Consider the following 118,150-nt stretch of genomic DNA (forward strand, 5'->3'; position numbering starts at 1 on the left):
TTAAATTTTCTGCTGTGAAAGAATAGCTCAAGGCTATACATTTGCTGCAAAATTAATTTTGATTCTCACACAAACACTCTCACATGCAGTTTCCATAGTTTCTTCTGTAATACAGGAATTAAACAGTACCCATAGTACAATAGTACCCATTGTATTCAAATGGGTGTGATTGCTCCTATTTGGACTTTTGCACCTCGTTGTAATCCAGCCATGAGGTTACCATCCAAGAGCCTCCTAACAGCAGCGAGTCTGTGATGTTGTTGTGGCTTAGGAACAAAATTAACTCTAACCTAGCCAGAACCAGAACACATTGGTGCCATCGAAAATACCAAGGCTTTTTCCTGACTGTATTTGGAGCCGCTGACTTTGTCTAAGTCACAGGAACAAATTCTCAGTACCATCCAAATGTATCCAGCTGGGTGTGTGCTCTGCCTGTGCTCCAGCCAGCTGCCTGCAAACCGTGGGCCAGAAGCCACATAACTGCATTAGCCCTGACTGTGCCTGTGTGGGACAGGCTCTCAGGGCCAGGATGGGCTGTCACCAGCAGCGCCTGTCCTCCAGAGGCAGGACACGTCAGAGCAACGGGGATGGTGTGCTGGGTTGAAAGCTCAAGTTCTTACACTGGTTCCTGAAGAAAAGCTCATTAATTTCTAAAGGCTAAATGTGCCCCAAGCCTATTTTTGTCATAAATAGGGCTATCACACACAGTTCAAAGTGCCCCACACTGCACACAAGTATTTAGATTCTGTCCTGGTTTCCTGCAAGGACAGGGCTAAGTTTCTGCTGTAGCCATGAGGGAACAGTCTGGAGCTGTGTGGGCATGGCCAAGACATTGTGCTAATCCATAGCATTTTATGTCATGGCTGGAGAGTGGGCAAAAGGGACTCTCTCTCTTCCCAGGTCCCTTTTCCAGGGGAGGAAGCAGCAAATGGAGCAGTGGTGTAACACTGATCCCAACTGGAGAGTCTGTCCATGCTGTGTTCATTGTCCCGATCTGTGGGCAAGCTTTGCCTGTAAATCATTCTCTTTTTGTATGCTTTTATTTATATCGTTGCTGTTGCTGTTTGTTTTCTTATCTTATTGTGGTTTCCAGTAAATTGCTTTTATCTCAGTCTGTAACCTCTGCCTTTTGTGTCTCCCACCAGAGCAGGGAGGAGAACAACTGTGGGAGGGATGGGGCACTGAATTAGGGAGTGCTGATCCTAAACCATGACAGATTCTCTTCAGATTAAATGTATTCAGTGACTGTGCATCTACCAGGGAACAAGAATTGACCTTGGTCAGCTTTAATGCATAGGAAAATTTCTCCCTATGGACAGTCAAGGATTTTAAGCATTTCTACACTTACTCCATCATTTTAAGCGATACATATCACCTTGTCCAAATTCGTAACTATTACTCATAGTGTCAGCATAGAACAATCATATGAGATATTGGTTCCTCAGTGAAATAAATTTCATAAAATTATCAAATATATTATTATGTGAAGCATTACACAATGTTATATGCAAATAATGTAGTCAAATAAAGATAAATATCTTGGCACAAACACAGTAGAATAAATTTAATGACAAGCAAATGTTGAGAATAAAATTGCCTAGTTTTTGTACTTACTGGTTATATATAGAAAAACAATTGTCATACTGATTTTTTTGAAAGCAAAACCCCTTTTATTTAGAAAGTCATTACAGAGCAAATATTTTAAATTTTCAAATAATTACTTGAAGTGCTTTTATTGTTTTTTGAAATGATAGAAAGTTGCAATAGAAGAACACCCACACAGAGAAAGCAGACAGAATTAGCTCCTGCCTCAAGTAAGGCTTATCTTAGGGAGGAAAACAGTCTACATCTGCTACAAGTATTTCCACTGGCAGAGAAGCCAGCTCCAGGAAAGAGCTTCATGGTCAGTTGCACTTGCTTTTCAGAAACTCATCTTATTATCACCTGAATTTGTCTAGTGTCAGTTTCTGGTCACTGTGATGCTCCCATGGGCAGCTCACACGTGCCACTCTCTGCTCAGGTGCAGATTAGCTGTGACGTGGATGCTGAGGGAACAAACCTGGCTGCAGGAAGCCAGCCCAAGCCAGCCCCCCGACTCAGGATGCAGCTGCAAGGGCTCATCTCATTCCTCCACACCTCTGGGGAATCCTACTCTCTCAGAATTTGAGACAACAGCAGACCTGGGTTTCCTGGTTCTTTAACCATTCCTGCGGCCCTTTCCTCAGTCTTTCAGAATTTTCAGTGTTATTCCTTAGCTCAGGTCTTACTTGATATTCCTCTGTATTATACATTTGCAGAGCAATACTGGTTTTTCTAGCTACTTGTCCAGTACTTTGCAATGGGATTTCATGGTCAGCTGGCTTTCTATCATAAAGCTGCAGCACTGCCAAGTTCCCTATTTTGTAGAATGCTATGCAACAGCCTGTAAAAATGCCCTGCCTACTCTCATAGCTATTTGTGTAACTATATAAAAAATTAAAAAAAAAAAAAAGCATTCAGTTAGTGCATTTTTCCAACACCTTTAGATTTGCTTGGTATCCTAACTTTTGCTCAGTATCAACTCAGTATCAACTTTTGCTTGTCCTAAGACCTCTGAGGTGAGATACAATGCCATATTCTAATTAAAATTACTCCTCATTACTCCAGGAATTAAAACTATTTCTGCACTATCACAGAAAATATTAACCCCCATTATATGAACTTCTCCTCAGAAGAGAATATAAATATGTAATAAGCAATTCTTCCCTTGGTAGATTAAAATTAAGAATTCAAGCAATTGCACCTAAAGGGCTCCAGTATCATCACCAGACAATTCAGATAAGTATAATTCCTTTTGGTCTTCCCAGATTTGTTCACTTTTACTTTTGTATTTCAAAAAATGTTCTTTGTTTTTTCTGACTGTTCTTTAATTCTTGCTTTAGGATCTTGAACAATACTTCTAGAGAAAATATTTAATTTTAAAATATATCTGGATTGCGGGTTCAGCATCTTGTAAAATGCGCTTGATTGACCGCTAATTGTTACTTTCATTGTTCTGTTCAAATCCTCTCTCCACCTGATTTTGCTAACATTTACTTTTGAGCTTTTGGAAACAATTTCTTGTAAACCACCTAGTATGACTGTTCTTTAGAATGTTCATTACACAGATCACATCAACATAACACACATGTAGTAGATTCCAGCTAATTATGCACCTTGAGTTTTCTTTATAACTTTGTCCCAAGAGTATTCAAGACCATTTGCTACAGAAAAGCAGGCTGGAGACTTGGAGTTCATCAGCTAATAATCTCCTTGTTGAACTAAATTTAAACAGCATCATTTCTTTCTTAGCTAGGTAATATAAAAATAGAGTGTGCAATGCTGATGCCTAGTGGTGAAGTATGAAATAGAGCCACAGAATTGTAGAATTGTTAAGATTAGAAAAGATCTCTGAGACCATTGTGTCCAACCATTAACCCAAAACCTGCCAGGGACACTGCTAAACCATGCGGCCCTTTTATCTAGCACGGTAGGAGGGAGGTAATTGGTGAATTAATCAGGACAAAGGCTATTATTGTCCAAATCCTCCTTTTTTCTCTGTGTGTGTTTACATGTCTGTGTATGTTGAAAAAATGGAAGAAAATTGCTGGTGAAAGTAGACAAGTGTACAAAAAAGTCTGATTGTCGAACAACTGGATTTGAGAAAAGGCCAAAGATTATGATCACAAAGTGAAAACATCTCCCCTCATGACAAACACTAGTGACAAGCTGATGAATTGAAAAATCAGTGGCAGACATATGACTTTCATCAAGAGAAATTGCTTGGTAATGGAAAAAGAAAAAAAAGGAATTTTGGCACAAAATGGTAGATTTTATTGGAAAAAGGAAAACATTTTGAAAAATCAACTTTTATCTGTCCAAGTCTCAGACTGACAAGGACACTGGCACCCAACATCCTTGGAACAACAACAAAATAGGATGCATGAGCCCACAAATTTCTAACCTTGTTAATTCCAAGGGATCACAAGATCTTACCATTTTTTATGAGAATTATGCACAAACAATGCAAAGGGGAAAACCTCAAAGCATGGCTTTCAGTAGGATGCATAAGGCTTCCTCAGCCCAGCTTTTCAAACGGAACCTTTGCAAAAATCATTAAATCAATGCCTGCTTGAAGCACTTGGGCATGGATAAGCATGAGTTGAAATCCAAAAGGGATGAGTGCATAGAAAACACTCTCAGACAATTTTCTTTTCACTTGCTTCAGGAGAAATGCAAATGCATAAGACATTAAACAATATCCACAGACAGAACTCACCCTGGGAAGGTGCTACTTACCCCCTCCAGTGCTGCTGCAGGCGAAGCAAACCTGAGCCATCAGTGCCCTTCAGAGGGCTCAGCTCTTGGGCAGGTGGCACAGTGCTGGAGGGACCAGGAGAGATCTTGGGGTCAAACAGGTCAGTAGGAGCCCTGCAACTAAAGTCCTCCAAGAATCTTCAAGAAAACCTGCCCAACACAAGGGAGCTTGGTGGGTGAGGAAGCACAAGCAGAAGATGAGATTGGACATGTATCTTAATGGGCACTTAAGTTATCTGCACGTTAGTCCCTGGAGGCAGGCTGTATGGTGGATGAGTGATTGCCAAAATGCTTCATTCCCAATGACAGTGTGGACAGCAACCTTTGATTTTCATTGAACTAGGAAGCTACAAGCCATTCTTTTTTGATTAACATCCTTATAAGTTTATTGTATGCTACATGAGTCAGCATCATTCATCTCTCGAGAGCTGAGGCAGGTACAAAATGCAACATTAGAAGTTTCACACTAAGGTCATATATTACATTATATATTGCTTCAGAAACAACAGTGGTTTCTGCTATGGACATATATATCTGCATTTAATTACAAAATCATTAGGATTTGACAAGTCCAAATTATCATACTAAGGTGACAAAGTGGTTAGCGGCTAAATCTTGTGAGAAATTCATATAAACATGTATAACAAAAACTTTTATGAAAGAAACTGTCACTTACTGAATAATGAGTATGTAACTACAGCTCTTAGATGAGAGATGCAATCATGAATACAGATTTTTTTTTTTTGCTTTTACAATGTGTAAATAACTTTAAAATACATTGCTCAATAGAGTTGCAATTTTAGTTTCAAATATTTTATTCTATAGAGTTGTCATTTTTGTTTACATCTATTTTCAATAGGCTTAGGACAACAGAGGGAAAAACAAAGAAAACTGAAATATTTGCTTATAGAATACCACATCAATTCTTAAAAAAAAGTAATGTTAGCTATTGTTTCAGTTCCTGCTCCCATACACGATTACTGTCTCATCACCATTCCTTTCAAGAGACCTCAGGCAGTGTTTCTTTGCTTCTCCCTGCCCATGGACTGGGTCCATGAGCAATCAGGCAGCACCATCTACTGGGCATTTTTTCCTCCCTATGACATCCAATCGCCTTTTTTCTGAAATAATTTGGCAAGCAGGTGAAGGCAGAGCAGATCAGCTGAGGTCTGTGCAAAATCAAGCGTTCTCATGGGCTCTAATCTGTTCCCTCTGTGTCTCTTGGGTAGTAACTTCTTTACTTCAATTAAGGTGATTAAGATTTATTAACTAAAATCTAATTTTTGTTCAGTTTCACAGCAGTATTTCAAAATAAATAAGGTGACCTAAAATAATAGGATTTATCTGCCTTCTACAAAGATGTAAGATCACATGGAGTGGTATTTAAGTTTTTTGCTATAACCATGGGGGAAAAATCAGATATTGGCTTCTATAGGTTACAAGATTTTGCATCTCAAAGCCAGCCATATATAGGAAGTAAATATAAAATTAGCAGAGAGCTTTCCAGCAGGGCATGCATGTGTTTTGTAACATGTAAGCCTAATCCCAGACATAAACCTTTTTCCACCAACTCCTTGTTATGAAAGCGGCACCAGCTTCCATCTGCCACGAGGAATCCTGTCTGTAATCTTGGCACCAGATGTCACCAGCTGCACAATTAAAAATAGCAACTGTGTGGAAAGAAACCACTCTTCTGCTGGGAACCCCACACATATTTAGTAGTAAAGAGCCTGGCATCTAGTAAATGTGGTTTTGCTGCTCACAAAGGAATATGTTCGGTGTGCACCTACTCCCTTTACAATCATTTAAATCTTCATCAGTGTTAAGGAGAATAGGCCAAATGCAGTCTAGAAGGGAATAGGATGGAACACATGGTCACATACTGGAAGAATGGTTAAAAATACTAAGCCAGAAAATAATGTCATCTGCTTACATCAATGAGAAGGATCTGAAAGGATCTGTTCCTGTTTGAGGTACTATGCAAATCGACAAGGAAGGTTTTGTCCACAAACACACATTTCTAGGGGCTTGGTTCCTCACCAGAAGTTTACTTTAGGATCAAATAAGCCAGAAGTTATTTCACCTCCAGCTGCTGCTGCTTATTCCCATATCTACATCAATCTCTCCTGCTGGCAAAAGCAATTATGAGGCCAAACTGGTCTGGGGAGATTATTGCTTCCTGCTGCTGTTGGATTGGTTTCAACTTGGATTAAGCCCTCAGAGTTCAGTTTCCTGCACAGCCAACACAAACTTGTGCTCTCACAAGGGAGGCTGCAAAGACAGGACAAGCAATTCTCTTCACATGGATAATAACATGCTGGTAACACATGCATTTAAGTCAGCATGCGAAATTTGGACAGGATGACATTTATCAGTAACGACAGCAATGGGGCATCTCCCTCTCTTTGGTCCCTCCTAGCCTCCTTCATCAGTTACACCAAAAGCCCCCACATCTATTCCAAGAATGAAAGTTTAAAGCTCTTACTTCAAAATATTACTTCTAGTACAAGAGGTGCATTTTTATTTCATCCTACGCATGAAGAAAAAATATTATTTGATTAAATCTTTTCCCTTTACAAAAGTTGTATGAACAAGTCCAGTCAAACTGCTGCCAGAAATGCCTGACATATTCCAGTCTTCTTACAAAGGAGTGAAATATTGTAGCAAAATAAAATAAAAAGTTCTAAAGCCAGGTTTAAACACATAGCATTTCTAAAAATAATGCTGGGAACAAGTCCTCTTCCCTCAGCCAAGTTTGTTGAGTTACTGTAAAAAATAAGGCCACATCACACTGGGATTCAAACTACAAGTATACATCAGTAATGTGCTCACATCTAAAAGCAAAACTAAACAGCAGATGTTAATGGAACATTAAGCATTAGGGATGGACATGATTTATGCTGCTTACCAGATATATTTCTATCTGAGGTTGCCAAAAGTAACCCCAGAACATATTCCGGACTTCAAGAAGGCTGAAAGAAGGTCATATAAAAAAGAGATGGCAAATTCAGAAAAAAATTGTATTGTCAGAAATTAGTTCTGGAACAATGTTTAGAATGGTCTCACAACTTCTGAGATTAGACCCCTTTTGTTCAATTTACAACCTATGTTCTAGGAGATGGAAACATCCTAAGATCCTCATAGGGCAGCTCCATAGGTGAAAGGAGATGCTTGGGGACCAAACAGGAACAGCAACCACCTGTGTAAACTGAAGGCTGGAGCAAGAATTTGGGCTGTGGAAGCTGTTCAGGAAATGCTTTCCCTTCAGATTCATTAACTTGGTTCCTTGTTTCTGATTAGGCTTTAGAGATCTCATCATCACACTCAAGGTTTTACAAAGGGAAAAACCTGGTTTGTGTCCAGACCCTTTGACCTCTAGTAGCTACTACACAAACCAGGGCAGCCTATGAGAATATAAAATAAAAAAATTGAAGAGATGGAAAAAAATGTAGAAGTATATAATGAAATACATCAGCAAATTGAAAGAATAACTATTAATACTTAGAGTAGCCATGCTATATCATTTTGAGACACACTGTTTTTTCTATATAGATTTGGGGTCCATGCATTTTTTGTAGTTTAAAACCCATGCTCTTTGGTACCAAATTTCGGTGGGCATCTCTGGGTAATGGCACCATCCTTTGTGCACTCAAGTACAAAAAGAGTGAGCGGTCCTAGGTAGTGCTCTATGTATGATGATTTGAAGTGCTTGAGATATTAGGGTAAAAAGACCACACTGACCCAGTTAGAGGAATGGGGGCATGTAGTGGACTATATCCAGAAAGCAGGGAAAAATATTATTTCCATAAAATTATTACAGAAATATGATGTGCTGTTATTAGTTGAGAGTCCCTCACAAAATCAGTAAAAGACACCAGAGACTTACGTGGTGGCAGAAGAAAGAAAATGGCAGGCTTAATATTAATACAGCCAGTTTTAAGGACTTCAGAACACAGATCAGTACAGAAGAGACTGCTGTCATTTTGTGCTGTAGAGAGAACTAAAATTGGGATTTTTATCTGTCAAAAATATGAAAAGTGTTGTCTTGACAACCTTCACTCAGTTTAAAGCTGACTGCTTCTCTTTTGGTAACTTAGGAGGCATAAGAACATTTTAAAACCAATAAAAGTTTCTATTCCAATAGTTGGTACCAGTTTAATCAAAGTGCAATTAAACCAAATTTTAATTCTGTTTGATGTGACTGATATTTGTTAATTCGGTGTAATATACCCATTTTCATTTATTTGCAACCAGCCAGAAGTGCAATGCAGTTTATCATTATAAAGACTTTATAAATTACTAAGAAAATGTACCTGGATATCATGCATTAAGCTTCTCATTGTGACTAATGTGTGTTTTTATTTATATTTGAGATGTAACTCAATATGGTGATAATAACACAAAGAAATTTTAAAAGCCCTGATTGATACAAGTGAGGGGCATAAGCCAAGAACAACACAAAATTAAGATGCTTTAAAAATATCTGTTGGGGTTTTTTCTCTGTTATGCTTCTCTTTCATGTTTCTTTTATGTTGCTCCTTCAATTGATGCATGTTCCACTACCTTGCCTTTTATCTCCAATTTCCAAATCAGACACCTCTCATGAAATCAGTGCTGTTTTTAATGCCACAAGTGAATTTATTAGCAGCATCTCTATGGAAGGGACATGGTTAAATTAGAGATAGATTTGGCTCACTACACAGGAATAATTATCAGCACTCTGCAGTTGCCTATTCATTATGACCTGATTCAAACCCCAGCAGTCAGCTAGAAGTTATTATCAGTGGATTTAGACCTGATTGTCAATTAAGCTAAATAAAACCCAAAGAAAATTAAGAAAGACAAGTAGATCATCTTATCTATCATACCCAAAAGTATCATAGCCAGGTTCGACTGCCTGACTGAAATCAGCTTTTTAAAGAAAATATTACCTTGGAAAGTTATATGTTGTGCAGTGTTTTTCATGCAGCAAATATGCAAGAGTGAGAGATATACTGAAAATAGCTCAGTATGCTGAGATTAGCTCAGAGTGTTAGAGCATGGGGCTAATTACACCAAGTGTGTGGGTTCAATCCCCATACAGCCCATTTATTTAAGAGTTGGACTCAAGAACCCTTTTGTCCCTTACAACTCAGAACATTCTGTGCACACTGTGAACCTGCAAGAAAAAAAAAAAATTAAAACGCTGCATGAAGAGTAAGAAACAAAGTATCAGTAAATCTCACGGTAGAAAAGCTGGCACCAGGTTCCCAGGATGTGTTAATTAGGCTTAAGGGTGTGCGTTCAAAGATGATTATAAGAACCAGTATAACATAACATTGTTCCATGAAAGCAACATGACAGACTTGGATTGTGTGAAGCCGATATCCACCCTAGATAAGAAGAATGAGAAAGGCTGGGGTTAGTTTGTGCAGCCACCCATGCCATAAACCATGCTCTTTCCACTCAAACTTCTCTAAACAAAGCGGGCACTCGCAATGCGTCACTGGCTCTCCGGGTGACGCGGTATCATCGAGACCAGCCACCACCTGCAGAGCAGATGTACCTATGGAGGGTTTGAAAATTAACAATTTTCAGAAGAAAAAACATAATTACTCCATTTTATAGAATGGGAGAGAGATGTACAGTATGAAACAGCTTGTTAAAGATGAGAGTATAATGCCAAGATTAAATTTTGGAAGTTCCTGAATGTCCAGTGACTTTTGAATCTATTTTGTTGATCTTCTGCCTTTATTGTTGTTCTTTTAATGCTTTTAACTTTAGAACAATAGATGTTTGACTGATCTCACACAATAAATTGCACGTGTAACTCCATTTCCTTTCATAGCTTTTAGTAACAAAAAAATGAGAGAGGCATCTTGCACACAAGATTTAGGTTTTGTTTCGTGAGGATACTCAAATCTCATTATAATTTGCTTAACTCAAATTACTCATAGAACTCAGTTTGAACTGTGCTGGTGAAAGCTTGTGTGCAGTTGTTCATTCTCAAAATGAAAGAGAATTTATTCCAGACAGGACGCTGAGTCCATCCTGACCAGGAGACATCCTGCCCAACATGGAGGAGTTAGTGACCCACATTAACTTACTAACCTGAGCTAAGGCGCTGCACACCCAGCAAGGCTGGGCTGTGCTCAGCCACATTCCTTGGCTGCAGGACAACCTCAGCCACCTCACTGCAGCACTGCAGCCTGTGGGCAGCACCCCTTCAGTATCGGCACCACCTGCACCACCTCACCTGCATCCAAAAGTACGGGAAGAAGTGCTCACCTGAATATCCCTTATGTCTCATTTTCTTGTAGGAAAAGTATATAATAGCTCGTTTGTATGGAAAGAAGTAGCTTTTGTCCATGGAGGGGATTCAGAGTGCCATGGGAATATCCATCTGGTGCTGAAAGAATGCTGTGTGCTCAGAATCTGAAGGGAACTTACTCACCATCTATAATCCTTTTTTTACGATATCTTATTAAAGAGCTATTTTATTAAGTCATTTGTTATTAGTCATTTCTTCAGAAAGAGCACTGCTCCATCTCTTTCTCACCTCATGAACTCTGCTGCTGGTGAAGAATAGATTTAAATATGAGTTTGCACTTATTTAAGTAAAATATAAATTAATATATAACTTCAATTTCAACTTTTGCCAAGAATTCTTTAAGGCAAAGTTTACCTCTAAATCTAGCACCCAAATACACCTTTCACCACCTTTTTATTTTAATGTCCTGGAAGGAATATCCAGCTACCTTCCTAAAAAGGTGCTGTTTTTAACATATGAAGAACCAAACATTGTCATTGAAAATTCTTGGGGCATGTGCATCAGTCTGGAAGCTGCTGTTCAATAACATGGTGAAGCCATAGCAGAGCTTCGTGCCACCTTCTGAAGGAACTTCATGAGCTTGGAAAGACCCCTCAAGCCCTTCCTGCTTGCTTTGCTGCTCCAATTACAAACTTCTTCCAATTACACACTTCTTCAAGGACAACCTAGCCCAAAGGTGACAGCAATGCACCGAGTAATTAAAGAACAAAACCTGAGAAACAAAGGTTTAATTTAAAGAGAAGGTGGAAGTTCCACATTTCCTTCTGCCAGTGTGCCCAGCAGCAGGGCATGCCTTCAGTAAGACAGAACTTTTACTTTTAAAATGTGCCATCAGGTCTATTAGGGAAAGCATCAATAATTAAAGTTAATGCCTGGAAACTGGCATCAGCTACGGGCATGATGACTCAAGCTCTTGGAGATCCATTCATTATGTTCAACTACAAAAGCTAGAAGTTATAAAAAATGCATGAATAAATTCTTTAAGTATTAACACACTACTTCTTTAAATGTTTGCTCTGACCCAGGTGGCGCTGCTCTGTCTTTTTCTGCTGCTTCTTTTCACTTAAATGACTTTAGATTATTGTAGCTATCTCTCAGGATTAAACAAATTACTCTCTTTAAAAGGTATTATTAAAGAATCCTACTTAGTAAGAGATAGAAAATGGCCTCTGGCATCCTCTCCTCCAAGTCATTATAAAATGTTAGATTTCACAGCAAAATTTATAATCTCAAATTTAAGTCTCTTGAGCTAGATAATGCCATTTGCTAAATTCCCTTCTGGGCTTGGCAAAGTTAAGTAAAAACAAGCTAAATACTACAGAAGAGATCCTGTTTTGTATTTCTAATAATTACCAAGGTAAAATAGTAGACACAGTGCCACAGTAAAACTTTTGGTCAAAGGTGATCACACTCAAGTGTCTTCCACATTAAATCAACAGCAAAAACAGATAAAAAGAACTTTGTGGAAGTTTGCACATTTCTTATATGGTAGAGTGAAAAATTTTTGTTCTGCAGTTTTTGGGTTTAAGTTTCTAGCTGGCATTCTTTTCCTGTTTTGATTAAGTTTGCTTTTAGGGTGGTATTTCAAGATTCTTTGTTGATGCCAAATTTTGGCATTTTTTTCATCCCTGTTGGGGCTTGGCTGAAGTTTCTAAATTCAGAGATTCACATTTCTTTCTGCACTTGAATTTTCCTTTTCAGGGCAAGAGGAGTCAGTAGCATTTTCCAGATGAAAGAAGAGCCAGATGTTTCAAACAAAGAGAGTTTGAACCTTTCTGTTTCTGTCTCTGCTGCCAAATATCCAGAAGTTGCAAGCTACCCATCATTCTTTCTCAAAAAGGTAATCTACAAAGAATCCAAAATTCCAAAGGGATTTGGATGGGGCCAGAAATGTCTTTACAGATGAGAATAAAAATATGAGAGTTGCAAATTCAGTGCTTGTAATACTTTTGTAAAACAGAATTACACTTTAACTCACCATGATAGTTTTGCTTTACTGGATCTCATAAGACATCTGAATTTTTGTCATTGAATTCCTGAAGAATTCACATCAGAAATCAACACAACTGAATAATAAACTGTTAGAACATTTGCTGAAGTAACCAATTGATTATTAAATCTAATTATTCTGCATATCTTATTTGTTTTAAAGCAATAACAATCATAAGCCAAGTAAAATTAGAGGATTGGCATTTAACATTAAAACAGACACTGTCTGACCTTCACATGACTAACTATAGGCAAAAGCCTATACTGGGCACATAATTTCTTTAAAGAACATTCAGAGCTGAAAATGGATTAAGATATATCCTATTTTGACTTCAAACACATTTTGTATGTGGTATGAAATCGCTTTAATTGACTCTCCTGAGCTCTTAGTGGCTGCTTTGTCCAGGAGTAAAAGGGCTGCCTTTGAGAGTGGGTGGGTCTGTCAGGATTTAGGGACCAGGACTTTGGTACCTAGAATTATGAAAGATTTCTGGGTTTTGGCCCAGAGGCCAGAAAATTATCACATTATCACATTATCATAATGTGGTCAGTATCACAACTCCAAGAACAAATTAGCTGCCCCATCCTGTTTGTTTTATCTGTTATGAAATATCCAATTAAAGTGGTTCTAAAAACCTTTCTACAATCAAGTTCCTATGCTCTACTGTCTTTATAAAGAGTTGTTGAGTACTAATGCAAATCTTCTTGCTCTACATTTTGTTTTGATCCTTATAGGTATGACGTGTCAATTTCATTGCCCTAGCCTTCACAGAAAGCTTCTACACACTCTGACAGTTTTATTTAGTCTGTGGAGGACAAACAATAAGAAGGTGAAGCAAATTTTCTCCTCAACAATTTGATTTTCTTAATCTCTGATGATAGTTTTGTGGACCCTCGGTATTCCTCTTTCCTGTGTGTTCCAGGCACCAGTAACCTCCAGGAATGACCTCAGGATTTGAATACCACAATGGTGGAAAGGATGTTCCTGCAGGGTTTATGGTAGAAAATGAGCCAGCAATGCGTCCTTGCTGCAGAGAAGGTAAAAGTGGTGTCTGGCTGTGCTAGAGAAAGCATTGCCTGCAGATCAAGGCAGGTAATTCCTCCCGCTCTGCTGAGCGCTGGGGAGGCTGCCTGTGTACTGTGTCCAGCACTGGGGTGCTCAGGACAAAACAGATATGAACATACTGGAGAGAGTCCAATGAAGGGTCATGAAGATGATTAAGAGACTGGAGCATTTCTTCTATTAGAAAAGGACTATTTAGCTCATGAAGAGAAAGCTCAACATGCATAGATGTCTGAAAGGAGGCTGCAAAGAGGACAGAACCAGGCCCCTTTCAGGGGTGCCCAGAGGCAGTGGGCACAGCCTGAAATGCAGGACTACCCCTCTGAACATCAGAAAACACTTTTTTGATGAGGGTGAGGGTAACAAGCACTGGAATGGGTTGCCCAAAGGTGTAGTGGAGTTTCCATCTCCGCAGTTGTCAGAAGCTGTCCGGCCATGGCCTGGGTAGCTGGCTCTTGGTGGCTGCGACTGAGCAGGGGGTTGGACAAGGTGACCTGTAGAGGTGCCCCCCTTCCTTAACCATACTGTGATTCTGTGATAACAATCTTGATGTGCTTCATGGAGAATTACTACAAAAGAAACCAAATTTGGTCTTTGCCTGTATATGACAGAACCTTTGCAATTTGCATCAGCTGTTATTGGACAGTGCTGACCACGATGTAGCAATATTACAAAAGGGGAAGTTTACAGCAGATGCTGCTGCTTTGAGACCTCTTCAATGTATCTGCTGACTGTAATTGCCATTGCTAAAGTGCTGAAGAAGTTTCTCCATGCTTAAAATTTCTTCTACGTCAGTTTATTCATGCAAGAGGTGAAAACCTCCATACTGTACCTACAAATCCCAAGAGCTGAGCAAGCTTTTAAACTCTTTTTCTATATTCCATTACCTAGTTCACCTTAAGTAGACAAATTCTTAAAGAGTTTAAACTTCAATCTCTTTCCCTATAAAACAAAGAACCACAAGCCCTTGCTGACTGTACGACATTAATAATGCATAAAGATGTAGATGGACATCTACCACGTGAGTGGAGGACATTTTCTCTGCTTTAGAGGGTATTACCCCCTCAAAATATACATATTGAGATTCATAAGGAGCAAAGAAAACAGAAGAAACATTTCTTTAAAATGGCTAGACTGCCATTCTTAAGCTATGAATATATTAAATACTTGTAAATGCAACAAAAAGGTTATTATAAAAAGTTACATTTTTCTCAAGGCCACTTGAGCTTTTAAAATGTATCTCTCATCATAAAGACAAAGAAGTGAGAGGGTTTAGCATTTCTGGAAGATTGTCACTTTCCCTGTATGGATGACTCAAAGCACAGATGCCTTCTAGTGGCTGGGTGGCAGCAGATGGAAGAGGTGGGTTTTATACGCCCCTGGGTATATCAAGTGAACAGCAGAGATCTGCAGACATTATACCTGTCTTCCATGCATACAGATCTAGTTTGTCCTTTGTGGAAAGTAATTTACACTACTGTGTGGGTCAACACCTGCCTTTTGAGCTATCGTGAGCCTTTCGAAGCAACCAAAGCAGCTTCCCTCTGGAAGTTACAGTATTACAAGACTGGCAAAAGACTGAGGTTGCCTGGAGGAGAAGATGAGCCACTAGGCATTTTCAGTCTTGACTGTGGTGCAGTAACTGAGACTAGACCTATTTCACCTGCAAAGGAAAGCTGTGAAAGTAGCTTCTGGATTAGCTTCTCCTTTATTACCCAGTTTTCTGAGGTGTATGAGATACTTCTTCCAGTACACAAAGATTTTGGCATTCAGCTCACAGAACCAGAAAAGTTATCTGTCTTGGAAACAGTTAATGCTAAGGGAGTGAATTATTAAAAGTATAATCTTTTTGTCTCAGGACACAGGATGGTCTCCCACACTCATTCCTATCTCATGGTGAAACGGGATGAATCTCACCCTCTGCTCCTTTGAGCACCTCCGTCTCAAACAGCACTTTCAAATCTAAAATTAAACCAAAAACTTTGAATCATAGAGCAATATACCAAAAAACTTTCATCTGGTTTAGTAAGTATGTTACTCTCCAAAATTAAAATTAACATATTTTTGGTTAAAAAAAAAACAAAACAGAAGAGGGAAGGGAAAATATATTTAGCTTTTTCTGTGCCTCAAGGGCTCCACTGATCTCTTCTGGGTTTTCCTCAAGTTCTTCCAATTCCTGGATGCAGCTTAGTCTCCAGACTCCCTAGGGATGTGTTCATATCACCAAGCCTTACAGAGCTCAAGAAGTGTTTGGACAATGCTCTCAGGCACAGGGTGTGACTCCTGGGGTGTCCTGTGCACTGCCAGGAGCTGGACTCGATGGTCCTGATGGGTCCCTTCCAACTCAGGATATTCTATGATTCCTTCCCTATTACTCTCTACAGTATTTATATACAGAACAATATGATTTCTTTAACAGCATATTCTGTAGCACTAGCGGTTATTATAAATCATGTACTACTTTCAGTTTTTTGAAGAACAAGAAACTAGTTTTCGATATCTTGGTTAAATTATTTTCTTTAAAAATCCACAAAACCATGAAAATCATGAACCAATGCACTTTGCTAAAACCTACAACAAACAATGTTGCCATTGACATTCTCAAATTGAGTTACATTATTGTAGAGTAGTTTGAGCATTTTTCAAAGCCTGACTTATCTCTGAGAATATTAAATATTGAATTTTATTTGCTTAGCATTGACAAAAGAGTCTGATTAAAAACACTTAACCTTTTATACCCATCTAGAACCATTATTTGATTCCATTAAATAACTCTGTGAAGTGTCTCCTTGCTTTCCTGTGTATATCATTAAACACACCAACAACCAAAAGCACTTCTGGCCTATCACTGAAGACCACAAAGTATCCTACAGATACACTGCAGTGTTCTAAGAGGGTCAGTAAGTTTCCCCATTTCTCCATTCTCAATGGAGATAAATCAGGTTTCTTACTTCAAAGTTTCCTGCAGAGAACATAATCAATTAACTCCAGTACTTGCCATGTCTTGATATAAAACCTACTGCTTTCATTAGAACGGGAATATGCTGGGTAAATAGCATTAGAAAACTACTTAGAGAGAATTCTGACCTCAGGGACTCATAATTTGAATAACAACTAAGACACTTAAAAATGCCTTTGGTAAATAGATTAGAAAGACAAAAAAGGATCCTGGAGTAGGCAACAAAAACTTTTGGTTATTTGTAATCTTAAAAAGAAAAATAAATCTTCAGCCTTATATCTAAAATGACTGCTATATTAAATTGTAGGACATAGTTTTCCCCAGCTTGCCATTTCTTCCTGTACAGATGTTCTTTCTGTAGATGTAGAACAAATATTTCTGTCCTAGGGCTGCAATGCCACCTATAAAACAATGAGTTTTCCCATTCATCAATATAAATGAAGCTGTGCACACCAAAATTATCAGATACCACTCATCAATACACATTCATGTGTGCAAAAGTGCAGATTTCACTATTTTGACGCTATCAATATTATTCAGTTATTAATAAAAAGGACAGAAAGTAATTGTTAAAGCACTACCTTCTTTGCCTTTGAAAAGTAAACTTGTAGAGTTTTTTAATTTTTTTTTTTTAAATTTTAAAGTACATACATAAAATCTCCCTCTTCAGCTTCCAGAGGCAAAAGTCTGAACTTTGAAATTTCAAGAAGCTAAGAAATCTCTTGAATGGTTTGTAGGATTTTAAATTTAAATAATCATCCTTAATATTTTAAAGAGTATTCTATATGGCACACTGATTTTGCTATGCAGCAGAGCATTGATTTTTCTACAGTGGACATTTATTTCTTAACTACTTTGGGCACAGTTTGATGGGGCTGTGGCTTAATTTGCAAAATATCAGAAAGGTACTTGTCAATATTTTACATTGCAAGGTCAAGAGCCTGAGGTATAATTAACATTTTTTGATCAGCCTTTGGATATGGTTTTATTTGAAAATACTGCTTGATTGGAGAGTGGTGCAATGTCCTCCCCTTTAACTTTCAAAAAATTATAGCTTGGAGGTGTGTTTTATGAGATAAATATGACAATGTTCTGCTCTTCTCTGGAATTATTTGTAATAATAATAATAAAAAAAGTGCCATATTTTATTAAAAAAGGGCTCTTTGAAACTTAAGAAATATTAAGAAATATTTGGTAGAACAGAACACTGATCATACTGCAAATTCTGTAAACTGACAAAAAAAGAGATTAGCTTGAACTGTGAGCATTAGAATATAACTAGTGATATTTAGTTTAACAGTCACCTTCATGATAGGTCTGATGCATCTGATGCTGCAGCCTCTTAAAGGTGGCAATATTTGTCAATATTTGCCAAATGCTATGGAACAAGTCTCATGCTTGCAGAAAAGGCTTATCCTATTCATGTAACTAAACAAAAACCTATTAACTCTAAAATGCCTGTTTATTTTGCATCCACTAAAAAAATGGAATCAAAATTTCTTTGCTCTTTATTTTAATAAAAGAGGATTACTCTATTTACATAAATGTATTAAACCTTGGAGTGCAGAAAAACATTTTGTCCCTCTATGTCTTTCTTGTCCTGCTTAATTGTGAGAAAAAAAACTTTGTAAACCTATAGAGAGTGTCTTTGAACTGTTTGAAAGTCTAAAAAAACTCTCCCATAATCAGAAATAAATCTCCCATCTTGAATATTCATTGCCCTGGTTCAAAGAACTGTTTTCATGCATCCTTAATTATCTCATTTCACCCTTGTTCTCTCTTTACCCTCTGCAGAATGTAAAATAACAGCAAATACTCAAACCAAATTGCTGCTTCAATATGAGAAATAGCCACAGTTCTCTTAAAGTACTGCCATATTTTAGTACTCTAGAATTTATGTGTAATAATATATACTGAAGGGCCAAGTGTCCCCAGAGTATACACACTGCCAGTGTTCAATACTGTCATCTGCTCTTCTTTCATACCACAGCAAAGGCTGCCAAGTGCAGCTCCCTCAAGACTGGGGAACTGATATCAGCTAGATTAGTGCTCTCACTCAAGGTAGGAATGACAGCTCCAAGTAAAATAGTCTGAAACATCAGAACTGTCAATAATGTTGCACACTCTGAGCAAATGCTCTTTCTCTTTCTAAATTATATTTGCATAAATACAATGGTTATTTGTATGGGGCTGCAGCATTACTGGATTAATTATTTATCAGCAGAAATCTGTTTTCCTTACCTGCCTGCAGTCTTGCTGGCTTCTTTGCTTGGAGCAACTATTCGGTAAATACTTAAGCTTTTCAAAACCTGTGCTCTGAAACGAGGTGAGTATGTAAACCTTCAAATATGTGGGTTGCATCCCACTTTCCCCACAGACACTTAACATGTTTTAATTATAAGTGTTCCTCCAGCACTGATGGAGAAGTATCTGAAAAACAAATTTTGGATTCTTCAGAAAAAGTCCTGAGATACATCTTAATCTATAAAACAAATTCTTTACAAAATACAATAATATACAGGTTGTGGAATAATTGATGCTTAATATTGAACGCTTTCTACTACACAAATAAAAACTCAACCAACATCTACAACCTTCTGAGTTTCAGCTTTTATACAGTAACTGAATTTTTACCTGCTCTGTCCACTACAGAGTCTGTGTCTGAAGCATGTTAAACTTTCTGGTGTGATTTATTTTCTTACTATTTCTTCAAGAATATAGGAAAAAGCAGAAATAATTTGTTGTGATCTGTCCAGGCAGATCTCTACACCTGGCCACATCTCCTGTAAGTGAAGGAGCCTTTATATATGTGCAGGGTCAACCAGATGGGCAGACTACAGCAAAGTTTGGGACTGAATGGGTAAAATGAGGAATAAATCTCCTTGAGTAGACAACATTTGACAACATTTTGTGTCTGACATTGCATAAGACAAAAATGTGAAGAAACAATATTATTTCACAGGATAAAAAGTATCTTGTGAAACAACTTATCACAGAAGAAACCATATGCTTTGCAGAGGATAAGTCATGGTTGTACATGTTTTAAACTGTCAAAAAAAGCAGACAATTCTGTGGTCATATTGTCCAGTTAAAGAAGAATACACAGGCTTCAGGGTAATGTCAGAGCAAGACATTTCTCTGAAGAGAGCTAGAAATAAAGAGACTGACATAGGTAAGGCTGGCATGGGACAAAAAAGAAATTCCTCCCATGAACCCATGAAAATAGAGGAAACAAAAGGCAGAAACAAATGGTTAGTTTTCACAAAAAAACCCTTACTTCAGGTCCTTCAGGGACCTTTGGAACTTTAACTGTCCAATATATAGACAAGCCATCTGGGAAAAAAGGTAAATAAAAAGGTAAATAGTAAATAATTAGGTAACACGATTGAGAATACAACCTTTTCCAGGTTGGCCAAATCTAGAGCTGACAGTGAGTGACAAATATTTGATGGGCTGCTACATTCAGCTGAGAAGCACCCTTCAACAACAGGACAAGAAAAAGCTTGAGGCAAATGTAGAAAGACTGGTCAGAGACATAAAGAGACTGTAAAAAGGTTACAGTCTTTCAGTCTGCAAATGAAATAATTAAGGGCAAGGATATAGTGTAAGCTACAAAATCAAAAACCACTTGAAAACAGAAAGTAACCAACCCTCCACTTCTTACAACACAAGCATGAGGAAATGTCCAAAGATACTTTCAGATAGCAGGTTTAAAAAGAAAAAAAAAAGGAATACTTTTTTTATCCAACATATTAACAGAATTATGGAACTCATATCCAAGGGATGTTAAGGAGGAGAAAAGTATAAATTATTTAAAAATTAAGTTAGCTAATTTCATAGAAGATAGGTCTACTGGTGGTTACTAAACATAATGTACTGAGCACAATCTCAGAGTTAGAATGTCCCTAAGGTATTGATTACCAGGATCCAGCTGATTTTAGGAAAGACCACTTGCATGGGAGCAGCCTGGCTTCTCCAACTGATACTCCACTTTCTTTACCAGTACTCCAGAGTCAAGGCAGGATACTGAAAAGCAGAGAAAACTCTCCCTTTTGGCTTAATATGACTGTTTTTTCTCCTTGGTATCAGAGCTACTCTTCTTGTTTACTCTTACTGTGGAGAATAAATAGACAACAAGGTTAACCAGGTTACCTGTAAAATAATCACTGGTTTTGAGTAACAGAGCTCTTCCAACATGAGACAGCTTAAACCGAACTTTGCCCAGGGCAGTCCTGGGCAGTGAATGTAGTAAAAAGAAAAGCAGTACAAAGAGTTCTTATTTGAATGAAAGGAAAATGCTTCAAAACATATTTATGTATGTACTTTGTTTTAAATGAGAACAGTTAATCCAATGGGATTATTCATTTGCTTCAAGGGTAAGCACCTGGAGAAAAGAGGAACAAAGCAAAGCAATGAAAAAAATGTGCATTTTAAGAAAAGCAGTGGCATACTTGTTGCTATGTGTACATTATTTAAAATATACATTTATAATTTAAACCATCATAATCATCTGCAACATTTCAGCCTAGAAAACTTTTTTACAAAAGGCAATTGCACAAAAGGCGCACATGCAGTGCAATCATTATTGCCACACACCCAATTTCCCCACTTCTTGATTAATGCTATTGATAGACATTCAAAAGGCCACACAAGAGAGAGCACACCCAGACCAGTGCTTCAGCAGGAGTCCATGCTCTATCGAGGCACTCACTCCAGAAGAAACTGATGCTGGGGTAATGTGGACTCTCTGGTGTCCAAAAGACATTGATTATGACCAAAACTTCTTCTGTGGTTAGGTATTCACAGCAGCCCTCACCAGCTTTGTCTGATGTCCAAGCAGGGAGTAGGTCCTCCATAGCCATAATGGAACTCTGCTACAAAATCAATCACCCATAGGCAGAAATTCTTTGGAAAACAGGTTTAATTTGTTGCAGAATAATTATGTCATTAGTTAAGTAAAAGGGCTTGATTCTGAAATGTTTTTATGTTTGGCAGACATAATAAAAATTCATTAACCTGTTGCAATATGCTTGAGTCATTGGGGTGGGAGGGCAGATATATTTGATACTTTTACTCAGTAAAAGTACTTTTTATCAGTACTTTTACTTTTCCAGGCTATTGGAAAAATTTACCAAAATATGAAAACAAAATCAACAGTCTCTAGCTTGGATCCACTAAACACTGCAATTGAAAGAATCTTATCATTATGCAACATTCTCTAGTTTTAACTCAAATTTCAGACAAAAAAAAAAAGTCATGAAGCACCTTGTAGTTTTATTTTATTGATCTTACAGCAATATGTAATTTTAGTTTTTTGTTTTCAGTCCTGGATTGAAATATAAGAATTGAATGAAGACCAAGAAAAATAAAATAATGAATCCAACTTTTCTACACCAAACTTTAAGGAGTTCACAAGTCATAAAAAGCAGAATTTTGGCCTGGACACCTACTCTGTTTTTAAAATACTCTGCATCAAATCTTCGTCAGTTTATGCACTCCGAGAGTTTCATGAACATCCACTGTGTAAAGCAAACAGAGGGTTAGAAATCTTTAAGTGCTGAAGTTTGGTATGCAAGAAATTAGACTTTATTAGACTAGAGAAGTTGTGGCCCTGGTTAGGAGCAGACCAGATCAATGAGCTAAATCACGTTGCTCCTGCTATGAGAAAGGTAAATGGTCTACTAGTCCTGTGAACAGCTTCATCTTCAAGTAGTCTCTTCCATGTGCAGGACTCCACTAAACTGGACAGAATGGCAGAATGGCCATTTATCTTAATTTAAACACTCTAGGAAGAGGAAGCTAGAAACTTGTTTAAAGTCAGATTACACAATTTGCAAATGATCATACATTTGCATTAATGTCATTACACCTGCATTAATTATTCTTGTATTGAACTCTGTATTTTATAATGGACCAGTTGACCTCTTTGACAACAGTAGTGACCTCTGAAAGCATTTGGAGATGTGATGGAGACCATTCTTTTATTAGTACTGTTCCACGACAAATTAAAATTACTCTCAACATTTTTGTATTTTATTTCTTCTCTTAATGTATTTGACGTTAACATTTTTGAGTAACTGACCAGATAAGAACTTACAAAGATCTATACAGAATAAAACAAATTTTAAGCCACACAACTGTCAACTATGCGCTCATGGCCTAAATACAATATCCACACAAATTACGCAGTTGTATAGATTCCCGACTCTATGAATTTTTAAAAAATGGATTAGATATCCATCAGAAGCTTATAGTGTTTTAAGAGTGCTTTGCATCACGTTGATGTATTGATTTAAAATATAAATCCACATTAATCTGAAGTAATTGACTATCTACATTAATAATAATGTTCAATTTTCATGAGGGAAGAGAATGGTTCTTGCGCCAAGACAAATGAAATTTATTACTTGCAACTACAGAGGTAGAGATGAAAATCATTATTAAAAAGTATAAAGAGGCTTTTGACAGAATATCTGTTGAAGTTTCTCTGGGTAACTCCGGAAGAAAGAATCCATTTATTAAAAAATTTACAAGAAAATGAGAACATAAAAGTTCATTGTGATTAGCATCACAACCTAATTTACTTCTAATATATTATCAGGATACTTCTTGACTTCTTGATCAATGTAACTCTCTACTGTGTGTTCTCCTCTGTATTTTTATATATATATATAAAGAATATATATATATATATATAAATATATATATAATATATATATATATTATTTATATATTTTTGACATGCCACAGCTGTCAAAATCCTGAACTAAAATTTCAAAAGCTTACAGCTGTCAGAAGATGAATGGCCATTTGTACACCTAGAAACTCATAGGATTTAACTTTTTTTCCTTTTTTTTTTTTTTTATTTTATTTATTCTTATCTTTATGGTTTTACTTCCACAAAGAAAAGTGCATGATATTTAATGGGTTATATTTGATTAACAGAGTGCTGAATCCATCATGCCAGGATTTCATGCTGTTAATTAAATGTGGCTGCAATTCATCAAAGTATTATTAGGTGCTCTGCTGAACAGGAAATTAAGGTCTTATTATTTAAATTAATTTACTTACAGCCCTAATTTTTAGTTCATATGTGTGTAAAATTCAACATGTGTAAATTTTTCATAGAAGAGTTGGATACTTCGTACCTTTGTGCTATGTTTCAAAATATGCTTTCAGACTCCATCCATAAAACAGCATCTCGTTACTATGCTATGAAGGACATGTTTATTTTCTGTTGAAAGGAAAATTTTGGATGGGATGTTGGCATAGTGTGGGATCATTTATCCCAGTGACAATCATGATGACATTTTGAAAATGATAAACCAGTACAAAGTCAATATAAACCTGAGAAATTTGAGCTTCAGTTAAATAAAATCAAGAATAAACTCTTTCACCTACTTTCTTCCTAGAAAAGAGTACAGTACTGCTTTTTAAAACCATGTAATTACATCATACTGTTAGAGACACCAGCCATATTTGGGGTTTAATGTTCTTTACCAGAACTGATGAAATCTTGAGTCATTGTCTGTTTGAGCACCCAAATATCCTGGCATTGGTACAAGACTCTTAATGGGCTCCCCAAAACATTTGGGAGAGAAGCAGCTCTGCAAGAACATTTTAACCAACTGATGTCTTCTACTTAATGTATTTCTATGATTCTATTTTAAAACTGAGTGTCTCAAGCTGTTGCTTACTGAATAGCATTTCTGCATGAAACTCTGCTACCTCTGCTGCTTCAAAGAGTTTTCAGGACGACACCACTAGGTTTATGCTTCACTGCACAGAGGTCTGAGTTTACTGGCATAGCTACAAAACCATGGGAATAACTAGCCATAATTAGGAGCCAGATCCTCTATAAATGCCAGTCGGGAAAGAGACCTGAAAAAAAATCATTAGTAAATCACAGGGAAAAAATTATGATCATTCAGAACTAGCTTTCTGAAGTCAGCTTTTGAAACTGCCGTGTACAGCTAGGTCACTGTAGAATGTCATCCATAATTTCTAGTTTACACTCTAAAATCTCATGTGTGATGTTAAAAAAGTAGTCTGGAGACTCAAAGCCATGAAGAATATTTAATAGTGTAAAATAAACCAGTTGTTAACAGAGAAAACTGTACCTGGCTGAAACCTCAAAGAGCAACAACAGCCATTGGAAAGTAAAGCCTATGATACATTATATTTTTCAGTCTATAGGGATTCTTTGCAGCTCTGAGAAATTATTCTTCATGTTGCATTTTCCTTCACATTGTTTTGTGACATTGTCAAACAAGGAACAATGGGAAAGATGCTTCCAGCAAATGCTACTTTGCAAGGTGTGCCAAGAACGAAGAGAAAGATCAAATGTACATCTTTTGGAGGGCTTCTCCATGCAGATCACGGTCAAGTCCCACCTAAACGTGGTAGCTATTCTACTGTGCCTGTAATGACTACTCCGAAGCCCACCAGAATCAAAGAAAATTTTGCTATTGACTTAATGCATTTTGGGTCAAGCCTCAAATAATCACGCTGCATGCATATACTAATGCCCAATCATAGATCCAAAGCAGTAGAGGGACCAATCACAAATATTGTTTCTAAAGCTGGTGAATAGATTTTTACCAAAACAGTGTGATTGAGAAACAATGAAGATTAAAGAGAGTTATCCTTTTAGGATCTGCCACTACATCTGTTAAAGTTAATATCCTGGGTACAGTAAAGAAAACCGTATTTGGACATGGGAAAAAATTGCAAGGGAAAAATAGGGAGGGAAAAAGGTAAAGAAATAATTAATATTTAGCAGAAGAGCCTAAGACACATCTCCAGTGACTACTGCTTCCTTTGTATACCACTGTGAGCCTGGGTTAGGGGTTGTGTGGCTTTCACAATCATCTGTAATTCATTTATTTGGCAGTTATGTGTAAATCCCAGTTAAATGTAGATGTAAATTCCTTTGTGGTCCTTGTAACAATTAATTTAGTTTGTTCTGATTTATGTCTATAAGACCCTCATTCAGGGGTGGTATTATCTGAGGTGGGGATGGCTGGCTGGGATGTTGGGTGTCCGGTAAGTAGTTCCTGGTCCACACACAGTGTATCCTTGCTGGCTGTGTGAGTTATAGCTCAGATGTTGCCTTTCAGACCCTTAGTATTTGGGCTTATACTATCACAGCTAAGGTGGATCTGAAATCTGCTATGTTGTAACAGAGGATGGGCGAATAAATAATCAAAAAAATCAAGAGCAATAGTCAATTATAAATTGTTGTGTTTCCTATGAAAACATTACCCATTAAAACTATCATTGCACCTTTCTACCTATATACTCAGAGGGGTTGTTTAATGTAGCATTTGAGAATACAATAAAGGATATTGCAGAAGAATATTAATACATCATTCAAAACATTCTTGTGGAAACTCACAGTATGATCAAATTGTGAAAAAATGAAAATCTGATTCAAGAGAGATCAGATCTATGCACCACTTCTGTCTTAGCTCCATCAAGACGCCAGTGACACCTCACTTGCCCTCCAGGTAGCTTCTCTGATACCAGCCGAATCTTTAATAAGGGGAAATCTGATCGAAAATTATTCCCGAGCTACAAGTATTTTTCTGAAGGTATTTTTGTGTGTACTTTTGTTGCTTCAGAACTGAAAAAAAATATTGAAGAATCTGAGATGCAACATGAGCTACAGACTGGCAGAGCCAAAATTAACTTCCTAATGAGGAGTCTGGCACTGAGCATGAGCACTGAAACCTCCACCCATGGCACTGTTAACACTGGTGGTGATGAACTGAAGCCTGGGGTATCAGCCTTGACAATTCTGCCAACATCTGACCGACAGAGAGCGACAGTGAAGTGCAAGCCAATTTGTACAGCAGTCTCATATTCAAGGCATGGACCAGTCATCAAAACTGTGGGCAGAAACCTCAGCATCCCTGTGCCTCAGATATCCTCTGGAAAGTCTCCATAAGAAGGCATTTTCCTGATATGCAGATGTCTTGATCTGGAAGTGCGCATCTTGCTCTTTTCCTAAAATAAGAATTTAGAGCTACGAGATTAAATTTATCCCTAAGCCCCATACTTATAAAACTGCAGCTTAGAGTAACTTTACTCTCCCAAATCAGAGATGGAAATTAAGCTATATATCTAAAAATCACAACAGTGTTTCCAAATACAGTTTAGGACCAAAAGAAAGCATAATAAATCAAAACCTATTTTTTTCAACCCTTTCCCATTTGTCAACCCAATATGCTTAGTACCTATAGCAGAGGATGGTTCTCTCAAACTTTACATCATTTTACTTGATTCCATTTTGCTTCACATCATGAAAGCACCATGTAGACCTATGTTACTAAATTATCCTAATATTGCCAATTTTTAAAAAATTCACAGATTCTAAATCTTGCCTTCACTTTAGCACTCAGTTTCATTCCAAGATAACATTTCTTTCTATGTTCCATTGAGATCACAAGAATGAAAAACTCAGTAAGGTATTCAGATATACTAAGGTTGAAAATAAGAACTAGAAGAGGATAGCCAAACTTCTATAAGCAGCCAGAAACTAGTCCAAAGGGCAAAACTCTAACACAGGCTGCCATGGATACTGGAATAGAAGAGCACCCAACTCCAGCAACTTCACCCACACACCTGCAGAACGGCAGAAACAACCAAAATTTCTGCAAATTTGTATGTCTAATATGCAAGACTTCTCACACGTGCAAACATTCTGGGGATGGTGCCCAGGCTGCACCTGCCCTCTGACGACTCTTCTGGAAGTGAGTTCACTTTCTGTTTATAAGGAATAGCATAAGGTAATTTTCTCCTTAACGCTATTAATAGCCAAAAAGCTATTACTGGAGGAACACTGGTGACAGCCATAATGCTAGCTAATTCCTTTATAAATTTTCAGCCCTTTCATCTACTGATAAAAAAAATAGCGTTGACAGCTCTCTCTTTTTTTTGGTAAATCGCCTCTGGTGTGATTGCTTTGGTCCTTCCCCGCTCGTTGTCCCCTCCTCCGGCCGGGGGCAGCTCGGGCGGGGTCCCGAGGCAGCTCCGGGACTTGGCCGCGCGGCCGGTACCGGGCCCGGCGCTGGGAGCGCGCCGCTGCCGCGCGGAGGGCGGGGAGATCCGCGGCCCGGCCTCTCCCGGCGCCGGCGGCCCAAGTTTTAACGGCGGCTGCCCGGGGCGGAGGGAAGTGTCCGGCAGGGAGCGGGCTCGGAGCCGGCCATGCCTGCCCCGCGCTCCGCGGCCGTGCGCGGCCGGAGCGCGGCCCCCGCCGCGGTGCCCCGTGGCGGCTGCGGGGCGCGGGGGGCCGCTGCCCGGCGCTGAGCGGCTCCGCGGGTGCCATGTCCTCGCTGGTGAAGGAGGACCTGACCAAGAGGCTGTTCGGCCCCCGGCGGCAGAGGCTACACGAGTTCATCGAGGTGGAGGGCGCGGGCGCCCAGCGCTACTACCTGTGCGCCGCAGGTACGGGGCAGCCGCCGGGCGGGGCCGGGCTCCGGCGGCTCTGCGAGGGGAGGTGGGAGCGGGGGGATGCGGGGAGCGGAGCCGGGGCTCGGCGCTGCCGGCCCGTCCCCTCGGCGGAGCACGGAGCGCAGCTCGCTGCTCCCGCGGCGCCAGCAGCCCCCGAAACGGCGTTGTGTCCCGGTTCTCGTTCCCGCCGGCTCCGGTTTGGACAGCGGCGGGGAATAGCGGCATCTGCCCCGCAGCTGCGGCAGCGCTCTGGCCGTGGCAGTGCTGCGAGCGCCTGAACTGCTCCGGAAAGAGCAAACCCTTACAGTAGTTCTAATCAGGTTTCTACAGAAAACTTAACATTGCAGGAAACATTTATAAATTTTTTGCAGTATCCCTCGTCTTGGTCTAATGTTCGTCATTTTGTCCCTATTACACTTCGAACAACAAATTAGACTTGTGCTTTAAATAAATACACATTGGAGTTAGTAATTAGCACAAACTTCGATTAGAACAAGATTGCTTTAAGTGGTAATTATGTGGCTATTTTCTAAATTTCTTTTCAAGTGAACCATCTATTTCATATAGGTTTCAGAAAAGCTTGTTTGTGTGTGTGTGTGTTTTTGTCTGTGTGGAGCTTTTGAATAATTATTTCAAACCACTGAAAAATACTAAAAGGAGAAATGTCATCTGTAAGCAGTTAGGTTGAAGTGAATGATTCTTTCAGTCTGTTTCCTCTTCAGGTTCCAAATCTGTAGAAATAATCTGCGTACTTGAGACATAGATGGCATCCAGTATTCTATGTTCATTATCTTTTCTAAACAACTGAAGTCCTTAGAATACATGAGCTGATTATTTACTGATTATTGGAAACTCTGAGCCAGCTATGTTCCCTGTAATCCTTTAATTTTAGTAGAACAAGCATTGTATGTTAGAACTGTGAAAATAGTTTTAAGGAATTAATTCCTGTATATCATAGGGCTTCTAAACATACAGAAATGCCAATCTCATTCATAGTTTATGAAACTATCAGTAGAAGTATTTTTAGTTGCATGTTGGAGATCTATAGGCAGTTCACTGTTGTGAAACATCCAAAAAGGAGAAATAACATTATGCACCTTTAAAATCTTTACTAAAAATTTACTAAAAATTTCTTTTTCAGGTAGAGGTGAACACACCATTACATAAGCCTCTAATCAGATTGGAAGTCTCTAAAGACATAAAGGAAAACTCATGTAGAGTATTAAGAGTAGGATCTCTCCACTATCAATATTAAACTCTCTTAATATATTCAGGCACAGTCGAGTAAGCGGTGAGTAGAGTGGAAATCTGATTCTGAAAGATGGGTTGCATCCAGCTGCCAGCAACTACTGTGTTCTGTGGTGATTCTGTAGGAGCAAAACACATTATCTAAAATCTTATCCATGCAAATGCAACCTCTGTGTGTTTCTGTTGATTTCAAATTACCATTAAAAAAAAGAAAAAAATCAGTCAGTTAATAGGCAGAACTTCAGAGGTCTATGCCTTTTGAAATGTGTGTTATAAAAAAATCCTGCTGTGAGTAACTGAGCAATCTTTTTTTTTTTTTTGCCATATGGCCAACACTATTTCCTTTCCTTTTCACAACAGCAAGTCCCAGTTCTTGCACCGAGGTGACAGTATCCTTTCACAAAACAGATGATAAACCCTGGAAGAACATAGAACTGAAATGCAACCTCATTCAGGGATTTTCACAACCCAGTATTGATGTACCCAAGAAAGAATGGTGGGGAGACTATTTTATCCTCCTACAGAGACATTGGAAAAAGTGTTTAGCCCATGAAAGGCTTTAAGAAATACTTTGTCCCCCATGAAGGTATTGCCATAGCTGTGCCCTCCTTGAGCAAAGCTTTCAGTGCCTAATAGAATGACATGGTAGATCTGAGCTCATGCTCTCTATAAAAATAATATGATTTTTTTGCCTCTTTTAACTGAGTGCAAGATCAAGCAGTATGTAAAATGCAGGAAAATTTATTTTTTTTTCTTAACTGAAAATAGCCCACCCAAACGTCTGAGTTCACCTGTGCTCTGTCCTTATGTGATAGGATTTCTGTTGTCAGAGGGGTGGAGCAGTGGCAGTGTGGGGAGCTGGGGGCCCCTAAGACATCCCTTTGTATTTTTGAGAGGACTAGGGGCTTGGGCTTGCTTCCTGTAGTTTTATATCTGAGGGAGGGACAACATATTCCCTTACAAGCTAGCAAACCAACAAACAAAATGGGTGAAACTGAAAGTATGAAGAGGACTTCCTAGGATTAATCTTCTAGATTTTCTTGCAAATGAAACCCATTGTAATTTTTCCATGGAAGATAACACAGTTGTATTCTTTTGGTTAAAAATGATTGAGTAACTATGATTCATAGGACCAGGAAGCTATAAGCTGAGAGAAATTATGATCAGTTTATGTATTTTCCACTGTTTTTCTTTGCAATGGCAAGAAGGAGTATCACCAACATATATACTTTGTTGTTATTTAATAACCATTTTCTTATAAACAGATGAGAAGAAGAGATTTTTTTAACAGGAGGAAGGTAAAACTGATAAAGTTTCAAAATGGGACTTCAAAAATTCAGGCAGTATTTAGAAATAAAAGCATTTTGCTCCTGTGTTCCTAGCCTTGTGCTGTGAAGTCCAAGTGCTCCTGCTAGGTGTAGGTGGCTTCTTGACCATAACTTGGGCTACCAGATAGCTTGGGAATGTGGCCTGCCCTGCAGCCATCAGCAGTTGGATGTGCAGGAGATTGTTCAAGTCTGGTACTTTTCACACTCATAATAGTCTGTTACAGAAATCCAGGCTCCTCCTCAGCACTCAAGGTAATCAATTAATAATGGTAGTTATTGCAAAGAGAATCTTCATGCTCTTTTTAATCTAATTTCCTGCCTAAATTGGAAAATACTAATTTCTTTAAATTTAGCACTGGACAACTTGAAGCTTTAAGAAAAAATGTCAATGTTAATTTCATTTACATATTTTATAGGGAGTTTTACTTAAAAACAGTATCGGCTTCATTAGAGAACTTCATTCACAGACTGGAAAGTATAGCACAAGTCATATAACAGAACCTTGATAGAGGTTTTGCAATTTTCTAACTGCAGCACCCCAAAAAGTCTCCCTCTTGAAGTAAGTAGGATGATGCAGACCCAGTACCAGAACGAGGATTTCATTGAAGTGCTAGTGAATTCACATGAAAGGCTTTTGAACAGAGAAGACTCTTTCTTCACAGGGTGGGTAAGGTAAATCCTAAATCTACTAAAATCTGACAGGTTTCATAGACTGACAACACAGCACTACTCGTAAATATGTGCAAAATAAAGCTATCAAGTCCAGTATAGCCCTATACAGCCCTGCCTGTCATGGTTTAATTATTGCAACTTTGGGAAGTACTTACATATCTAAACTACTTTTTTCTTGCAGTAACTAAAAGTAAAGAAGTAGAAATATGTATGGTTAAACATTGGCGAGTGGACCGAGAGGAGAAATATGAAATAGTTGAAAAGTGGTTTTTGAAAGATCTTGAGATGATTGATGGAAAAGAAGCAGATACAGTAAGTGTTATATTATGTGTGGATGATGTACATAGAGAATATTTTTCTTGTTTTGCAAGTCAGGATACAAGTCTTAAAATGTATTGTCTGAAAAACAGTTATGCTACTAAGGAATTTTTGCTTTATTGCATGTGAGAGGCTCCACATCACGTTTGTACTGTTGGAGGGAAAGAGGAAGGCAAGATTTTTTTGTTTGTTAGTTTATTATAATAGCCTTCATCTCTCTGATTGAGATGTGAGGCAGAAGCTGGGTGTTTTCTAATTTGGTCATCATAACTGGTAACAAAATTCTCCATCTGCATCTTCCAGTGTAAACTGCAGTTAATGTAATAGATTTTAGAATGTATTTGAAAACAAAATTTCATTGAACATTTTTATGGAGACTTTCTTCTGAAGTGTTGTGCTAAAATATTCTTCAGAAATTATTCAGCCTTTCACAACTGGGATGATCAAAATCTGTCTCATTTTTGATTAAAGAGAAGCCTAAATGAACCTCAGACTCATGGGGTAATTAACACTGCTATAAATATTCATAATAGGTATTCATATCCGTAGAATTTAAAAGAATTTATCTGCTGCTAGGATTAATTGTGTTAAAGAGCCAGAAAGCACAAAGAAATACAACTGAGGCAGGAAGAGCAATCAATATACTTCTCCCACAGACATAGACAGTTATAGTACAAGTGCTTTTCATATACTGTGTTTTAGGCAACATAACAAATTGATTCAGTTCAAAACGAGACTGTACAATCCAGATAAAATACAGTGTATTGCTTGAGCAAACGTAGAAAGTTTTACTCAGAAAAAAATCCCAGTGACAAAGAATTACAGCTGCTACTTTTTAAAGTTTTAAAAGACTGTTTAAGATGAATAACAGAGGTATGTGAAGTCCTTTAGAGCCCATTATATTGAGAAAAAGCCCTGCAGGTAGCTGGGCAGAGAACAACAGACTGCAATTCTAACACTGTAATGCATGTAGTAATTTCATTGTCTCTCTATTTTTATTTTTTTTTTATTTTTAGGATAATCCATATTTTGATATGCATTTCAACAAAGTCTACAATATGGAAGCATATAGTTGTGCATCTAAATATACCTTTGCTCGAACACTAAACGAACTGAATGCGATGTACCTTAAGAAGGACTTCAAGATTGTGAACTTTGATGACACCTATCTAAATGATGATTCAATCTGGTCATCCAGTAATAGAGATTTCTTAGTAGTTATGAGGGTTTGCTTCTATGCTTTCAACCTTCTATGCCTCTCACTCTGTCGTTTGTCCTAAAGTTGTATTTTCTAACATTAAGGTGACTGATTGACTTTCACTGACCAGCATTTCATAAACCATCTGATCAAAAAGTTAGTAACCGGTATGCAGTGTCTCCTCTTTAATTTTACATGTAAGTAAAAAGTGGAGCATACTTTTTACATAAATAGTTGATAATTCATTTATATATATTAAGAGTTTCTCACTCTAGCAAATACTTATACATACAAGAGACTGGAAACATAGAACCAGTAATTGTCATGGTCAGTGGGGATTGCTTATGTAAGCAGAGCTCGGCATTTGCTTATATATTCATGGAGGTATAAATTATCTTTCATTATTAGCTTGAAATACTTTTGCAGCATTAAGAGCATTAACAGTTTATGTTTTGGAAGTAGGAAAAAAAAAGTATTCAGTTGAGTTCTATATGAGAATGATGCACATTTCCAAATGTGTTGAAACACAGAATTCCATTAAAGAGATCACATCTACATCCCTTCAAGAATCCAGTTCTCATCCTGATGGATAGGAGTACTGCGTTCAGGTACCATGGGACCAACTTTTCACCTATGCAACTATATTATTTTTCCCAGAGAACATTTAGTACTCCCTTTGGCCTTCACAGTATTTGTGATATTGTCTTAGAAAACAAATGTTCTTAAGCAGCATTGCTTTATTTGTCAGATCTTTCAGAACTTCCGTATCACTAATGTCTCCTTTCTTGCCCTTCATTGCTTCTGAACAGGTGTAGTTAGGGAATAGAAATTGTCTCTATCTCTGAACCAAAATATAAGAAAACACTACATAAACAGTAGTTATTCACTACTACAATTACTTTGTAGGCAAGTGATAGAGTTTTCAAAATTCATACAATATTGATAATTATTTTCACCAGTTTTTAGCAAGGTGTAAGCATATTCAGTGCACTACATAAAGGCACATTAGTACTTAGAGCTACATTTTCTATGCGGTGGAGTCTACTTGAGGGGTTTGGAACAGCTCACAAAATGTAGCAGCTGAACTTGTGATAGCAGCATGCTATGGTAGAAACAGAGGATAAGTTGCAGTTGTGTTGAACAGAAGCTGAAGAGGAACAATGTTAATTAGAAGCATACTGTTCCTGCCCAGTGTCAGTCAGCCGAGTTAGCTGGCTGGTAAATAAAATAATGCCAACCTGTTGTAGGGAGAAGATTGCAACACCAACCCGAAAGAATCTCCATTCAGAGAAGCTTCTGGTCAGAATGTCCTGCAGGAGAAAACTAATTTTCTCCTTTGGCAGCCATGAGAGTTCAGGAAGGCAGGCTGGGGACTAGACCGGGTATGGACCTGGAGCTGAGTGATGTCAGCTCCCAGTAAATCAGAGTTTGTGTCCTCTCTCAGCACCTGCCATCTCTAAAATGGGATAGCTGTGCAAGGGTGCTGTGCTGTACTGTGCCTTGTACTTTGCTTTTGTCTTTCATGTGAACTCCCATCTTTGAAAATATTTGTGCAAATACGTTGTATTCCAAATTGAAATAACATCAAGTTAAGTGAGAATATATTTGAAAACCTGTAAAATGTACAGCTTTCTACTTTTTAAATGTTATCTTATTGCATGTACATAGGAAAGCCCATACCTTTGATTAGTTCGTATTAATAAATATTTATTCTAGGCATATATTGCAAATTACATTGGTTCTAACACAGATCTTAATAATTATTACTGTGTAGTAAGACAGCTCTGAGGGCAGTTTATGTGGGTAACACAAATCATCTGGAATTTTTAAGGACTTAGGTCTTAAATTTGCCACCTAAGTGCTGTTAGAGAGAAAAATTGTAATTTTAGTGATTGGTCGCACAATATAATTGTTATTTTGAGAATGTCTTTGGGATAATCCTGTGCAAGTAGCTGTGTTGTGATGTTTGATTATTATCTGCAAGAAGTATTCACCCAGCATCCAGGTTCCACAAAACCATCTTATATAGAAAGTATAATTCATGCTACTGCTATCTATGATACATTGTCTTGTTTGAATTGTGTATTGGTTGCTGAGGTCACAATGTTTTCCACAATATCTACAAGTTCTTTGCTTAACAGGCACAAGGAAATGTTTCTGGGTGGAAAAGCTTTCATCATTCACCTTGTAATTGTAATAAACATAGAACTCTAAAAATGAGCACTTCAGAGCATTCTTTTGAAATAAAGTACATGCATACTGAATTCTTGCCCAATAAATGTCCTTGTCATTTCAGAAATTGATGATAAATAAAAAGTTACTATAATGTTCAAGCATATTTAATGGACTTTCATCGGCAGCTTACATGTTTTAATTCTTCTATGATATAAATATGTAATGGACTATATTGGAAGACATAAACCTGCATTTTATGTGGAAGAATATGCAATTCAAATCTCTCTGGAAATTCTTCTGTCTGATAATATCATATTTCAGACATTCTTAACTGATCAGTCAGTCTGAGCAAAAGGAATGAAAAAAAACCAGGGACAATGTAAATTACTTCAGTTCCTGTCAAAAGGAAGAGTAGTTTAAAAGATCTTTGTGGACCTAATCTAGGGATTCCTTACTTTAAATGCAGTTCTCTATAAGATGTCAACTACCCAGGCACTGTAATTGCCTGTAAGTGCTCTGGGAAGTCTGAGGGACACTGTCACTTTGTGGTGAGCAAAGCACAGCTGCACCACAGGACATAGAGAATATGCTAAATTATGAATGGAAAAGACTCAACAGCCTAAATAGCTCATCTTTCAGTTAATGCGGAATTATTTCCTACATCACACTTCCTGACGTTAGATAAATGGAATGTAGTTTGAAATAAAGTATCTGGGGATTCATCTAGTTATCCTGGAAGAATTCTACAAAATTTGAATAGGAAGAAACTTACAGAAGTAAAGGATTAACACAAATGCTTCTGTAGCATTCTTTTAAAAGGTTTCAATTACATGATGGAAAGAATACATGAGATTGAGGATATAATGCAGATTTTCTTCAGAAGACAGGAATAGCTATTAGCCAAGTCTGTTCCAGAGAGAAGAAAATGAAGAAGAGTGATCATAAGCAAACAGAAGTGAGTTATGTCATGCTCACATAACAGGCAGAAGCGGAGCAGAAGTTGTCATAAGATAGGTGTTTTTTTTGATATATATATATATATATATATATATATATATATGTATTTTTAAACGCTCAAGCCAACATCAGAATTAAGACTATGGGAAAACCTAGAATTTATTTAAATTTTATTTATTTAAATTTTATTTATTTAAAGCAGAAATTCTCCTCTCCTACCATGGATAACTAATCTTCTCTTGAATCTTAAATTAAGCAAATACAGGTCAGTGCAGCATTTTAAAAAAAAGTTTTGGAAGTGAAGCAGAACAGGGAACCTGTTCTAGACTGTTCCTTCTAGGTTCTCATACTTCTCCTTTGTGTTTTGGAGTCATACATGTACTAATGTACCTCTTTCCAACACAAGCCTATATTGCTTTCCCTTTTGCTACCTATTTCCCAATACCTTCAGTCACTTTCAGCATATAAATATTTTTCTAGTAAAGTGATTGTATTATGTATCATTAGTTAATATCTTTCATATGTAATTTAAGAATATTTTGTCATAACTTAAAGTCAGTATTGGAAGATCAAATACCCTTTTAAAAGAGCATCTGTGAAAAGCTGAAGCAGAGGGGGAGAGGATGGCACTGTGCATCTTGATAGATGATCTCACTTCAGTTTTAATGTGTAAACACATTTTAGCAGTAAAAAGTACATTTTTCTGTGGTTTCTTTCTTCCTTTAGTACGATTAAAGCTAAAAGATAGGAAACTAGAGGGTTCTGCTAATAACAACAGCTTTATGAAACCTAGTCCAGTATTTTATGGCTGCCTTGTCCAGTCTTTATAGATCTAGACAGAGACAGTTACATTTTGTGGCTGAATTGAGAAATTACCAAATTATGACTTTCATTTTAACCATGGCCCTCATGAATTATATATTATAGACTTATACAGCATGTTGTTTTGTAAATCAGAAAATAAAAGTACCTTCAGCAAGCCTTAATTGGTCAGTCATGTTTAATCACAGAATATTCTGGGAAGGGACACACAAGGATTATCAAATCCAGCTCTTAAATGTATTGCCCATATGGGGCGCAAACCCACAATGTTGGTGATGTTAGCTGTAATCAACTGAGCTCATCTCAATTCTTCTGATTAAATGGAAATATGATACAGGAATTACAGAATCACAGTTCTACATGTTGGAAGTCCACATACTGGCAATTTAGAATAATCCCTTGGAAAGGATGTTCTCTGCTGTTCTTTATTGGTCATGGCCTCACAAATACATTTTATCAGCTACTACCTAAAGCAAATATATCATACACAATTCAAGTAATCTGGAATGATTTCAGTCTGTCCTTAACTCTGCACTCCATTACATTAACAGTGCTAATTAGGTAAGTCTGTTAATCATGTGGAGAAGTTCTGCCACAGGGAAGGTAGTTCGAGTTTTCACAGAATTCATCAGTGGCTACAAATTCTCGTGGTTAGATGCCAAATCCTAAATCTAGTCCCAGTATAATTTTCCCATCTGGATTATCACTGACATCAAAGACTGTCAATTAGTCCAGATTCTTCTACCTAGGAGCAAAGCAAAAATCTGAATGCTGTTCATAAATTATGAGCTGAACATGAGCCAGCAGTGCCCAGGTGGCCAAGAAGGCCAATGGCACCTGGCCTGTGTCAGCAATAGTGTGGCCAGCAGGAGCAGGGCAGGGATTGTCCCCCTGTACTCGGCACTGGTGAGGCTGCACCTCGACTGCTGTGTCCAGTTCTGGGTTCCTCACTTTCAAAGGGAAATTGAGGTGCTGGAGTGAGTCCAGTGAAGGGCAACAAGGCTCATGAAGGATGTAGAAAACATGTCCTGTGGGGAAGAGCAGGGTTTGTTTACCCTGGAGAAGGCTCAGGAGGGACCTGTCTGCCCTCTACAACTCCCTGAAAGGAGGCTGTAGTGGGGAGGGGTTTGGTCTCTCCTGCTGAGCCTGCAGTGGGAGGACAAGAGGAGATGGCCTAAAGCTCAGACAGGGGATATCCAGATTAGATATCAGAATTTCTTTTCACTGTTAGTGTTGTCAGGCATTGGAATAGGTTGCCTGGGGTGGTGGAGTCACCACCCCTGGAGGTGGTTAAAAGGTGTCTGGATCTAGTACTGAGTGATAAGGTTTAATGGTTTAGGGGTTGCAGTGGTAGTGCTGGGTGGATGGTTGGACTTGATGACCCTAAAAGTCTCTTTCGACTTTGCTGATTTTGTGAAGCGCTGTTAGTCCTGATGCTGTGGCCAAATGGAATTACAGCATGCAGTCAGAGCTGGACATTGTAATTCGAAATTGAGATTGTTTAACACTGTAATGCACTGAATGCATCTTTTAACACCAAGCTAACCTGCATTTCTTTTGTGGACTCTTGTGTCCCCCAACAGACCTGCACGCCCTCAGTGCCTCTGACGTGACGTCACTCGAGAACGCTGACGTCACTTCGGCTCGCCCGCCGCGCCCCACGCCTCCCCGCCAGGGGGCGCTGCGCGGGCAGCCCGCCCCGAGCCGCGCGCCGCCGTCACGTGGGCGGAAGCCGTGGCGGGAGGAGCCGCGTCCCTGCCCGGTGTTCTCTGCCCGGTGTTCCCTGCCCTTTCCCGGCCCTTCCCGGCCCTTCCCGGCGCCGCGGTGAGAGCGAGGAGGCCCCGGCACCCTCCGCCCCTCCCCCAGCCCGGGCGCGGGGGCTGTCGCGGTGCCGTGCCGCCGGGTTCGGGGCGGGAGCGGGTCGGAGCCGCTTGTGAGGTACTCGCAGGTGGGAGGCAGTGAAGCGGTGTCAGACGGGCCCTCGGCAGGCCGCCGCTGCTCTAGGTAGCTCTTCTGAGTTTTTCTGTTACATTACTGATCTTTTGATTGATTGCCGGGGATGCTGTGGTTGGGCTGCCCTTGAGTTACGTCTGAGCCGGCAGGATGCGGGAGTAGCGTCTTTTCCTGTTTGCAGCTTAAGGGAGGCCAAGCAGCGCCGAGCAGCCTTACCACATTGCTGTGCCCCATTGCTATGCCCCATCTGGCGTGTGTTTCCTGGACAGGCCGCGTCTGTGATGTGAAGTCTCTGGCAGATTTCACGTAGCCTTTGTCTGGAACATTACAGGGAAAAACGCAGCAATGTCTAAAGGGATTTTTCTGAGTCTCGTGTGGTCTCTGCTTTCTTGAAGATTTTTTTCTGAGGAAGGAGCTTTATTTCCAGCTCCTTAGTCTAAATTCTGTGTTCCTTTGAGACAGCAGGATTCAAGTGTGAAAAGCTTAATTTTGCACTTGGTGCTGGCACTCTGTGAAGATTTTGGTGGCTGTGACGAAAGGTACTGAGTTTGTAACTCAGAAGTTAAACTGTATGTGAGAGCCAGTGTTGGATTTCAGATTTATCATGCTATGCTTTATGTGAAAGGTGTATTCTGCCTAACCTGAACAACTTGTGTTAGCACTGAAATGGGAGAGTTAGCAATTTTTAGCAGTTTGATTGTGACTTAGAGCAGGAGATAAAATTGTAAATAAGGAAGGAAAGAGGCATCTGAATCTGAAACGCAGCAGATTATTGGTATTTTGTGTGTTCATCTTACGCATTTGTTGAAGAGTAACAGGAATGGTATCCTGGTACAATTTGGGAAACAAAAGGTGGTCCCAGCATTTGATGAAGAGAAGGAAAATTATTAGCAGCTATGGAGTGGTGCATTGCCATAGGTTGTCATAAACAGTGTGCCCTGAGCTCTGTGCACTTGACAGTACTGCTTCCACTTTGACATGGTGGCCCTTGTGTGCACAAAGTTCTTGAGTCACTAATCTTCAAAATTACTGTAGTGCCCAAGATTTTGTCTTTTCTGTGAGTTTATTAGAGGAAGCAACTCAAGCATCTTCAAGACAAGCCAACCTGAAATTTACTCCATATATTGTCTCAGCATCAAGCAGTGTGGCATGTCGTGTACTAAATCATGCTTTTAATGCACTGTAGAATTTTAAGGCACAAATAATATTGAAACTTCTTAAATAAAAACACTGGAATGTGATGTCTAACGTGTTTCTCTGTCCAGTCTAGATAAAATCTCTATGTAGTGTGAGGAACTGTTGTGAATCAAGTGAATATTGCCAGTTCCTTAATTTTCTGGAGCTTGGCAGGATTTCTGGTTTTGTTTTGTTTGTTGTTTTTTGTGCTTTTTGTTTGTGATTGAATTCTACAAGCTTGAGCATTGGATGGTCTTTTTTTCTTGATTCCAGTTTCAACTTTTTTATGTTAATGCCTTGTATTTCCCTCTACTACAAAGAAACATTTTGTACTCGGTTAAATTAAGCTGAAGGATCATCTGGGTGTCAATAAATTACTTTTTTTTAATTAAAATAAGTGAGTAAACTTTTTTTATTTTTTCCTTAAGTGGTCTGGTTTTCTGCCCAAGTCATGCCTGTCTAGATTACAAGTCATTAAGTTACCTGTAAAATTGAATTTTAAAATTCCATGGTTACTGTAAGCACATGACTGGTTCTTTTTTTGTGTGTGTCTGTTAAACATGCTGGAGTTTATTTTTACCTCCTCAAATCTTTCAGCTGAGAGAAAATGACTGCAATCAAGCATGCTTTGCAGAGGGATATTTTCACTCCCAATGATGAACGTTTATTGAGCATTGTGAACGTGTGCAAAGCAGGCAAAAAGAAGAGGAACTGCTTTTTGTGTGCCACAGGTACATGGGAAAACCACACTGTGTTTCTTATCTTCACCTTTGTTTTTTACTTGGTTGCATTTGTTTTAGCTTCATGTACAATCCTTATTCTTGACTTGTGTAAAACGGGTGCTTTCCATTCCAAATGGAGAAAATTAGTTACAGCTTGTACTTTCATGGTGCTTCTACTAAAAAAAGAAACAAAGCCCACTACTTTTTTTGACAGATCTTATTGTAATTTCATTGTCAGAATCAAAAATGATTCTTTTGGGACTGGTGAGCTTCTGAAGCAGGCTTTATGTAGTGCTTAAAACAGGGTTTAGTAATCATCTAAGCTGATAAGCCTAAATAAAATGCTTTAAAGAATATTCGTCAGACTCCAAGGAAAGGCACAGCAACTGAATTGAGTTCTAATGTCCTTTTAAGTGTGTGTTTGTTACATTATATCTCTTTAAAAAATTAGGTGCCTTGGGTTTACCTGTCAATAAATTAGCTTGCTGGAATATTCTTTGACTGAAAAATGTCTGAAAATGTTTTTATTCTGACTGTACTCTCCAGTTATGTCTGTGCTTTGTCAGTTACATGGTCATGGTCCAAGACCTGCCGTATCAAAGAAACAGCTGTGAATTGGGTTCATTACCTCACAGGCTGTACAGAGATGTATACCTGATTGGTTGAGACCTAAACTGAGCTGTGGTTATTGTGGATAAAAATGTTTCAAAGGGTCTCTTTCATCAAATAAATACTGCAAAATCTCTCCCACAGATAATTTGTTTGAGAAGTTGAAGTGCAGCAGAAACGGATGTGAAAGTAGTATGTGTGTTTTGATATTACTGTCTTACTTCATTTAATAGTGACAACGGAACGACCAGTCCAAGTAAACGTGGTAAAAGTGAAAAAATCTGACAAGGGAGATTTTTACAAAAGGCAGACTGCATGGGCACTTCGAGACCTTGCTATTGTTGATGCCAAAGATGCTGTTAAAGTATGTGTCACTTTTTTGTTTAGTCCTCTGATCACAACATCCTCTACATTCCAAGTTAGACTTGATTTCCTCCATACTGGCTGCTTTAAAAATTAGATTGATAACAGGTTTATTAAGATGATACATTCCTGTGCTGCCTGTGCCCATATTTCCTTTCAGCCTTTACAAGAATATAACCCTGGTAAATTGAGTAAGAGCAGTCTAGATATAGTTTAATAGCAGTAGTCTTAATATCTGCCCTGCTAGTTGTAGTGATCTCTCAGTGACTGTAGAGAGCATCTGCTAAGGACCAGTAGTATGTGTTTAAGTCTTCTGTAAATTTTTTCACCCAAGCTTAATTTCCAGTAAGAAAATTTATGACTGTTCTACTAATGACAGTCATAAATTTCTCAAAATGTCCAAAATTTTCAGCTACATGTGATGCTTTTTGGCTGGACACTTAAAAAGTTCTTAATGAGCAGTATATAAGCTTGAGGGTGAGCTGGAAGTGTACAGTCCTGATATGGTGGACTTGTCCACAGAACAACAGAGCAACCTATTTATGGCCACTTAAATTCATTTGCTGTCACAAACCTCGTTGAAAATCTTACACATCTTTGTATTGTGTTTAGTCTTACCTGCCTTGACAAAATACTGCTGTCATAGCATGGATTCTGGTTTTTCACTATTTTAAGGTGCATGAGGGCCCAAAAGTTGCCGTATGATCTTAAGGTTGGCATCCGTGTAATTTAATTTTTATCTTATCATCTCAGTAATTAAATATGTGGACAATCTCTGCTACTTAGAGAATCATTTGACTGTGGAGCCTGTAACATATTTTGTCTTTTGCAGGAGAGTCCTGAATTTGATTTGCATTTTGACAAAGTGTACAAATGGGTTGCAAGCAGCACAGTGGAAAAGAACACCTTCATTTCATGTATCTGGAAACTTAATCAGAGATACCTTAGAAAGAAAATTGACTTTATTAATGTTAGTTCACAGCTGTTGGAAGGTAAATTTCTACAATTGTATTTGTAGTATAAAGTTTAGTAATTACTAAAACAGATATACTAAAAAAAAATACTCTTAATCCTGATGGGTTTTCGTATTTTTCAACTTTATATTTTCTAAGTCTTCAGATAAGCAAGATGGCTATATAACAGATTTTCTGTTAGAAAACTGAGAACCAAGACAAAATACTTAATTAATGACGGTCTAAATATTGATAAACTTACTGTATTTCTAAGACATTCTGTTTTCTGAACAAAATCTACTTCCAAGAACTGGTAGGTCTAAATGTGTAACAAATCTGCTTTTGTTCTTATTTACATTTTCCCTGAATTAGAAAAGTGCTTTAGAAAGTGCATGTCTGCAGCATTCTAGAAGGTAATGGGGTTTTACTTGGGATTTCAAGTTCACAGACTGTGAGGCATGTGCTAAATTGTGTTGGACTCTATTACAATTTATGGGACTGATTGGTTGTTAGGAAGGCTTTCTATCAAACAAGATAGAAATTATCCTGTCATAAATATTTTTATGGTTACAGTATCTTTTAATACTTAACATTTTATATTAAAGCTTAGCAAATAAGAGTATATCCCATGGGGTCTGTCAGAAGCGGAGAAACTACTGATATTTAGATTGAAAAAATTGAATTAGAAATGTGAAAGAGGAAGAATAATATTTCTGTATTTTGGTGTTGACCGGAATTTGTTTTAAACCAACATCTAACATTTCAAGTTTGTGCAATAATAAAACACTCAAACTTATTGCCACTTAAATGTATACACACTGTTCGTGCTTTGTCTAGCTAACATTCTCTGCTTCCTTTCCTCTGCTTTTCCATACCTTTTAATTCTTCAGAACTTCCTAAAGTTGCAGAAGGTGCGTAACACCTTTTTCCTTTATTTTGTCTTATAAGGAGTTTTCTTAAATAATATGCTTTTCTGCTTTTCGTTTGTTTGTTTGTTTTTTAGTGCTTTGGTTAGCTTTTCAAGTTGCTAGAGATAAGAGAGATGTTTCAGATGTCCTAAACAGTTTCTAGGTGGACTGCATTGATATTAATTTTTCAGCCTTTGAGTGACTTGTTAAATTTATTAAGCACTGCTGTGAGAAATCATAGTTAATGAAACCATTGTTTATTTGATTTTCACTTAACTCTGTACTGATTTTCTTGCTGTGAAACTCATCTTGAACATCAAGATAACTTTTATTTATTCAGTGGTATGTATCTTAATCGACTTCAGTATGTTTCCCTAATGCTCTGTCAACCAAAATAGAGAATCTAGCTTGTGCTGATTTTCCACTAACAAATGGACTATAATAATGTAATAATATTCTGATGCTGGTTACCAGCGTAAGAGGTGAATAAACTGAGACTAGGTTTGTTCCTTGGAATAAAGGAAGGTGGATAACAATGTTTTGCTTATGTTACATAATTTGGAAAACATCGCTGTTGGTAATCAGTTCTGGAAATTGTAATGAAATGTGTGGAAGACTGAGACTTGAAAAAATGTGTTCATAGGCAGCAGGTGCTTTTTAGGAGAGTTGTTTAATGGATTAATTTGCTTAAAGATAGTTACGCATACTGAAGTACTCTTAAAATGCTTGTGACTTTCTGGACTTGATAATGTGTTTTATTTTCCTTCCCTGCCTAAGAATCTGTTCCAAGTGGAGAGAATCAAAGCGTAGCAGGAGGTGATGAAGAAGCTGTGGATGAATACCAAGAGTTAAATGCAAGAGAGGAACAGGATATTGAAATAATGATGGAAGGATGTGAATATGCTATTGCTAATGCTGAAGCCTTTGCAGAGAAGTTGTCAAGAGAGCTGCAAGTGCTAGATGGGGTAAACATTCCTTCTAATGCACAGTGTGCCAGCATGTCGAATGGTTCTCTTTGATTCTGACCACATTGCATTCTCTGAAAAGGTAGTTAACATGATCTGTCTAGGCAACCCAGTGTTACAGAGGTCACTTGGAGGACTGAGGAGATGCAGGGGATACAGACTTGAGGGAGTCATCAATAACCTCCTCAAACTGTCATGTGTTTGGTGTATATTTTGAAAATTAGTGCTATCATGGTGATGGCTGATCTTGTGACAGAAAATCTGAACTTATCACCTATGTACTTTTTTATTCGTTACTGAAAATGTTCTTGTATAGCAGGGATTACTGTTTGGCTTTTTGTTTTTGTTTTTCTCCAGTACTTCAGCTCCAAGAACTTGAGCAAAGTTTTGGCTTGGTATCTTATCTCTTTGAAACAAGGGAGTGTCATAAATTGAGGAATTTCTGTTGTATTCAGTAACACTATGGCTTATATTATTTTGTTTTGTTGATTTCATCAAGAGTTTTGTAAACTTTGGAAATTATTAGACAGTTATAGAGGGAAAAGGTGATATCAGAATGCTTTTGAGATATAAAAATGTCTTCTAAAATGTGAATTTATTTTCTATACAGGCAAATATTCAGTCTATTATGGCCTCAGAGAAACAGGTGAATATCTTGATGAAGCTGTTGGATGAAGCTCTAAAGGAAGTAGACCAAATTGAGCTAAAGCTGAGCAGTTATGAAGAAATGCTTCAGAGTGTAAAGGAGCAAATGGATCAAATTTCAGAAAGCAATCACCTAATTCATCTCAGCAACACAAATAATGTTAAACTACTGTCAGAGATAGAGTTCTTGGTGGTAAGCATTTTTGTTATGTTTACTGTGGTTGCTCATGTCAGGTATAAAATTCTTTTAGGTTGCTATCCTCTTTAGGATGAGGTTCCTTAAAAAAAAAATTAGCTTATTTTTCTATTTTGTTGTTGCACTATTTTCAGTAAGTTATAATGATGAAATTGTATTTATTCTTCTTGGTTCACTAGCATAGCAGACTAATTTGCTTTCAGTTTATGGACAATACTATCCATTATTTTGTAGAATCACATGGATCTGGCTAAGGGCCATATAAAGGCCCTTCAAGAGGGAGATCTGACATCTTCTCGAGGCATTGAGGCCTGCACTAATGCAGCAGATGCCCTTCTGCAATGTATGAATGTAGCTCTTCGTCCAGGTAATGTTTTTATTAGACTACTGTCTAACAAACAAAATTTACTGTGGTAGTGCCTTGCAACTAGTCTCAGATTTTCTTCTGTTGATTGAAGGAATTGTAACCTCTGGTCCTCTTGGTTCCCCTGTACAATATATGACTCTGAATTTTGTACACTCTAAAGTCCTTTCTGTTTGTAGGACATGATATGCTTCATGCAGTGAAGCAGCAGCAGCAGCGGTTTAGTGACCTGCGTGAGCAGTTTGCGCGGAGACTTGCCAGTCATTTGAACAGCGTATTTGTTCAGCAGGTATTATTTCTTACTATTGAATATGAAATTTTTGATCACAAATGTTTCTGGAGAAGAAAAAAAATCTAAAATCGGACATATTCTGTGCTGTAATCAGTAAATGCTAGAAGGTCTTCAGGCAAATATATTGCTAAGCATACCAAACTATTACTGCCTGCAGAAGTCTCTTACACTTAAAAAAACCCCTAAACATCTCTCTCTAATAGGCTTGCTATCCAAATTAAATGCATTATGTGATATATGAGGATTTATTTTAATTGTTGAGCTTGATTATTGAGGAGGAAAAGCATTGACATTTTTTAAGGATGTTATCGGCTGAAAACAGAAGGTTGTCTTGTCTGAACCTCAAAGACCATAAAAAAAAACCTCAAAGCAAAACCAACCATACAAAATAAAACATCTGAACCTTGGTTTTGTTTCTTAACTTGAATTATTCATAAAACACTGTCCTGACACTTGTTTCCTAAAGTCTGGGTGGTTTTTTTTAGCCTCACCTTTTTAATTTATGTGTTTTTTATCTTCTTAAATCAGTTTACTCAGACCCTCCTTCAACTCTATAACAGGTCCTCCTATCATTCAGTACCAGTGAGTACATTGAGTTTGATACAAGATTTTCTAACTCATTTTTTTCCCGGGCTTGAATTATCTAACTAGCAGCTGCATTTTTACTTTGCAAAAAGAAATTTGTTCTTACTGATTACAGAGCATCAGATTTGCCTCCCTTTTCATTTCTGTTAGTTTTGTCAGCCCTTAAGCTTTGTTTTTCTGTTTATGAGTTAACATTCCTCTGATCTCATTCCCAAAAGTTGCTGAGAGACAGAATTGACATGCACGGAGGAAAAATATTTTCAGGAAGTAGTAATAAATGTACAACAGTACAGGTACTGCAATTGTGTGAAATTGCAGTATTTGTAAATTAAAAACATCAATTCTGGTTTTATACATATTAGCACAATCAAAGTTTTACAATTTTTAAAGTTTCTGAATTTTATGTATTAGATTGTGTCGCTCCGATTGGGAACGGCTTGAAGGAACGACCATGGACTCTCATGGGAGTCACGACACGAGAATTCCTAGTTTATTGCTTCAGCCCTGTCTTATAGACAGATACGTGGAAAAGTACAGAAAGGAAACTCTTATTGGTTAACAAAGTACTACACCACCATCATTGGTCAGGGGCACTCTGCCCCCCTTGACTGTCTCTTGCAAGGAGAAACAACAGGTTGCAAAACAACACCTGCAAGGCTGTTTTAGTATCTCTGAGAATTGTTTTAATTCCTTCTCATGAATTTCCCAGGCTAGGCTTCAGTCAGGCCTGAGAGCTATGTGGCCTGCAATAACTACAGGCACTCTGGCTCAGATTTAGCATCCATAAGATTGTGTGCAGAAAATGAAATAGAGTAATACTGGATAATTGTACAGAAAATTGCATTTAGAGCCTGGCTTTTTATGGCAAAGATAACTGCTTCCTACATTTCCTTCATTTTGCAGAAGAATTCCAGCTTCACAGCATATTAATTTTTTTGCCTTTATCTTCTGTCCTTTAGAAAATATTTTTCCTCTGTCACTTTCCATATTTTGAAAACCTGGGTATAGATTGTGTCCCAGCCCTTAAATGAGCAAGTAGAAACTATGTTGTATGAGTCCCATGTAAATGTGTCCACAAAGTTTGAATATTGGACTTGTTTATGGAAGTGGCCATTTAACACAATGACTTTCTAATGTTCCCTTCTGAGGATTTTATTTTAAAAAAAACAGCAAGAGACTATTACTACTATGTAATATTCTGTGTATTAGATGAAATTATTATTCTTAATACACTTTTCAGTGCTGTTGAAAGTGCTATTACTAATTGGCAGTTTACTTTTTTAAAATTCTAATACTAGTACTGGCCTCACATTGTTTTTCATACACATTTGCCCTCTGAAAAGTTTTGGCTTGCTGTCAGCTGTGAGGTATTAATTAACAGATAAAAATTATGACTTTGTTAAGTTTAAGCAGGAATATGCAAGAGCTGATACTCTGTAAAGATTTTTCATTGTTGTAAAAGAGGGGAAAAAAAGTGTTTGTACTTCATTTTGAGATACAGATTCAAGTGCTGGAGGTATAACAGACTTTTGTGCAATCTTACTAAAATGAGCTTGTTTTGTTAGTTTGAGGAATGTAGCAATTTTTTGGTATGGTGTTAAAAAGCTCAATTGCAATACTGTGTTACCTTTAACATCAGAAGAGTTGCATTATTTGTTTAGAATGTTTCTTAAAAAAGTAATCTAGAGCGCTTCAGAAGAAACGAAGATTAAAGGTAAAGAGTTCTGAATTAAAAGGACAAATGAAAACACAATGATGTCTAGGCAGTTGTTAATGTAAGCAAGACATTCTGATTTGGGAATTATTAGATGGAAAAACATAGTTATATTCACATTTGGGCCTAAATATATTTCCTTGAAAGTATGAAATTGCTCTTTATTTTTGAAAAGAAAAATAGCTCAATGCTTGATTAAAACTACTGATACTAAAGTGCTTCACCTCCTTTACATTAAAAGGAGAATAAAAGTTAAAAATTTTAAACAGAAATGCAACTTCAGATTGCCATTTGCTGCAGTGTTAAAAACTGTTTACTAACAGTTAATGTAGTTTTCTTTATTGTGTAATACTAATAATTAATTAACTAATTACTTTAAAGATTTTTTAACAACCAGGTTCAGTACACAATTTAAAGGCAACTCTGGGCCTTCTGCCTTTGAAATATGAAGTAGGTTGAAGCTGTGAAACTAAGAAATAGTTGAATAACAAATCTGGGGTGTCATTTGGTAACGGTATAAATTTATGTGTAATGAGAGAAAGCCCATAACTGAGGTAGGAAAGGTACCTCTAGAAGCTCTGTAATGTTTTAGAGCAGTCTTGGACAGGACATAATTTACTATAACCAGAATGACTAGTCTTGTGGAAAAGTTGGCCTGGAGAGAGAAATTAACCTTGTCAGGGAATTTGTCATCTAGCTTTATGAAGAATGCAACTACTAACCAGAAAAGTTGTGTGTAATAAAGGGACATGAATAAAATGGTTACATGAAAGAAAAAATAAAAGTTTGGATAGCTTAGTATTTCCTAGCAATAATATGAACGAGCATTTGGACTGATGTAGTTGATGAAAACTGGTAAATTATGTTTATGTGTTATGTACCACCAGGTAAATTATGTTAAACTATAATGAACTTGAACATTAAAAATGCATGGTGTAGGAATGTAACAAATGGGTTAGAGGGAGTTTCTCTGATCTCTTTTTCATAGAGGCATATTAAAGATTTGTTGAAAATACTTGCTGTATGTATGCCCAAAAGTATGCCCACAGTATCAAGTATGACCTCAGTAATCACAACAGCAGCTGTGTTGCTAAAGCTGGATGGATTCCAATTCCAAATTATATGTTCCAATAATTACAATATGTTAGCTTTTTGTTGAAGTCAGACTACAGGATTGTAAGCAAAATTTATAGTATTATCCTTCCCCATTTTCTGTGAGCGTAAATTAATGAAGTTGGCCAGGACTTGTTTCTTTAGGTCTATTTTTGTATCAGTTTATATAGTTAAAAGAACAGGGCTCAGAGTAAGTTCACACTCATATTGGATACAAAAAAGTACTGAAACAGGTTGCCAAAGAACTTGTGGATGCCCCATCACTGGAAGTTCAAGGACAGGGCTTTGGGCAGCCTGGTCTAGTGAAGGTGTCCCTGCCCATTGCAGGGGAGCTAGAACTAGATGGTCTTTAACATCCCTTGCAACTCAAACTATTTCATGATTGTTATGTAGTAGTTCAGCTTTATCTAGAAGCTGGCACTTTTTGTGTTCCATTACTTTGTAAAAGCATTTTACAAATCTTAGATTTTTTTTTAAACAAGTCTGTGAATGTATTGTGGAAGAGCTTTCTCTAACAAAACGTTTGAGCTAATTTACAACAGAAAAAGGGTAAGACAAAGTTACTTTAGTTTTGATCCAAACTGGTTTCTGTTTCAATTTAGAAACAGTTTTTACTGTTTACAGTTTTTAAATGGTATAGCTTATTCTGCTGACGTCTTGTGTCCAAGATGGAACTGACAGGAATGCTGCCTCTCTCAGGGATGGACATTGACTGACCTGTATAAACCACCTGCATCTGATGCAGGAATTGAAGACCAGTTAGTACAATCTTTGTGAGCTGCCATGGCACAAAATACAAGTTCTGTTGCTGTATTTACTGCAAGCCCAGTAAAAAAAGACTTTACAGAAAATATTAAAGCTGTTCGGAAATTTAATCTTATCCTCCATTCTTTTAACCCAGGGATAATGGTTGTGTGTTCTGCTGTTCTGCATAGAGGTGTTACCTTGCTTGCTCTTCCTGAATTGCTCAGGAAGCTTGTGAGTTCAAGCAAGTGAAAGCTTAAAGAAACAAAATCATATGTTTTTCTAGCAGTATGATGGGACCTTTGTGTAAAGGAGGAGCATGAAATGAGTAGCTTGTGTTAAATTGATTAGTTTATGCTGCACATTGTAAACTGTTTAGTAAATGTTCATTGACAATGTGTTGTGTGTGTGTGTTTGTGTGGAGGGAGAGGGAATGTGTGTGTGCACTGGTGCTTTTAAGATTTGATCAAGTTAGGCTTCGCCAAAATGGACTAAAGTATGCTGAATTGGAGCACGATTTCAGAGGAGAGGTGTAAAGCTCATCATTAACACCCAGGCCACCCATTAACTGGGGACTTGGAAATTATAGATGGGAAAAATATCTTTAAACAGAAACAGATTTTTTTTTTATTATTATTATTTTTTTTTTATTTTTAGGACTAATGTGAAAATTTCTAAAAATTTTTCAGGAGCAATTGAATGCTTGTCATTAAATTTTCATTCAGTTGTACATTGCATTATTTTACAAAAAGGGCCAAAGTGACTCACCCTGAAGGCGAAGAGCCTTAAAATAAACAAGCTTATTAAGATGCACTGCCTGCCATGGCTGTAATAACTCAGTTTCTGTATGATGTTAGGTGTCTTTTTCAGTCTGCGTCTCTTGCTGCTATGCAAGGTATTTTTATGCCTTTTTGTTTGTCTTCATATTAAATTTTTCAGGAAATGTCTGGTACATCTGTGTAGTGCTTCCAGATTTACTTTAATACTTTCTCTTATCAAGGGTCACGATCAGAGTTCCACTCTTGCACAGCACTCTGCTGAATTGACATTACCCAATCATCATCCATTTCACAGAGATTTACTTCGATATGCTAAACTGATGGAGTGGCTCAAGAACACAGATTATGGAAAATATGAAGGGCTAACAAAGGTATGTGAAGTGATCAAATAATGCTAGAGAGTGTACATAACAGACTGGGTTTGAGAGTCAGAAGTCTGTGTGTGTGTACCTGTCATTTTAATATTGCTATATATTAAGTATAACTCACTGCTCCTCTCTTTTTATTCCTTTTTAGAATAGAAACTTAATTTTTTAGTATTTGTGGTCTCCTGCTCTGTTTGTTAGTTTTTCCCTCAAACATTCTATGCTGAAGTATCATAAGATACCTTAATATTTATGTAGAAAAAGTTTGCTGTTATACAGCTAGTAAGAAAAATAATCAAGCTAATTTCAAATTGGTGTGCTTATTGCTTGTGCAACATCTCTATTTCAACAGACCTTCATTTCACTTGGGTGTGTCAAAAACTTCAGAGGTCTCTTGTACAGTAAATTAAATAGAAATATTTTTCCCTTGTATGTATGTTAACTTTTAACTACTATGTTTAAAACTAACATGGAGTAAAAAAATTACTACAGAATGTTCAGGTAGAAGTCAAGGAAAAGTTATTTCTTACAAAACAAGTATTTTTAAAATTAAAGTACTGTCATTCTTAAATGGAAGATTTAAATTAGACTTTGAAAATGGCTTGGGAGTAGTTGTTCCTTTGCCTTCAGGGTAAAGCAGATAGTGAATGGTTTGCATCTTTGTGATCTTCTGATAAAAAATGTGAGAATTACATATTTATGTGTGCTTTTGGGGGCACAGTAAGAGTCTGATGGAAGAAGAAGGGTGCTGTATTCTCTCTATTCTACCCTTGAACAGAATTCTGTGATGCTCTACCACTAGTAAACCTATCTGTATGTACTGCATTGCATATTTTTCCTTATGAAGGAAAAGTAGGAGTTTCTGATTAATGATCAGTGACCTCACTATGAAAATGAATGTAAGATGTTTAAATATCATAAATATATTTTTGTGCATGCTGCATAAATATATATACTTATGTAGTCCAGACTAGTTTGTTACTTAGTCATACTTGAAAATGTCCAGGTTTTAAGACGTATTTACCTAAAATAGAGGAAACTTGGTATGAATGCCTGTTTACTAAATTTACATTTTCCTTTTTAAGAATTATATGGATTATTTATCACGACTTTATGAAAGGGAAATAAAAGATTTCTTTGAAGTTGCCAAGATCAAGATGACAGGCACAACCAGAGAAGGAAAAAAGTTTGGTAAGCTTCCAGAAGGCACATATCTTGCTTTGAATCTTACTGTTTGCATATAAAACACTCACTACAACACCTAGGGCTGATTTTGTAATGGTGTAAAATTCTTTACTTTTGGAGAGATGGAAGAAGTTGGATGAAAAATATGATTGGTAAAACTTCTGACTTCCACAAGACCAAAGTAGCACAACTGAAATGTTGTAAAATTAGTCAAAATAAAAGTATAAAATACAGTATTTCTCTCGGTTTTCAAATCTACACTTACTTTTTATTGCTTGAATTATCACACTTTATTACCCGAACAAATATGAAAAATCAACTCTTGTAATTAAAGGGAGTTTGGGCAGCATTATTTTGTGTCCTTCTGCTGTTATTTCTGCTTTTAATAAATCTTGGGTGGATTTTTAAGAAGCAGGTTGTAATGCTAATTCTGCCTTGTAAAACATACATATTTTAATGTGTTTTTTCAGGGGGATTTACCTATGTAGTCTGAGACTAGAAATCATAATTTGTTAACGTGTAGGTATTTATATTTAAGGGAGTATTCTTACTTGGATTAGTCTAGCGTGAATATGGAAATAAAGCTTAAAACAAAAAAATAACCTTGGATACTTATAAAGCAACAGTGGTACAGGTGTATTTTTGTATTGTCAGTTCTGTACTTCTAGGTGCAGTGTTCCACAGCTTCTTTGAAATATTTATATTTGCCACGGTTTATCAGTTTGCAAATTCTGAATTCCAAAATTATGTGCAGCTGTCAGTAGTAAGTTCTGTCAGCCTCTTTTGGGTCGTGAATTTATGCTTTGAAGTTTGATGGTAGAAACTAGAAAAATGTAATGAAAGGAAGAAAGCAGGAAAGTGGTAAGGTTTGTTTGAGAGAGGGAAAACTGGAAAGGTAGAACTTGGCAAGCTGTTGGTCATAGAAAGCAACAGGTGCCGTAAGATGTCATTGTCAGAACATTTTAATTCATTGATCTTGAAAAGCAATCTTACTGCAAGAAAAAAGTACCTTTAGTCTAATGAAAATTGACTTCTGAAACATTCTAAACGCTTTGTCTTGATACTTGTTTTGTGATTTGTATTTGTGAAGAGACAGCTTTTGTAGCAGTTCCCTAACTTGTGCAAATGTTACGGAGCAATCCGGCATTTTGGAGAAAGAGGTCCTTCAATTCACCAGAGTAAAAGCTGCACCTTGGGAAGACTGCTGTCGTGTATTTGTGCAAATTTATTTCTGTTGCAACACCTCATAAGGGTGTGTAATTTCAAAGGCTTCTGTGTTCATCGTAGTGATTGTACTACTGCTAATTGCACATTTATTCAAAATACATTACTTCTTAATAGTGTAAACTTGTTTAAGGAGTAGTGTAGGTGCATAATGCTCCAGTTGTACTCAAATACTAAAGATGACCTGTTTCCAAGTTGTGTTGGTGTGTGTTCTTGCCTTTTTTTTTGTGCTTTGGGAATAGCACTGCTATTTGAATGCCTCAAACGCAGAGGGGATGCTGGGAGAATTCTGGCATTCTGTGCTAGCGCAAGGTTCTTTGTCTGCATTTTTATGGCAAATAAAACCAGCCTGGGTCATGAGCATTCACACTCGTCTTAAGTAGTCTTTTTTTTCTTTTTTTTTCTTTTTTCTTTTCTGATGAAGCCAAGACTTTGATACTTAAATACCATAAAATCAGTGTTGGAAAGAGTGCTACTACTGTCATATATTGATATGATGTAGCTTGTCAAAAGCCACTAAGGCTGCCCTGATTGCCCAAGGCCTGATCTTTGTAGTTCTTCACATTCTGTAATAAGTCCCATGTGTTTAGAAATTGAGGATGATGAAGAAGTGGGACCAATGCATGACAGTTGCATATGCCAAATATATCATGTCTAAACCTTTTTTATTCAAAATCCACCAAAACCCCCAAGATCTAAAAACTAGGCTGGAATTAAATTTGAATTTGATGTAAAAATTATCAGTAGTGTTGCCTACTTGAGAACATCTGGTATTTAAGACATGTTTGTGGCATTTAGAAATATCTACTCATTCTATTACAGAAGGTTCTGCTTGCCTGCTCCATTTTGGGGGGCTTGTAGCATCCATCTTCATCAAGATCTTTTTAAAACCACATATTGCTTTTAGTGTGTGTATGCAAATGCCTTTTACTCTAGGGATTCTATATTTTCTACAAATGCCCATTTACTTTAAATTTCATATTGAAGTCCACTTGAGGAAACTTCAACTCTGAAAAAATCCCAGAAAAAATACAAAAACCTCTTTGAAAATTTTTTACTATATGTTTATTATATTTATCCTCTCCAAATTTGCAGTCATCTGTTTTTGTGCAGCATGAATGCACAAAATGTATTCTCTATGTAAACATCCTGATTTGCAGCAACTAAGAAAACGTTAGCCAGACCTACTGTCAATATGAATTATTTTGCAGTAATTGTGTGTGTGTTTTAAATTGAAAAGGTGGACAATATCTCTGACTCAGGAAAAAAATTCCATAAGTACATTTTAATTTCTTCATGTCTATTTTTGATATGATTTCTCATGGAAACTGAGTCTGACAAATAATTTAATGGACTTCTCAATTTGGGAGAAGTTAAATAAGTGTTACCAAAAGTGTTCTTTGAACATACTGTATAAGAAAAATCAAATTTTAATACCTAGAAACTTACTCTATTTTCCATGTAGTTTAGATACTGAATTTCTAGAATAGTACCTCTCCAACTAAATGTGTTTGCAATGTAGTTACTTGCTGCTTATAGTTCTCTGCATGTTTCTTTCCAGTTAGAGCTTAACTTGCATCTTGTGCATGGTTTGTGCAAACTGCATTTTAACTTGTCTTTGTCTTTGATGCTTGCAACCTAATCCATCCCAGCTACACTGCCTCGAAAAGAAAGTGCTGTCAAACAGGAAACTGAGAGTGAGTATAACTAGTTGCATTAGTTGGTGTTGTCAATGCATGTGTGTCGATGTTACGATGTAGTGCTGCATTAGGGAGAATCTACCTAACACTGAAGCACTCTGTTCAGAATGAAATAAACATTAGCAGAACCATTAGGCTTGCAAGGCAAAAAGGAAGCACAACTCTAAGTCCCAACATAGAATCTGAGAAGATTTGCACATAAAGGCAATATCTTTTGGTTTTCACATTCTACTAGTTGATAGTAAAAATAGTTTGTGCCTGAGAGCTTGTCACTGTTTTCCACTCCTCCAGCAGGTTGTAGTCACAATTTAGATTAGATCTATAGACTTTGTCTTGTGTCCCTAGACTAGATACCAACACAGCAGTTAAGTGAAACTTGCAGGATTGCTTTTGAGTTTCTTTGTGGCTTATATGTGAGAAGTTTAGTTGGAGATCAGATAATGATAATTTTTTGGTCTTTTTTGTTATTAGCTTTCTCTGTCCTGGTCCAACATTTCTGAAAAATTTGGGGGTAAAAGAAATAAAAAAGAAAATACATGCTCCTAGGAGAAGGCCCAGCAATATAATGAAGAAATGACTGAATGTTTATGGTCAAAAGGAGGGGAGAGCATTAGCAGCAGAGTTACCGTGGTGTTGTAGATCCAGAAAAATAGCTGGAACAAATTGTGTAGATAAAAGGATGTTAACAGCAGAAGGATCAAGTTCAAGATGAAAAAGTGCCTGTGTGTGTATAATACTTCTAAATTTTTTTTTTTTCCTTCCTGTGGTTCAGTCCTTCTGCTTGTGGCAGCCTTTGCCCAAAATACGTTCACAAATATAACTGGTCTTAGCTTTCAAGTCTTTAGTCCCCATGTTACTGTATTTTAGAGTTTAGTTCCTTTTACACCTTTTGCCATACTTTACCATGAGAATTAAAATAGTTATATTGTACTTTGAAAACTGCTGAAGAATATCAGTTACCTTATAATGAGGAAAGAATATGTTTACAGCAGAAGCATTTATAGATTAGACAAAAGTTGTTTGATTTTAATATAGGACTACTAGCAACTCTTGATCTCATGTTCTGTAACAAACCTATTCTTCAGTATTTTATTCTGCCTTCACTTTCCTTCTTCATAGTGTCTTTATTTCACAGGTCTTCATGGAAGTTCTGGAAAATTAACTGGGTCTACTTCTAGTCTAAATAAACTCTCTGTTCAGAGTTCAGGAAACCGTAGATCTCAGTCGTCCTCACTGTTAGACATGGGAAACATGTCTGCCTCTGACCTGGATGTTGCTGACAGAACAAAATTTGATAAGGTAAAGTAAAAAGATTGCATAGGATTCCTGCTTAGTTTTGTATTAGAAGTATCTTAAATATCCTCCTTGTATAGTTCAAAAATCTCTTCTTCTAAAATTCTAAAACATGCCAATTTCAAAGTTTATATGTACCGTACCTCTAATAAAGGTAGTTCCTAAGAAATATGTAGATGAGAGTATTATTCTCACATTATAAGAATGTGTTTAAATCCTTTATATGCTGTGTGTGGTCTTTAAGGAATATCAAGCATAAAAAATGCTCCTTTAAGTTTAAGCCAAATACGTGTTTTTAAGCAAGTAGGAATGGAACTGATATATTATCCATTGTTTTGTTTGTTGTTTTCAACTCATTCAGTATTCTATGACATTTTGCCAGTATGTAAGCAAAAGTAAAAGATAAGGAAGATAAGCATTTTAGCCAGGACTTGAGTGTGACCCTAAAATTTTATTTATACTGGTTTCACATTAGTTATCATCAATTTTGAACTTTAACCAATAGCACTAAGTTATTAAAGGAGTAGCCTTATCCTGTTTTAAAACCTGCTGTCCACGGCATCTGTTGACTTTTTTTCCTGAAGCATTAAAAGTGACAGTGCTCACCATTTCTTGTGGAATTAACTCCTCAGTGCTGTGGAAGGAAAACAAGCAGTTCTCAGACAGAGATGAAAATAATTTTGTTGCTTTTTATTGAATTATTTGATGGAGATGAATGTTTTTCTTCTGACTTTTTAAAATGATTGTTCAGTCTTTTCCTGGAGGAAATACAAGCCTGAAACAATATTAACTGTTAAGTTATTATGAACTTGTAGCAGCAACTTGTCTAGAATTAAAAAGCTAACTTGTTAAAGCAGGTTTATACAATTAATGTGCTATTGTTATTTATTGTTATTATTTCTCACTTATATCTCACACCCATTGGGGATACATGAATGTGATTTAATATACAGAATTGTAAGCTATTGAGCTGACCTACTAGGTTTCTGGGGTTTTTTTCCTATGGGAATTTTAATCACCATGGGTTTCCTATGTGGCTAGATTGGTTTAATTTATGTAAATTATTGCATGCCTTAATTTTTAAATAACTGTGTAAGAGAAATATGTTTAACATCTGACTTAAAATTTCCTTATTTTGTACTAATAAAATTAAATCATTGTAATTGCTTATTGCCAAAGTAGTGTTTTGCTTTAGTTTAAATCTAAAAATTGTGTTGCATACTTTGTTACAAAACCTACTTTTTTGTTTCTGTAGCAGCTATGTAGAAACTTCTGCTTTTTCTGTAGAGCAGTTAATTTCAACATAGACAGATGACCTGTTTTTCTTCCCTGAGTCTTAATTTTGTCTTCCTTCACTTAGCAACCCAGGCAGAAAAGATGGTGGCAGAACCCCCGACTTGGTATTAAAATGCAAGTGCTTCCATTATAGCACAAAACTGCTTCCTCAGGCTGTGACTAGAAAACTTCTAGTTGTGGAAAAACATAGCTTGTTCTTTTCTTTAGAGTATTACATGGATAAGAAAGGACTATGTTGAAGATGCAGCTATTACTTTTAGAGAGCTAAGTACAAGCTGTTTCCGTTTCTGTTAAGCAGTAGTAAGCCTTCTAAAGCTTTGTGAAGATAGAAAGTATATGCAAAAACAATTAAAATTAGTATTGCTAACTATCCATAGTATTTGGTATGTTGATAAAATATTTTAACTGTCTTTAGATTTTTGAACAAGTATTAAGTGAACTAGAGCCTCTGTGTCTGGCAGAACAGGACTTCATTAGTAAATTTTTCAAACTACAACAACATCAGACCACCTCTGGAACAACAACGGTATGACTTACATTCTCTGTCACTGAAGTAAAAACTATTGACCAGGCCTTAAAAGAGATCTCTTTAAAAGAGAACTTTGGAATTTATTGGGGATTATGTGATCCAGGTGATAAGTAATTAGTTTTTCTTCTATATCTGGGAGAATCTTTATTTTTGGCTGATCAATGCAAAAGTTATGAAAGGACTGACATATTTCCTATGCCGTGGCTGTCTCCTCATAAGATGACAACACTCCATCATGCTATGTAGGAAGACAGTGGGGATTTATTATGGATAGTGTTGAATTCAGTGGAACATGACTAGAAAACTACCAGAAACTTGCAAACTGCTCTGTTTTCTACTCTGGAGGCAGGGGGTACTGGGGGTATGGAGCTGCTACTTCTATTGCTTTTGTCAGATATAGTAACTGCTTTGATATAGATTGGAGACAAACCTTATCTTTATATGCATTCCTTATTCTTACAGAATGAAGTGGAGGAAGTGGATGGGGTAGCTTTATCTCGTTCATACACTTCTGGTGTTCCGCAAACAGTATCATCTGAGTATGTGCTGCTATTTTTAATTATTGATTCTTAAGCCTATGTTTGAGTTTATTTGGAATATAAAACTTTTTTCTCTAGAATCAGAAATTATTCCCTTTCAGTGAAAGTGAATAGTGAACTTCTAATTTTTACCTAGACACTGAGTGTATCAGTAAAAATAATATTTTTTGTGTATTAGATGGCTATTTCTGTATATCGTTGTTCTCTTAATAGCTTGCAAATTGAAATTAGGCACTATTATATAAAAATATGCTTAGGAAAGTTCTGAGAGTGGCAGCTTCCACAGAGAAAATACTTTCTGGAATATTTTATACCTTTGATTGTTGATTTTTACTGTGTGCTACTGACTTTCTGAAAGTCAAGAGACTTGTTGCATGCAAATGAGACTACTATATCAAATAAATATTTAGAAAAACATATAAAATAGCCTAGTAAACTGTCAGAGTAATATTTTCCTCTTACACATTTTTAATAGGAAGGACATGATCCGACAAATGATGACAAAAATATTTCGTTGTATTGAACCTGAGCTGAATAACCTTATAGCACTGGGAGACAAGATTGATAGCTTCAATTCCCTTTATATGTTAGTTAAGATGAGCCATCATGTATGGACAGCTCAAAATGTGGACCCTGCATCCTTTCTCAGCACAACCCTGGGAAATGTTTTGGTGACTGTCAAAAGGAACTTTGATAAGTGCATTGTAAGTGCATTTAGTTATTCTGATTAAGCTAACTGAAATATTATAGGAAGCCCACTTCTACCCAGTTTGATTTAGCATGTATTTATATTTAAATTCTTGCTTTAAATTTTAAATGAAAATTAGTAATTTATTGCTTTTCTACTGGCCAAGCCTTCAAATAAATGGTGGTTGTATTTCGTTTTTCCTCTCCATTCCAGTTTTCCTCAATAAGTAGATTTTTGTAACAAATAAGACCACTCGTTCACAATTCTGAACTAGTTGACATTCTCAGTTGTTTGTTTAAACTTGTCCTCCTACTGAGATTACTGAAGTCCATTAAGTAGCTCTCTGACTTTTTTACTTGCCAAAGCCAAACCTTGTTGACTTAAGAGGGTGTGAGTTCTTTTGGCAGTAGCAGAGGCTGTCTCTACTGTCTGAAACTTCCTTTTGCTGCAGTTACAACCATTATATTAAATATGGCAGGCTTACTGAAAACAGAATTGTTGGTATAACTTTGTTTTTATTGTCATAAATGTAATTTGACTCTAAGCAAACATCATAAAACCGACCATTCTTGATAAGTTTAATACTTAAAATATTTGAAAACTGATTTCTGATTACACTCAGAAATAAAATTTCTTCAAAAGAAGACTAAGGAAACTTCCTGCAGCAAAAGGAAGCATTAGCTTGGCTGAATCGGAAAAGTGGAGTTCCTTGTTAGATTATAAAATGAAAATTGTTAATTGCTTCTGGTGCATAAATTTGGTTTTTTTTTCCCATTGGGTGTTTGTTTTCATAATACTAAGTAAATAAAGGGGAATAAAATACCTTCTTTCCTTTTTCTTTCCAAGTATTTTGCTTTAAAAATTTTAAGGGTAAAAAGGGTGAAAGACTAAATAGGTGTACTAATTGAAAGAATTATTTCTGTCTTTGGTGGATAAATGTTGATTTTTCAGTATGCCTGCATTTTTCTTTTAATAGTTGTTACATGATCTGGAGCCTAACACTTGTTCTTGTTTTAAATTAAAGAGTAATCAGATGAAGCAGATGGATGAAGTGAAAATCTCAAAGAAGAGTAAAGTTGGGATCCTTCCATTTGTTGCTGAATTTGAAGAGTTTGCAGCCCTTGCTGAATCAATTTTCAAAAATGCAGAACGACGAGGAGATCTAGATAAAGCCTACATAAAACTTATTAGAGCTGTCTTTGACAGTGGTAGGTCTTCCAAGGCTGTCATAGTTACTAGAATAATTGTTTCCACCTGTTTATATATACTTTTTCCCTAATAGGTGATTTTTTTAAGACTGTGCTGACATTTTGGTTATCTGTTATTGTAAGTGAGCAAGTGTAATCCTTTTGATTGTGATACACTTTTAGATACTTCCCTTTGTACATACCTGTAAAGTAAATTTGAGTTGTGACAGAAAGAAGTGGTTAAGACTGAAGAGGGAGGGGAGATGGCAGCAACGTGGCATGCTCAGTCTGAAGTGGTTTCTTGTCTATATTTTTCCCCCTGTAAAAAAATCATATAGGAAGAATAAAAATGGGCAGTAGCAGATTTTTCCTTCTTAGCAGCTCAGTGTCTTGACTGGAATGAATCTGTGCTCATTACTGATACTCTGGTGCTTTGGATCACTTTTATGATGGGCATCCTGGTAGTCTCAGCAAAATGATTAATGTATGAACAGGCATTCAGACTTAACTGCTCTTGGCTGAAGCCATCCTCTTTCAACCTGCACTTAGCTGCTGTAAGGAAGAGATAGGTGGAAATTTTTTTGCCTGCTTGTTGTTTTTTTGGGTTTGGTCTTTTGGATTTTTATGGCAGGGGGAGGGGGAAGTAAAAGATCTATGTGCAGGATTATACATTTTTATTAAATTTAGGGACTGATGGTAATTTTGACCATAAAGCTAAAAAGCAAAAACTGAGATTAAGAAGTACGTTTAAAAAAAACCCACTACCTTTATTGAAGATTTTTGTCCTAGTGAAGATGGGAATTGAATTTGCTGTGACTTCTCTTAAATAGTTCTATCATGTACAATTTATTAGGGATACTGAAAGCATGCTTGTAAGCCTTCCCAGAAGAAAGCATGCCTGTAAGCCTTTCCTCATACCTGTAAATGAGACCATATGTACTCATTAATTTGTATCTGTTTATAAGTGACTTTTTTGCCATACAAATTTAATCGTCTTAGAGCCTGTATGTATCTGTTACTTCTTTTGAAGGCTTTTAGGTAGTGTTTTATTTAGTGACAATTCTGACAGTTACTCATACAAATGGCAATCAATTACATGAAATTCAAAATTCCTTTTTTGATAGTATTATGGTTACTTATGTTTTTCTGAATTTTGTTGTCCATTTGGTATTCTGAGTATTTTGTTTCTCATTTCTTTCAGTTGAGAAAGTAGCTAATGAAAGCCAGAAGACGCCCAGGGATGTCGTCATGATGGAGAACTTCCATCATATTTTTGCAACACTTTCTCGCTTGAAAATTTCTTGTCTGGAGGCTGAGAAAAAAGAAGCCAAACAGAAATACACTGATCATCTTCAGTCTTATGTAATCTACTCACTTGGACAGCCTCTTGAGAAATTAAATGTGAGTATATTTGAGTATTCATTTAAATGGTACAGGAGAGGTTTTGAATGTATTATTTACACTATTTGATTTATCACTGTATCTATCATAATCTCTTGCTTTATTATTTTGGACTGGAGCATGTCTGGCAAGAGTACTCATGAAGGTAACAGTCTTGAATGAAAATAACCAAATTTTTCATGGCAATTAATAGTACTGACTAAACATCAGTGTCTTAAGGAAATAGTTTTGAGGAAGAAAAAAGTGAGGGGACAAGTCATCAGGATTTTTGAGGCAATCTTCCTCACCTCAGCTGCAGAGAAAATTGCTGTAGTTTCTGAGCTGTTCAACAAGAAGAAAAGTTGTAGGAAAATTCTGTATGTCTGAACTAAATGTGAAACTAAGTGGTGACTTAGGTTCAGACTCAGATCTATCCACTTGGATGTCTTATGGCTTCTTCTATAAACAGGATTTCAGGCATCCATTTTCAGAGACATTTTAAGATGTATTCCCTTTTTGAAAATTAAATTGCTTTATTTCTGTTTACCACTTGTGGATTGACTCTGACTAATGCCTAAACTGCCATGTAGCTAACTGCTACTCAGTCCCTCTCTCCAGGGGAGACAATAAAGAGCACAAGTGAAAAAATTTGGGGGCAGAGATCAAGACAGTTTAATCAGAGAAGGGGAGAGAGATAGCAGAAAAAAATAAAGTAAGTGACGCAAAAGCAGTCATTAACTACTTCTCACAAGCAGATTGATGCCCAGGCAATTTCTGAGCAACAGCCACCTTGAAGCCAAATACCAACCCTGCCTCCTCCAACCCTAATTTTTGTAGCTGAGCATGATGTTATGTGCTATGATTTGGTCAGATTTGACCTGTTCAGCAGTAACCAAAACATTGTTGTGTTATCAGCCCAGTTTTAGCCACAAATCCAAAACACAGCACCATAAAAGCTGCTGTGAAGAAAGTTAGCTAGAGAGTTACCCCTGTCCTAGCAAGACCTGATGCACTCTTGAGCCCAACCTGCATGTTCATAGAAATACTTGCCTCTATTTACTACAACCTTTATACTATGTTGAGAAAACTGGTCAATGGCTGTGAGAAGGGAGGGGAATTGTGAACAAATACGGTCCTGTGTAATTATGGTTTAAAAGATGCTCAGGTGCTTAGGGAGTTCATCCAAAAGATAGAATATTTGGATCCCTGGCTATGAGCTCTTGAATTGAGGATTTTGAGGCTGATTGGTTATTAGTTACAAGGTTGCAAAGAAAAGATCAATTACTTCTAAAAATTACTGGTTTCAGTTTTATGCTAGTACTTGGACTGCTGTATTGTTGGGCTGTGTTTTAATGTTTATGACTGAGCAGTACTTCATGCCCAATTCAAAAACAAAAACTGGGAGAACACAACAGTCATGAAGCAGAATCAAGATTTAACCACACATATCCTTGTCAAATGAAGTTAATTAGCTCAGATTTGTGATAGTGACTAATGCTTTTACTTGTTGTTAGCATTTTTTTGAAGGTGTTGAAGCTCGTGTGGCACAAGGTATACGAGAGGAGGAAGTAAGCTATCAGCTGGCTTTTAATAAACAAGAGCTTCGTAAAGTTATAAAGGAATATCCCGGTAAAGAAGTGAAGAAGGGATTGGATAATCTCTACAAGAAAGTAGATAAACATCTCTGTGAAGAAGAAAACTTACTTCAGGTAAACTAAATCATGTCCTAAAAACCCTATGATGTTACACAGAGGCTTTTTATTACTTCTTTTGCATATGTATTCTGTGAAAATGTTCAGCCTAACTCTGAAAACATAAATTTTGAGTACAGCTTTTGGGGTTTTTTTTTTTATAATTCTACTCTGTTTCTATTTGTTCAATACCAATTTGGACCAGAGTGGTAGGAAAAAAGTTCAGAAAGAAACTTCCTTTATGATGCCCATTAGCTAACCATTGATGGGTAACATCTGTTCTGCAAAATATGTTGGAAGTAGAGAGTAGATTTAAATGAATGGGTAACTGATGTCAAACTTAGCTGGTGCATTGCAGCAGAATACTTTCAATTATATATTTTCTGATAGTTGTATTATCCAATGTTTTTCTTACACTCTGTAAACTTTTTCACTGGACTAAATTATAAGTAGACTTGAGTTAAACTTGTTTAAACAGCTTTTTAAAGTCTGAAACATGAATTATAGCACTCTTCTGGTTCCAGGTGTTTTCCTGATGGACAAAAGATACACCTCTATTAGGAAAACTTCCCCATCTTCTTTACAATTTTCTGCTTTGCACATTTATTACAAGTCATGTCAACATTACAGATCTTAATGGGTAAAAAACATCAACCTTCTTTTTAATGCAGTAACTCAATCAATTGAACTTTATTGGTAATCTTTAACTGTAAAATGACAGCTGAACTGAGAATCAGTTAATGAGCCAATGTTTTGTAGTTCACCTATGTAGGGTATTGTGCCACCTCACTTTTCCTAAAGTTTGCTTTTCTTTGGCAGGTTGTGTGGCATTCCATGCAAGATGAATTCATACGACAATACAAGCACTTTGAAGGGCTGATAGCTCGCTGCTACCCTGGATCAGGAATTACTATGGAATTCACTATACAGGATATTCTAGACTACTGCTCCAGTATTGCACAGTCTCATTAAGTTCTAGAAAGGGAAAGAGAAGCTAGCAAAGCGTGTCCCTGTGTATAAAGGAATCAAACACTATAAATATTACTGGGTTTTAAAAAGTGGATTTCTAGGTGTGTGTAGTTAACTGCCATGTATGTTGAGTAACACTCCTGTTTCAAATGCCTTTCAGGGCAAAATAAAACCTTCGGGGATTTGTTGTGCTTCTACTGGGCTGAAGTACTGTTTAAAAGTATTAATTCTGTGAAACACTTTGGATACAGTTTTTCCCTTTCCCTAATATTAAAATATTTTTATTTATAATCCCTTCTCTTGCCAAAAGCAGTAAGCACTACCTTCATAGTCTGCCAAAAGAATATTACTGTTTTCACTAATATTTTGCATCTTAGAAATTATGTAAGCATTTTGAAGCCTATCAGATATTTTCCCTTCTTTGTTCGAGGAAGTATGGATGTAGAACTTTATGCAGTGGGAAGACTGAACTTATGTTCTGAGATGTAATGTGACTATGGCTATAATTCTTAATTAAACTATGTTCATCATATTCTTTATTTCTGTGGAGAGTTATTTCAGCAAGATGAAAATACGTGAAGGAGTTAATTCCATTGTTTTGCTACTGGCTATTTAAAGCATTTTTCCATTTCTGCACCCATGTTGTTTTTCTTCCTTTTAGTAAATATGATGTAGTATCAGTATACTCTAGCCTCATGTAAACCCTTCCTCCTCCTGGAGCTTCAGCTGCCAGGGATTCAGGACCTAGGTTTTCTGTACAGCTTTGATGAAATTTCCAAGTTGTTGGATAAAGATGGGGTGTATATAGGATAAACAGATAAAATAAACATGCAGACAGAGGTAAAATGTTAATTCTGAGATACAGCTGCAAGAATAAAAAAATTTTAAAAAGTATGAATGTGAGCTTTTTCTTCTGAGTTTTGTAACAAACCTGCCAGATGGAACTCAGTAACATTGAAACACCTGGATTTCACAGATTCATAGAACTGCTTGCGTTGGAAGGGACCTTAAAGATCCTCTAGTTCCAGCCATCTTCCATGGGCAGGGACACCTCCCAGTACACCTCCCAGTTATTCAAAACCCCATTCAGCCTGGCCGGGAACACTTTCAGGAGTGGGGCACCCACAACTTCTCTGGGAAATCTCTTCAGCGTCTCGCCACCCTTACAGTAAAGATCCTATCTTTCAAGCTCCTCCTATCCAGTCTAAACCTATTCCCCTTTCACCCTGCACCCTTTGCCCCTTCTCCTGCGGGCTGCAGGATCCCACCCACATGCGCACTGAAAACGTCCCTCTGTCTCTCCCGTAGGCTCTCGGGGCCGGGCCGCTCGTCCCGGATCTACCGGCGCACGGGGCCGCGGCCACACCAAGCCTTCCGCCCGCGCCGCGCGGGCTGCCGGGCCGGGAAGGGGTGGCCGGGGCCGGGAAGGAACGGAAGGGGCGGCCGGGGACGGGAAGGAACGGAAGGGGCGGCCGGGGATGGGAAGGAACGGAAGGGGCGGGCAGGGCCGGGCCGGGCCGAGGCGGGGCAGGCCCCCCCGTTGCTGCGGTGACGGGCCGGAAGCGGCCGCTGCTCCGCGCGCCATTTTCAAAGGTTTTCAAACGCTGGGACATCGCGGCCGCTCCGCAGCGGCCCCGGTTGCCGGCGCCTTCTTTTAGTGGTAAGTGTGGGGGAAAAGCGGCGTAAACCTGTTTGGAGAGGGACCGACCGCCCCTCTGTTGGTACAGATTGGGGTTGCTGGAAAGCTTCCAGTTTAGGGAGACGGGTGATGAGCAGGCTCATAACCGAAAGAGTTTTCCTTGCTGTAGTGGGAACTTAGAGGATATGGTGCCAGGCTGCCCAGGGAGCTCTTGGCGGCTTCCTCTCTGGAGCCATTCCAAACGCAGCTGGACGCCTTCTCGTCACCTGCTCCAGGTGACCCTGCCTTGGCTGGATGATCTCCAGAGCTGCCTTCCAACCCCAGCCATTCTGGCATTCCATGACACTGTAGCGCAGAAGTCTGTCAGCAAGTGGTGTCTTTCCATTTGCAAAGTGCTGAGACTTCACAGCAAACGCGTTGCGTGAATATCTTAGTCAGAAATGAACTCCCAGCTCATCCACTTGGCATCAGACTTCCCTAAAGCAAGTGCTGGCTGTTTGGGTGTTTCTTGAAGGTGATGTTGCAGCAGCTGCATGTCACGGCACAGCCCTAAAGCACTGCAGTAGTCGAATGTGAGGTCCTCTGACTGCCTTTGGTACCTGGGCAAACAAGACAGGAACAAAAAGGAAAAAACCTTTAACGTGTAAGTTCTGTTAAATGAAGAATTGTAAGTTCTGTTGAATGAAAATTTTGGTATTTCCCTAAACTGAGACTGAAACTGCAGTTCATAATTGTCTTTGGTGTTAATGTTATAGACTCAATTAAAAAGAAAAATCATAGCATATATGTTTGTCCATAGAAATTTCTTTGTGTTCAACTGTTAGTGATGTGGTTTTGTTGTCCACGTGGCTCAATTGACTGCGTTATTTCTTCCATGGCCAAGCTTTGCTCTGGTTTTTTATTATTACATTTTCTTATTGCTAACACAAGTATTGCATGTGCAACAGCTCCTAACCTGTACTCACCATCAATTTTGCTGTGTTGTTCTCCAAATAGAAGGAGGACTTCAATTTGCTAATCTAATACCTATAAACATTGCTTCTTTCACACAATTTTATGCCAGCTGATTCTCTGCTTAAAGCCTAGAACAGCTGGATATAAGGTTCCACTACTGCCCATCTTTCACATCAAGGTTCAGTTTTAGACACTGGTGATGTAAAACAGTAGGGAACAGTTCTTAAGGGCTACACATATCTATTACATAAACATTTATATCTTCAAAAGACTGCTCACAGCCATCCAAGCATGTTATAAAATGAAGCATGTGAATGTTGTCACCTTCAGCAGTCTTCATGAGCAAAGGGGGAACAAAAAATGAGGCTATTGCCTCTGAATACTCCTCAATAAGCAACTGAGAAATGTGATCATTTAGACATATTAATAAATCCTGTTATGGAAATGACTGATTTAAAGTAGTGTTCAATTTTTTCTTTTCTATTTTTTGTCGAAAATGGGAATTTTATTTTCCTCACAGCAGCACTAAATTGCAATAAATATTTAGATGACAAATGATGTGAACTATGCAGCTAACGTAGCCTCTCTCATGGGAAATACCAAAGCTGTTGAGAGTGTTTTCCAGTATTTTGCAAACTTACAGACATTTAGTAGGTGTGACATACCTTTCATCAGGACTCAGTTGTGATTCACAAGGCTATTAAGCTGCTTTAAAGAAAAGCATATTCTGGATTGAATTGACTGGGTGCAAATAATGTAGAAAACTTGGATTTCCAGAAAACTTTTTGAGAAGTTTTTTTACCAAATGTTTTTAAGAAAGCAGGTGTCTGTCAGAAATGGAGAAAAGAAGCTAGTGTTAAAAGAGAGAGTAGAAAGTACTACTTCACAGTGAATGTGCAGAAGATTGTCTGCTGTTTAAGACTGACTAGTGATCTGAAAGAATGGGTTAAACAGCAAGGGACAAAATTTGCTCATTTTATAGATAGGTTAAGTGCAATCTCAAGGATTGCAGGAGAGTTTCACCGGACTGAGTAATAAGTGGGAATTGAAGAATATTGTTAATAAAAGCAAAGTGATACATGCCTTGGTCTCTAAAATGGCAGTAACTGCTCAGAAAGATGTGTCACTGTGAATTCATCTAATCTATGGTTTAGAGCCAAGACCAAGTGCCCTGGTTTCAGCTGGGATAAAGTTAGCTTCCTTCCTAGCAATGTTGTGTTTTGGATTCAGCATGAGAATAATGTTGATAACACTCTGGTGTTTTGGTTGTTGCTAGGTAGTGCTTTCTCTCAGCAGGACTTCTCAGTGCCAGTGAGAAGCTGCACGGAAAGCCATGAGGGAACATAGCTAGGACAGATGGTATGAGCTGGCCACAGGGGTACTCCACACCTCAGAACTTCATGCCCAGTATATAAACTGGGGGAGTTACCCAGAGAAGGGCTGATTGTGGTTCAGGGACAGTCTGGGCATCAGTCATCAGGTGGTGAGCAATTGCATTGTGCATCTCTTGGGTTTTATCAATATCTTTCACTTGTCATTATTATTATTATTATTGTTATTGTTATTATTATTGTTATTATTGTTACTATTGTTATTACTGTTATTATTGTTATTATTGTTATTATTATTACTACTACTACTACTATAATATTTTGTTTCAAGTCTTAATCTGTTCCTATGGCAATCCACAAGTTTTGCCTTTTTCCCCCTGGTTCTCCTCTCCATCCCTGTGGGAGTGGGGGGAGTAAGCAAGCCAACTGTGTGGTGCTTGCTTGCAAGCTGGGGTTAAGCCATGACAAACAGATCAGTAATGTGGAAGAGGGGGTTAAACAGCAGGGGACAGAATTTCCTCATTATGTGGACATGTTGAGTGCAGTCCAAGGGTGTCAGAAGAATTTCACCAGACTGAGTAATGATTCCAAAGTTAAGGAGCAGTGTTAGTAAAGACAAGGTAATACATGCTGTGGTCTCTAAAGTGGTAGCAAGCACTCAGTGAGATGTGTCGCTGTGAGTGCCTCTAATTGATGCTGTAGAGTGATCCAAAAGGCCAATGGTCAGTTAGGAATCAATATGAATAGTAAAGGCTACAGCCAAATATCAGTATGACTGCTCATAGCAAGGTCTGTCAGGTACCATTATGATTATTTCAGTCCAACTTGGAGCCCTACAAGGCCCTGCATTGTCAGCTTATATGAAGAAAATGTATGTAGGAGTAAGATTTGGCTCGTTTTATTTAGGTTTTTATACTCTTGCTGTCGCAACTGTCAAGAGACATAGGATATTGTGTCAGACAGGTCTTGGATTTGACTGAATCAATTAATTATTATTAATATATTGATTTTATGTTCCAGAAAAACAAGTTTTCCTCATGTAGAAGTTACTAGATACTTTTTCATGTCATGGTAAGACTAGTGATAGACTAAATTTAGGATATAAGATTTAAATTATGGTAGTCTATAATGGCAGAGGTCTGGAATTACTGACACATATTTTTTTTCCAGCTAGGGGTGTATGACAATTACTGTCTTTGAAGACATTAATATCTATGTTAAGCTCTCTGGAATAACAACCCAAATTCTTATATTCATTCCAGGATACCTTGTGGACCTATACTACAGCTATTCATTTCCTGGGCTTATTGTGGATCAGATGTGGCTCTAGGGAATATAAGATAATACCCTTTCTGGGTTGGTTCCAGTGGTAATAATGAGTAAAATTAAAAATTTCAGGTTTTAGGAAGGAGAGTGATTCAACCAGCAGCAATTTATCAGTACTTCCTTATATTGGCTCATGTTTAGGTTACTATATCTTAAATGCTCATTGTAGGGATTTAAATGTACTTCCTAGCCACAGTTACTGAATTGCTAACATATGTCCATTTATTTTTCTTTGCAGTTACTGCAGAAAATTCTCTTCCTGTACAAGCTGTGACACGGTTTTGTTTGTGATATTTCTTCTGCAAAAGTTTCTCGGTTAGATTAGTAAAAAAATCTTTGTTCTTTCTAAAACACAAGCTCTTAAGCAAATCTGATGAACTATTTTAAGGTAATTTAGTAATTTTAACTGATACAAGTCTTCTTAAGGAGAAGATGGGATCAGGAGTTACCAGTTTTCTTCTGTAGTAGTATATGATGTATTCCTAAGACTCAGTCTAGACACAGTAACACAATCACACTTTTGCTGATTTCAACAAAGAATCTTCAACTTTAATACAGAAATACCAAGGACTTGTTTCTTTAATCTTTGAAGACCATTTACTACACATCAGGACATTGACTTCCACTTATTTGGAAAGAAAGTGCGCCGCCACCTTCTTCAGCCATCCCAGCACAGCATGTAAGGGATTGTTGGCCATACCATTGCTTAGTTAATATCCCAACAACCTGAACCTCTTCAAGCAAATATTTTTGGTAGTACCCAGAACAGATGCCTTGCTTATAGGACTGGTGATTCTCATCTACAGAGCAGAACCCAGCAACCACAGGTCTGTTGCTAGACTTCTTTGTAGCTTTTTAATAAAATGAGATGAAATTTTAACTTTCCAGCATTAGATATGAGAGAAACATGCATTTTCCTCACTTTATTATTAATAATTCATTTTATTTTCTAATACCTCCATATTATTATTTAACAACTTTTTAAAATCTGGAGGACTGTGATGACAGTTTGGTGGTCTCTATATTCTGTTGCTTTTATATGAGATGCAAACAACACCTCCTTGAACTGGTAGTTTGGCTGCTGGGGTCTTTGCAGCCAGTAGGTTAGTGCTGAAACTTCTGAAGAAATATGGGGGAAGATGTTTTACAGAAATAACTACTTTTCAAAATTACTTATAACTATTGAACAGATGTTTTCACAGATTAAGAAATATGAGCTTTAGTACTTGATTTGTCTTCTCATTCTATGTCTAAATTCAGAAGGACATAATGATGTAAAAGTTCTTCCCTCAAATGTACTTGGAAAAACCAAAATTATAATTTGGATTCAGACACAATAATGCTGATCTAGTTCCCTTTAGATCAGATTTGTAATAAAAAGATAACTAATCAGTCAGTTGAAAAAAACCCAACTCTCTGATCCTTGAACTGTATTTTCCAGAAAATGATGCAAGTACATTAATATTTTTTTTATATTTTTACAGTACATCAATATTTTTCATCTTTCCCTGATTTCTGTTATAAAATATAGATGTTGAAAGTTAATCTGTCTTTAACATTTTACACATTTTATGCAGTTTTAGAAATGGTTGGCATAAGTTATATTAAGTACTTGGTTATAAACTTTGAAAGTAAGATTCATATATGAAAGAAAAAATCATGAGTTTTTCAGAGTAATGTGTCAGTTTGTTTTGTGCAAGATACAATGATGACCATGATTCAAAAAAAATCATAATGTAATTAGAAAACTAATTGCCAAGGCAAATATTTATTTTTAAAGGAGTATATAAATACGTTTAAAACTTTTCAGTTGCAGTGATCCTGTTTTGATTTTCATAAATTTTAAGGGCATGCTTATGAACTGGATTGCCTATAGAATGAAAAGGTTTTTTTCATTTTTTTTCTATATATTTTTATATATATATTTTTCCTTCTCTAAAGCACAGATGATGTAACCAACAGTCTTTTGCAGGTGTTCTGTTTTTCCTTGACTGTGACAAAAGCAGCTTTGGAAGTGTGTTTACAATGAATACAAGTGCAGAGCGAAGGTTCCTTAATCTCAGGAAACGTCTGGATCAGCTGGGCTATCGGCAGTCACTGGGAGTGGAGAGTTTACCTTTGGTGGAAAAGCTTTTCAGGTATTCATAAGAAGATTAATTAAAAAAATAGTAATCATATAGTAGGTATTGTTTGATTTTTGACATGTAAGGATGAAGGCTTAATCTGAGTATTATTTTGTAGCAGTGTTATTTCAGAGCTAACATTAAGTTCCAGTGTCTGATGAAGTCAGATGGGTTTGCTTAAGTGATGGGAACATCTTAAGATTTAGTTTAATTCAGTAGAATTGCTTCTAAGGATCTATGGCATAGGAAATTCAATTTTTCTAACCTCGTAAGAGAGCCAAGAATAGTCATTATTGATATGTGCTTAAAAGGACACACTCTTATAACTGGTTGTATAAAAAATAATCCTTATTGCCTGTTCTGCAGCTTAAAATGAAACAAGCACATCTTCATTTATTATGGCCTCATTTAGGGAATTTTAAATTTGTTGTTTCTGCCCTTTTGACAAGATACATAACAGAAAAATACCCCAAATTTTCAGATTTCCTACTTATTACATCTGCCATTTTTTGGCTTTGATGTTATTAAGAACATAGTAATTTCCATAGTAATCCAGTTATATTTGACTGAACATGCAAATGTAGCTATTCTGGATCTGTTGCTCTCTAGTATGTAATACAGATGGAGTAACCATAGGTAGACAAATATGGAGTAATCTGTCTTCAACATTAAGTCTCATTCATGTATCTACCTGGTAGGTTTACTCTCTTCATCATAGCTTTGATACTTAACATTAAACTCCTGATACACTTTGTAACTATCCTGGTTTTTTTTTTGTTCTGTTCTTTCCTATTTACTGTTTTTTTAAACAGATGGTTCCTATCTTTTGGTTTTTCTTACATGACATGAATGTTCTGTTGCCTTTGTTTGAACTCAATTGTTCCCCATCTTGGGGAAAGGGTTTTGTTTCTCAGATCATACCTAACGTTTGCATCTGCAGTATGAAGTCTGATAATGTTGCTAACACATCTGATGCTCCTTTATCCTAGTGATTTAGTTCATACAACAGAGAGCTTGCGCAGAGCAAAGTTATCTTCTGGAAAAACTGAGAAAGAATGCAGCAATTATGATACTATTTTGGAACCTTATAAAACAGAGAATGCTAGACTTACCAGGGAAAATAATGATCTACATTTAGAAATATTAAAACTGAAAGAGCAGTCTGATCATCATATTAAAGGTAATATGCAAATGATGACTTTTTTTTTTTTCTTTAATCCTTCCATGCCAAAATAAAATTGTGGGTAAATCCTTGATCTTCAGATTCTTTTATCTGTACTTTTAAGTGAGTGTGAATGGTCATGAAGTTTGGTGCCTTAGTGAATTAAGATTCATGCTCAGACATTTCTTTTGCAGTCAAAAAACTTTGGAAGTTCTGCAAATTATTGTTTTAATAAGATACGAGAATGTTAGAAATCTTAACATATACTTTCGTACCTTGAAATGGTATTTTTTAATTGAAAACTAAATACTGCTCTTAAATGTGCCTTTGTTCCACAGTGGGTGTTTATTTGTGAAACATGTATAAATACATATTTTTGTGTGTTTGTTTGTAATAGTATGCTCATATGTATGTGTACTTGATTATTTTATGCTATGGAAAAAGAATATAGGATTTTCTTTATGCTTATTTTGGTGCTACTAGGAAAAATAATAGTAAATAAGAGAGATAATACTGCTTTTCTCTCCCTTGAAGATTTGAAAGCTTCCTTAAGGAGGGTTGAACATGAAACATCTGACTTGAAATTTTTGAATAACCAGTATGTACATAAAATTAAAATGCTTGAAAAAGAGACCAAAGCCAAGAATGAAAAAATTCATCAGCTTCAGGAGAAGAATCTGCAAGCAGTGGTGCAAACACCTGGTTAGTGTAACTAATCACAGATATTTCACCTTTTTTGGGGCTTTTTTGGATCTTCAGAACATAATATATTTTTCTCTAAGAGAAGTTACTGTAGTAAAATATCCAGTAGAGTAACATTGCCCTTTGAAAGTTTGGGCTCTGAATTCTGTGATTTCTCTGTATGAAGTTTCATTAGGTCATCACTTGTGTTAGGAATGAATTTGAATGCAGTAGAATAAATAGGAAAATTAATTTTGTATTAAGGAAGATGACTCCCTTGCTTTAACTCCAAGTAATTTATTTCTGGGTTTGGGCTTTTAGGTGGCAGGAGGAAAAGCATTCCCTTCAGGCGTCAGCGCATGCAGATAGACCACCTTGTGCCCCCATCAGGTGTCAGTGCCTACCCAGTGCCTCAGCCAGAGGACCCTTACATCGCAGACCTTCTCCAGGTGGCTGATAATCGGTGAGCCAAAGAGCTTTTTAACTCTGAAGTGTTGAGGTGTGTCTTTGATTCTCACTGTTCTACTCCTTTTGATTGATAAGTTCAAGTAATCTTCCCCGACTTGAGTCTGTCACTGGTGACGGTAATGAGGAGATGGTCTCCCTGTCTTTGTCTTGACCCCTGAGCTTTTTCATCTTTTCTCCCCTATTCTGTTGAGGAAGGGAAGTAAGAGAACATCTGGGTGGGAGACTAGCAGCCTTACAAGGTCAGCCTGCTACAATATCTCAAACAGCTTCTGCGTTAATATTTTGCATGAGTGAAACTCTTTCTCCGTGAAATATTTGGGTTCAGAAGCAAAGAGAAAATGCAGGTATTGAACTGTGTACATACAGGTCTTCCATGAATTCACATAAAAAATATAGTGCTACATTTCAGAATTCAAGAACTGCAGTCAGAAGTAACAGAGCTACAGGAAAAACTGGAGGCATCTGAAAGTGGAATAAAAAATTACAGCAAACAGGTATGTTTAAATCATCAGTAGTAGTGGTATTATTGTTTTAATATTAATGTTAATGTTAATATTATTGTTATTATTTGGGTGTCATAGCCATGGCAATGGCCTTGGTGTCTTAAAAACCTTTGTGGGAATGCATTGTGGGGCTTGTGAAATATAATTCTAACTTGGCTATGTTGAGCAGTCTCCCTCCTCTGCTTTTGGAGACAGCAGCAATGACAAAATACTTGCCTGATGGTTTTGCTGATAAATTTTGTGTATTGAAATTATATTAAATAAGCTAAACTTGACAATCATAAGTAGAATTTGTCTGCATTTTTTAGTGTGTAAGTATTAAATTGTCCAAAACAGCAATTTGATCTACATATATCTTAGGATAATTTTTTCACTTCTTGGACTGGTTTTATTTTTTTCAATTTTTGATAGCTAATTTATGAACAACAGATTTTATGTTTTAATGAGAGTTGATTGATAAGATATGTACAATTTTTAAGTAATGGAATTACATCAAATGTTCATATGTTATGTCTTTCAAAATCTAGGGATTTGTGGACACTGTTGTCATTCCTTTTTCTTTGTACCTTGGTTTTCCTCTTCCAATATTTCCTTTTTTCCAGTGACTGGAATAGTCACTGAGTTAGCTTACCTGGAAGTTTTTTTCCAAAATTTAAGTGCTAGTCTCAGTTAAGTTGTAGCATTTGTTAAATTAACTTTAAATTAAAATAATTTATTTTCTTTAAGAATGTAATCTAGTAGGAACTGTTTCAGTTTTTCCTTTCAAATTGTGTTTGATTAATTTATTTCTCTTTCAAAGATACAACTTCTGTCAGAAGAACCAAAAATTAAAAAAATTAAAAAATTAAAATATATAAATTGCATTTTTAGTTGCATGTCTTTTTACGGAATGTTATGTGTTTGTCTGTTTAAATGAAGGGTCTATTAATGGTGTATAAGAATACCAGAGCATTTTTTTTGTCCCTCAAAGGTTGAGATGAGAGACAAAGAAATTGAGCGCTTAATGCGGGCATTGGATGGTGGGCGTTCTCATGAGGTTCTCTCTCTGGAATCAAGAACTAAAAGTAATGAGAAGCTTATTTCCCACTTGAATTTACAGGTAATTCATTTATTACAGTTGTTTAGTCAGACCTAAAAATATAGCAATTTAAAAAAAACCACAAAACTTCTAGCTCTTCAAAAAATCACTATAGATACAAAATCAATCGATGGAACTTGCCTTTCTTTTTAGGCAGCAGTGTTTCTTTTCTAAGGAAATTAAATTTCCTGTTTTAAAAGTCTGTCAGAAGGGTTTTGGTAAAGAATTCAGTGAACTCACATCTATAGATAGTATGTTAATCTGAAAGTATTCAGCAAATTTTTGTGTGACACACTGTTTTCAGCAAGTTTGAAAATCCTTTATTTAGTTAGAAGGTTATTGCATACATGCCATTTGTGCTTTAGAAAGTAACAATGGTATTTGTAATTATGATAAGGAGTAGCCCTGTAGATACTCATGAGAGAGTGGGGAATCTTCCTTATGGGTTTCAAATGGTCCCCACCTTCACCCCAACACAAACTTGTGAGGAAAGGATAAGCTTAGGATACAGGTGTTTGTGTTTACAGTGTGTGTTAGCATGCATTCAATACAGGTCTCTGAAGAAGAATTTGGAGATGGGCTGGAGTACAAATCCAGTAAATCAAGTAAAGCCTATCTCTTGATTTATAATATCAATTCTCAGGTTTTTCTCACGTGAGTTAGATGTTTTGTGTACTGATTGTGCATGAAGTACAGTGGTATGGGAGCCACACTGAAGAGTTTATTAGTTTAGGTTCAGTGCTGCAAAAATGCAGAATTAGCTATGACTTGGAAGCAGGACAGCTGTGCTCAGTGATCCTGAATTAGTAAGTCATGATGAATACAAATTGATTGTACAGGGAGTGAGCCCAGAGCTGCATGAAGCTGGTTTTGCACCATCAAGACTATTTGTTCAGGGTTGGTCCCAGTATACGTTTTTTATTTGACAAGAAATGTTTGTTTGTCTTTAGATAACAGTATTCATGAATATGAGAGAGCTTATAACATTGTATTTCTTTTTCAAGCATTAAGTTCTAAAAATAGAAAAATTTTAACAGGATATCACTTTTTTACTTTGGATATAGAGATACAGTATTTCAAAAGATTGGGAGGAACTTTTGCTACCTAATTTAACAATGTATATTAATATTTTAATGAAAAATGTCTTTCAGGTTGAATATCTTCAGCAAAAAAACAAAGAACTTGAAAATCGCATTCAAGATCTCTTGGACACTAAACAAAATGTGACTAGTGAGGTAGTGGATTTAAGCAATAAAAACGAAGAACTGTGTCAAGAACTGAATGAAATAGATCACTTGGCACAGCAGTTGGAAAGACACAAAGAAATAGTGCTTGAGACTGCAGATAAGGAAATAGGAGAAGCAAAGGTAATCACTAACATGTCACAGAGTGAAGGATCTGCTCCATTTTACTTGGCTTTATATCTTCTAATTGCAATGAAAGACTTATTGGCTTGTGAAAGGAAGATAAAAAAGATTTTTTTTCCTGTTTTCTTAATATTACACTGAATTTCTCACTTAAAATGGATTAATCACAACAATTTTGTCTCTTTACTATATTAGGTTGAGATGATTTTAGTTAAGGGGAAATCTTTTTTCTTCTGTTAGCTTAGTATGAAATAAAATGCTGAGGTACTTAAAGCTATTGCTAGGTATGCATATTTGCTGCAGCAGTGCATATATTTGGAGAGTTTTGTTCTATGAGAAGTCATGTAGTGATTCATTTAATCATTGTGCTCCAAAAGAGCATGCGTGTTTATACCACATTTTTTTTGTGCATTTTGTGCTTTACTATTTTTTTACAAGAAACTAATTTTACTTCATTTCTTACCAAAATAGTCTCCTTCCTTATTTTTTTTGTAACAAAGGGATTTTTGTCATTTTGAATATGTAACTCTTAACATATAGGTTAATTTTGGTTGATAGAAAGAAATTGAAAGAAAAGTCAGTGAAATACAGGATCTACAAGAAACAATAACAAGGCTTAAATCAGTAAGTAAAAATACTTTCAGTTCTTGTTTGTACCATTTTTGTCATGTTGTCATCTACATGATTGTTTCATTTATTATATAAAAATACCATCTATTATCAAGAGAACTTCTTTAGTACCCTGAACCTCTGATGTAAAAGTTACTAAATAATAAATGAAAGAGCTAGAGAATCTACATCATATAGATGCAAAAAATAAACTGAAGGAAATCTCTGTAGACAGTATGATTGACTATGTCCTTACTGTACATTTCCTTATTTCTGCTATCTGAAGCTATAATTTCCATTGTAAATAACATCCTAGAGGATTTTCATTGTTTAGAAACTACTTTGTCTCTTAATCGGGATGTGAAAAATTATTCAATACTTGGCTTACTCAGAAACAAACATAGGGCCCAGATGAAAAATATCACTCTTACCAATTTTTTGAAGACCAAACTCTTTCTAGGATATGTAGCAACCTGTATATTAGCTGAGTACAGTGTTTTGTTTAGTCTGTCTAGGGAACTTGCAAATATGAAAATAATTTTCATGACATCACATGATAGGAAAGGTGTTCCCAATAGGCTTTGATTGGCTTCAGAGTTGCATTGACTGAGATGCTGTATTGTAGTGTACTTTAAGACCAAAACTGTTACCAAATGCCTTTAAAATTATTTCTTGCTTTAGTCATTAACTTTTTCCCATGTTTGTATCCTGCTACCCTACTGGTTGGTTTGCTTTTCTTGTTACTTGTTACTGATTGCAAACCATGTAGAAAATAATGCTTACTTGGATTTACTAAAATGTAGTATAAATACAATGACAGCCTGCAACAAATGTTAAAGCATAAAGCATCCAGGTCAAGGAGAAATAAACAGTGTTGTATATTAAAAGTTGAACAAAATGTTATTTTTTTTCCCCAAGTGTGTCTATTGGCACTTCTAATTTTTATAATAATACTTACTTCAGGAGTTGTGCTCATGTCAAAAGGAGAATGACAGACTGAATGAAGAACTCATTGGAAAAAAAGATGAAAAAGGGAATCTTGAGTTGTTGTTAAGCCAGCTTCAACAAGAGAAGCAAAGGCTGACAGAAAAAACAGAGCACTTAGAAAGAAAAGGTAAATCATCAAATGTAGATTCTTGGAAGCTACCTTTCTGTAATTTTTGAAATAGAATACTTACGTATTTAACATACAGTTGATAGTACTAAAAGACTTTTAATATATGTAAATTAAAAGAAGACTGTGCGTCTCCAGTCATAGTTGAAGTGAAAATGCTTGTCATAAAAGATACTTTCATTCTGTATGTGTGAACTGAAAGCTGAGCTTTTACTGTGATCCCACAGGACATCCGTATCCTAGCTCTGTGATAGGTTCATACAAAGTAATTTCCAAAACTCTGCAGATTCTGTTTCTTGAGAGATTTAGCCATTTAGATTTTGAAAACTCCAGGGGTGAGGATTTCAGATCTGTAATGTTCTTCAGTTCTCAGAGTAAAATATTTTTCCCCCATATTTTTTGTAATTGCTTGTAGCAAATAATTTCCACTGTTCCTTATTTACTTTGCACTGTGAAGAAATTTGCTTTAAGTTATCTGTAAGTCTCTCATGGTACTGTCAGTCTACTCTTGGCTCTCCAGCTCTTCTCCAGGCTGAAGAAATCCAGTTCCCTCAGCTATTCCCACAAGCAAGTATTCTGCTCTGCCTTGCAGGGCTTGCCTTGGATTTAATTGATCCACGTCTTTCTTGTTGTAGGAGGGGCAAACCGTAAAACAGTATTTAAAGTGCAGTCTCATGGGTGCTAAATAAAGGGGAATAGTCACATCCCTCTGTCTCTGTTGATACAGCCCAAGGTGCTGGGAGGCCTCTGTTAGTCTTACACTACACTAGTCATTTGTGTTTAGCCTACTTCAGCCTTTAGAATTCTTCCATCCTTTTCAGCAGGTTTTTCAGTCAGGATGGTTGGTGGGAGTCAATCCATCCCAAATGCAAATGTCTTTGAGGAAATTCATGATTCCCCTATAGAGTTGTTTCTCTTCTTTTCTTTTTTTTTCCCTTCCAGAACGAGAATTTGTCCTAGAAATCGAAAGAATGAGATTAGACTATGGTATTGCCCTAGGAGACAAATCTCCATCTCGCCTAGATGCATTTGTAAAGACCTTAGAAGATGACAGAGACTACTATAAGCGAGAATTAGACTATCTTCAGAAAATGGTAAAACTAAGGCCTAGCCCAAGCCGCAGGACTGCAGAGAAGGTAGAGTTCATGCTGTCAAAATAAGTGAAAAAAATACTTTAGAAACATTTAAGAAGCCATATAAAATATATTTTCAAGTTCAGTGGCATTAAATGACTGAAGTAGTGTTCTAAATTACATTCTTGATGCAAAAAACCAATTGAGAGAAACTCCAATGAACTTGCCTTTGTCTCTCCTTGTCACATTTTACAGTAACATTGATTACTTATTGATCACTTTATTTAAAATAAATAGAACTAGATAATAATCAGAAAAGGACTGATATCTTGCTAGCTCCTTTGCTTTTTCTTTTTAACAGCTGGTTCTTGTTTAGATTACAACACCAGTGCAAAGCTTTTTCTTGTGATTAAAATTATTTTGAATATATATTTTTATGTATTACTAATAGGAGGAATTCTTTTCTGGTATTGATTTTTCAGATGTTTGAATTAGCAAATTTTAACATAAATTTATCGATCACTTTTCAGAGCGAAGAGCTTAAATCAATCACCAGAGAAAGAGATGAGCTGCGGTCTGTGTTAGACAGATTTGAAAAACACATGATAGAAATTCAGTCCAATGTCAAATTATTGACTGCAGAAAGAGATAGATTAAATGTTCTTTATGAGCAGGTAAGAAGAAATTGTTTATAGTTAACATTGAAATAACCAATTAACACTTTTGTTGTACTGTTGGTTATTTAAAATTAAAAGCCTAGTAGAACACAGCCAGCACTGATAAGATACATACCTATTTTTATTACTTGATAATAAAATCATGTATTCTAGTTAGTTTATTAACTTGAAAGCTATTAAAAGTTTTTGTACTGGCATTTGGACATTGTAAACATCAGGAAAAAAACCAATAGATTGCATGAGAAAGATGTGTAAAGATACAGGAAGAAAGCAAGAAAGGAGTAGTTAACTGATAAGAGAACAATTAAGTTTGGCTATACTTAGGACAATAAAAGAATGATGATTATTTTGACAGCGTAAATTGTCATGCCACTGAGTGATTTAGAGAATACATTTTAGTTATCTACGGAAAAATAAGACTATAACAGGACTTCTGTTGTAATTGCACATTTTGTTAGTGTGTATACTATATTGCAATCCATGTATGCTAACAAACTATCTTTTTACAAAAATCTTTTAAAGTCTCAGAGTGAATTGAACAGGATGAGAAGAGAAGCAAAACACAGCTTAGTTTCGCAAAGTACCTTAGAAGAAGAAAGAGACATTGCACTGACGGATTTTAAAATACTAATGGCAGAAAAAGAAAGTCTTGGAGAAAAATTGAAGGTGAGCTTTTATAGCTTCATTGCTTACATTAAGGTAGCATATAGGGAAGGTTTATACAATAATGCTGTGTTTGTGTTTGGCTCTCTGTTCCCTGTGTCAATTACTTTTGATTTCAAACTCACACTTGAGAGCTCAATGAATTTATATTATTATTGAATATATAATATTATTGTTACTGGTGTTTTTATGAATTTCCTAATTTTCCTATAAGCATAGTCCCAAGCTGGGAGCAGGGGGAAAGGAACATGTTTTAAGGTATTTAAGGGCAAACGTGTCAGCACCTTGTGTGGGAGACCTAGATATGGAGGCCCAGCCATAGAATACTTTTTGCACATGCACTGCTTTAAAGATGTTTGGGTGTCGTGGAAGAAATCGTGCACTTCACTCACAAGAGAGAAGCAGCAATATATTTTATTCACTTAAGGCAATGAGTTTGAAAAATTCAATGTTGAATGCCAAGGTGGTTTAACAAGATTTTATGGTAAGGTACATTTGAGTATTTGCTGCATAGAGGCCAAGGTCAGACAAAACTGTCAGGGAGACCCTCCCAGTGAATCACAAGGTTCAGAAGGGTCTTCTTGACTTCCAGACTCCTCAGAGGAGTGTGCCTGGATCCATATTGGTCAATAGTCTGTGTCTAAAGGGTTATAGCAATCAATACTTTATATCTCTTAGCAAACATTTCAACATTTCAGTGCTCTCACTCCCAACTCACTTGCTGAGTATGAGATGCAGTAAGGATTCTCTCTGCTTTAACAAGCTTCAGAAGTTTCCCAGCTCAAAGGGGGATCCTGGTGTTCAGCCTGCTGCCATGCAGGAGAGCTTAGTGGGCCTTGGGCCATCCACTCTTCAAGGACTAAGATGACTGACTTATATTTAATACCAGCAGTATTTCAGCAGCCACATGCTCAACTAGCCCTGTTAGCTCTCATCCCAGAGTCCTCCTTAAGCTGGATGCAGAAGGGCCATTAGTGGCTATTGCTTTACCAAAAAAAAAGGAGGGGGTGGAGCACGCTGGCACAATCACATATGGTTCTTATCATACAAATTTGGGACTATATGGGCTTTTTAACTTTTTGCTGATCTTTAATTAGTGTTGCATTTTGTTGCAGAGTATATTTTAAATAGCACATAACTGAACCACGAAACATGAATTCACTGCAATTCAAGTTTCAGTAATTTTGACCTTTAAAAAAAAATATCTGGTAATGCAATGATTTTCCTGTTACCCTGACCTTGACAGGCAGCCCAGGAATGTCATGGAATCACTGACCCTGGAAATATTCAAAAAGCTTGTGGATATGGCACTTAGGGACATGGTTTAGTGTTGAATGTGGCAGTGCTGGGTTAATAGTTGGACTTAATGTCTTGGCGGTCTTCTCCAACTTAAATGATTCTATGGTTCTATGACCATGTGATGTCTGGTATTAATATGCATTAATGTCTTATTTGGTTGTAGTCAAGAGCATATGATTTCAGAGGACTTATTTCCATGACTTCTTTATTGGTCATTAATATAATATAATGTTTTAAAATAATGTTTTAAAATTTTTAATTTTATATATATAATGTTTTAAAACTTTTTGAAAATTCAGAAATTTAAAATAATTTTAATGGGCTTATTCCAAGACAACATATGTCAATACTGACTGTATGATGAATGCTTCCATAGTTTGATTTTACTGCCACAAAAATAAAGACCTGTTGTGTATCTGAATGCAGTGGCAGTAAATCTGACCTCTTTGCTTAAAGCATGTGCATGCAGTAGTAAAGATATGTTTCCAGCTCCATCCTTTCTTCTTATAGGTGACTACCAATGTTTTATATGTGTGACACTTTGAAATACCTTTACAAACACATTAATGGAGGGCATTTCTAGGAAGTTTGAGACTTTGTTTCACTGCAGTTATGTACAGAAATCAGGGAACAGATAAGTAATCTTTAAAAGTTTCTTCATAGATTTAGGGAAAGGCCAGTTAGCTTTGTAGTGTGCCTTGCATATTGTAATTAATAATATTTGAATAAATTTATTTGAAATGTCTTAGGGCACTAAGTTATACACGCAAGCAAGCTCATGTAGCTGCGTAAACTCTACAACAACTCACAAATATTAATTTAGTCGGGACCAAATACATTATATTATATTATAAATATACTATTTAAAAAAATCTAAACCAAGAATCAAACCCAAAATCAGTGATGTTATATTAAACTACAGTAATGTATTTTCAACTAATGTTCTGTAGTTTTACAGAAAGAGCTTTGCTTTTGGTCATTAATCTAAGAATGTAAAGTAGTATTTTCTGAAACATGAAGCTTAAATTTCTCTGATTAAAAATGTCTGTCTTGTTACAAAATGTAATTTTATATTTCTCAGATGCATCAAGAATCAGCAAACCATGAAAAATTAAAGCTGCAGCATGATATTTCAGAATTGGAGAATAGAATTCAAGGAGTAAGTGTGTTTTTAGGAAATAAGCTTTTATTATTTCTAAAATAGGATAGACTGTTCCAGAAATTATTTTAGTATCTGTTTTCAACTTAAATTTATTTAAAAGCCAAGTTCTAATAGCTTTCTGAAATAATAACATTTGGTTATTTATTTTAAATTGCAGCTTAAGATTGAAAAGTGTGAACTAAGGACTACAGTCTCTATCCTGAAAGAAAGAATAAACTATTTGGAAAATGACTTAAAACTGAAGTCAAATAAACTTGCCCAGACTTCTGATGATTCTTCTCAATTTAAAGTTGAGATTTGCTCACTTCAGTAAGTCTGATACAAAATGTGGTGATGTTTTACAGGTGCTAGAATAATTTTGTTTATTCTGTGACTGTATAGCAGAGTTGAGTTCCTGGGAAAGACTATAAGTGTTTTAAAAATCACTTGATACAGCTTGTATGTTAAGGAAAAATAGGTGTAAGTGAGGAAAGTGCTGTGGTAGCTTTTCACAGCAAGCTTTTCCTGGACTTATTAATGACCAGATACACTGATAATTTTTATGGCTCATTCTGGAATTGCTTCCTCCAATAACTATATTTTCTGCTTATGAATGTATCAGAACTGAAGATTTCTAAAAGGATTCCCAAACATTGTTTGGTAAAAGATGACAAATGCCTTTGCAAACTGCAGCAGTAGGACCTACAGTTTTTAGAACTGATATCTTATGATCCATAGACACAGTTTGTGGGGATTTGACCACCTTGCTTAGAACTGGAGGATTCAAGTATCTTCATGTATTTGTAAGGCCTATTCCAACTTCCAGGATCATTGTGCTTTTTTAAGCTTGTTTTAGTAAAGACCTCTCTCTCATCAGCTGTCTAAATGCCATAGAACAAGAAAAAGGCTTAGAGAAAGTGAAAACAGTATTGAATAAATTTGGGCAGAAATCTGAAAACAGCGGTGGAAATGAGAGCCGTTGATGTAACAGATCATTACAGGATAGGTAATGCTGTAAATGACATCTTTTGCATGTTTTACAAGGGAAACCCAGGGTCTGTGTGGCATCCCCCATTCCCCACCTGAGCAGTAGCACACTGCACTCTGTAACAGCACAGCACCTGGGGGACTACTAGGAAGAACTGAAGCTGAGTAGCAGGCCTTGCAGTTCACCTAATGCTCCCAAAGCAAAACAAAGAGGACTCTTGGTTAACAAATTAGTGTTTTCGTCGGTAAAATTGTGACAACAATCATAAAAATTAAAAATCTTGTTAGGTTGATATAATTTCAGTGTAAAGCATTGATATTAAAAAAAGAAGAAAATAATGAGGAGTAGGGCTACAGTCATTTTAGCATTTGGTTTTATTTTGTACATGGTGGAAATGCTGTGTTTGCCCCCCTGCCCTTTTTTTTCCCTCTAAAGTTTTACTTTGAACTGGATGAAAGCAATCTTTATTGAGAGACATGCTGCATTCTGCATTGGTGAGGTTTTTTTAAGAATGAAAAGCTTCTCTAGCTTTTGTGGGATCCCACTTGAGAGGGATTTTTTATTGACCTGTTTCATAAATAATCCATTTAGTTACTTTGGAATTTTGTTTTGTTTTGTTTTCCTAAGTCACTTTGATATTTCTCTCCAGAAAAAGAAATATGTAGGTAGATGATTTCAAATACCTTTCAGGCTCTTTATTTTTTAAAAGTAAGATCAAAACTGTAGATTTCAATTTGGTTGCTTCTTAAAATGTGGCGTAGCCGATAATCACTGCTATGAGCTACATATCAAAAATTATAAAGCAAGAGTCAAAAGATACAAGTAATATTATGAAGAGTAACAGAAATCTGAGGGGGTGAATGTTTCTGGTTAACATGGTTGCTCCACCAGTGGAGTTCCATTACTCCATTTTGCATTGATTTTGAGGTGGACTTGCAGCAAGAATCCAGAGCAACCAGTGGTGTTGGCTTCAGCTATCCTTAAGTTCAGCCTCTCCTCAAGGGAGAGGATTCTTAGTATGGCACAACCCCATGCTGCTGGTTGGTGATACAGCCCTGTCAGGAGGTTATGCTGGAATTGTTCTAGCACTTGAAGCATCTTAACAGCAGAAGTTAAGAAGACTCAGAATAGGTCCCAAAATTCTTACAATTGTATACTGATTTTCCAGGCTCTTAAATGACCAACTCCAGAAGTCTGTTGAAGATTTACAGGACAGATTGTCCCTCAAAGAGGATGAACGGCAAACAGCTCATGAAGAAATTATAAAGCTGAAGGAGATAATAGGTAATCTGTAACTATTTTTGTTCTTCTATCTTGTTTTTAAAATAGAAAGCACTTATTCTTTTGTTTTTAGATAGGTTAAACCAGAGGAGCACTTCACAGGATGAAGCAGTCAGTGTGCTGAGAAGTACAATTAGTGTTTTGGACAAAGAAAAGGACAGTCTTCAAGAAACCGTAGATGAAAAAACAGAAAGAATTGCATGCTTAGATGACAACTTAGCTAACAGGGTATGTCCAGTAAAAGCACTACTTTACATTCCATCTGGGGATTTTTTTAGGGAGACATTTTGCCTTGATGCCAAAGTCTGAGTAGAGCACATAAATGGTATGCTTGGACCCAATGCAGAGTCATTTGCCAACTCAATAAAACTTTAATTATGAATGTTACTGTATTCCCTAAATACTCCAAGAAAATAAAGAAGCATTTGTTTGCATTTTGCATGTGGAGGTATTTATTAAGATATAAAGTACTAGCCTGAGGTGACAAAATTTATAGCTGACTACCACTTGTTTGAATGAAAGACAATCCTTTGTTGGTACAGAAAAGAAACTTGGAAATTACTTACTGGTGAAGAATTAAAATAAAGGTTTACGTTAAATGTTCTTTAACTTGAAATATTCTCTTATGTTGTAATATAATAATACCTAATACAACTTTTTATTTTTTTTTAATAGGAAAAAACAATTGCTCATTTACGTTTAACTCTCTCTGAGCTGGAGTCCTCAACAGAGTAAGTAAAGAGTAGGATGCCTTCTTTGGAGGTTTTATGTAGTAATTTCAAAGTGAAAGTATTTGAGTTATTTTGATGAAATTGAGTTAATTCCATTTGAGTCAAATTGAGGAGAGTGCTATGTTGAGAAAGAGGTACACAAGTCTCAAAAACATTTCCTGTGCAATTAGATTGCAGGTGCTAAGAAACTGTTACAACAGTCATTAACAATTGCTTGTCTATATTTATTTCCCTAAACTGGTAACATTTCCTAACTCTTGGTCAAGAGGTAGTTTGCTAGCACTCCACTAGATACTAGATTGACCCAGATTCCGATTCAGAAGCTGAATTCTTAATGATTGGCAATCTAATTTTTCTAGGTTAAGATACCAGTACAGTCTTAATTAAAATGTATTTATGTAGTTTTTAGCTGGGCTTCCTCTCATCTTTCATTCTTTCCTCTTTTTAAGCATGACTTTTTAAACAATAGCAGCTTAAAAGTAAACATTTAAACACCAATATTTAAATATTTGAAGACAAATGTAACTGAATATTTGCTACAATGATGCATGAACTATATGTGACCAAAAAAAATACAAAATATTTATGAATATTTCTATTTCTAATTTTTTGTTTAATATTTTCATTACTCTTTTGATAATTGTCTTTCAAGTGTACATTATTTGTCTTCTTCCTTTATGGCTTATAAAATATGTAATTACCATAATCACTACAAAACACAGATAAACATAGGTATCTGTAATTGCTCTTTGTCTAATAAGATACATCTTACCAGATACATCTTCAAAACTGAAGATTAAATCCATCTGATTTTTGCATATTGACATTTTGCATACATTTTATTTAGACTCAGTTTTTCATCATTCATAGAGCAAGAATTTTACCTGATTATTTTCAGCAGTATGTGGTAAGTACAAGAAGGGGCAACTTTGGTAATGTTTTCAATTGATAGCCAGATGCAGGGCATGCTGAGCAACAGAGACCGTGAGATATCCAGCTTACATCGCCAGCTTGATACATCCCAGGTAGAGCTTGCAGAAATGGGAAGGGTAAAGGAAATGGCTCTGAAAGAAAACAGAAGACTGCAAGATGACCTGGCTACAATGGCCAGAGAAAACCAGGTATGAAGACAGTATGTGACACTGATGTATTAAAGCATTCATTGCTTGCTTGCATCAGAACTGCTACATCCTCAGTTTTGATTGATGTGTTTAATTATTGCTATTTCTTGAGGACTGGGATATTGAAAATCACTGGGCAGAAACTGAAAAAGCAGTACTTCAGATACTTAAGTGTAGTCAAAACAGTGAGGGAGAAATAGACAAGCTTTCAGTTTGGTAACCCTTCCTCAGATTAAAAAAGAAATCTAAAATAAATCTAGGACTTTATAATAGAATGAAATTGTTATATCATTTAGCAATTTGTATTTAATTGGTAAAGACTGGGTTTTATTATCTGTGTAAATGATTATTGAGAGAGAGAAAGAAACTCCAAAACCAGACATCAGATTATCAGGTGGAAGTGGAGGGAGCGAAAGGGGATTGGTAGCAGATCTGAATTTGTTCTGGTGTAGTGATTCATTAATTTCATCCATCAACTGTCCATGAAGCATTGGATTTATTGAGTGAGGTGTGCCATATTTGAGATCAGGGTGTTTTGGAGATTAGGGTGTTGGAGGAATGGGTTTTGTGCACCAGCTGGTTATTGCTGACCAAAAAGCCTCCCAGCTCCAAGTGCATGACATGGATGTCCCTGTAGTATAGAATGTCTGTATGGACAACATGTAACAAAAATGTCCAGTGTTTTATAGGGTATGTAACATACTTTATTGGGCTGAACATTAGAAAGTCTATGTAGAAGGTATGTGAGAGTTATCTTAAGAGGAATTTTGTTGCAACTCACTACATTCAAATGCCTTTTACATTTGTGATACAAATGTTTGTTTGAATTCACTGTAAGTGCCAACACTAAAAACAGTCAGGGCGCTGTTAACTAAACCATTTATTTTGGTTCCCCTCAGTCAACCTGAGTCAGATGCCAGAAAGTATAATATAGCAACGTGTTTCAAGGAAGTGATGTAGGACCTTGAACAGTTCCTGCAAAACCTATAATACAATATATAAATACGTGGATGTATAATTGAAATTAGGCCTGCTCTTCACAGGTGTCTAATAAGATGAAAAATTGAATATTATCATAACACAATGACAAAAGTTTTGCGAGTTTTTGGGAAAGCTACCATAGAGACAAGCAGAGTGATTTTAGCATATGTTAAATGAGTCATATGGTAAAAAGGCTGATGAATAATAATATACCACAAAAAGAAGGGGGGGAAGAAATAAGGCAGCATCCTTTATTTTCCCCACATTTGATCATGGAGATAGAAAAAGGTACTTTCAGTTTTGGCTCTCTGGGCTAGAGGACTCAGAGGGAGATGAGAACTGAACCTGAGAGGGACAGAATTAGGAGTTCAAATATCTCAAACAAATTCCAAGGTGCATTTTTGATGTTTAAATATGATCTCAGTAGTGCATTTAGTTAATTTATCTTGCAGTTGGCTTTCTATTGATCTTAAACTTTCCTTTACGCAGGGATAGTGAATCTTAAGGCTATAAAAATTCCAGCTCTCAAACATCAGTATGTCAAATTTTCCAAAAATCAGTGGGATGTGTCATCAGGGAAGCTGCATGTTTTATGAACTGCTGGGATAGTCATTGTTTTTTGTTATTATTCTTCCCTGGAAACTCTTTGGTGTATCTAAGGTAACAGGGGATATTTCTGAACCCTGCAAATCCCAAAGAGCTTTGTAAGTAGGACAGAAAAAAATCTAGGCATATGCAATTACTTTGATTTAATCTGATAGAGTATAATATAGTGATTAATTTATTGCAAAGCACAATTTTACCTTTATGCAATCTCTTTAGGCTATCAATACTGAGCTTGAAGATGCAATACGTGAAAAAGAAGAAATGAAAACCAGGGTTCATAATTATATAGCTGAAGTCTCCAGATTTGAGACCTTGATAGCTTCAAAGGTAAAAATGTAATCTCTAGGCAGTCATTACTGCATTCAGTAAAACAAAGTAAGAATTACATGGTTTGGGTGCTGTTCTCCCTGCCTGTCCTATTTTCTTTTATTTTTCCTGCTTTTCTCTGCAGTGTTTAAAGCTACTAGTGAGGGATTCATGTAACACCTTGTTAGATCTGAAGCACTGATTAATTATATTAAGTATTCTAATAATTAATATTAATTCTATTAACTTTTCCATTCTAATATCACAATTTCATCAATCATGTTTCAGTTGGCCATAATGCTGGAGAATGAGAAACATGTCATGTTTGAATGTTATTTTGCTTTTTGGGTTTTGACAGGCAATCAGTAAAGTAACAGGTACTGTTTCATTATTGTGGGCAGCTTATAAAATTATTTTAATTATTTTACCCTTTTGGAAAAGAAAAAAAATTATCTGTTGTTCTGCATGAAAATGTAAAAATAGTACTATTAAAATAATGCTCTGATTAAACGTACTTTATCCTGATACTTGGATTCAAAAGTGTGATATACATGAGTTAAAACTTAAAATCATTTAAAACAAATAGGATTTATGTCAAGACAACATGAACTGGGAAATTTATTACGTGACTTTGAATTGGGAAGAATAAGTTTTGATCTGACTTCAACTTGCATGTCTAGATGAATGCATGTAAATGCAACCACTTTTTACAAGTGGAAACTGAAGAATGGAGAAAAACTTAAGGTCAGTAGTAGATTAGCTTAAAACTATCAATCTAAAATACTTGAAGTTTATTTTATAAGAATTTTAAAATATATCATGTGTCTGAAGTACACATCATATCATCTACTTCAGCTATAAACATGGCTACATCTTTGGCAAATGATAATCCAGTTACTCAAGTTGGGTACCAGGAAGCTAGAATGCATAGCCAGCAAGCAAATATGAATAATTGATAGGGATGCTTGCAGGGATTTTTCTTGGATTATATCTGGATTATCCTATGGAGACAAGGATTTACTTTTCTGCATGATTTTTGCTTGCTAGATCACAGGTTTGTATTTCTTAATGCTCCACCTGATCTTCTCTGCATTTTCCAAGTTCTGCAGGATACACAGAAGGAATTGCAGGAACAGTAGCCTTTCTCATTAGATAAATCTGATTTATACTACCAACCTGCATATCCCACTGCACATTACATGAGCAGGGAATGGAGGTAAATAAGAAAAATTTATCACTGCCTTATAATACGTACTTGGCCAAACTAAAATTCAAAAGCAACGTTTGTTGCTGCACAAATGGTGAGCACCAAAGCTTGCATTTTTGTATCTCTGCGATAGACTGCTTAGGTATATATGCTCTAGTGGATTACCAGTGTTTCAGGCACTGCTGTAATACAAGTATTTATAGGAGCACAGTAACTAAAAGACCTGAAAATGGAATTTCTTGGAAAGGGCAGCATGCAGTGTATCTCAGTAACCTGACCCTTGACAATGCAGAGAGATCCAAAATAACCCCTCTCCTGGGAGCTAAAAACTCAATAACAACTTCTAAGTGTAAGTGCTTACATTTTAATAAATCTGAATGCCATCATTGTATTTATTTGCTATTTGGACTTGGAAAAGGGATGATCCCCTTTAGTAGTTGCCAGACAGTGGGATTAAGAAAATGAAGGAGGTTATACTTTCTGTGGGAAAAAAAGAAGAGATACTGTAAGGAGTAGGCATGAAATAAGATCAAACAACTCGAGGGTATTTTGATCATTGCAGAGCAATTTACTGTTTCATTAGGAAAAAGAAAACCAAGAATTGTTAGAGAAGTTCCGGATGCTTCATACACAAGCTGAAGACTGGGAAATGAAGGCTCATCAAGCTGAAGGAGAAAGCAGCTCAATACGACTGGAACTCCTTTCAGTAGATACAGATCGGAGACATCTTCGAGAGAGAGTAGAATTTCTGGAAAAAGAGATTCAAGGGGTAATAACTTGTGCAATGAAATTCCATCTAGGAAAGCAGGATACATCCAAGTGCTTTTTAATAAAATAAATATATGATTTTTAATGGCTGCAAGTAAGTTCTATATGTGAATGTTTCAAATATGAACACTGGAGTTTTTGAAACAGTAACTGATTTTGTTTAGATGTGCTTTCCTTCACCCCTGCTTGCCCAAAATTAGAATAATGCCATTTATTTTCATAGTTTTAGATCTCTTCTGTTGGGTTATCACTTACTATGACATTGTAAGAAACTTTTGTTTAGTTGCTATAGAATATTTGCATATAGCTTTATAAGTATTTTGCAAGCTTAGTTCTTAGGTTTCTTTGAAGCTTTGAATGAATTATTTGAAGTACTGGTGGTTGGAGTCAAGGTAAAAATTTGGTAGACATCCAAATTCAGAATCAGTATTCCATAATACTGAATCCTAGACCAATATCACAGAATATAATAAGGTTTATATTTTAGAAGCAATAACTTCATAGAGACCAGAGAAGTTCTAGAGCATAATTGTTATGGATTGACTACATTTTGTCCCATGCTTTTAATTAGCCAGAAAGTGTTAGAGACTATATTACAAGCTGAGTTAAAAATAGACTGTATGTTTTGGGTTTAAGCTTTTTCATTCTTGTTCCACCCTTTTACAGTACTTGTATAATTATTCAAGTTGGTGGTTAAAATTGCAAAGATGGTTTATTAGTTGCCCTTAGCTATATTTTAGAGGGAGGGAAGGAATATTAAGTTAATTTTATAGGGAAAATTAACTTCTAAGAGAAAATAGTGTTAAAAAACCCAGGTTATTCAACAGTAAACTCTTAAATTTAACACTGAAAATATATCCATATTTGCTTTTGTTCAGCATATTGTTGCACATCAAGTATATGAATCTCAGATCTCCTCCATAACGAAAAACATATCCAGACTGGAAGAGGATCTTAAACGTGAAAATCAGGAAAAGGCTTCTGTGTTGGCAGACCTCACTTCTGTGAGAGAACTCTGTGTGAAACTTGAGGCTAACAAAGAACTTGTAGCTCGACAGCTGATGTCCAAAAGCATGGATTATGAAAGGGTAAGCAGCAAAGGCAAATTTAATTTGCTATAGCAGAGTAACTTCTTTTACTTTTTATAGTTTTTTGAGAAAATAATTACTTCTGAGAGCAAGGTAAGTTAATTTACATCATTGGTTTTGTGTTTTCCTATAAATTATAAATTTTACAATATACATATCTGTAGCTGTGGGTTTTGTACAGAAAGAGGGAGTTTCTTTGATTAATTATCACTGCAAAATGTTGCAGTTGTAGTTTTAGCTGTACCACGAACAGATTATAAATATTTCTTTTTGGTTTTTAATTTACTCAAACTTTATAAAAAGCAAATAGTGCACTTCTTATTTAGATAGTAAAGACATTACCCTAATGGCTTCTTTTCAATTACGAAATTTAGATACAGCTGGAATTAATTGAATATTTTGAAATTATTTAAACAGTTCTGAATATTCATATTTTCTGAATCATTTTCTTTACAGCTGATTTTGCCTTCATTTAGGGACTTGGTCAGCATTTCTGGGACTGTAATATTCAAGACCTTGAGAACAGTAAAATTTCTTTATATTCACAGAATTGAAGAGGAAAACAACTATTCCTACATTTTCAGCAAAAGCCAAGAGGCTAATTGTGAGCTGACCTAGTCAAATAGAAAGAAGTATAGTAAATACTACTTTTGTACTTGTGCAAAGTTCTACTGTTAAAAGCTAATTTGTGTTCCAGGTACTTACCTAATCATTTCCAGCACTCAGTAATGCAGCTCCCATTAAAACATTTGATAGGTGTACAGCTTGAATAGTTTTAAATTAAGTATAGTTTAAAATAATTGTAGGCTTTACATTATTTTGTGAGCTCAGTTTCCTGTTCTGTTTTATGAAACTTTGGATCATTTCTGTCTTTGTAACAGCTCTTCACAAAATAAGTTTTTCTGTGTTTGTAAATTAGTGTATTAATAACATATAAAATTTGTGCCTTAGGTTCTAGGAGAATTAGAAGATATAAAATCAGAGACAGAGTTGCTGAAAAAGCAGCTATCCAGTGAGAGACTTACAGTTCAGAATCTTGAAACGTTATTGGCTACTAGTAGAGACAAAGAATTTCAAAATCAATTAATGTCTCAAGAGAAAGATACCGATATTCAGTTACTGAAAGACAAGCTGACGCTGGCTGAAAGCAAACTGTAAGTTTTAACAAATGTATGTGTGTGTTATGTGGTTTTGCAAAAGAGCTTTCTATGTGAGAATACTTATTCACAAAATCTGGGTGTTTGGTGTGGCTGAGCAGGTTTTTTGCAGCACTGTCTTCTGGCTTTTCATTGCATCAATTACTTTAAGTTTCTTTACAGGTCTTTCGTATTGCTTTCAATTAATCAGCACCTTAGTGGACATCGGTTTAGTGCAAACAGTAAACTTAAACAGGAGTTCCAAAGTGTTTACTGCTCACAAAAAAAACCCCAAGTATCTTAAATTCATGATAAATATGAATTGCTTATCTACTGAAGATGCCTGTTGTCCTTGCTTTGGTTAAAGAGTCACTTACATAATAAATAGTGAAGTTGTAGTGGTTTAGAAAAAGCAGAAGTACTTTTGCTGCTGTTGATATTAACTGTTAGGGGAAAAGTCCTGTATCACTTATTATTCCTTTGAAATACAAACAGAACTAGACCTGACACCTACACTAAATGTGGCCAGCAACTTCTGCTGGGGATCTGCCTAAAGAAGCAATAACTTTTAGCAACACTTGTATAAGAAAGACTAATCTATTTGGAACAATGAAGTTAAGAGGTATTTGTGTGTGAAAATCATGTACAAGAGAACTGGGAGATTTAAAAATTTGTCTTCATGGTATGGAGCAGGGAATTTGAAGTTTCCTGAGGTGTCATCTTAGAATTATTTGGGTTGAAAAAGATCCTTAAGATCATCAAAACAAGCTGTTAAACAAAACCTGCAAGTATCATGTAATAATTGTAATAATTCTCCTAAGGATACATCAGCAGGGATTAGTGGTATCTCTGCATTAAATAGCAAGAAGGAGTAGCAGCTGAATGCAGATGGTGGTGAAGAGTAAAATCAAAGCAGAATTTCAGACAAAGAGTGAAGTCAAAATCAGAATTTCACCCATTTAATAAACACTAATACAGAGAGAGAAAGGAAACATGGAAGTTAATGGAACAGGCATTACATCTGATGGGATATAAAATATTTTGATATAGAATATCTTGGAACTTGGTGATGCAGATGTGCAAGAGATATGCTTTTGGTTGAATTATATAGAGGCTAAAACTTGTGGCTTATGATAGTCCACCTGAAGTAGCAGTGATCTCAGTGAGTCTGGAGATGATGACATTAATATTGCCCCTACACAGATAATTGCTTCATGTTTTAGTATTGCTAGTTTTTGTTTTCTTGGGGAAAAAGTATCAATGGCATACAATGAACATAAGCTGATAGACTGTCCTGATTATGAAGTTCAATGTGAAAGGAGAAAACACAAACTTAACAAAATCCCAAAATACCCAAACAAAACAAAAAGAAAAGAAGCAATTTTTAAATTACCTTTTTTAAGTTAAATTGAATTCAGTTACTTTGTGTACAAACATTATTAAACACTGTTTAACTATGTACAAAGTAATTTTTTCACTGTTTTTCTTTTGCGCACTTTGTAGGGTTCATTTGTTTTGTGTAAATGTCAATACTTGCAGTGTTAATAGGGTGGGATATTGCAGGAAGAAGGAAAATGTTCTTTTGGAGAAAGAGTGGCCATTCTGTTGAATTGCTTTCCACTTATTATCTCAGAGGTTCTACATATTACTAGGCAAGTGTTCAGGTGTGAGAACTAGTTGTATATACCTTATTTTCTACTACTTGGTTTGTGGTAGTTGCAGTCTAAAGAGCAGGAGCTTTAAATGCTCACAGCTGTGACTGAAGTATGTGACAATGATGTTTGTGTCTTGCAAAATACAGAAATTAATTTGGCTTGTCAGAGTTTCAGCTCTAACTGACAAAAAAAACATGTGCCAATATTTTTGAATATTATTTAAAGTTTTGGCTTTATAGTACCTGTCCTTCCACTTTCTTTAGAAAATGTCACTGCTACAACCTTTGACTTTAGAGGGATTCTCAGAATTAAGTTTAACTTGTGAAATTCTCCAGTGCTGTAATTATGAGTTGGGTAAAGAGTAAATAGCTGTGTTACTTTGAGTACTACAAGGGTGATAGTACAGTAAGTGAGATCTTGATGCTCTAGAATGATTAAAGAATTAAATAAACAGAGAATATGGAATAGCCAAGCTACTTGTTGAGAGCTATGTGTATCTACTGTAAAAGAGACAGATGTCCTCTGAAAATCACGTATCATAATGTAAACTTATATGATGATTACTGTGCATAAAGGGTTTAAAAATATTTCTAAAATTTGGAGTTATTTACTTAATGCTCTTAATTTTGTTTAAATGTCATTGACATGGAATAACCTCAGAACTCACAAACTGTTTGCTTTCTTTCCTTATTTTACAATAATGATATTGGGCCCTGCATTCTTACCTCCATCCTGAAAGTGTATGCCTGTCTTTGAAGGACTTATAAAATATCATCAAGATGTCTTGTCTTCTGCATCTGTTCTCAACATACTGGATCAAGATACCATTCTAAGAATTTTGATGAATAGGGAACATGGGAAAAATATTCTGCAATTCTATTTGGAGCAAATCTTTTAAGTAGTTTTCATCTTCCTGGAGTGGGTGCCAGACAGGAAGTCTGTGACTGAGCTAGGAGTGGAACTCATTTTTCAGAATTCCAATCCAGTGCTTTAGCAATAAGCAAGTACAACTTTGCTTCTCCAGAAGTGACTTTTCAGCACTCCACCTCACAGTGGCTTTGAAGACTGTATGGAATAAGACTGTCTAGATTCTTGTTTAGACAACTTATTTTGCATGCAACAATTTCTTTTTCTTCCATTATAATGTAATTGATGGTATTTTGCAACCAAGCATTGAATAGGGCAAGCTGATGATTTACTAAGAAGTATATTAATCATGTTTATTAAGATTTCAATCTTAATCAAGATTAAATTCAATCTCCTTTTAATTTTGATTCTTGCAATTGAAACAGTTGTGCCCAAATGCCAGGGGTGTAGTTAACAAGCATTCAGAGTCTGGGTTTTGCTGGTCTGGTATTTGCTTTAATGCAATTTTTATGTAGATTTGATCCAGTTGTGTTCTTGGCTAGCCAGATAGTTCCAGCCTACTTGATACAATTTTTACTGAAGCCATATCTGTTAAGTTTGTAATTTTTTGTAGCTACTTACTACTTTTTTCTTCTTTTTTTACATAAAGACCATGTAAAGTTGCAACAGAGGACAGCAAAGCAATAAACTAATGTTTTAATTATTTTGTCTGGCTTTATCAAACATGTTTGTGTTTACCTTTATATGAAGAAGAGAACAATGTAGTCAGGAGGTAGTGAGAGGCTTGCCAGCTTCTTGCTACATTCTCACCTTGGGTTCTTCCAGGAACATTGTGTTGCATTTATTTGATTCCTGGTGCTTCTAATTTGTCTTTGGTTTAGTCTGTGAAACAACATGGTCTGTATCGGGTTTTGTTGTATCTTGCTGTAACTTCTCTAAGCTCCTAGCTGACACTGTTCAAAGAAAACTTTGTTGCTTCTCATGATTTCTTTTTTTAGAAGCAGCAATAATAGAGAGGTTTCCATACTTCGAAGTAAAGTTGCACAAATGCAGACTGAGTGTGATGTTTTAAAAAGGAAACTGACAACTGAGCGATTTGAACGGTAAGATTCAGGTTTTTCAGTGAGTTGACTTTTCCTCCTTATTTCTTCTTTCTCACTTTTAGAACTCTTGCTTTTTTCAATAGTGAGGAACTTTTATGGAAAACTCTCGTCCTCTTGTTCTGCAAAATCTAGTGTTTTCATCCTGAAAACTGCATAATTAAAAAATAAAAAAATCATATACATTTTCTGAATTTCTTTGTAAGTTTTGTGAGTTTACCACTGCCTGTAAAAAAAAAAATCCCTTCTCATGAAAATAAAATAGAACTGGGTGACTTTACAAGAAAGTGATAGTTTCTGCAAAGTTGTATTTTCTCCCTTTACGACCGTGCAGTACCCAAGTGTTGTGTAACGGAGGTTGCTGTCTGTTGGCAGGGAGCGAGCGATTCAGGAGATGCGTCGCCACGGCCTCTCCACGTCCTCACTCCGGGCTTCGCCTCCCCTCAGCTCCACACTGAGATCTCCCTCGCATTCTCCAGAGCGCAGCGCTGGGAGAACTGATCAAGCAGCAGCTGAAAAGTAAGGGATTTGATTTTAGCAGATCATTTCTATTTAAGAGTTACATTTAAACTGTTTCTAGATGATATCTTTGTGATTAAATGAAATTGTTACACATTTCAGAGGTTTCTAAGTTCTGCTTTTGCTGTCTCTCCTACTATAAAATATTGATTACAACCGATAAATGCAAAGTACTCTCCAAAGACCATATAATATAATGGATTCTCATTCCTCTTTTTCTTAATGGTCTTGCATCACCTGACAATTTTCAAATATATGTTGCCTGTGTATTACCACCATTAATTATATCCAAATATACTTTACCAGTTTATTATTGTTAATAGTTATCTCAAACAATTAATGGTTCATATTAAGAGGAATGCCATGAAATTCTCCTGAGTACAGCAATGGGGGAAAGACAATCCACAGAAGAGTATGACTAAAATGCATTTGAACCCTATGCATTAGATAAAACTATCTCCAAAACAAGTGCATACAAATAATTAATATATTTTTCATTGTTAGTGCTTAAATCTACAAATGTCTAAGATCAGTGTGATCGCTATAGTCCATGAAAAAGAAATTGAAATTACCCTCTAACCTGTTTTCACTGTCATTTTTGTTCTTTTAGAGATCATTGTTGTTTTAGATGATGCCAGTTATGTGTTACAGGACTGATTACTGACTGTATATCCTGCCTGTCCTATACTGAATAATAAATTGTAGTGAAAAGGGACAGGAAGGGATAAGAGTGATTGTTGTAGGAAATATGTGTGCTCTGACAGCTCATGAATCTAACTAACAGATTTTAAAGTTAATTTTTATTGGTGAATACATATGGCTTATTCTAAGCTTACTTTTGTTAACAAAAATACAGGTTTCTTGAGAACTGAGCTCAGCGTGGCATGAACCCACATTGTCAGCAATTTTTTTCTTCTGTGAATTTTTGGGCAAAGCAGAAAGTGGAAACTGTAGCAAATGAGATACTGACAGTGGGGATGAAACAGCAGATAAGCCTTTTGCTTTACTGGTGAGCCCCAAGGCATACCCTGTTGTGTTGCAAAACAACATTTTGACTGAGATGATGACAGATACTGTATTTCTGAGAATGAGTATCATCAGTAGAGAATTCTCTTTAGTCTTCCTTGCTTTACAGTGAGTCCTGAGAGCAATAAGAAGTGCAGTTGCTATGTTTGGAGGATACCATGTAGTGCGCTATTTTTATCTAATATTTGTATCCCTAGTTTTTACAGTATCTGTACCATATCTTACCAGAAAATATCCCATTTTCATGAAGTGTGTATTTTTAAAGAAGGTGGTTTTTAACAACTGAATTCACATATAGTTGTTATGCATATCTTGCCTTTTAAATGTAGCAATTACTGTAGAGTGATCTCAGCAGTACTCTTACCATCTTTCATCCTTGTTTATTCCTTCTTGGGAGCTTACCAGAGTGAAGTGTAGTCTGTAATACTGTTCTGTAGTGTTACTGCTGTCATTCTTTAACCTGATTAATCTTCTCAAGAAATTTTCTCTTCCTCCTTGTCTCACTTTTACTTTTGTAAATCATTTTAGCTGTGGGCCAGTGGTGTAGAGTTTTAAGTAATATGCTAATTGCTGATATTTGAGAATAACAGAAGAGCATCTGAGGAGGCTAAAGCTAGTTACTACTTTTTATCCTAATATTAAGTAGTAAAATATAATAGTTACCTTTATTTTGACATCTTTTCTTTCTCCACAGAAGTGTGACCTTCAAGGAATAACCGGTACTTGAGTAACTGAAGCATTACCTTGTGACAAGGCCTTCTTTTTTATAAATTATGAATACTGTCTTGTATTTTACCTCTGTTTTCTTCAAATCAGTGATTACCTTTGAAACCTCTGAGAACGGGTGAAGTAATCAACTTTTCAAAATTCTGCTTTCCCAACTGGCAGGAGTGACTGACTTTTTCCTGGCTGTTTGACAGGTTTTATATCAAGCCTGGCTAAGTTTGGTTACTATTTTGGAAACATAGTAGTTATAAGAAGGAAATGAGTACTTGATTTGACAATCTTTTACTATTTTATTTGTTTGTTTATCTCATATGTTTGTAGAAGTTTATTCATCTTAATGTGAGCTAACATGGAATAAAATCCCCGACTGTGTTAAAAATGCTGAGCCAGTTTTCTACTCATGCTGATTTCCTATGTTTGTGCTTCTAACAAGTGTTTTCTGTTTTCAGGTTATTCTTTATGGTATTTAAAAGTATTGATTATCTATTCTGTGAGTGCATTTTGTTTACTGAACCTTTTCTCAATAAAATATACATATCAGTTATTCTTTATTACTGTTTCTGTCAATCTCCTTTTGTTTCACCTTTGTGTGAAATTGCATTTTAAATATGTCCATATTTAATAAAAAGTGAAGAGAAAAATTTTTAAAGATGTATTGAAATACTTTAAATACTGAAATAAATCAAAGTATTTTATATTCAAACTTTTCAATCATATCTGGAGATGTTTTTCAAATTTTTATATTAAAAGCTCAGAGCAACACCTGGAATCATTCACAGTTAAGCTCAAGCTGTTGGAGAGGTGACAAAGGGCTTTATGTTGTGACATACATATTAGGTAAATGAAGTGAAACTGTTCTTGAAAATATCTGTTGTGTTTAGAAGAGGAGCATTTCAAACTTAGGCTTTGAAGTAAGATGCAATTAGGAATATACAGCTTTCTAATAATTACACACCAGCAGGGTGACATGGTGTCTATTCATAAGAATTATACATAGCACTAGAAATGGGAGGATGCATTGCTGCACATCCTTGCACTGGCCAAAAGGTCCTGTTCTGCTTGCCTAACATCCAGTAAAAAGCTGTGATTACCAGCTAACATTGCAAGCATCTCTAAGATGCAAACATATTAAATAACATGGGAAAATTATATATAATTATATTTTATATATATATCACATCACATATTATATACATTGTCTATGGTATTATATATAAAATAACATTGTGCTAACTGGAAATATTGTATCATATATATTAAATTTTACTGATTAAAACCATCTTAGATCACCAATTCAGAAGTACCTTTAGGTTTCTCATCCATGTAGGAAACTGTGTATCCATGGTGGGTGCATCTTGTGCATTTTACTTTCTAGGTCTTTCATTTGCCACATACAGGAATGAGGAGGTTGTTGTCTCTAACTCTTACTTACCTATTAATACTGTTTGTAATTAAGTCAGTAGTTTCCACTGATGCTAATTGGTGTTAATTATTCAGGTTGATTTAGTAAGAAGGAAAAAACTCATGTCCTGCTCTCAGTGTCTTCAGTGGTGACTTTTAAACTTCCTATTTTGTAAATTAACCCTTTTAAATTGGAATTATTTTTTTAAAAGCTAGTGTTCCACTTTATTGAAAACAGTGTATTTCATCTTACTGAAAAGTGGATATTTTGGCATTACAATTAAAACCATAAGACTTCAATTAACAGTAATTCCTACATGGCTATATCAATTACAAAGAATTAGGACCTCAATGAACACAGTGTTATAATAATATTGGTATCATTTTGGTGACCAAAGCCTGTGCAGATTTCTAGTATTAAAACAGTACTAATATTCAGACTGTAATATAGCTGTCAACTTGCCTTTCTGTTAAGCAACTAGAGTAAAACAAAGGTAATTTTTAAATAACTTTGCTTTGAAATCAAGTGTTTCGATCAATGAAGCAAGCACAAATTTGTGGAAGATTTAAATCTGTGGACTACTGCATATGCTGTGTACGAAATGAGCCTTATTTGGTCAGGATGTTAATGTGGCTCACCTGGAATCTGCTGCAGGAGGTTTCCATGCTGGTCTCACCTTTTGGAAGATCAAAATCACCCTTGGCTGTTGTGTGTAGCCCTCAGCTGGGGTGAGTTGCAGGGGGAGTGTGGCAGACATGAAATTGTGATAAAACTCCATATACTCAAGTTGTCTTGTCTTACTGTCTGCACCTAGGAAGGGGGGAGAATAGCTTTAAAGAAATAATAAAGGAGAAGCAATAATCAATGGGGCTGTTTATCTACAGAACAAAGTCGAGTATCAGAAGCACGGGAATCTAGAGATAATAAAAGGACAGGTGTTTTCAGTTTATTAAAACCTGAATTTCTCAATTAAACATCATAATGTGTTTTTGAGAAATTCTTAGAATTAGTTGGTTTTAGGGTTTTTGTGTCTTACATTATGTCCCTAAAATTTAGGTGACTGACCTGAAGTTAAGTAAGTAATTCTAGGATTCAGTTGGAAAGCCCACTTTGGTTTTTTGCCTCAATCTGAGAAGCACTGACATTCATTCCTGTGTGATGCTGATTTAAAAAAAACAAAAAACAAAAACCGAAAAAACATGAGCAATTCAGTCTTTCAATTTAAACTATTTTATACAGTAATGATGTTTATATGGCAGCATGACCTGGTCAAATGCTGTTATTCCTTAATGAAACCTGCAGGATTTGGGGGGGGTTTAAATCATTCCTTGGGAGAGAACTTTATACTTCTTGTCTTTGCTAGCAGTGTAAGAAACCAGGGTTGTGTGGTTTAGGTATCCTAGTCTTGCAACTTTATGTAAAATGTTACTCCAGTTTCATTTCATCCTCTCACCATGGGCCACAAAGATTGTAGTAGCTGCAGCAGTATTAATTCCTAGACCCAAAGCCTTACCCTTCATCCTGCAGTGTAAATGGTGTGGGGGAGAGGAAGCCTCGATGCTGTGCGAGCGCTGATCAGCAGTAGCTGAACGGTGTCCGTGGCTGCTGTGTTACCGCAGAGCTTTAGCCACAAAGAGCCAGCCCATCCATCTCCTGTCAGGCTGCAGGGTTGTCTCTGCCACAGTGCAGCAGCAGAGATTCCCTGCACAGGGGCAGCCCCTGCCCACATATGGGCTGCAGACATGGCTTGCCCAAAGTAACCAATTCCCCAGCACACAGTGTCTTCCAAAGGCTCCCAAGACAACACAGACATGGATGTTCTTGGAAAGTGCAGTAAAGAGCCCAAAGATGCTTAAGGGATTGGAGCATCTCTCACATGAGGACAGTCTGAGCAAGCTGAGGGTGTTGAGCCCTGAGAAGAGAAGGCTCGAGGGAGGGAGCATCTCCATGTGTAGCTGTGGGCGGGAGTGGGAGTAAAGCATCTGAGACAGTTTCCTCTTAGTTGTATCCAGGGGAGGTACAAGACAATGAGCACAAATTGAAACACAGGGAGTTCAACTGAAATGTAGGATTGGGGTTTTTTCCCATGAAGGTGATCAAACAGTGCAACAGGCTGCCCAGAGAAGTTGTGGAGTCTTCTCCACATACGTATTCAAAACCTTCTTGGGAACAGTCCCGGACAGCCTGCTTGTAGCTGACCCTGTTTTGAGCAAGAGTTGGACAGTCTTCAAAGGGGCAGCAATCCTTCCTACAATTCCCCACGGTGTGATCAGGTGAGTGCTTATCCAGCTGGGGTGAAATTGACCCTTATTATCTATATTATCACCTGACATTTTAAAAATTACAAGTGTAATGGCAATTATTTGGCAATTGGCAAATATAAAAATAATTGCCAATGTTTTGTCTTGATATTAATGATATCTATGTTAGAGCATGGATGAGTTTTGGAATTTATTGTGGTGGTTGCCTCTCCCACCTTGTGTGTGCTGCAAGGTTAACATTATCCAAGCAGAGCTGCCCCACCAGTGCTGTCAGTGGTGTGTCCTTTACCATTTCAAGGTGATGGATCAGGAATTAAACTAAGTAGAATGGCATGATGGCAAATGGAGGAAAAGGGGGAAAATGAGAATATCAGTAGCCTCTTCTTGGTTTAAATACTCCTGAGCAGGGGTGGCTGTATCTTCATGAATACAAACACAGAAATGAGTTTCAGCATGGTTACTCAGCTGTGAGTCAGTCAAGGTCTGCAGGAGCAGATACTGTTCTTTGGGGAGATTTTCTCTGAGCTTCTAGTCCAAAGGAGCACGGTGACATCTAAACTTGTTTTTGAAAACTTATTTGAAAATACATGTGCGGGTTGCTGGACTATAGCTGTGTCTGCAATCTTTATCTGTACCCATTTGCTTTGCATAAATACATAAAGATGTCGAAGGGAAGGGAAGGCACTCCCGGTTTGCTGCTGGTTTTCACGTGGCGTCTTTGTGCCACCTAGTGGAGCTGGGTCTTTTCCAGCGATCATGGCACATCCTGGAAATGTTCGGGTTTCTCCACAGAAATTCTAGATTTTTAATATTTCTATAATAAGATACACTAAACTCAAAATATAAGATTTGCTAATAAAGCTATGCATGACTGAAGCCCATTCATCATTTTGCTGCTGAGATCTGTGATTGCATCGCTTTCAAAAAATCATTGGCTCTTAAGGAAAAAAAACCAACTTTTTTACTTATTCCCTGCTCCAGGAAAGTGAAAAATTGACCTTTGCCAACAAAGGTCTGATGCAATTGAGAAATTTCACTGATATGAAGGAATTAGGAAAAGCTTCAAAATCAAGATCAAAAGATTCACCTCTTTCCTGGTGTCTACTTTTGAAGTTTTCTATCTCTACCACCCAATTCTACCTCTTAAAAATGTGTAGGTGCTGTGGAGAGCAGCACTTTTGGAGGATTGCTACAAAATTCAGCTCTGGTGATCAAGGTGCTTTGTATCTATATATTTTAGATATAAATCCATATAGGTAGCAGTCAATATACTTAACAGCCACCTAAATAGACCTGGTGCATGAGCTTTAACTTCTGAATTATCAGTGCCCTGTAGATTGTGCCATCACAACTAAAGCCCTGTGGCTTTAGTTGTGATGGTACTGAACATGGAAGAGACTGCACCTCTCAGGGCCTGTATGACTAGTCATCTCTAGACTGCAGGTGAAAAAGTGCTTTCTAGCAATTTGTGTTTATTTCAGTCATAGACTAGCTTTTTACACAAATGTCACTTTGACACAGGAATTCACTGAGCAAGAGCTCACTAAGGAGTGGGAGAATATCAGTTAATGCCCACCTAAACTTGTATTCCTATCAGGCACAGTTGGAGACATAAAAAAAAAGGTAAGATATCTCTGGTCCAACCCAGCATGAGTCTTATGGACCCATTTCCTTTTAAGAATATCAGAAGGTCCACTTCTGACTGGGCCAAAAAATTAAGGAACAGACAAAATCTAAAGCTGCAAGCCCTTTTTCTCCAGGGACCATCTGAATCTGGAGAGCTGGCTGACAAAACACATCTTTGTCAGTGGTGGAGGACCTTGAGTCGCGTCATGAATTTTGGTTCCAAAAGTGGAACAGTGGATTGGACTAAGTGCAGCCTGTGCTTTTACCATGTTTTCCCTGGGAAACTCAGGAAACAGGTGTCCAGAACTGGTAAAATCTTGCAGTAGAGAGCTGAGTTGGAAGAGTGGGGACCCAGAAGAGCTGGTACAAATAGCAGATTAAAGGCTATGAGAAAGAAGGGATGCTGAATTCTGTGCTTCTGGTTTGGGGGACAGTTGGGTTTGTTTTTGTTTCTTGCAGTTCCTCCTATTTTTCAGTAAACTAAGGGGAAAAGTATTTGCCTAGCTACAGCATAGGAGCTGGGTCCAGACTTCGGTCTCGCTGTGAGGAGAGAACAAACGAGGGTTCAGAGCACGGTGCATCTGGAGCTGCAGACCTCTCCTCGGGCAGTGCAACAGCGCTGGGTCCCGGTGAGTGCGGATAAACCCAGCTTTACCCCTTCCTTGCCAACAGCAGGGGCCGAACGCCGCGGGGCGCGGGCAGGGATGCGGGCAGGGATGCGGGCAGGGATGCGGGCAGGGATGCGGGCAGGGATGTGGGCAGGGATGCGGGCAGGGATGCGGGCAGCGATTCGGACAGGGATGCGGGCAGGGATGCGGGCAGGGATGCGGGCAGGGATGCGGACAGGGATGCGGGCAGGGATGCGGGCGCGGCGCTGCGGGGCGCCCGTGAGCGGCGGCGGCCGCGCTGCCATGGGGCGGCCGCCGCGGGGGCGGCATCCGACGGGCTGGGCGGCACCGCGCCCGCAGCAGCCACCGGCGCTTCCTTCTGGCAGCAGGGAGAGGGAGCACAGGTAGGACCCTGCGCCCCATCCCTTCCACCGCCGCTGCGGTGCCGGTAGCGGGAGGGAGCCTCGCCGCAGACCGGAGCTCCGCAGCCTCCCGCGGGCTCCGCATCCCGGCCTCGCCGCTCCGGGAGCGCTGGCCGTGCGGAGCCGCCCGCTGCTGTGCGGGGCCGAGCGGGGCTGTCCCTGCCCTCCGCGCTGCCCGGTCCGTGCTACATGTGCCCTTCGGCTCGGCAACGCCAGCGGCGAGCAGCCGGCCAGGGCCAGGAGGCTGCGCCGGGAGCACGGCCAGAAAACCCCCCCGTAAGTAGTTCCCTGCCGCTGCCGGGCTGCCTTTGTTCGGTGGAAGGTGTAAGGAGGCGTGCGGGTGATTTTCAGAAGGTGTCACTTCATTGCTGCCGCGGAATTCAATGGCTGGGGCTGGTTCTCTCCGATTCCTTCTGCTTCCCCTTTGTTAGCGTCTTCCCGGGGAGTCCTGTATTGTTTCAGCTCCACTGAAAAAAAAAGCAGGAGCTGTCAAAGAGATGACTTTGTTCCCTGCGATGCTCCTCCAGAGCCGCATGGCTTTGTTCGAGCTCCCGTAAGCCATTTGTCACTCGGGTGCCGCCGCGCTGCCGTAACCCGCGGGCTGCGCTCCCGGGCCGCTCCCGCTCCCTTCCCCTTCCCCTTCAACAGCTGGAGCAGGTAAGGCAGAGGTAGTACCATTTCACATGGGAAATCCATCTCCTTAGTTACGCCATCTCCTCGGTTAGAAAACGCCTGTTTCAGCCACAGGAATGTGTGTAACGCGCATCTTTTCTATGTCACGGAGTGATTTTTAATGAATGACGGTTTGGGGGTTTTTAATTAATTTTGCTGGTATTGCCACTAGTCAGTTGCAAATCTGGTTCTCCGTAGCTGTAGCATGCAAAACGTTATTATACCTCTGCTCTGTCATTTTAAGTGTAAAAATGTCAAGTTAAAACACAGTTCAGGGGGTAAATAGAGACCTGGAAACCACAACTGTCCATCCTGAAAATTTAATATGCCTGACAATAATGGCACTGAAAATGATCTGCTGTTGGGGGGATGGGACCGTGGAGAAAGGGAAGAGTAATTTGCAACCACGGGCCTAATAATAGATATTCTGTCGATAGTAGATACATAGATAATATCATTTATTACACTCCCAAACAGATTTTCTGTACATACCTTAAACGGTATTGTATGAAAAGAGCTCTTTTCTTGGTCTCTGGATTATTTAAGATAGCTGATAGCAGTAACATATTTTAACAGATTAAAGGTGATAAATTAGTGCCAGAACTGACTTTTAATTGATATTTAGTAATGCATGCTCAGTAAGTTCCCATCATTGAAATAAATCCAATTGCACCTTGCATAGACAATTAAGTCTTGTAACTATACTAAAACATTAATCAATAGGTGTAAATGTTATCATGAGTTTCTTTAATGAAGCCATTGATGCTGCAGTAGTTAGCAGTTCTGTGTATCATTTACTTTGTGTGGTTTAAATCCAGGTCAGGAATTCGTGAAACAGGCAAATTCAACTCTTCCTTGGCTGCTATCAGTTTATCAGATTAGATGTTGTGTTTGGAGTTGAATATTTCATTGTAACAATTAGCTTGAATTGAACACTGTGAAAGTGTAGTGAAATTTTATATGAAAGTGGTTTGTGTATTTATTTGTGTTCCAGTAGGATAACTGGAAGAATTACTTTGGAAATATTTATTGGAAAATATGGTACATAGCACAGAGGTTGCTGCTGGTTGGTATTGGGTCTATTTTTCTCCAATAGGAAAATTTTTCTTAGTGTACCGTGTTCTAAAATTAAGGGCCATTTTCAAATACCCACTTGGGCAACCCTGCATTTTAGAGAGAATTGCTTCACCCTTAAAATCAAATATTATTTTTTATTTATATACTGTATAACAGAATTTTTGGAAGCGCACTGGTAGCAAACACAGTTGGTCTGAAGTATGAATGTCTTGCTGGGTCCTGTGCTAAGACACTGACTTTTTTCTTCCTTTTTTACCCTCCTCCCCAAAGTTTGTTCCTTATAGGTCTTATTTTGGTCTGTTCTTATGTGAGGTTATGCAGGTAGTGTAGGACTTGTGGAATGGAAAAGCATTTGGTGAAATCTTTTTTTCTTTTTTTTTTTTTTTTTAACATACAGTTCCTTAAAACCTTAACAGAATTTATTAACTATTAACAATGTTGTTTGGCAGTACTATTTCACTTTAAGTACAGATACTAAAAAGCAGCTGTTTTAGTTTCACACTTCTGATTACAGCAATAAAAATAACTTTTGCAGTTTCTTCTGCTTTGGCTCTTAGTCACTCTGAATGGTGTTTTGCCAGGTATCTCAGTTTCTGAAAATGGATTTGTCTGTGACTAATGTAGTTTAGAGTTATTTCAATATTCTTATTATAGATGTGTCAGGTAAGCTCTTTTTAAATAAGAAACACATTGCATAATAACTGTTGAATGAAATGTGATGATGAATTTATGAATATGAATATATTTGGTTGTTGTTTTAGAATGAAATCTAACACAAACAGAATTTTTATAGACAGTGTAAACTTGCATGACTATGTTTTGACTTTATGTCCTCACAAGCCAAGAGACAAGACTTTTTTTCATATTCTGAATTATTCATATTTGAAAATTGCTGACTCTGATTGTTGAGAGGGTTTTTTTTCCCCCTCCCATAAAATCAATGCAGTCTTTATTCCATAAACGCCCAAATAAGAGAATCATGGCAAAAATGGATAAACCTTCTGTTGGCATGTTGGAAAAGTATAGTCAATTTTTGTTGGAATCAACAGATTCTGGGCGATGTAGTTGCATAATAGCTGCCATCAGCATGATGTAAATAAATGTTGAGATGCTCTAAACACCTGCATGTTGTCATCAAGCCAGTGTATTTGAACAAGATATAATAAAGTTGTATAAAGTGCACTGTAAAATAGAATTAATTGATGTTAAGTAGTATGATAGAAGGCAAACTAAAGTTATGGGGTTAACTTTAATTACATTACTGCTTCTACTGGAGGGACCAAATTAATTTTTATCTGTTATTTAAATTAGCTAGTGATGGATAAAAACTGTGTTTGTTTCTGTGCAGACTCCATGAGCTCTGCCTTTAGGGAACAATCAGTTGTTTTGTAGATCTCACACTTACTGAATTCCATTATTTCATGAAGGAACTTTCACTCCTTCTGACTTTCTGCATCACACAGCTTCTCGCTTTAAGAGCTAAAATTTATTTTGTCAGAAGCATACAGCATTTACCTTGCTTCACATGCAGATGATTTTAGTTCATTTAATTTGCATCCCAACGTTGTTTTGATATGGCTTATTGTTTTAATGTTAACGCATGTGAAAGCTTTATTTTCTTCTCCATTATTGCCTTAAGAAAATTAGAAAGAAAATGATTGAAATAAGTAAAAACTTTCCTCACACTTTGGTGTTTGGGAGTGCAAACTGCTGTGCATTTTGGTGGCATGCTTGACCATCTCTTTCATTACACAGCATGTTTTGAAAGTCAGCTGTCAGACTTGGGCAACTTCATAAAGCAGCTCAGTCTAGTGATTTGTGCTAAGGCTTCTGTGGGAGGATGCTGCACGCTAGAGATTATATTTACTGCTAAGTTGAAATGTGGAGGGAGTGTGATGAAAAGAATTGAAGTGAAATGAACCATACAAAATTCTGACTTTCATGTTGCTCTTCAAAGAAAGTTGATTTTCTTCAAAGTAACATGCTGTCTTTCTCTGTGGCTTTTAAGAAAGACGTGTTAGAAACTTAGCACAGAAAATAAAAAAGAAAAAGGTACAATTACAGAGATCTGTGGAACAGTTTTGGCCAGATGAGGAAAACAGTGATAGGAGGCCCAGTAAATCTGTATTATCTTTGGGTATCTGTTGGCACATATGTGAGATAGTTGAGTGGATTCATCTGCCGACAGAACCAAGCTGCCTTCCATGTTATAGAACCTCTTTTCTGTTGCTTATAACTTTGGCAAGTTTTAGCCATATGGTCTGCAGTTCATCTCATGTATTTGTGACTCATGTTAATTTTTATTTTAATTAATTAATTTGCTGAGAATTAGACTAGTTGTTTAGCCTTTCTAAAAAATCCGAAGATAGCTCAGAAACATGGTACTGTTCTGTTTTTTAGCTGGGCTCTGGATCCTGCAAAGGCAGTATCCTTTTGTGCAGTCTTCATTTTTACTGTCTTCATGAAAGTTTGCCCAAATTTTCTGTCCTAAATCTACAAAAGGCTAGTCTACAAATAAAGTTAAAATACAAAGTCTACAAACTATTGTAGTTTTCGTACACTTTCAACGCTGTAGTTTTCACATACCTGTGAAAATTTTAGCAAATACAGTGCGAGATTACATGTTAATTTAACACCCAGTGCTACAGAGTATTTTTAACAGTGGACTCAGTGGTACTCGCTGTATCTGCAGTAGCAGTTGAAGTGGGACTGTGACTGTGCTGGAGAGAGAATTAAAATTAAGATTTTCAACAGGACAAAGATGTTGTAGTTATGAGCTGTATAAGGAAGGGGTTAGGCAGTCATTCTTTGGAAGAGCTGTGGTTTATGGTAGAATACTCAAATTGCTGCTGCAATAAAAACAAATTCTGTATGATGATACATAAGACAGGATAACAGCATGGAAGACATGAGAAGTCCTCAATTGTAACACCATGTCCAGGAAGGCTACACATTTCAACAAAAGTGTGTATGAATTGGAAATTATCCAGAGGAGAGGAATGTAAATAATTAAAATATTTAGAATATATGGCCTATGAAAGAATGCTGAAATGTCTGGAGCTGTTTCAGCTCAGGGAATGAAGAGAGTCATGGTTAACAAAGGTGATAACTTTCTAATATCACAAAGCCGTTGTGAAGGAGCATTGTCCATGCCTGTGCCCAACCAGAGGATATGTAGTGGGCTCAGCAATAATGAGGTTGAAGCAATGGAATGGATTACTGAATTTGGATTTTCATGATTTTAGCATCATTAACGTTGTTTGAGTGTTAATCAGGAATGACATAAGTATAGTTGAAGTTTTTCTGGAGCAGTGTGGTGGAGCAGATCACTCTTTGAGATCTCTTTTGGTCTCCTGAATCTTCAATATCTGTGCACCCTGGTGTTGATCAGACTGTGCCTTGCTCCCTCATCAGTGCTGCATATGGCAGAATTGTCTGTGTTTGGCATCTCCAAAGTGAGCAGGGTCTGTGAGCAGAGCAGTTCAGAGCTTTTGCTGTGATCTCTTGATCCAGATCAACTCTGACATCCACTCCTCTCTCCTTTCATAGTGATCCCTCTGCCGGTGCTTGGGCAGAAAGTGTGAGGGAGGAAAGTTCCATAGAGGAGCCTGAGATCCAGCTGGCATAGGGAAGAGCAGGTTTGGAGAGCACAGGTACAGATTTCACAAGGAACTGGGCTGGTAGGATAGTTCATGAACATGGGACATGATGAATGTGAAGGGGAGCTAAGGCTTAGGGACAGATGACTGGGACTTGAGGGCGAGTAGGATCCAGAGTGAGCTAGTAGGTGGGAAGCTGGGTGTGCTGGTAGAGATTCCAGTATGCCAGAAGCCTTGACAATTGCAAAGTGGGATTGACAAAGTAAGAAGAGCAAAGAGCCGAAGGAGATAAAATTAATAGCAAAGAGGCAAAGGAGATAAAATTAATAACTAGGAAAGTTATGTTGGAGACTATGGGACAGAAGTAATTAAAAGCTGGAAGAAAATTCAAGGCTCTTTCTTAAGAACACATTGTCTTCTCGATCTTAGCTGAAAGCCCACAATTCTACCTTATCATTTGTAGGAGATTTTAGGAGACCCATCATACATGATTTCTTGTTTTTTTCAAATGGAGAATGACCACCTCTTACTCCAGAGATAGTGCTGGGAATGTAGAGACTATTCTGTACCATATTGGTCTTAGGTGGGTGAGCAAAATAAAACATGTAAAAGAAGCATTTTCAATTTATTTTGGTTTTCTTGGGTTTTATGTTTGTTTTTTGGTTTTTTTTTTGAGATTGACAAGTTTGCAAGTGAAAGAAAGGAAGTGCCAGTACTTCACGGAGCTGTCAGATGTAAGTTGCTAAGAAAAAAAAAAAAAGAAAAAAGAAAGCTGATTTGTTTGTCCTTTCCGGATCCTGTTCCAAGCTTGGTAGATATTTTGCAGTAGCCTACGCTGGCCCATCTGGGGGCTGTGAGGATGAGCAGAGCCATACTGCTCTCAGCCCTGAGGCTTTGGCAGGCGTTGCTTCATCCGCTGCTCGTGTTTGCAGGAAGGACAGACACCCTCAGCTCATACATGTGGGATTTGATGTTCTTCCCAACCACCCTGTTCCAACATCCCCTGTTGACAGCGCAAGGGTGGGCTGTACTAAAGAGCCCTGCTGTGTTTTTTCTGGCAAGTAGATTAATCTTTCAGCCACCCACACAGCCTGCTGAACACTGTCACGAGTTACTGGGATCTGGTAGCCTGATAGCAACACCTGATATCTGACAAACTGTGTGCTTCGGGTTATTGTGTTTCCTTGGATAGCAGGCAGGGAAAAAAACAAAGTAGGTAAGCTTTGGAGCACACAAATGTTACTTCAGATATGAAGTGAAGGCTCCTTTTGGCCCAAGGTTACATCCCCTCATGCTGCCTGCTGGAACACCCTTTCCAGCAGTTAAAGGATAGATTCCCAATGACTTAAAGCTCCCCATTCCTGGAACTCTTCAGGACCCTTTCCAGACAGAGGCTGCATCAGTAAGAGGCAGATGGGCTGTAAGCCAGAAGGGTCACTGAAGTAATTCTTTCCCAGCCCAAGTGTTTTTGTGGGACTATTCTACATTGTCAGAGTGAAAGAGAAGCTGAAGACCTATTTGTGACTCTGACGAGATGTCGAATGCTTTTGTTTGTCAAGCAGAACTGTGACAGTGGCATTAGCTGCTAGACTGCATTTTGCCCCATTTTATCTGCAGTGTGCTTATTTATAAATTGCAGCTTGTCTGGTTTGAGAAATCACCTTTGTAATGCCCTGGCCCACTCAGCAGGTTCAGTGGAAGGTAGTTTGATTCACTCTGGGTGATACATAGAAGAAAAAATAAAATTCTCATGGAATTTGATAATAAATTTTTACTTGCAAGTTTTTAGAACTTTTGGGTAGAATGATGTACTTGGCAAATTTTAAAACAACATCCAGACAAAGTAAGACACTTCACACACTTAGCAAACTTTAACTTGGTGAACTATAACCTATCCAGAAACAACTAGGCACTTACTAAGATATTGACTGCAATTTTTTAGTCTGGTTTACAATATATTTTGAGAAGGAAAGAAATATATAATCAGCACCCTAGGATCCAGCAGAGCATGCCAACTCAGCACCCGTGCTCCTATCCTTTTTTCTGCTCTGATCCTCTGGGCCCTCCCCCAGTGCTGTGCTTTAGTGTTTCCCAGATGTGGCTGGCATGGTTTGAGGGCTCACCACAGGCCATGAGGTCAGGCTGCCATTCTGCATATCTCTGCATCCTTTGGGCTAACCTGTTCACATGGTCCTAAATTCCACGTCCTTACCTTTGCAGATAGTTTTCATAATTTTAATCAAATCCAATTAATAGAATTGCTGAACGTTTTAACTGACTGCAGTTAACAGTTGCATTTTAAATGTGTCAATAACTACACAGCATTAAGAAGTCTCAAAAAAGCAAGCATAGGTATTTTAAATTGGACACTAAATATTAGTGACCATATGTTTGCTATAATCTCATATGTGGCTTTACTTCTGTCGGGTGGGTCAAAAACACCCTCCTTGCCTCCAGTGTTAACCCTTCCCTTTGAGGTTTTTTGGCCCCATGTCCAGTCTGTCTCACTGACCACATTTGAACTTTGGGAACCTTTAACTCTTGAGATTTACACTCTTTTTTGTTGCTACTCATTCGTGGCACAACTGACCACAAGTGTCTAACCTCGTTTTTCCTGGGGACCACACTCAGTTTTGCCCAGCCATGCAACTGAAGTGCACGTCAAATTTGCCACGTGCATTTTTTTTTATGCAAAACTTTATTGCCTATGGCAAGAGAAACAGTACTCTCTAATGTGTGACTGAGTCCCTGTGTCCAGCAGTAAATCCACAGAAGCCCAAGCAGCAGCTCTGTTAAGAACATGCAATCAGTTCTTTACAGATGGTACTATGGACTCTGCTGTAGATTATGATTGTGGTTACTGTGCAGCTTTTACAAATTTTCATTCATTGCTTTCATGACATGTAAACTACTAATGCAAGTTCCCCACACTAGTAGCACTGCTGCCTTTTCATGTTACGTAGCTGTTAGAAGGTGCTATTCTCAAGTTTGACTCTGCTCTAGTTGGAGAGCTATAATAATTAGCATAATTTAATATTTGTTTTCTATAGAGAGAAAGATATGTTCCATAAATTCTAAGTAATTTTATAGTGTAGATACATGACTAGATCTGCATGGCTAGAGCCTGCATGTGGAATTCTGATGATACAATACTGACTGCACCAGAAAGGTTTGTGAGGAAATGAATCATTTGGTCTGCAGAGCAGAGCATGGCTGCTGTGTTGTAAATCAAGCCTTTGTTTCAAAACAAGGAGGAAAAATGTTGCCTGACTGACCATTAAGTCAGCTTCAGTTTTTCAGTTCTCTAACCTGTTAATTCTTATTTAATTAATAATAATAATAATCTAAGCAATGTTTTGAATGCAAAATTGTGTATGCTTGTATGCCTTTGGATACGTTTGTGCAGTGTTTTGCTTTTTTTGGGCAGAGCATGCCAAGAAGATGTCTTATCTTCTTTATAGCTGCTGCCTATAATTCACTTTACTCTTCCTCTAATACATTTGCTTTATTTGGGCCATAGAATCATAGAATTATTAAAGCTGGAAAGGACCTTGAGCCCAATCTTTGACTGAACACCGTGGCTAGTTGACTGGCTTGTCAATAGATGGTACCACTAAGTGTCACATCCAGTCTCTTCTTGAACACTTCCAGGGACAGTGACTCCAGCACCTCCTGGGGCAGCCCATTCTAATCCTTGATGACTGTTTGAGAGAAAAAATTCTTCCTGATGTCCAACCTGGCACGGCTTGAGGATGTGTCTTCTTGTCCTGTTGAAAGGCTTCAAACCTCAGAACAAGTTAGCCAAATAATGAAAATTCTTACTTTTGAAAGGCAGTTGATGTTCCAAACACCTAAACTGAAACATTAAGGATTTTCTTAAAACAAAATGTTAAAATAAGAGTTTTTTTTAAAAAAATTTAGATATCTCTAAGTGAATGTGAGGGAAATTGGATTGGATTGTAAAATAAATAAATAAATAAATTCTTAAAGCAATGCCCAAATCTCAGCCTTAATTTCTGGAAGGGAGAGAAGAAAATCAAACCAAAAAACTATTGACAAGCCTTTTTTTTTAATATCCATTTCACCTTTGCACTGCTGTATAGCATAAAATATTGAGTTCATAATTTAAAGTTTTAGAGTATTGTAAATTCAGCATTTTCAGACAATGAAGTTGCTTGATTCACAATGAAATGAAAGGAAAATGGGGATAATAGGAGAAACAACTTAGGAAATGCTTCGGCTTTTTTTTTTGTCATTTTGTGAATCAACTTAATTCCCTTCAATTGGGTCTTTAAATGAAAAAATAACTCCCACTCCCCAAAAATCCTGCTTCTTTTTTTTTCTTTTATCTTCAAAAAAGATACAAGTGCAGAAAGAATGCTGGCTCTAATAGTAGTTTTGTAAAAGTTGATTCTACACCTGCAGTTCTAATTATTAGGAGATATTGAATTATAGAATAATGTATTTATTAAAATACAACACAGTAAGGGTGTGTGAATATAAATTCACAAGTATGTCATTGAATATAATGTAATACATAATATAATTAATGTTTTATCCCAAATAACAAATTAGGGAAATTTTATAGATCAGCTCTAGCCTACCCAATCTCATTTCTGCAGTCCTTGTGCAAATATCAGCCTTACACCACCTGCTTAAAGAGCAACCTCACCGCACTGCCATCCCAAAGTGCCAGTGCTGGGAGAAGGGATTTCAGCAGGGAGAAATACATTCCAGCATGGGAGCAGAAGCAGAGCATGCAAGGTTTCACTACATGCTCGCTGGAGCAGTGCCAGATTTGCTTGAGGAAAGAGGCAATAGGAGTGTGTGTTTCTATTACACACTTCAAAAGTGAGGTCTGTGAGGAGCTGGTGGAGTCAGCTCGGCCCCTGGGGAACATGAGTTACTCCTCTGTGGACATGTTTATTGTTGTGTCTTGAAGAGCATCAGGGGTTTCACATCTGAGAGATTTGTTCTGCTGGGGAAGGTGGCTGGTGTCAAAACTTAAAGGAATAGACAGCTGTACCATCACAAGTAAACCTGCAAATGGTGGCAAGACAAGGCTGCTTGGGGACTGGAGCTGGGAAGGGCTGTAGCTGTGTTTAATCATTCAGACTGTTATCTGGTGACCTTCACGTGTGCTGCTTTGTGTGTGTTTGCTTTGCTCTCTGTGCTCCATGGCTGGAGCTCACGCTGAATTCTGCCTCTGCTCCTCATGCCTACAGGGACCGCAGTGCCAGCTTTGCTCTTGTCACAATTAATTGCAATTACTCATTGTTCTCTTGTCACTTACAAGTTTCAGCTCTCTCCTGTGGTTTTAAGCTCAGAAGTTTTTGCTAACCAATCAGTCTGCAAACAAAGAGGACGTTTCGATACCTGTTTTGTGCCCTTTCCTGAGTGTACTTGTGGGGTTATTTTAAAGCCCCATTAGTAACATTTGTAAGACTTTGCATTCTTGGTCTCAGTCAGCAGAAAAAAGGCAGCTTGGTCTTTTTTTCTAAACTATCTTATGAAGTTGCAGAAAAAACTCATTGTTATAATGAGTTATCAAATTTCAATAAGCAACCTATATACTTAGGTTATAGTTATAAAAATACTATTATAAAAATACTTAGTGGTGCTGCATGGTAAGTAATGAGCTACACTGATTAGAATCATGTAGTGGTTACTAAAATATAGGTAAGAAGATAACTGATGTCAGACTTTTCCTAGAGAGGTAAGAAGCTGAAGACATTAATTTCTTTGAGAAACTTCTTTTTTTTTAACCTCTTTGTATATGGGGATGGGAAGAAGTCTCCTGTTTCAGTAAAAATGGAGAGGCATTAAAACCTCAATAGCTGTTTCCAGGCTTTTCATTGGATATTTAAATAAGGAAAACAGGGGCTGGTTATGCCGTGTGCTGGCACTTTGTAATCTTCTGGAACTGGTAACTGAAGAAAATGAGTTTTTTTCTTCTTTTACTGTTCAAAGATTACCCTCAAAAACATTCCAGTGATGTTTACCTTTGATATTTCTGTTAAACACTACCAGAAATCTCCTGTGAAGTGGGAAGCAGCTACAGATGGCTGCAAACAACTGCAGGTGTCTGGTAGTCAGCTCTTGACTTCTGGTGAAGGTTTTTAGAGCAGGAATGAAATGTCACCGATATGCTGAAATACTTATGTGGTGAGTCCATAGGTTTAAGTGACTGCATTTTGTGAGTTTTTTTTATTTA

General features: G+C 37.1%; 3 protein-coding genes and 2 long non-coding RNA genes across 29 annotated transcripts; 3 read left to right on the top strand and 2 right to left on the bottom strand.

Moving 5' to 3' along the window:
* Nucleotides 1-12,275: 12,275 nt before the first annotated feature.
* On the bottom strand, nt 12,276-38,467 carry LOC147652999 (uncharacterized). Its single transcript, XR_015287086.1, has 4 exons — nt 38,375-38,467; nt 20,578-20,769; nt 18,898-19,086; nt 12,276-17,057 (listed from the first exon to the last, which is right to left on the bottom strand). It is a non-coding gene; the product is annotated as an uncharacterized LOC147652999 (long non-coding RNA).
* On the top strand, nt 27,833-35,138 carry EXOC1L (exocyst complex component 1 like). Its single transcript, XM_086890098.1, has 3 exons — nt 27,833-28,104; nt 31,540-31,670; nt 32,693-35,138. Exons 1-3 carry the CDS (start codon nt 27,984-27,986, stop codon nt 32,954-32,956), a joined length of 516 nt encoding a protein of 171 aa, XP_086746224.1. The 5' UTR covers nt 27,833-27,983; the 3' UTR covers nt 32,957-35,138.
* EXOC1 (exocyst complex component 1) lies at nt 38,465-65,849 on the top strand. 11 transcript variants are annotated; one of them, XM_023925196.2, is made up of 21 exons: nt 38,545-38,832; nt 40,555-40,688; nt 41,522-41,652; nt 42,484-42,643; nt 43,495-43,515; nt 44,290-44,477; nt 45,088-45,315; nt 45,553-45,685; nt 45,862-45,971; nt 46,503-46,556; nt 51,131-51,280; nt 52,360-52,465; nt 55,336-55,380; nt 56,519-56,682; nt 58,388-58,498; nt 58,964-59,040; nt 59,516-59,744; nt 60,753-60,936; nt 62,117-62,316; nt 63,810-64,004; nt 64,806-65,849. In XM_023925196.2, exons 2-21 carry the CDS (start codon nt 40,565-40,567, stop codon nt 64,956-64,958), a joined length of 2,763 nt encoding a protein of 920 aa, XP_023780964.1. In that variant the 5' UTR covers nt 38,545-38,832; nt 40,555-40,564; the 3' UTR covers nt 64,959-65,849. The 11 variants fall into 11 exon arrangements, with proteins under 11 accessions (XP_023780970.1, XP_086746220.1, XP_086746222.1 ...); XM_086890092.1 differs by having other exon boundaries at nt 38,545-38,652; XM_086890093.1 differs by lacking the exon at nt 43,495-43,515 and having other exon boundaries at nt 38,530-38,652.
* LOC111928014 (uncharacterized) lies at nt 56,366-66,380 on the bottom strand. 3 transcript variants are annotated; one of them, XR_002863875.2, is made up of 4 exons: nt 65,887-66,380; nt 61,119-61,234; nt 57,283-57,451; nt 56,366-56,659 (listed from the first exon to the last, which is right to left on the bottom strand). It is a non-coding gene; the product is annotated as an uncharacterized LOC111928014 (long non-coding RNA). The 3 variants fall into 3 exon arrangements; XR_002863874.2 differs by having other exon boundaries at nt 66,228-66,374; XR_015287084.1 differs by lacking the exon at nt 65,887-66,380 and adding an exon at nt 61,681-61,833.
* On the top strand, nt 66,359-100,820 carry CEP135 (centrosomal protein 135). Of its 13 annotated transcripts, none has more exons than XR_015287078.1 (28): nt 66,359-66,615; nt 70,444-71,032; nt 72,178-72,343; nt 73,318-73,508; nt 74,025-74,192; nt 74,493-74,634; nt 75,049-75,133; nt 76,113-76,241; nt 77,372-77,587; nt 78,146-78,211; nt 79,160-79,310; nt 80,253-80,446; nt 80,914-81,057; nt 81,583-81,726; nt 84,104-84,181; nt 84,342-84,493; nt 86,320-86,435; nt 86,506-86,660; nt 87,108-87,163; nt 88,116-88,284; nt 90,088-90,198; nt 91,968-92,246; nt 93,031-93,240; nt 94,192-94,394; nt 97,897-98,001; nt 98,374-98,517; nt 99,374-99,526; nt 100,238-100,820. XR_015287078.1 is itself a non-coding variant. In XM_086890088.1 (28 exons), exons 4-28 carry the CDS (start codon nt 72,231-72,233, stop codon nt 100,257-100,259), a joined length of 3,450 nt encoding a protein of 1,149 aa, XP_086746214.1. In that variant the 5' UTR covers nt 66,475-66,615; nt 70,444-70,593; nt 70,764-71,032; nt 72,178-72,230; the 3' UTR covers nt 100,260-100,820. The 13 variants fall into 13 exon arrangements, 7 of the variants coding, with proteins under 7 accessions (XP_086746215.1, XP_086746217.1, XP_086746213.1 ...); XR_015287075.1 differs by having other exon boundaries at nt 91,968-92,153; XM_086890088.1 differs by lacking the exon at nt 99,374-99,526 and having other exon boundaries at nt 66,475-66,615; nt 70,444-70,593; nt 70,764-71,032; nt 91,968-92,153.
* Nucleotides 100,821-118,150: the final 17,330 nt, after the last annotated feature.

The sequence above is a fragment of the Cyanistes caeruleus genome, chromosome 5 (genome assembly GCF_971803275.1).
Source record: "Cyanistes caeruleus chromosome 5, bCyaCae1.hap1.1, whole genome shotgun sequence".
Classification (NCBI taxonomy): Eukaryota; Metazoa; Chordata; class Aves; order Passeriformes; family Paridae; genus Cyanistes; species Cyanistes caeruleus.

Excerpts from the sequence above, each read along its gene's own strand:
- EXOC1L (XM_086890098.1), top strand. The coding sequence starts at position 27,984 with ATGTCCTCGCTGGTGAAGGAGGACCTGACCAAGAGGCTGTTCGGCCCC. Across the intron at positions 28,105-31,539 it reads CTACTACCTGTGCGCCGCAG|TAACTAAAAGTAAAGAAGTA; the intron begins GTACGGGGCAGC and ends TTTTTCTTGCAG. Across the intron at positions 31,671-32,692 it reads ATGGAAAAGAAGCAGATACA|GATAATCCATATTTTGATAT; the intron begins GTAAGTGTTATA and ends TTTTATTTTTAG.
- EXOC1 (XM_023925196.2), top strand. The coding sequence starts at position 40,565 with ATGACTGCAATCAAGCATGCTTTGCAGAGGGATATTTTCACTCCCAAT. Across the intron at positions 52,466-55,335 it reads CAGAGAAGGAAAAAAGTTTG|CTACACTGCCTCGAAAAGAA; the intron begins GTAAGCTTCCAG and ends AATCCATCCCAG. Across the intron at positions 56,683-58,387 it reads ACAGAACAAAATTTGATAAG|ATTTTTGAACAAGTATTAAG; the intron begins GTAAAGTAAAAA and ends AACTGTCTTTAG.
- CEP135 (XM_086890087.1), top strand. The coding sequence starts at position 72,231 with ATGAATACAAGTGCAGAGCGAAGGTTCCTTAATCTCAGGAAACGTCTG. Across the intron at positions 79,311-80,252 it reads AGAGCACTTAGAAAGAAAAG|AACGAGAATTTGTCCTAGAA; the intron begins GTAAATCATCAA and ends TTTCCCTTCCAG. Across the intron at positions 86,661-87,107 it reads ATGACAACTTAGCTAACAGG|GAAAAAACAATTGCTCATTT; the intron begins GTATGTCCAGTA and ends TTTTTTTAATAG.